Source organism: Glycine soja, chromosome 3 (genome assembly GCF_004193775.1).
Source record: "Glycine soja cultivar W05 chromosome 3, ASM419377v2, whole genome shotgun sequence".
In the NCBI taxonomy this organism is placed as follows: Eukaryota; Viridiplantae; Streptophyta; class Magnoliopsida; order Fabales; family Fabaceae; genus Glycine; species Glycine soja.
This window is the reverse complement of record NC_041004.1, coordinates 6,743,296-6,887,474: the sequence shown is the minus strand read 5'-3', so window position 1 is coordinate 6,887,474 and position 144,179 is coordinate 6,743,296. Positions and strand designations below refer to the sequence as shown.

The window sequence follows — 144,179 nt, the reverse complement described above, 5'->3', positions numbered from 1 at the left end:
TTAAGTGATGAATTATCAAAATGTAGATGCATTCTATTGGTATATATAGTATTAGTTAAGCCCTTCAAGTTATCCTTAACTGTACACAACCCCACACTTGCACAACCTCTAGATCCCTCTTATTTAGGTGTGTAAAAGGTTCATTCATGTATCCCTCTTGTAACACCCGTCGAATCACACCAGAAAGAGAGGGATCCAGAGAATGTGCGGTATGAGACTGTATAGTTAAGGATGACCTAAAAGAATTAATTGGTACTACCTTTCCTATACTAATAAGATGCATATACTTTTCGGTTGCCTAACACATAAGAACTCCATGGTTAAATGTACTTGACTTGGAGTAGTTATGGGATGAGTAACCTTCTAGGATGTTTCCTAGAAAACATTTAAAGTGAGGGAAAAACATGCTGAAAAGTCTCGTGTTGGTTTGTGGGGTCAGTCATTGATCCTGTAAGCAGTTAGAGCTGATTGTCGAGGTCTTGAAAAGGACTAACTATGGAGGATTCTGACTAGTAAAGGGTTATGACCAACAAAGATGTTGAGTAAAGTGTCACTGTGTGAAGTGATGTAGTGTGAGAGTTGCCGATAAGTTAAAAATCAGGGATGTTACACCTCCTACTGAAAGCCTTCCAAGAGTTTCTCCTTGTCCATGCCTAATCTCTTTTGCATTGACAATCACTCCCCGCTCTCATTAGCACTCAGATGTTACATTAGACATTGATCTTAAAATATTTTATTAATTTCAATTTTGAAAAACTTCTTCACTGAAATGTCATATATAGGAATTGTTAACATTATTCTGTAAGCCATATATGCATTTGGAAATATAACTGTCAATTGGTGTGTAATTTTTCTCTTGTATAATTCAGTGAAGGAAGTTGAAGAATTCCTTACAAATAAGGAATGCCAAGTTTTATATTGTAGCCCTTAAAAGAATTAAGAGAAAGAGTTAAGAGAAAAAGTCAAGAAAAATAGAAAAAGAAAAGGAATGATACTTTTGTTTTTATTCTAACCCATTGTTTAATTGTGATGAGTTTATTTGAAAGGAAATTGAAGAAGTCCTTCCAAATGAGGATTGTGAAGTTTTATATTCCAAATGAGGATTGTGAAGCCCTTTCTATAGGATTGTGAAGTTTTATCACTAAAGTTTAGGTAGTTTAAATGCAAAGTGAAAAATTGCATTTTACTAGATGAACCTTAGTTGAATGGATGCAATGGAAGTTATTTTTGTTTCAACTTTCAACAAAAATTATTTATTATAGTTGATGACAATCTTCACTATAAATAGAGAAGAGAATTAGTGGAGAAACAACACATGAAGAGAGAGAGTGTGAAAAGAGAGATTGTGAAACAAAGTCACTTTGTTGAGAGAAAAAAGTATTTGTGTGAGAGTGTTATAATTTCTTGTAACCATTAAGTGGGGTACTCGGATTTGTAGAGTGATACACTATTTGGGGTGAGTTACAATCTTGTAATCATTTTTGTGATAATGAAATACTTTTTGAGATGGTTTCGTGGACGTATACAAGAGGTGCCGAATCACGTTAAATTCTTATATTTGTTATTATTTTTTCTATGGTGTAATCTTTGTGTATTCTCATGATCCTTTGTGGGTGTGGGTAATTTTTGTTTATGGAAGCATTGATTACCTAACAAAGACCTATAGAAAGGGCTTGGGCCACCTAATACTTGGCCGACCCTAAGTAATTTGGATATATTAGGGATTTAACCAACATATTTATGTTTCATTCGTGTTATCTTTCATTTTCAAAAATTTCAATGATGTCTAAATTAGGGTTTGTAATTGGACTCCATCTCCTCTGAAGATGAAGCTCATGTCTAAAATCAGTGGAGCCATGAGATGAGACGAAGAAAAAGAATCATTATTGTAAACACCCCGATCGAATCACACCAGAATGAGAGATATCTAAACATTGTGCAAATATAAGATTGTATAGTAGAGGATAAGTTAAAAGAATTAATTGGTACTACCTATACCAACAAGATACATTTACTTTTCGATAAACAATCAATTAAGAACTTCATAGTTAAGCATGCTTGTCTTAGAGTAATTTTGGGATGGGTGACCTTTTGGAAAGTTTGCTAGAAAGCGTGTGAGTGAGAACAAAACATATTGAAAAACATACTGAAAAGTCTTGTATTGATTTATGGAGTCAGTTGTTGATCCTGGAAGCAGACAAAGTGATTTTCAAGGTCTCAAAAAGGGCTACTTATGAAGGGTTTAGACCGATGGGTTTTGACCAAAAAGGATGTTGAGTGAAGTGTCATTGCGTGAAATGCCATGGTGTGAGAGCCTTTGAGAAGTAAAAAATTAGGGATGTTACAAATGGTACTAGAGCAAACCTCTTTCTTGGTATGGTGGGGTTTAGGGACAAACTAGGCGGAAGCTGATGGACATGTAACACCTGAACAAATCACACTAGAATAAGAGGGATTTAGAGGCTGTGCAGGTATGAGACTGTATAGTTGAGGATTGTGACACCCTCTATCCTGATATACATATTTATATAATAAAATATATGGAAATGTGGAATTACATGAAAGAGATTTTATTTTCTGAGCCTAAAAGAGTTGACGTGGGTAAAGGTTCACATCTAAGTTAATCATCAAATTAAAAATTTATCAAATAAGGGTATGAAAACATCTTTGGCCCAAAACAAGGTCGTCCAATCTTTTTTTACAAAAGGAAAATAAGTTAAGTAGTGGAACAATATAAAGTAACATATGTTCAAAATATTATGCAAATAATATAGAAACCCACGCCCCAATGTCACTTCCTATCAGAGCATTGCGTCCCAACATCCTCTAGCACGAGGTTCTTTAAAGTCATTCACCTAACCATATGCTCCTATGAACACAAGATTCGAGATCATCACAGAATCAAAACACAAACAACACACAGAGAGCAAGTTATGACATTCGTAAACAGGTAGAGATAAACGAAAGTGCATACACACACACACACACACACACAGACAATATAATATAAGTATTACAAGCTCAACTTAGCATAATTCGCATCATTTTAACACTCATTGAATAACATCACTTGTCCCAAGGATTTAATCATAAAATCACATTCCACACCTTCACATTAATGATTAATCGCATGTTCAAAACAACACATCTTAAGTACAACACAACATCTCACACTCACACAATTCATTGCACACTATCACGTAACAAGTTACAATGATCATTACAAAGACATTATGCAACAAATATACCAAGACTTAATCCTATATGCAATATTGTACCATGTCAGTGAAAAACCTCGTCGGGCGCCTAGAAGTACATGACAAAATGGACCACACACCAGAAGTCAGGTCACTCTCATTAGGTAAAATTATAGGGAAACCAGTCAATGTCACGCTGTTTTGCGAGAATGTTTCTACCATGTACGATCGACACAAGCTTAAAAGAGCACTCAAACATGGTGTATTTACCCCAAGGCCTAGACTCCGAAGAGTCTGTCAGGTTCTCTCCCTCTTGAGTCAGGTCCAACCCAGAAAATATTTAACACGTAGACTCTATCTATGAACTATACAAAACACACAACTCCTTAATTGTTATCAAAATAATTTTAACTCGTCGCGCCTTAAAGTGATTAAACTTGTCGGGTTCCCACAGCGAATCCCATCACAATACTTGTCGTCTTTAAAGGGTCTTACAGTCGTGTAATTATACAGTTCATAACTCACAACTCAATGTCATCACTTTACACTTTATAATAACATATATAATCACATTGAGAAACATATTAATCCCACACTTGTTCATAACACATGTCTCATCTCACCTTCCCACTAACACATTATCACTTCTCATACAATGCAATCTTCCAACATTTAAGGCATCATTCACTTATTCATTCTGTTAATAACATAGAACATGTGATCACATCATGGGAAACAAACCACTCAATCAATTTCAAGAAAACGTGCAAGAATCAATAATTCTTAAATTTCTAGGTTTCTAACATTCAAAGCCGAACACTTAATTAAACCATTCAATTTGCATAAGGACATCAATTGACCCGTCAAACATGAGCAATTTGTAGTTATCATTGTACATGCAAAATTAAAATGCATAAAACACCCCAAAATTAACTCCAAACTTGCGTAGAGAAAGAATCACAACCGCTGGTTCGACAACTTTGATCTATTTGGTATAAGTGTTTTTGGGAAAACTTTTGCATATAAACTAATTTTTAATCAATGACAAGGATTGGTGTCGATTATTGTTTCCTTTGATCCACCCATTAGTCAAGCCAATATTTAGGCGTAGATTCCATTCCCACAATCTTAGTGAATTAGGCTCATTAGCTATAAGTGTTATTCTTTTTCTTTATCAAATTAACAGCAATAACTTTCAACACGTATTCTGTTTTTTCCTCTCTCATTTCTTCGTGAAAGGGATTTTATCAGAGATATATGCGAATGATTCATAATCAGTCTTTACCTTCTATTTGCTGTCAGTTTCAGTTAATTTTGCTTAATAAAGTGTTAAAGGGCTATAGTGGCTTTCCCTTTGCTGATGTAGAACTTTGGCACTCCGATCTACAAGATAAATGTTCCTGAATGCTCCTTCAATCATTGTAGTTTATATTGGTAAGTGCACAATATTTATTTTTTGGCATAAAATATTGCTTATATTAATCTTATTAAAAAAAAAGATATTGGTTTTCTTCACACAATTAGAAAAATTGAAAAACGCAAATGTAGGTTTTTCATGTGAGTCTTTGTTTCCTTGTCTTGTTTTTCATTGATATAAATCTCATTGGATTTTTTTATTTCAGTTGTTAGGTGTGGTTATTTGACTAGAATTGAAGCTGTCAGAGCTCATGATCTGATTTCAATTAAGATAAGGCGCTTATCTACTTTATTAAATTTTCTACTTGTCCACTTTGTCATACAGCCAAGGCACCTGGTTTCAAGTTTATGTCAAAAATGCTTGTTGTGAAACCTCTTAAATTTGGAGATTAGGAATTAAACAAGGTGTATGATGTTGTTGGTTTGCCTTTCGCATAAGGTATTGTGGAAAAGGAGAGAAAACGTGTTCATAATTCATGTTTTGATAAGGTTCTTATGAGCAAAGTTATTTCACCTATAAAGCAAATTGCATCAAATAAAGTGCTTAATTATGGTACTTTTCTAAGAGGAAATTAGAAAGAAAAAACTCTTCAGATGGAAACTATGGTTTAAAGCTTGACCCTATTGATTAACACTCGCAATACATGAACCAAAAAATCTAAAAGGAAAACAATTGTTGACAAATATGGTTCTTGACAGGATCGAACCTAAGGGACAACAAATGCTTTAGCGATAGAGACAAAGGCTAGTGCAACTATGAGAAAGACAAAGGAGGTCAATGCATTTGGCACAAAGACCTTAAGCATCGGTGACAAAGACCCAGTTAGATCTTGATATAATGTTGTAACAATGAAGGAAGAACCCTAAGAGAAGAGATATATGCAGACCCATGCGTAAATAAGGGTGAAACAACAAAGTGGGACACAATACCTGCAAATTAAGTACGTGAATGAATAGTACCCACGAATAAACAGGCCACGTGATGAATAGTAACATGCAGATGAACAATACCCTTACAATGAATTGTACGTGTGGATGAACAGTACCTGATAAACTGCATCAGGAGGTAGTGGTTAGTGCCGAAAATTGGCAGATAACAATGACTGGCACCGAAGACATGACATAGAAGACGATAGACCGGGTTCAAACTCGCTTTGATACCATGTTGGATAGGCACTATACATGAATCTGAAACTCTCCAGGATACAAATAGCCACTATACATGAATCTTGCTATTCCACTGTTTTACACATCAATTTCATTTCACTATCCTAACATTAATTTCATTCTACTGTTCTAGACATTAATTCCTAACAATATAAACATTTTCCAATAGGTTGCAACCAGGGTTTCAACTTTCATCATATCGCTCGGAAATAGAAGCATTTCAGAAAATAAGAGTATTTTTAATGTTGTTCCTCTTTCCAAGTACGCGTACCCTAGATAGTTTGTATAACTAGTTGGAATGCATGTTAAGAAGTAATGACATGCTCTATTGTAAATTGTAGTTGGCATGATTAACTTTGTATTCTTTTTGAATAGAAATAGATAGTTCAGCTCAGTGTGTTGATACTCTAGCACGATATTAAAAGAATTTTATTTATTTTTTCTCATTTTCTCCAAATATCTTTAATATATTCATCATTGAAGTATTTGATTACTTGTCATTGGCATAATTTCTTCATTTTTAAATTTAGTAACCCTTTTTGCTTGGTTTCTATATTTTCCTTTACTCCCTCTGAATGTTTTATGAAAATAAAACCATGCCTATGTTTTATTACGAACCGTGTAAACGGTTTGGTGGTTGAATACCTAGATAATCTGATTGGGCTTGGAGTTGATGAGTCTCTAGCCCAAGTGTGCTCTGAGTGGTCCAAGATCCTCTTGTGTTGAGAGAATGCTAACCACAATAACTAGGGTAATGCCAACTATTTTGCTTATTTATTTAGCTTTAGTAATCTATGATTCTTGAGTGACTTCTTTATCATACATAAGACTAAGCTTTATTGTTAATTTTTTTAGAAATGGTACTTGAATTAATTGGAGGCTGACAGAATACAACCCCCAAAGAAAACGGAAGGTGGGAAGCTATATGCCCCAGCTGCTGTTGATCGCTTCAGGACACTTGGTGAGCAAGAACAGATTGTTCGGGATAATAGCACTGGTGTCATGTTATACAGAATTGGCTTAAAATGTAACAAATTCTTATTATAAATTTATCTTTTCGAAAAGTCAACTCCAGATAAATAAGGTATACTAACTAGACACTGTGTAGTGCTTCTGCTTATATCAGTGGCTGTGGATCCAAGGTTAAACTATGTGTTTTTACAGGCAATGATTGATTTTCAAGAAGCTAAAGACGGGATGAAATTGGTGGAACCTTTATGTGCTATATATGGTTAGTTAATATTTTTTTTTAAGTGTTGGCTTATTGTTAGAGATAGGTTTGTTAGACGTGTCTTGTGATGAATACAAAAATATATTCATTACTTTTGTCATTGGTCCTTGATATACAAAGTAAGAATAAATAAACCTTGAACACAAAAAAAATAAAAAAAATAGCATACCTCCATTAGTAATTATTGTTATTACAAGTAAAAGAAACAAACACTAAAAACTCCCAATTTAATTCATATAACAAAGAAAGAGAATAAGATGAATCTTCTAACTTTAGTCTTTTAAATGTGTATGAATCAATGGAACATTACAAATTTTATATAGGCAAGAAAGTGTTGTCTATATAAAGCCCGTGATAATTCATTGATTCACACATCTATAGAAGGCTGAGACTTAAGGTTAGAAGATTCTTCCTATTCTCTTTCTCTGTCATGTGAGTTGAATTGTGAGTTTTTAATGCTTGTAAGAACAATGACGACTAATGAAAATATGTTTCTACATTATACTCTATTTTTTATATATTTAAGAATGTATTTATTCTTATACTATATCAAGGACTAATGACAAAGTAATGAATATGTTTTTGTGTTCATCATAAGAGGTCCAACAAACCTATGTTTAACAATAAGCCAACTCTTAAAAAATGCTCAACTGCTCAAGAACAAAAAAAACCTGCATTACGGAAACCCAGAAAAAAAGAAAGGCCTTCAACATCTAATCAAGGTTATTAAAGATTTCCCACTTCATCAAATTCTTTCTCTTCCACTTATTCTCCTTTTAGATCCTCTATTCGCCCATCCTAATATATTATTTGATGTGTGATATTTGGTTCTCCAATACTCTCTAACTCTTGCGGCTTGTATTCTTCCAGATTGTCGCTAAAATTAATAGTTAAATATTGAAGAGAACTCAAGTTTGCAATTTTGTTCTCAGGCATACAGGTTGCTTTGTGGTCATCTTTAAATCTTGGAGACTAATCAAAATCTCTTAAACCATTGGGGAATATATCAAGTTCAGTGCACTTAGATTGAAACAAAAATTGAATATTTTGCACCATACAAATGGAATTAGGGAATCTCTTAATTTTCTTATTAATTTATCACTAATTTTCTTATCATAACAAAAATTGAGATATCTCAAATGTTTTAACCTTCCAATGAAATGTGGCAAACAAATGTAGAGTCACCTAAATTCAAAATCTTGAAACCAATGTGAAGAAAGTTTCAATATTGGCTCCCGGCCCACACAAATATTTTTTAGCCCTTAAAAATACTTTAGAAAGTTGACTTTAGTTCCTATAAAAATTTAATATATATGTTTTTAGTCCCTAATGAAAGACAAAAACTACACAACTTTCAATAAATATAGGAATTAAAAACACAATAAATTTTTATAAGCTATAACGGAAATCCCTGAATCGAAAGTTATTTGGTGTTCCAATCCATTTCCAACAATGCATTTTTCAAACTGAGAAAGCTAAACTGCTTGACGATGCATTTTAGAACTCATTAAAGCTCGATTCACATCATTATGTTCAATAAAAGGAATCCCACAAACTCCAATAGATAAATATTGGAAGGGAAAAATACTTTAAAGATGAACTTGTTCCCATGCAATCGCAAGAAATTCTTGACGGTATAAGCTGAAATAGTCTCTTGACTAAAACTAATATTTTAAAATATTTTGAGGGAAACAAAATATAGTTTACCATAAAAATTCCATGTGAGTCCCTTAAAGTGTTTTGTTAAATCAAATTGATCATTCTGTCAATTGTTTGTACTAATGGTGTTAATTTTGTGTGACATTGCATCTCTTTTTGTTTGCTAGGGCCACAAAGTTAACCAAGATTAATTTAGTCTAACAAATATACTTTTAAGAGACCAATCTGAAACAAAAAATGAAAATGGACTAAAATTCTATTTTAGCCTATTTGAAACAAAAAATGAAAATGGACTAAAATTCTATTTTAGCCTATTTTTTAAATTGTTCAAATGTATTTTATAATGTACACTTGCTTGATTTATTATGTGTAAGAAATAATCAATTCTAATGATTATATTTAGGAAACTTTATATGTTCGTTATCAATTATCTCATTAAATTATTTTTTTTTTCAAAGAATAAAATGTTCAAAACTTCGGTTCTATATCCATATATTAGGAATTTCTTTGGCAAAAATTGTACCCTTTTCAAATTTATCTTCCCTATACTTCATTATTTTTTATTTGGAGTTGTTAGGTGTTTGGTCAACTTATGTTGATTTCAATTAAGATAAGGTGCTTATCTACTTCAACAAAATTTCTAGTATGCCATCATAGATAAATTCATGAATTTTATTGGATCGAGAAAGCAATTGTTGTTGTCCCTCGTGTTTAATCCTATCAAGAACCATATTTTTCAATAATTGTTTTCTTTAGATTTTTTGAGTCATGTCTTATGAGTGTTAATAGGATCAAGCTTTATACAATTGTTTTCATTTGAAGAGTTTTTCTTTCTAATTTCCTGTGAGAGAAGTACAGCAACACCTTATTTGATGCAATTTGCTTTATAGGTGAAACAACTTTGCTAATAAGAACCTTATGACAACATGAATTATCAACACGGTTTTGCTCTTTTTTCACAATCCCTTCCTTGAAAGGCAAAACACCAACATCATTCACCTTGTTCTACTTAAATTCTCAAAATCTAACAGCCTTCGTAACAATCAGTATTGATATAGACTTGAAACTACATGCCTAACTATATGAAAAAGTAGACAAGTTTTTTACCTTATTTTCTCTGACAAAAAATATAATTACAAAAACCTTTACTACACTTTAGACATGTCTAATCACCCAACTACTCCACCTATATGCATTTTCCTGATACCTATTCCAAGGGTAATGGTGGCAAAACTTAATGGGACAAGGATTCCCTTCTTCAAATTTTTACAAGTAGCAGCAAAATCCTTAATTAGCTTTTAGTTGGCAATAGGAACAAGTTTCAAAAATGGGATTTCACAAGTGGCAAAAATCCCCATAAATTTGCAAATGGAAAAACTGTAACGAATGTGACAAAAAATATGGATTTTGATGCTACTTATAAGAATTTAAAGAAGGGGAACCCTTGTACCATTAAGTTCAGCACAAGTACCTCTTGAGTAGGTATGGGAAGAATGTAGAACATATATAGTAGTTGGGTGATTGGACATGTCCAAAGTGTGAAGGCTCGCGCAATTGCAACTTTTGTTAGAAGAAACGAGGTCAACAACCTATTAATTTGCACACTATGTCATATAGCCAAGACACTTAGTTTCAAGTTTGTGTAAGAAATGCTTGTTGTGAGAAGGCGGTTATATTTGGAGATTTGGAACTGAACAAGGTGTATGATGTTCTTATTTTGCCTTTTGAGGAAGGCATTGTGGAAAAGGAACAAAAACCTGTTGACAATTCTAGTTTTGATAGGAGCAAAGTTGTTTCACTTATAAAACAAATTGCATCAAATAAGGTTCTTGTGGTACTTCTCTTAGAGGAACTTGGGAAGGAAAACTCTTCATATGGAAACATTAATGGTTTAAAGATTACCCAATTAACACTCAAAAGACATTACCAAAAAATGTAATTAGACATCAATTTCATTCCGCTATCTTAGACATTAGTTTCATTCCACTGTCCTATTCCATTAATTGCTTGAGTAATTTCTAAGACTATAAACAGTTTACAATAGGTTGAAAACATGATTTTATCTTAGGGTAAATAGTTAATTTTGTTCCCTCAACGTGTAACTCGCTAGTAGATGCGTTCTTGAAAGATGAAAATATAAAAATTTAGTTTCTGAAAGTGTAAAAAATACGATAATTATGTCCTGCCGTTAACTTTCGTCCATCATTGTTAATAAAATAGTCTACGTGACACGGATGAACAAATTTGTAACTGAAATGATTGTCAACATGGATTGCTAGCATAGAGACATATTTGTCATAATATTTTTTTGACTTTTTATCTTCTCACTCTACTGAAAAATGCGTTCCTGAGAGATGAAAATATAAAATTTAGTCCCTAAAAGTATAAAAATTACGACAAATATGTTCGGACGTTAATAATAGATTGTGACTAATTATTATTATTATTATTATTATTATGTGTTTATAATTTACTGCTCTTATTCGTTTAGTACTAATGCAATATATTTTTTTAATTTCTTTTTAATATATATATTTTTATTATTTTGATTTTCTTGTCAAACCTTAATATTTGTTGACTTTATCTTATATTTTATAATTTTATCAAATTTTTACTAAATTTCTCAAAGTATAAAATATAAGATACTAGAAATTTAGTAGAAATTTGATAAAATTATATCAAATCTTGGAGAGAATTAGATAGTGTTCATGAAAAATTTTCTAGCACTTGATGAGATTAAGAGCCATAAGTTCAACCATATAAAATATAATATATAGTAGTAGAATAACAAATCTTGGAGATATCGAATTAAGTATGAACGCCAAAGTACGACTCATTTTGAATGAAAGTTTTATAGCTTTAATGTGACATATATAAATGATAATATTATATACAAGCATTATGGTTGAACTTATGGCTCTTAAATTTCTCAAAGTATAAGATATAAGATAATTTTTTTAGTAACAAAGATTAAGGTTTGATAAGGAAATCAAAATAATAAAAATATATATATTAAAAGGAAATTTTAAAAATATATTGTATAAGTACTAAACGAATAGGAGCAGTAAATTATAAACACATAATAATAATAATAATAATAATAATAATAATAATAATAATAATAATAATTAGTCACAATCTATTATTTAAGTCTAAATATATTTGTTGTACTTTTTATACTTTTATGGACTAAATTTTGTATTTTCATCTTTTAAGGACTCATTTGTCAGCATAGTGGAAAGTTGAAAAGTTAAAAAAAATATTATGACAAATATGCCCCTATGCTGACAATCCACGTTGACAATCATTTCCGTGACAAATTTGTCCCTCTGTGTCACATAAACTATTTTATTAACGGTGACGAACGGAAGTTGACGGTAAGACATATTTGTCGCACTGTTTACACTTTCAAGAATTAAATTTTGTATTTTCATCTTTCATGGATGCATTTGTTAGCGAATTACATATTGAGAGACCAAAGTAACTATTTACCCTTTATCTTATCTCTTGGAAATAGAAACATTAAAGGAAACAAGAGCATTTTAAATGTTGTTCCTCTTTCCAAGTAGCCTAGATATTTTGTATAGCTATAGTTCATCTTAGGAAGTAGTGATAACTTAACTGCTCTCTTGTATATTGTAGTTGGCATTGGTTGATTATCTTTGTAATCTTTTTGAATACAAATAGATAATTCAACTTACTAATGATACTCACGCACATTAAAAGTTTTTTTTTTCATTTTCTCCCAATATCTTTAATATATTTATTATTGAAGTGCTCTCTCTGGTCTAAAATACATGAAAAAAATTAATTCACATTAACTAAAGAAAATTAGTTAACCATATTTAATTTTACCAATTTTAATTAAAAATAATTTTTTTTCTAACTTACCCTTTATTGAAACTTGATATCAAAAATAATTTTTTAATTAAGTGAATGATATTTTAGAGATATAGTAATGTTAAATAAGATAAATTAATTGAAATTTTCTTATATTTAAGATTAAGAAAATAATGTTTTTTTTCTTCTTATATTTGAGACCAGAGTAGTCTTTGATTATTTGTCATTGCATAATTGCTACAATTTTAAATTTAGTAACATTTTTTTCTTGTACTCTATATTTTCTTTTTCTCCTTGGGAATGTTTTATGGGAAAAAATACATATATGTTTATGTGTTTTTGTACAAAGCAGGTAATTGAGTTGGGTTGGTTGAATATAGGATAATCTGATTGATCTTGGTGTTGATCAGTCTCTAGCCAAAGTGTGCTCTGAGAGTGGTACAAGATCCTCTTACGAACTCTTATGTTGAGATAATGCAAACTACAACTAGGGTAATCCCAACTATTTTGCTTATTTAATTATTTAGCTTTAGCAATCTATGATTCTTGAGTGACTTAGCTTGATCTTTATCATACTTAAGACTAAGCTTTATCCTTAATTTTTCTAGAAGTGGTACTTGAATTAATATTTTGGAGGCTGATAGTGATAGAACACATCCCCCCAAGGAAAATCGAAGATGCACTACTAGAAAATAGTTTTTTTACATCGTTTCTTTGACCCATTCTATATTGGTTATTATGCGTCATCGTAGTAGACGATGTTGAAAGTCTCGCGTCCTTCAACATCGGTTATCTGACCGATATAGAATAGTGAACATTCTACATCGGTTATTAGGCAAAACCGATGTAGAAAGGAAGACATTCTACATCGGTTATTAGCGACGAACCGATGTAGAATATCGATTTTTCTTAACCATTCTACATCGGTTGAGCCTATAACCGATATAGAATGTCTTTCTTTCTACATTGGGTGCTGCTAAACCCGTAGTAGAATGTCAATTTTTCTTAACCATTCTACATCGATTGTTCTGATAACCGATGTAAAATGACTGTTCTTCTACATCATGTGTTTGGGCACCGTAGTAGTATATTATATCATTCTACATCGGTTTTTGCTAATAAACGATGTAGAAGGAGTACTTTCTACATCATTTCTTTAGACAACCGTCATAGCATCAATTCAATTGAAAATTATCAATATTTTGAAAACCAACCTGGTCATTAAATCGATAAGAGCATCAATTCAATAATAAATATTCTAGCTGTGATTGAACCAATAATAATCAAATTAGTATTTTATAAATTTTAAAAATTGATTTTCAGGTCCAAGTGATTACAACTGAGTATAACTAAGACCTTTGTAGAACTTATTAGTATGCTACTGTATGACATGGATGACAGGATGCGATTTCTCATGACAGTATAAACTAATAATTCTTATCCATGTGTAGAAGCTAGCACTTAATGTTTTCTCATATGACTACTACAACTCACACTGTTGATAACACACGGGTGAATTTCCTCAAGAAGATAATGTAAAGGAATAAGAAAATACAAATTAGAGGGATACCTTCAGGGACAATGAAACTGTATAAGAGTGGATTGTATCAAGACTCTGGATACACGGTAATTTTATTCCATTTCATTCCATCCCACTTAATTTTTAATTTATAATTGTTCTAATATTTGAGCCGAACAAAATTATCTCTGTAAAAAGTATTAACTCTTGAAAAAAATAAACTTGCACACAACAATAAATTTAGAAAGTATAAATGAGGGAAAACAAGTGAAGCATAATGATAGCGATTAATTTACTAACTTCTTTTGTATTCACATGCATGGCTATATGATAAAAATACAAAAAAGAATATTGAATATTTATTGTTAAAGTAATTCAGTATATTTAATAATATACTCATATTTTTTTAACCGCTAATAATTAATATACACCTATTAACACTCAATACATCCCATTTATTAAATTCAACGACTTTCAATCCATTTGCGGGAAATATGGTAGCATAATATCCTGCAGATAGTTATACCACATCCATCACTTTCATGAACATTAGATTTATAATAATAAGTTTTACACCTAATCGTTGGCTTTTGAGATGAGTGTAGAACAGAAAATAAATTATATATAAAAAATTGAAAGCAATAATAAATAATGTAATAATAAAAGAGTATAAAAATATAGAAAAAGATATATAAAATAAATTAAAATTTTAATTTTAAATTCATCACTGCTTTTTTGGATGAAAAAATATTAGACATGTGATGGATGCCAGCGTATCCAACAAATATTGGATTGCACCAAAGACTTTTTCAAGTTAGAAAATAATTCTTAATTTTGAGTACTGTGGATATTGTTTTGTCTCTTTAAAAGCTTTTCCATAGTGGCGAATCAAACTCATAACAATAGCGAAAAAAAAAAACAGTTTAAGAGACTCAACTATCTTTCAATTAAGCCAGTGTTTTTCTGTTTGCATGATAACTAGTGTATTAGATAATATAAATAAATGTTTATCTTCATATAATTATATTTATAATAAATAATTTTTTTAATATATAACTTATATTATAATTAAAATTCATAATAAACATAAATATTTTTTAATATATGAATTGTATTTCAAGTTTATAAAACAAAAGATTATTTTTAATTAAATTTTTCTTTAAAAACTATCAAAATTTATTTTAAAAATAGGGATAAAAGATTATAAATTGAAAGGGATAAACACTTACGAATATCAAAGTATCTAGGTAATGAAAAGAAAAGATATAGTTTGAATTGATTTTTTTTAGAAGATTTGAATTGATTAAGAGAGGAAAAAGGCTAATTAAAAGTACTAATTACATTATTAGTATGTGTTTTGGGTTATTAGTGTAAATGGCATTTTAAGTAAAAAAAATTAACAAAAATTGGCATATGAAATAAAAAATAATGAATATTGGTAGGCGTAAACAATTGTATTATTGAAATAATGAATTCTACATGCTTACCAATTATAGAAATTAATATTAAATAAAAAAGTAGCAGTATATACAACTAGCATATATATATATATATATATATCGTTAATCTCTACTTGCTTGTACATGTATGTATATACAAATAGGAATGAATAAACACTAATTTATATATCAGAGCTTCGTTAACGAAATCATTCAAGTTTACAAATTTAATTATTAATTGCTAAAATTTGCAACTCAATTCACTTGAAGAAATAATGAAAGGATATCATTAACAACGACAAAGTTATTCATTCTAGACTTCTAGTCTTAAAAGTAATATTACTAATATGAAAGTATTTTTCAATTTTGCACCAAAAAACAATAGGAATCAGGCAGGCAGGAATCAGCTTTACTAATTCTTCATACATATCCAGAAACAGAGAGGAGGAGAGTGTGAAAATTCAAACTTGAGAAATACATACCTTCTTCTGCTTTTCAGTGACTTTTATCCCACTACGATCAGACTTTCCAACATTGAAATCAACGGCTGTGATTCCACCTTCATCCTTGAAAGCAATGTGGGAAGGAGCCAACCCAATCACGCACAAGCTTTAAGGTAACAACAACCGTTATAGAGAATTAAAAAAAAGAAGAAAAAACATACTAACACAATTCAATTCCAAGTAGAATCTCAAAAGAATGAATGAATAGTATATACCCATTGGCATGGCTGTAAACGTACTGATCGTGAGCTGGCTTCATGAAATCTGCAATTCAAATTAATTAATTAATTAATTATTCTCATCAGAATTAAGTGTTAACCGAACTAGAATCTGCAATTCAAAATATTATAATAATAATAATAATATTTACATTGTATTTAGCTGGCATAAAATTCAACTCTAGTATAAGCTTGAATAACCCAATTGTAAGTCTCTGTATTAGGCTTCATGTAATCTGTATAAGGCATCTGCATCAATGGCCACATTAGGTCCATTGGAGAAGGGAGCCATGAAGTCTCCAGGAACAGCAGCTTTTGTTGGGGAAGCAAAAGGGCTATCAGGGAGATTATGCTCCAAACTGCATTTAAACCAAGGATTGAGTTTTATTGGTTCATGGCATATACAAGAAATTACATAGAGTTTCTTTGAATCATTTCTTGATCTTTGCCTTTTTGGAACCTGGAGTTTTTTTCTTTGCTATCTTTGCTTGTGTTTTTCCTCCTGTATTTCTACCTCTTTTCTTTCCAGCACCCTGCATCCAGATTTTCAGCAATTAATTATGCATGCACCAGCATTTTCATTCACTAAGGAGAAATCAAAAACCAAGAATGACTATCAGGAAACTTACTAATGTTTTGTCAGCCTTCCCTTTGGAATTACCATTAACTTGTTCCTTAGCATCCTCATTTTGATCAGTTTGGTTAGTTGACTTCTGGATCATGCCAGCCTCCTCATCCAAATCAAGGAGATCCAAGAAAAAAATAAGAAAGCAAATAGCCATATAAGTATACAGAAGGAAAATATCTGTATTACTCTGAATGTTTCAATTCACTGAGACATAACCAATTACTTTAGGCACATGCACGTCAAAGTTATTCTACAATACAAAGAAATACAAATATGATAGAAGGTACACTACTGTGACTAGCATCTAATATTTAGTGATTCATTTATTTAAGGTAACAAAATAAGGATTGAAGAGTGCCATTTACGATTCCCTCCATCCTTATTATAAAAGAACCAAAAGAAAATAACTAAAGGAAACAATGTAGAGATCTACATGACCTGAATCTATTGTTAAGAATTAATTTGATTTTGAACTTTCAAAATATGCTAAGACATCATTAAAGAAACTCTAAAGATAGTAAGACATTGAATATGCTTAAGTAATTACTCATTAGAACTTAACTCATTTGATTGGTATATATATCATATATATTGTGAGAATTTTTATAGGTATTCATTGAATATGGTTCTAAATTGTCATTCTTACTTTTTTTTTTATCAGCAAATAAATAAATATTTCTAAAAATGAGGTACACGGGTACTCTAACTCATGTACAAAAAAGTTTTGGAGTAAACCAACTGAAATGGGCTCTATGACAAAAAAGTTTTCTCATCCTACTATAGTCCTCTAAGTTTTTCTATTTTTTATTTTTTATTTTTTAATTTTTGTTCCAATATTTTTCTCATTGACACTTCCAACTAAACAGAGTTGTCCTACATAACATTCTTTTTCTATTTTTCTTTTACCACACCCACTAAACAGACTTGTGTTTCATTGATATATTTACTGTATATTGAAATTTAATCAATTAAAAATAAAAATATAAGTTATAAAATTTTCAAATTTTTAGTTTACTTATTATTAGTTTTTACATTGTATTGTTTATTCTTGGTCCACAGGCTAGCTTATAAAATTGTGGACTAAATAAGGCAGGTACGCACAAAAGAAAATGAAACCCAGTTATGTCACAAACAAAGCTGGTCCAACTTATTGAAATTGAAAGCTAAAGAAGATAGACCTTAATAATAATGCCATCAAATAATAATAATAATAATAATAATAATAATAATAATAATAATAATTATTATTATTATTATTATTATTATTATTAATTATTATTATTATTATTATATCAGTAAAAAAAACTGCTAATGTGCACTAAAAGTGAAAAACTTGTGGCATACCTTGGGTTGCCCGCATAATTACATCAAAGCTTGTGGCATACCTTGGGTTGCCCGCATTATCCTCTTGAATTTCTGAATAGAAGAAAAAGTAAAGCCAAAAGTCAGAGGAAGAAAGTAATAAAACTGCTCATGTGCACTAAAAAAACAAAATAGAGATCAAATAGTTCCATCAAATAAGCATCAGGATCCAATGTCATATTCAGCTCCGTAATTTAAAATTACACTCTTTCTTTCTTATATAAATTGTCTCCTTGTAATTAAAAGGTGTGCCACAAGCAAACCAGGACATGCACTGCTATTTTTTTGAATTTTGATTTAATTAATGTTGGAGAATATGCACTGTCAAAAATTATAAAATCTTTTAAAAAAAATTATATGCACTGTCAAAAGAGAGTTGTGATAATAAAAAGTAAAAGAAAATAGAAATACCATTGAGCTTGGGTGGGAACAAGCTCTTTCGTGAAAATTCTTTTGTAAGTAAGGCATTTGATACAAAGAAATAATAGTCTATTACCTAGGGATCAAAGACCGTAGAAGCTTTTGAAAGTCTCATACGTCCTTCTGTCCAATAACAACCAAATAAAAGATGTAAATCCAAAGAGCAAAAGCAACTTTTTACAACAATAATCTGAGTACCCTTTAGATGGTACAAGTGGAATCTCAGTACCCCATTAATCAGAATCCTTCATGTATTAAGCTCAAGAGCTTGCTGTAAAATATTTTTAAAAAAAAACTACCTGTAGACAAAGGTTAAATGTGTCTGTATGCCTTCAGATTCCAGCTACCTTGCAGCCTCTATTCCCTAAATAAAATGCAAGCAACCCATCAGTACATAAAGTAAATAATCACTCATCAGTATTTCTGAATTCAGTTGGCACTACAATAAGTAGACAAATGCAAAATACATGACAATTGAAAAAGTAAAGCAAAAGTGAACATTTATTATTTCACAAGCCTCAAGTGTTGGAAAAGAACAGAATGCATAACCTATCCTTAGATCCAATAAACTTTCTGAACCATTATTAGAGTGCCAAATTTGGTTCACATTTTGATTTATTAGTTAGATATGGACACCTTTGCATGCATGAACCTAATAATACATTAAGTAGTTGAGGTACCATGAATATGTGTCTTGAACCTTGATTATTGACAGGATATATTTGGTACTTACAGACTGTTTAACATAGAAAATCAATGACATGATATACAACCTTTCTCGCCTAAGGCACCGTGCCAGCTCTTCCGCTAAAGCTTGACCTAGTGGATCATTATCAGTTGTCAGGATAATGCGAACTGCCTACAAAAACAAAGAGAGGAAACCAAACTACTAAGCAGTTCACTTCTGTGTTAGAAAGATCCAATTGAATGGGAAGAAACCAAATGTGTGTACCTTATCCAAGTACTCTTTGCAGTTCCACAGGTATCAAAATGCAGTGTCCTGACTTCATAGAGACAAGCACACACAAATTAACATATTATAAAAGCTAGAGTAACATAAACAGAATTTATACATAATGGCAATATAACACATTTTCAAAGAAGAAGCAAGCTATATTTGGACAATTTTGCTATAAAGGAAATTTGCTATGATTAGTAGGTAAAAGGAAAAAACAGAAATCCGTTTAGATAGATTCTTCTTTTCAAAATTAAGAATTATAACTTATAATGTTTCTTAGAATGAAAGTGGTTTCAAAACACAAAAGATCTCTCTTGAAACAATTAGTATCTATGTCAAAAAGATTTGTACTTTGACTCTTAGTTATTACATTTTCAACTACCCCAGACTCAGTATAATAAAAATGAAAAATTAGAAGGGCAAATTAGTTATTACCTGTGGTTACACGCTTGTTTTGGCCACCAGATACACCTCTCTGCATTTCATCACCCACAATGGTATCTTTGCAAATATCAAGCCCCAATATCTATTCATATAGCAAACAGTGAATATGTGATTTTTTATAACAAAATCAAAGTCGTTAGTCCGAAAATTAGAAATAATTATTTTGTCTATCACGCCAATTTAATTTAATATATTAAAATTATTTACAATAAAAAAATTATTAATTCTTTGAAAAAATATCTAAGAACAAGAAGTCCTCTTCTCTCCCTAACCTTAAACATAATGTTGAGTATGAAAAGTCACTTACTTTGAGTGTATAGTCCGTAATGAGACTCTGCTTTCTGTTCCTTCCATTGCAATAGCCTAAAATTGTTGAAATTGTGAGAACCAGTATTCAATAAATTAACAAAGTTGTTTAGTCTTTGGGACATAATAATAACATAATTAGTACTACCTTCATGAAAAGGTCAAGTTCTGCCTCTGGAAATATTCCAGCTTCCTTTTCCCTTCGAGCTAGCTCAGCTAATAGGTCTACAATAACGTACTTGTCAAATAAGTTCCAACCAGATATAAATACGTGCATTAAAATATTAGTTAAGGCATAAGAAAGGGAAATACAAAAAAATTGTGAGTAATCTTTTATCCAGAGAAATTAACAGATTTACAAATTTATTCAGAAAAACCTCAAGAAAAACCTGAAGAAAACTCTACCCTCTTTGTTTAAGGATTAACTTGCTCATTTCTTCCCAAGATTTTTCTTTCAAAATGAAGCCCTCTTTTGTGGTCTCTCTTCTGCTTTTGTCACTCCTCCTTGCAAAAACTGAAGGTAATTATAATTAGTTAAAGCAATATTTTCAGCTTAAAATATGGCTTCCTATTTGATGAACCACCTCCTTGCAAAAACGGGAAGTTTTAAAAACAAAAAAAAAATGAGAAAAATAAAAGAGACTAATGATCAACAGAAACTAACACCAAGACCAAGCCTTTTCTGAAAAAACTGAGTTTTCAAAACAAAAAGATTAAGAGAAAAATGAGAGATTAATCAACAAGAAACTAACACCGCGTGCTGCTTCCAAGTCTTCGTCCCTCTTTTCAGCACGTATATTAGCGACTTCACTGCACCCGCATTCGTTATAAACGCCTTGTTCTCTTCCAAAAGAGACAGGTTCAGCAACGCCGTCACCGCGTGTTCTTGCGTCCACGAATCACTGCACCAGAGCAGCGGAATCAGAGCGGCCACCGCTCCGGACTCGCCGATCAGAATACGGTTGTCGGCTCGCTTCTTCGCCAGCTGCATATATAAAAGGGGATTTAGGGTTTACGAAGATGGGAACAACGTCCAACACGAGTTTTTATATTTAAAAATTATTTTCCAGTAAATAAAATAATTAAAAATCACTTGAATCAAAGACGGTCTTTATAAAACCGCCTTAATAAGATTAAAATCAAAGGCGGTTTCACTAAAACCGTCGTTGACAACATATATAATTGGCGTTAATTACAAAAATACCACCGCATTATGTATTACATCAGTTTTTTATAACCGATATAGATACCGCGACGTGAAAAGGTGCTTTTGCAGTAGTGATGGGAAAACCTATATATATACTGCAGCTGCTGTTGATCTCTTCAGGATACTTGGTGAGCAAGAGCAAAAACAAATTCTTCGGGATAATAGCACTGATTTCATGTTATATAGAATTGCATTGGCAACCAATCAGGCAATATCGGATCAGAGAAGATATAGATGTAGCATAACAGTTGCTTATTATAAACTTGTCTTTTCGAAAAGTAAACTCCAGGTAAATGAAGGTAAAGTGGACAGAACTTGGAAAATGATTTTTGATTACAACAATGGTGTTCAAGTTTCTTCATTATTTGAGGATATCACCTGAAATTTATAAAGTCCTCCTCATAGCTCAATGTGTAGTGCTTACTGCTTATATCAGTGGCTTTGTATCCTAGGTTATACTATGTGTATTTTTTTTTTACAGGTGATGATTGGTTTTCAAGCAGCTGAAAAGAAGAGACTTGAAGAATCAGGTTCTGAAATTGGTATGGAATCTTTATGAGCTATGGTTAGTTAATAAGCACTCAATACGGTTCCATTAAGTCAAACTTTTCTATTTCTCCTTCTCCTAGACACCATCCCCCAAAATAAGCACTCTTAACTTCCTTTCGCGGCACTTATTGAGTGGCCCAATTGGTTGGCCACATTTAAAACAGCAACCTTCGTCTTTTCTCCTTCCAAACTCTAAATATGGCAAATGTCTATGGCCTTGTTTCTGAACTTAGATGATTTTCAATTACCTGGACTTGAACTGGTACTGGATAGCCCAAATGACGGATGATAGCATGGAAAACGCAGAAGAAGAAGTCAACGAAGTCACAGAGAACCCAAGCACACAAGCTAACACAGGGGAGTCAAGTATACAAGCTGACACAGGGGAGTCTAATGCGAAGGTGCAAATAGCAAGTAAATCCAAGAGGAAGGTTATGAGGCTTGCTTACCTCAAGGATTTCGTGTGAATCCTTTATCACCGTACGGGAATATAGCTGTTGCTCTGCATAGAATCTTAGTGCTGACACGTAGGAAAATTAGAGTAACAATAAGGATATTGCTGATATTCTGTAGATGCAAAATGACAAAATCCATTATATGGAATTCAGTATAAATCATCATGTAATAATGGCACAATTTCATCAACGAAAAGCTAATTCCCTTCTTATCTTGTTTTCTGGAGGTGCTGGAACCCTCGAAAACCAGTTCTGCTATTTTATCCCTTATCATCTTGGTGCTCTGGTTGATTCCTCCATGGCTGACTCTCCCCTTACTCTCGAAGAGGCCATTCGCAAGCTCACTACCCATCAAATTTCCCTTGCTGAGACCCTTCAGACCATGGCTCTGAAACTTGATGAGCTCCTCCATCGTCTCCCTCCTGTGCTCCCTGACCCCGTAGCTTCGTCTTCCCCGACCCCTGTTGCTCCTCTTGCCATCACCTACAAAATCAAATTAGATGTACCACGTTTCGATGGTACTGACCCCATGGGTTGGATCTTTAAGATCACCCAGTTTTTTGAATATCATCAGACCCCAGAAAATGAGAGACTTACCGTAGCATCCTTTTACATGGATGGCCGAGCTTTGTCTTGGTTCCAATGGATGAATGGTAACCGACAGTTCACTTCATGGCAAGGCTTCCTACAGGCGCTTCAAACCCGTTTTGCCCTGTCGCAGTACGAGGATCCGACGGGGACCCTTTTCAAATTGACGCAGCGTGGCACGGTGGCTGAATACCTTGCTGCCTTCGAAGACCTTGCTAACCGCATGATTGGACTCCCTCCTCCCTTTTTACTTAGCAGCTTTTTTTCGGGCCTCACCCCCGAAATCCGCCGCGAGGTTCAGGCTCACCAGCCTCTTACCCTCGTTCAAGCGGCGGGCCTGGCTCGCTTGCAGGAGGAAAAAATCATGGATGCGTGACCCCAGCTTCGCCCCAAACCACCTCCACCCTTACCCTCTCCCTCTTTGACACAACCCCTAACCCAACCCCTCTTTTACCTAGCCCTCCTCGTCCCATACCACCTGCCGTCAAGCGGTTGACCCCAGAGGAGATTGCAACCCGCAGGGAGCACGGGTTGTGTTTCAATTGTGACGAGCGATACCACTGGGGGCATCGCTGCTCATCTCGCATTTTTCTCCTCATCTCTGAGGATGATGACCCTTCATCCGTTCAAATACCCCAGCCCAACCCGCAACCCGAACCCGAAACACCAACACCCGACCCGATAGACCCGTACCCGGCCCAAATTAGCTTTAACTCATTAGCTGGAAATGTCACGCCTGAAACGTTGCGTTTCATGGGGACCATCGGAAACCGCCATGTGGTACTGCTGGTTGACGGCGGTAGTACTCACAATTTCATCCAACATCAGCTTGTTTCTCAATTAAGCTTGATCCCTCGCACGACTACTCCTTTGTGTGTTATGGTGGGGAACGAACAACAATTAGAGTGCACCAGTGTCTGTGAATCCGTTCCGGTCACCATCCAAGCTACTGAATTCATCGTCGACCTCCATGTTCTTCCTATTGCAGGGGCTAATGTGGTTCTGGGCGTCCAATGGTTGAAATCATTAGGCCCTGTGCTCACGGATTACAACTCATTGTGCATGAAATTTTTCCATGCAGGTACTTTTGTTGAACTTCAAGGAGGCACAAAGACAACACTGAACTCCTTATCGTCATCCCAGTTCCATCGTCTTCTTCATAACCAACCAGAGAGTTTATACTTTCATGTTGATGTCCTCCATGACGACAATTCTATGGTCAATTCCGACATTGACCCCGTCATTCAGGAACTCATTAATCGCTTTCATCCCCTCTTTCAGGCCCCTGAGAAGCTTCCGCCGGCGAGACCCACAGATCATCGTATCCACCTAGTTCCTAATGCTACCCCGGTGAATGTTAGACCGTACCGATACCCTCATTTTCAAAAGCAGGAGATTGAAACTCAGGTCAAGCTCATGCATCAAAAAGGCTTAATTCAACCCAGCAATAGCCCTTTTTCCTCACCCATTTTACTCGTGAAGAAACACGATGGTACATAGCGCTTCTGTGTGGATTATCGAGCCTTAAATTCCCTCACAGTGAAGGACCGATTTCTGCTACCCACCATTGATGAGCTCTTGGATGAGCTCGGGGGTGCATGCTGCTTTTCTAAATTGGATTTACTTCAGGGGTATCACCAAATTAAAATGCATCCCAGCGATATACCAAAAACGGCGTTCAGAACTCATCATGGTCATTATGAGTTCCGTGTTATGCCATTTGGGCTCTGCAATGCCCCTTCTTCATTCCAAGCAACCATGAATTCATTGTTCCGGCCGTATCTTCATCGTTTCATTATAGTTTTCTTTGACGACATTCTTATATATAGCACAACTTTTGCAGAGCATCTCACTCACCTCGAGGTCGCCTTTCAGGTATTGCTAAGTCATCAATTTGTTCTGAAGCTTTCCAAGTGTTTCTTTGCACAAGCCCAGGTAGAGTACTTAGGACACATGGTATCCTTTGCCGGAGTTCAACCCGTGCCCTCCAAAATCTCTGCAATTCAGCAATGGCCAATCCCTCAGACGACTCGTGCTGTTCGGAGTTTCTTAGGCCTCGCAGGCTTTTATAGGTGCTTCTCAAGGGCTATGCATCTCTCGCAGCTCCCTTAGTAGCCCTCACCACTTTAGACAAGTTTCAATGGTCAGCAGAGGCTCAAGCTGCTTTTGATAATTTGAAATGTGCTTTATCAGAGGCCCCTGTCCTTGCACTGCCGGATTTTAGCTTACCTTTTACGGTGGAACAAAGAAATGCGATTCTGCAACATCCCCTGAGTCATCCCCACTTCTCAATTACCAATAACTTAATCCTTCATAAAAGCAGGATTTGGGTACCCCGAGGATTTCCGATGATACCCACTTTGATCACGAAGTATCATTGCACTTCGACTGGAGGTCATATGGGCATTGCCAAGACTCTTGCTCGTATCACTGAAAACTTTTATTGGTAGGGTCTTCGAGATGACGTCACTCGATTTGTTTCTCAGTGCCTTCCCTGCCAACAAACGAAGTATGAAACGAAGAGAAGCGTAGGTTTATTATGCTCCTTGCCGGTACCCCACCGTCCCTGGGAAGACCTTTCTCTCGATTTCATTGCCGGACTTCCTCTATACCATGGCAATACTATGATTCTGGTTGTTGTTGATCGTTTTTCTAAAGGAATTCACTTGGGAATGCTTCCTTTGTCCCACACAGCTCACACAGTGGCCACTTTCTTCATGGATTTAGTTGGTAAAATCCATGGGCTTCCCCAGAGCTTGGTCTCCGATAGGGATCCCCTATTTGTCAGCCAATTTTGGCAGGAGTTATTCCGGTATAATGGGACGCAGCTCCGAATGAGCTCCGCTTACCATCCACAGAGTGATGGTCAAACGGAGGTCATGAACAGGGTAATTGAGCAATATTTAAGGGCTTTCGTGCACAACAAACCGCGAACTTGGGGAAAACTCCTCCTATGGGTTGAATGGTGTCACAACACTGCGTGGAATGCCGCCATTGGTTCGACCCCGTATGAAATCACATTCGGGCGAAAACCATTCAATTTTCCTGATTACTTGATGGGATCCTCTAAGATAGACGCGGTGGAAGACATGATTAAGGAAAGGGAAGAAACATTTCGCGCCCTCAGGAAGAAGCTTCTAAAAGCTCAGGGAGCTATGAAAAAGTCAGCTGACAACAAGCGCCGGGAAGTGGAATATCGATAGGGAGATTGGGTCCTTTTTCGACTCCGACCACATTGTCAAGCTTCAGCTAAGGGAGCTTTTGAAACAAAAGGGAAATTAGCAAAGCGTTTTTATGGGCCCTTCGAGGTAATTGAGAGAATTGGACCTGTGGCCTATCATTTAAAATTGCCGGAGCAAGCTCGCATTCATCCTATTTTTCACTGCTCACTCCTGAAGCCATTTCACGGCGACCCAACCTCTCCAGGGACCAATGAAGCCACCCAATTGCCTAGTCAATACTTCCAGAATCAACCCCTTATAATTCCGTTAGCAATTCTAAGTCACAGAAGGAATCCTCAGACTGGGGAATGGGAAGTCTTGGTGCAATGGGAAGGACTTTCGTCGGACGAGACTTCGTGGGAAGATTGGAATTCTCTAAGGCAAGAATATCACCTTGAGGACAAGGTGACTCTGCAAAGGCCACCGGATGATAGCATGGACAACGCAGAAGAAGAAGTCAACAAAGTCACAGAGAACCCAAGCACACAAGCTAACACAGGGGAGTCAAGTATACAAGCTGACACAGGGGAGTCTAATACGAAGGTGCAAATAGAAAGTAAATTCAAGAGGAAGGTTATGAGGCCTGCTTACCTCAAGGATTTCGTGTGAATCCTTTATCACCGTACGGGAATATAGCTGTTGCTCTGCATAGAATCTTAGTGCTGACACGTAGGAAAATCATAATAACAATAAGGATATTGCTGATATTCTGTAGATGCAAAATGACAAAATCCGTTATATGGAATTCAGTATAAATCATCATGTAATAATGGCACAATTTCATCAATGAAAAGCTAATTCCGTTCTTATCTTGTTTTCTGGAGGTGCTGGAACCCTCGAAAACAAGTTCTGCTATTTTATCCCTTATCAACGGATTACACGAGTTCTTACCTTTCTCCTAATAACATCACACTACCAATCCATAAAATATCCCAAAGTCTCCCAATTTATCTCTCTTGTAATCTCTTCCTTAAATACCTAATGGTTCTAAACCAATGTACAAAAGAATCCTCCACACAAACAAAAGCCAGTGAAGTGACACCTTTAATTTTGGTTTGATATTTTAAATTTCAAAAAGTTTCTCAGCTCTAGCCAACAAACCAATGAGATCATTCCCATCAAAATCAGGGAATTCAAACTTATCGAGTGCCTTCTTAATTAAGTTGGTTAGAAGTATCATCTTCAAAATTGGTTGACTGGGCATCCAATGGCTTAGGGACATGTGGCAAAGTGGTTCTTGAATGACTAGAACTTTTTGCAACTAGACATGGAAGCCTTTTGCTTCATGAATTCCTGAGTGCATTTGGATAGAAAAATTTAACTGAGAAGAATAATTTATCAGAGAATTTAAATTTTTTATTCTAAAATTCATTGTTTGAATGTTTTTTTATATAAAAATCTAAATTTTCAAATTTTAAAACAAAATTTTGAATAACTAAAAATATGAAATTTTAATTTCCTTCTAAAATGTAACAAATTGAAATTCTCTTGTACCTTTCTCTCTCATAGCCCACTTTAGCCATTGAAAGAACACTGGCCTGTGCGTTTTAACCGGTTTGGAACCGTCGCCAACGTCACTCTCTGTCAACCTTCTTTTACTCCCGCCGTGCCACTGTCGCTACCATCATTTTCCATGGCCGCTTCAATATCCTCTCCATGTCCGTCACCTTCCTCCACTATGGTTCTTAGGCAGATTGTCGACGATCTCGTCGCCGGGAGGCTCCTCGTTGCGAGCATGGTGTTCATGATTGCTGCATTATTCAACAACCCATCATATCATTGGCTTTTGTTGTCGGAGGACATGCAGAACAACTTCTCCAACGAAGAAGACGTATAGTCTCCATCGGTTTCCAGTGGCGGTATGGAGAGTTGGTATGTTCCAGCTGAGTCGTGTATGTACAGCTATCACCTTCCTTCGGATGTGATTTGGGCTCCAACCCCTAAAGATATTTAATTTCTTTATTCAAACACATAATTTTGAAAATAAAACAATTTCAATTAAAATATTTAAAATTCTTTACCTCATTTTCAACTTTCTGTTTAATCTACTCAGTCTCTTTCTCTCGCTCTTTTTTTTTTTTGATATTAGACTGTGCCTAAAAGGCCCAAAAATGAAACTACAATAAAATAACAAGTAGCAACTCCAACTAAATCAGCAAAAAAACAAGGCCTGCAAACAAGCAGGAGGATGCTCCATCATCAAAAACTCACTCTCTAACTCAAACGCCATGTTTGCCAATGCATCCGCACACAAATTCGCCTCGAGATAAACATGACAAACCCAAATTCACTCAAACAACAACATCAAACGCTGAATCTCCGCAATGATTCTCAAACCAGAAGCACTCCCAACAGCATCACCTTAAAGACACTTAATAATCACCTGGGAATTTTGCATCTCAATTAATGAACTTCACACCCCTGGAATGAGCTAATCTGAGCCATTCTGAAACTTCCCACAACTCAGCAACATAGGCTGTGGTACTGCCAATTTTCTTAGCAAAACCACAAATCCAACGGCCATCATTAACCCTGATAGGACCACCACTAGTTGCCCACCTGCCTTGCCCTCTAGCAGCACCATCGGTGTTGACTGCCACCCAAGATACCAACGGTGGCTTCTAACCAATCATAACTTCCGAACTAGTATTCCCTGAAGCCATGACATGAACAACAACACCATTAGAATACTCATCACAAGCCTTCAAAATGACTTCCCAAGGCTTCAAAGGTCTAATGAAATCATCTTTGTGCTCATGCTTGTTTCTCCACAACCACATAAAATAACAATTTTGATCCCAAAATGCACTGCAATTACCATCTCTTTTCCCTCCCACATCCATCTGGAGATTATAACTCACCCACTCCAGAAAGTGAAACCCAAAAAAATTACTTCTCTCATTAGATGAAATCAAATTAGACCAAACAAAGGAAGCAAGGGAGCAGTCTCTCAAAACATGAATAAGAGTCTCTTCATTATTACCACAATGATGACAATATTAATCTGTATGTCTTCATTTGACTTGCAAATATATGCTCCATCATTTGCTTCTCCAATCCTTCCAATTATGAGTCCATTTCATTCTCATTGAGGGCATCTGATAGGTCAGACTCTGAAGAAATAAATACACTAAATTCTGAATATAATCTGGTCTTTTAGGTCAGATTTGTGTACAAACTTCAACAAACTCAAGGTTTCCCCCTAAAAAGGAGTTTGCTTCTTCAAAATACCAGAAATAACAATCTGACATCTTAGTTATTTCAGACACCAGAAATAACAATCTACGCACTACTCACTAAGGTCGGCCTAGTGTGTGCGTGTGTGCGTGTGTTTATATAGACCAAAGTCTCATAACATATGCACAAAGTTTGATAATAACAACAGCACTGACAGAAACGATCAAAGCCACCCAATTACAAGAAGAACAACGATAAATATAGAGAGAAAAAGGAGAATAATTGTAAAAAACGGCGATCAGAATTAAAGTAAAAGGAAAAGTGAATAGAAAAAAATAAAACTGAAGGAAAAAGAGAAAAAATATGCAGCGAAAATAAAAACAGAGAATTGAAAACTGGATAAAAAAAAGAGAAGAGCCAAATACTATTTGTTTCATACTAACATTACTAATATGATTTGAAAATACAAAATCATTTCTCTAGCTCATAGTTTGATTGTCTTATTAGTTTATCGCTATATTTTCATATCATAATCATGAAGTCTGGCGACCATATTAATTTGTGTTCCCAATAAAAATAAAACCATCATGGTATACCAACATCATGATGTTCTCAATTATATGTTAGTTGATTGAAGAAAGAAAGGAGAAAGAGATGAAGAAAGAAAAGTGCCGTTTGTATCAGAATATAATTTTGCACCAGTCCTCATCAGCAACTAAGGGAAGAATAAAATCTCTTTAACACAACAAAATAAAGTTGCAACACTAGCATTACTAAAGGAGAAAAAAATCAAAGCAAAGAACCAATGGGAAAGGACAGCAAATAGTGTTTGGAAATTAACGTCATGTTGATTATGAACTGCCTTTTATCTTATATATTTATATAGAGGTGACACTAACGTTTATCTAATATAAGAATGAGCGAGGTGACACTTTTGGATTGTTAGTGATACTTTCAATGAGATTGCTTCTTCCTTATTTTAAACTGCTTTCCAGTTGGATGTTGCTCTAAAATATACGAGCAAGTGTTCAGTCTGAATATTCCTAACCGGCCAAAGCATCGATTCAACAAAATCTTTCCAAATCTGCAACTTCTTTACAGTTATCTTCATCAGACATTCGTTTTCTTGAAAGCATCAGACAGTGATCAAGTAGGAAGATTTCTTGCTCGCTTTGTCTGTAAAGAATATATATTTTTTTGTCATTGATTGTGATTTAGATGGATCAAGATGAAGGCTTAATCTGAAAACTTGCTAATCCAGAAGGATCTGGTAGGCTAATTACTAAGTGCATGTTTGAATACAATTTTGAAACATGTCTATAGCTTCTCTCTCCACGTTTCACAGAATCGACAAATGGCTGCTTCGGTGCAAAACAACCCAATAGACGTGGTATTAGGGAGAGACATCCATAATGAAAATTCTCCCAAACACGCACTAACTTGAACATGTTAAATAAAGTTTATTTTTTCTAAGCTAGTTGATTTGTCCTTTCTTTTGTCTCTATCATTACTAAGGGGGAAAAATCAAAGGAATACATGTTAAAAGAAGAATCCAATTTGAAAGGAAAACAAATAGTATTTGGCGCATTAACGTTACCCTGATTGTGCACTGCTCTATTTTAAATTTATATAGAGGTGAAATTAATGGTTATCTATTATAAATATATATGTATTCCATGCCATGAGGTCACACTTTTGTACTGTTTGTGATAATTTCTATGAGATTGCTTCTTCCTTATATTAAACTGCTCGTCCTGTTTGATGTTGCTCTATATATGAGTGAGGGTTCAATCTGATCCCTAAACAACCAAAGCATCTATTCAGTAAAATCATTCGAGATCATTCACCGTTGGATTGTCGTGAAATTTGAGCACCACGTTTGTAACCCAATTCCTAGCATTTTCACCGTTGGGAATTGTCAAAACATGTCAGAGCTAAGCGAAATAACATTCGCACCGTAGTTTTCTCTTTTTCCGTAGAAACCTAGAATTGTCTCAGTAAAATTATGATTCCGGTTTTGTTAACCGTTGGGATTTGCGAGATAATATTCATGGAGAGAGAAAAAGAAATCTCACGAAGACAGTAAAAATGGAGGCTTCAATCCCTTCTCTGTCTCTCTGACGTTTGGGAACTCTATCGGAGCAGTCGGAGGAAAAATTGGAGGAATCTCAGGGAACCGCTAGAGATGCTGCTATCACTGTCGGAAGACACGTGAGTCCGTTTAGAGGTAAGGGATGAATTATTCAGAATTGGAGATTAGTGAGAACATGTGTAGAGATCCTTAGAGGATTAAATTGGGGTTTATTTTGGGATGTTTTTTGAATTATAACTTTTCCTTATGATTATAAATACAATATTTTTGTGTTTTATGTACCAATTGATGTTCTTGATGTTTTTGTGTTTTAACCCATTATTTTGATTAATTGATTTTGGTATAACTGTGTGAAATTATTTAAGGGATTATCAGTTGTGATAAACCTTTTGTAAAAATTGTTATATTGAAATAGTGAAATAGTGGTTCAAATTGTGAGTATGTAATAAATTGAACCTGTGATGAATGATGAAATAAATGTGTATCGAGATGTGTGTATTGAGTTGTGAGCTATGAACTGTGCAATCACACAATTGTAAGACCCTTTAAGGGCGACGAGTATTGTGATGAGATCCACTATGAGAACCCGATGAGTTAAAATTATTTTGAAAACAATTGAGTAGTTGTGTGTATTGCATAGTTCATAGGTAAAGTGTATATGATTCTTGAGGTGTGATAACGTGTTAAATTGAGATTATACCATTATGATTGAGATCGAATGTATGTGATAAATTGAGTATGTATATGATTGAGATATATATGTGCATTGAGATGTTGTGTGCATTGAGTTGTGAACTATGAATTGTACAATCATACAATCATAAGTCCCTTTAAGGGCGACGAGTTAATGCTAAGTCCCTTTAAAGGCGACAAGTTAATGTTAAGTCCCTTTAAGGACGATGAGTTAATGTTAAGTCCTTTTAAGGGCGACAAGTTAATGCTAAGACCCTTTAAGGGTGACGAGTTAAAAATATTTTGAGAATAATTGAGGAGTCGTGTATTTTGTACAGTTCATGGATAGAGTCTGTGTACAAAAAATATTTTTTAGGTTGGACCTGAATCAGTAGGGAGAGTCCCTGACGTACTCTTCGGAGCGTAGGCCTTGGGGGTCACCCGGTTTGAGTGCTCCTTTAAGCCTATATTGATCCCATATGGTTGGAGCATTCTCGCAAAATACTGTGACCCTGACTAGTCTCCCTATGATCTTACCTAGTGAGACTGGCCTGACTTGCTAGTGTGTGGTTTGTCTTGTCATGTACTCCTAGGCGCCAACGAGGTTTTTCACTAACATGACACCACATTGCATATAAGATTGAGTCTTAGTATATATGTTGCATAACACTTGTGTATTGATCGATATTGATTGACTTGGTGATATTGTGTGTTGATCCTTGAATACGTGAATGTTGTGAAAACGAATGAGACGTGTGGTGTTGCGATGTAATGTTGTGCGACAAAGTGGTGAAATAACGTGAATGATGCTTAAGTAAGTTGCATTTTGTTTATATGATATTTATACCTATATGTTATCTTGTTTCTCTCTATTAGTTAGAAATGTGATAACTCACTCCCTGGGTGTTGTTTGTGTTTGGATCCTGTGATGATCTTGAACTTTGTGTTCGGGGGACCAAATGACTAGGTGAATTGCTTTAAGGAACCTTGTGCTGAAAGATGTCGGGACACAACGCTCTGATAGGATGTGACATTGGGGTATAGGATTTTATATTAATTGTATGAAGTCCTAGACAACCTTGTTTGAGCCGAGATGACTTTATTATTTATTTGGATAAGTTTGAATATGATGTAGAAGAAAGTGAATGTGAGTCTTTTACCCCTTTGAAAGACTTTTATTTAAATTTTTTTAAAAATACTTTTAATTAATATTTGAATTTTTATTCCTTTATTAGTATATATATGTGAGGGGTAGAGGGTGTCACAACACTCACTTCAGCTCCTCCACCACCTCCCTCACGTTCGGTCGGTTGTCCTTATCCACCGCAACGCACTAGAAAGCAAGCTCCGCGATGGCAGCCATAGGGTCACTATCATCATGAACTGGGTCAAGCACTTGATGCAATCACCATTTCTTTTCTCTCACTTCTCATAGATTTACTTTCACAATCAATAGTGTTGGGAGGGATAAATCGGATATTTTATTAGCAATAGCTACTGGAACACTAGCAGAGCAGAAAGCATGGAGCTCAAACTCCACACATCAATGACTTCCATTCCACGTGCAATCTTCACCCATTCCTCTTCCTCCATTCCTTTTTGTACCTATGCGGTTCTCGATGCTAGCAGGTGTTGAAATGACAACACCAGCAGCCGTTCCACTCATAAAATTTCTCCTTTATGTAAGGAGAAACATCCCAATGAACGAAAATTGAAGCTCGACTATCAAAACAAAACCACTTGAATGTGGACTTGGTGGCCCTGTGTGAAGAGGGTAACCTCGATCAAGTATTGGAACTCATGGATCAAGATGTTGCTGCTGATTATCATGTTGATCTCGCACTCTTGAATTTGTGTGAGCAATAGATTGATTGGGATGTACTGTAAATGTGGTAGTGTGAAGAATGCATGCCGAGTGTTTGATCAAATGTTGGACAAAAACATTGCTTCATGGCATTTGATGCTTGGTGGGTACACGAGTAATGGTTTAAGGTGTGGTGGTTTATTGGTTTTCCAGCAGATGAAGCAATCAGGGGTGTCATCTGATGGGGAAACTTTTGAGTTGGTTTTGACTGCATGTGCATAGGCAAGTGGAGGAGGATTGGTTGGTGTCGGAGGGGGAGTGGTGGTGAATGGAACCGCAATCACAGAGGAGGTGGTAGAAGTTATTGATGAGGTGGCAGTGACACATGTAATCCTACTTAGGCAACGAGTACACATGGCACCTCACGTGGCATATCTACATGGCCCGTTAACAGCCACGTAAGCAAATAACGGATCCCAACTAATAGCAGGGAGTTGAGACAAAAAATTTCAAATATTAGAGACCCGATTCAAAGGAAAAATTTATCAGGGACCAAACGTAAAAAACACGTATTTATCAGGGACCAAAAATATATTTAAGCCTACTATTATTATATGCTGGTTTTTTAAATAGAAGGAAGACATGACCTTTACTATCTAAATTGACTTTACAATAGTGTATGTTTACTAGTTGCTTCTTCATCATATATGACATAACTGGCTCTTGCTGATTTAGACGGGACAAGCATGCTATAAACTATGTTAGTCCATTGAATTTAGTAATTGTTAACTTAGGCCCAATTAATACAATTCAGTATATTTCAATTTTTAATGGATATATTTTTTGGATAGACTTCTAGAATCATACAAGGCCACCCTGTTTTTTTTTTGGGGCGCATATGACCCTGTTAAGTAATCCCCACTAAGTAGGAAGGAATAGGAGAGGGGTAACTGCATATGGGTATTAACAAGCGATCTAAGTTGTCATTGAATTTCATACATTCTATTTTTTTGATAGGAATGATGTTGAGCTACTTCAAGAAATCATCAATCTTGTGCTGATGACGTTGAGAAATCATACAGTAGATTCAAAAGGGCTGGTTGGCATTGACAAACAAGTTGCACATTTAGAATCTTTGTTAAAACAAGAGTCAAAAGATGTCTGTGTTATCGGAATTTGGGGTGTGGGCGGTATTGGTAAGACAACCATTGCACAGGAAGTGTTTAGCAAATTATATCTGGAATATGAAAGTTGTTGTTTTTTTGCAAATGTAAAGGAAGAAATAAGAAGACTTGGAGTAATTTCTTTAAAAGAAAAACTATTTGCTTCAATATTACACAAATATGTGAATATTAAAACACAAAAAGGATTGTCCAGTTCTATTAAGAAAATGATTGGCCAAAAGAAGGTGCTTATTGTTCTTGATGATGTGAATGATTCAGAGCAGCTGGAAGAATTATTTGGAACTCCAGACTGGTATGGGTTAGGTAGTAGAATTATTATAACAACTAGAGATATAAAAGTTCTTATAGCCAACAAAGTTCCTGAAATATACCATGTTGGTGGATTGAGTTCCTGTGAAGCATTTCAGCTTTTTAAGTTGAATGCCTTTAACCAAGGTGATCTTGAAATGGAGTTTTACGAGCTATCAAAGAGGGTGGTTGATTATGCCAAGGGCATTCCATTAGTTCTTAAAATATTGGCTCATCTTCTTTGTGGAAAAGATAAGGAGGTATGGAAAAGTCAACTAGAAAAGCTTAAAGGAATCAAGAGTAACAATGTTCATGATTTTGTGAAACTTAGTTTTGACGATCTACACCATGAAGAACAAGAGATTCTTTTAGATCTTGCATGTTTCTGCCGTAGAGCAAATATGACAGAGAATTTTAATATGAAAGTGGATTCTATAAACATATTATTGGGAGATTGTGGAAGTCATAATGCAGTGGTTGTTGGGTTAGAAAGGCTGAAAGAAAAATCTCTTATAACTATTTCTGAAGATAATGTTGTATCTATGCATGATACTATACAAGAAATGGCATGGGAGATTGTTTGCCAAGAATCTAATGACCTTGGAAATCGCAGTCGATTATGGGATCCTATTGAGATCTATGATGTTTCGAAAAATGACAAGGTAAATATGGTTTTTAGCTATGTTTGAATTATTTGGAGGAAATGCAGCTTTTAATTATGTGTAAATTTCTCTTCTACTTTGATGACAGGGGACTAAGGCAATTAGAAGCATAACAACACCTTTGTCAACATTGAAGAATCTGAAGTTACGTCCTGATGCATTTGTTAGGATGAGCAATCTACAATTTTTGGATTTTGGTAATAATTCTCCTTCTCTTCCACAAGGGCTTCAATCTTTGCCAAATGAGTTAAGATATCTTCATTGGATGCATTACCCTTTGACATGCTTGCCAGAGCAATTTTCTGCTGAGAAGCTTGTTATATTAGACTTGTCATGTAGCAGAGTGGAAAAATTATGGCATGAAGTGAAAGTAAATATGTTTCTTCCTTTTACATATGTCTCTCAATTCAGCAAAGCTTAATTAACAACTTAATCTGACGCGTCATCTCTTATTTTGTTGCAGAATCTGGTGAATTTAAAGAATGTTAAATTCCGTTGGTGTGTATTGCTGAATGAGCTTCCAGACTTCTCAAAATCCACAAATCTCAAGGTACTGGATGTTAGTTGTTCCAGTGGGTTGACTAGTGTGCATCCATCTATTTTCTCTCTACACAAGCTTGAGAAATTGGACCTTAGTGGATGCAGTTCCCTCATCAAATTTTCAAGTGATGATGGTCATTTAAGCTCCCTACTTTATCTCAACCTCAGTGACTGTGAAGAACTAAGGGAATTCTCAGTGACAGCCGAGAATGTGGTTGAACTAGATTTAACCGGCATTCTCATCAGTTCATTGCCCTTGTCTTTTGGAAGTCTACGAAAGTTAGAAATGCTACATCTAATACGTAGTGACATTGAAAGCTTGCCAACATGCATCAATAATCTTACAAGACTGCGATATCTTGACTTGAGTTGTTGCAGCAATCTCTGCATTCTACCGAAGCTTCCCCCATCCCTTGAAACTCTACATGCTGATGAGTGTGAATCACTGGAGACTGTATTGTTCCCTTCCACGGCAGTTGAACAATTTGAGGAAAACAGGAAACGAGTTGAGTTTTGGAATTGCTTAAAGTTGGATGAATTTTCTCTGATGGCTATTGAGTTAAATGCGCAAATCAATGTAATGAAATTTGCATACCAACATTTATCAGCACCAATACTTGATCATGTGGAAAATTACAATGATTACAAGGATCTCCATGATTCTTATCAAGCAGTGTACATGTATCCAGGAAGCAATGTTCCAGAGTGGTTGGCATATAAGACTAGAAAGGATTATGTAATTATTGATCTCTCTTCTGCTCCACCTGCTCATTTGGGTTTCATTTTCTGCTTCATTCTGGACAAGGACACGGAGGAGTTTTTGGATCCTGCATTGCAATTTAGCATCTCTATCAGTAATGGTGAGAATGAATGTAAAAGGGACAGTGTTGAAATACAAACTTCTGGGCCATATTCTATGATTTATTCGGACCATGTTTGTGTGTTGTATGACAAACGATGTTCTTGCTACCTGAACAACAGACTTAAAAGTCTGGCAAAGTTTAAAATCAAAGTATCATGGCTTACAGATGGTGAACGGTGGGAGGCGTTAAAAGGGTTTGGGGTCAGCCCAATAAACACCTCAGTATATCACAATTTTGTTCAACAAATGGAACTGTGCGACCAAGGTTTTAGGCCGGTGTTGAAGCGAACTCCAAAGAAAAGGAAAAGGTGAATTGTTGGTTATTGAAAGTAGTGAAAAGAACTTTCAGGCTCGGGTATAAAAGTTCTTTCTGAAAAATGAAAACAAAAATTTAATATAATGCCTTATATTTTTGTTATACTTTCATGTGTTGCAGTGTAGTTATCATGAAAGACCAATCATAATTGAAAAACTATTTTGACGTGTCGTGCAAGATGTCATTGATTGTTATAGTTATATGATGTAAAATGTACAATGTTCTATTTGATTTATCTTGTCTCTTAATTGTTGTAGACTTTTCTTTTTATTAACTCGTCTTCTTAATACAAATGATGTGAGAGTACTCACTGATTCATCCCCCCCTCTGCACTCCTTCTGCACTTATCTCATTTTCATGTTGATAGTTGTGATACCTTTAGTTGTTCCTCAAAAAACAAATCTGATACAAGAAAAGTCCATTTCTTTTGCAGGGTGATCAGAGAACATGATAACCTCTAGCAGTTGAGGTTGTGTACTAATGTGGAAATGGAATATGGGCAGAAGGAGTACAGAGAGAGGAAGTAAATTAATTGGACATGCCTGAAGATACAAAGCCGAGCTTTTGCAAGTTCAATTTTACAAAATGCATGTATCAGGAATCTTGTGTATGTCTTTTTATACTTTCCTTGCAATAGCTGCACTAGTTCTCTGTCTTTTGATTTCTAGCATTTGTCATTATATCATTTTCCTATCTATGTATATTCTTGCTGATATATTGAAACATTCACAGATCTGATTTGGCATGATAGTCACTTTTTTTATTTTATTCTCTCTTGCTTCTCTGTTGCAGCTGGCAGAGGATAGAATATAATGGGTTGTATATAATAGTTTTTGGATAACAAAAGTAAATTTCATTTGTAATGATTGTGATTGCATTTTTAATCTTATCATTTTCTTATTTTCAATGTTGGGAAGCAAAAGTGGACCATCATCCATTAAAAAAAGTCACATTTTCTTACTTTTGTGTTTGCTAAAAAGTCATTTTCACGGTTATAAGAAGACATAATATGTATATTCTAGCACTAACAGTTAGATCACTGCCCTTCCAGAAGATCAATATGGACAACACTAGATTTAAAATATGGCTGCACTATTATTGACATTTATATTCTGTTACAAGTAGAGAAAATGATATAATGGGAGGAATCAATTTTATTGGGTGGCCTGCATACTGCTAGATAAGGTTTTGTGTTTTTTTTTATACTAGAAATGTGAATTTGTCAGAAGACATACGCGTAAATGTCTTTTAGTATTTTCATATTGTTCAAGCAAGAATCAAGATTTTTTTACTCTGAAGTGGGACATGTATCATCCTTTCCTATTCATTTCCTCAAGAAAAGAAAAGAAAAGAATGAAGTGAAAAAAGATAGTTGTTGAAGAGAAAAGTTTAAGTACATGTAGAAGAAATTTGAGGAAGCATTTCAACTTCTAAATCAAAAGGAGCTTATGAGAGGACTCTAAACTTGGTAAGCTTTCAGGATGTGTTGTAGATTGGAAATGACATTTTGAGGAGATATGAGGAGAATTTAAGTCTCAGATATTTTCTTTGAAGTCAATGAGACTAAGGGTGGCAATGTATTTGAGGAACTGGGGCAAAATATTGAAATGGTATTTCGATGATCTCTAAAGAAAAATCCGCATTGAAGTAACCTATTGAAAGGATGTTTTCCTGTGGAGATAATTGAAGATTCTATATTACCCATGCTTTTCTATGAATACATAGTATAATTGTTCTTGCAAATTACCCTGTGTTTGGATGGGGAAATTTAATCAGGTAAAGTATTTTAACAGAGATATTAAATTGCCTTTCAATAATCTAATATGTTTGGATGGGGTATTTTAAAAGTAATTAAAATGCTGTCATTTTTATAAAGTATTTTAATATATTAATTTGAGAGAATTTGAAATTCTCATTAAAAAGCAAAGAAATTAAAATTCCCTTTCTCTCTCAGCACAAACCACACGCGCTCTCCCTCTATCTCATCGCACACTGCAGACGAGCTCTCTCTCCCTACGAGCTCTCTCTCCCTCTCAGCACACACCATCACAAGCTTTCTCTCTTTCCCTCTCAGCAGCGTCACGAGTTACCACTCCCTCTCCGTGGCTTTTCTTCCTCTCGCTGGTAAGTTCCTCTCTCCCTCGTTATCTCTGTTTTTTTTTCTTTTTTCAAAGTTTATGTTTGTTTGATTTTGATTTCATTTTTGTAGTTATAAGGGTTGCTTGATTTTTTTATTTATGTTTCGTTTTCTATTTTGTTTCCGTGATTTTGATATGTTGGTGGGTGTGAATTGAATGGATTTGGAGTTGAGATAGATTGTGAGCACCATATGTTTGTGAATATGCATCAAGGAGAAATAGAGAAACAAATCTATTTAAATTTCTTGAACTGTATGATTTTCTGGGGGTTCAAGGGAATTGATTTATTTGGCATTTTGGTTATTTGTTGATGGGGTTCAAGGATGCTGCTTTGAAATATGTCTTGAAAGGGAAACATGGGTTTGTTCTGTAGTGAAGACCCCAGATACTTAGTACCTGCTAACACAATCAATATAAGAGAAGTCCCAGTCTCTCAGTGTAACTGCAGAAACCCTTCCTATTGGGAAGGTTAGTTGGAAAAAGTAAGATTGTGACAGGAATACCAAAAATCCAACAAAGAAAACAAAAAAAAAACAAGGAAATTTTTCTAGAGCACTTGTGAATGACAGATGAAATTAGAGTTGGATCTTGTATAACTTCATTACAACAGTTACAATCCTTAGTGTCAAGTTTAAGTATGCATAGTGTACACTTAGGATACATTTTACATTTCTCAGTGATTATGGAGTACACATCATCCTGGTAAGAAGATTCCAGCAGTGAATTTAGTTTTTCAAATTATGAATTGAAAAATCTTTGAACATAAAAAGAGTGATAACATAAAAAGAACCTGTAAGCGCTTCTTTTGTCTGGAATGTTTAAAAAATTCATGGTGTCTTTTCAAGATATAATGGTTTTAATTTTCGTTCACGGCAGGAGTTGTATCATTATCTTTTGAAAACTCCTCCGGTGTAGTCAAAAAGTCATTGGACGGGGAGAATAAAAGAAGCTTTCAGTGCAGCTAACATAACCACATTAGCTTGAGTTGACCAAAATATCCCATGGTATTGGCATCATTACTGTTAAAAGAAGACACATTTGCTTTCTTGTTTAAATGACTTCATTCCCATGATAGATATTTGATAGAACAGAACATTTGAAGAATAAATATTATAACAGAATCAAACAAACATTATTTAGTTATACACTATCAGACAAAATTCTAGACTTATCTGCTCTTATAGTGACCAAAAATGCATGATATCTATAGCATATGTCTAGAGGAAACTAATAGAAAATGCCAAAACTTATTTATATTTTGTCCCTTGAGGATGAGGATGAGGATTGACTATTGAGTAAAGAGATTTCTGCTATACAACTTGTACATCATAGACTCAGGAATATAATAATCACATAGAAGAGCACATAGAGTTAAAAAGAAATATATAAGCAAAAGGGAAAATAAAATAATATACCTATCAATGTCATATGGTGCTGCATCAGCTATCAAAGTAAAAAATGTACACCAGTCTTCAAAATTCTTTTAGTAGTTAATTAAAAAAAATCTTCTATTCAAAGTCCTCCATTACATAGTTATAATTGCAGATAGACCCCACCCACCTTCACACATAATCCTAAGTAATATGGTTATGAATGTCTCTTGACATAGAAATGCTTCCTATTCTAATTTGCAAATTCAGAATCGGATCAACGTTTTCTCTTCAAACTTGGTTCTGAGCACGACGTCTATGGTCTCTCTTCCTCCGTGCCCGAGCGTGCCTTCTACTTTCTAAAACAATTATAATTATTAGTGACTTTCAAAACAAAAATACCAAATGATTATTTGGACCCTTATAAAACTACTATTATTAGGATAAGTTTTAGGATTTATTCATTTCACTTGTAGTTTTCAAAAGGTTTAATTAACTATTTTGTTCCAGTATTTGTACAAACTTTTTATTTTATTCCCTATACATATAAATTTTATGTTTTAGTCCTTGGGAGCAAATTTTTTATTTTTATGTTTCAAAAGGTTTATTTAGTTTCTAGCCTCATTTTATGAGTATGGTTAGAAGCTATTAATAGTAGTTCCATTGACTCGGGAGTATCTGTTTCCAATGTTGAGACAACATTAAATGTCTTGATTCAGATTGTATCGACCACCCATTGGAACAAGCATTTCTTCTGTTAAACATTTCTTATTACTTCTCTATGCAACTTAGTTCTGGCACAAAAGAGTAGTAACACAGCAGGAAAACTGCACAACAGTTCAAAACATAGAAACAACATAGATAATAGGTTGAACATAATAAATAACCATGCAACAACATACATGTAGCTTGCAGCAACACAACACAGAGGAAGCATTTAATAGCGTTTTTATTTTTGAAAGGCGTAAATGTGTGTTTTTATTTTTGAAATATAATCATATTTTATTTCGTAAAATTATACAAGAAGGAATCATTAAGTATTCCAGAATTGAGAGGGAGTTTGATTAATCTCTAGGTGATATGTATTTTAAAAAATTAATAACACTCAATTATGTCTGTAGAAGAAAAGGAGAAATAGTTGAATAACGAAGCCTTGATGAATGAGAAGCACTGCTCCCCATTGTTGTTCCGTTTGAAGATTTAATTTCCAAAAACACACACATCTAACATGCTTCGCTGCCCTATTGTATTGTCCTCACCTCCTACTTCACTCTTCTCCCCGTCAATTGCCTTCTAATTCTATATAACCTATAAGTAATTATACATTCACTTATTCTATTTTAATCACTACATAATTAATCACATTAATATTTTTGTTTTCTTTTAATTGTCTTTTCCTACTAATTAAATACTGTGCACCTTTATACTACTAACTCTGTTTTATTATAATTGTCTTCTTAATTTATTTTACAAAAGTAGTAATTTTATAAAATTAATCTGATATAATTATTAATTCATTTATAAATTTTACTGATAGTGATATTTTTGCTATAGGATTATTAGACGGTGGTCAAAGGTGAATCAGTGCAGAGTAACAAGACATGATTTAATAGTATCATTGTTTTTAGTTGATCATCTTTGTATTGCACTAGTATCATTGTTTTACATCTTTTACCTAGATATTTGTTTTAAATCTCCAAATAATATATGCACATATTATCTTATATCATTATCATGCAGTTTGGATTGAGAAGAAATGGATCATAGCATAGTTGACACTGCAATGACTTCAAGAAAACGTAAAAGAGAAGAGTATAAGAAGATAATCTTATTAGCTGCTGCTTGTGTTGTTCATATGGTCATTGGTGTAGTGACATGGTATCATAATAACTATTTTGTTAAGGAACCAACCCGTAATTGGGAACTAGAACATCAGAGTTTCCTTAATCGTCTTTATAGAGGAACAAATAAAGATTGCATTGAACAATTGAGGCTTAGTAAAAATGCATTTTTTAACCTTTGTAGAATTTTACAAGAAAAGGGTGGATTAGTAAGAACAAGAAATGTTCCAACAACTGAAGCAGTAGCAATGTTTTTACATATCCTTGCTCACAACCTAAAATATAGGGTAGTGCAATTTAGTTATTGTAGATCTAAAGAAACCATAAGTAGGCAATTCAATGATGTCTTGAGAGCGGTAATGAAAGTGAGCAAAGACTATTTGAACTTTCAACCTTGTACTTTAGAAGGTGCGGAAGCAAACAAGTGGAGATGGTTTGAGGTAAGTTTATCAATTGTTAGGAGAAATTAGTTAATTATAAAATTTTCTTAAAATCTAAAAAAATTGTCTTGTTTGTAGAGATGTATTGGAGCACTTGATGGGACTCATATTCCGGTTACAGTTTCTCCTGATGAGAGACCTAGATATCGTAATAGAAAGGGTGATGTCTCTACAAATGTGTTAGCTGCTTGTGGTCCAGATTTAAGGTTTATTTATGTGTTACCTGGGTGGGAAGGGTCTGCAGGAGATTCTCGAGTATTACGAGATGCATTACGTCATCAAAACAAACTTGAAATTCCAACGGGTAATATTTCTTAGAAATAATTTTTTTTCTTTTTTTTTTTGGTCTAGTTTAAGTCTATGTTTGTTATTTTAAACATTGTAGGTAAGTATTTTCTTGTGGATGCGGGATATACCAATGGTCCAAGATTTTTAGCACCATATCGAGGGACTAGATATCATCTCAATGAGTGGATTGGAAACACCCCTCAAAGTTACAAGGAGTTATTTAATCTTCGTCATGCAAGTGCCCGAAATGCAATAGAAAGGTCATTTGGGATCTTGAAAAAAAGATGGAGTATATTAAGAACTCCTTCATTTTTTTATATAAAGACACAAATAATAATTATCAATGCTTGTTTTGTGTTACACAATTTCATAAGAGACGAACAACAAACTGATCAACTTTTAGAAGTTCAAGACTTAGAATTTTTATCTGTTGTTGATGAAGAGTTAGTCCATCAATCAAGGGAAGAAGTTCAAAATAATGTCATAGATGATATCACAACTATTCAAGCTACTGAGGAATGGACAAGATTTCGAGATACATTAGCTATGAATATGTTTGCTAACTATCAAGTTAGGAGAAACTTTGCTTAAGGATAGTTCTTTTTAAATGTAATTTGCTATTGCTGACAAACTTTGTGTGCTTTGTTACTATTGTACTTTTCTATTGAAGATAGACTTTTATGTACTTTGCTATTGCATAAAAACTTTGCTTGAAATATTTTCTATGATTGTGCAGTGAACTAGTCAAATGAATAAAGTAGGTCATATCTACTATTTGTTATGTGCAGGTTGAATAAGTGACATTAACTTCAATGGAGTCGTCTAATGAAAAAATGACGGACAAAAGAAAAGTTTTAGGAAAAAATAATGAGGAAACAAGAAGTTATTTTACATGGAATTTGGAAATGGAACGTGTATTGGCTGATGTACTTAGAGATCAAAGGAATTTGGGCAACAAGGGTGACGGAGGTTGGAAAAGGTCAGCATTGAATGCTGCAGCCGCAGTGTTATCTACAAGCTTCAATGTTAATGTCACATCAGATAATGTCAAAAATCGTATCAAATTATGGAGATCATGGTATGGTATTGTAAGTGACATCCTTGGCCAGAGTGGATTTGATTGGGATGACACTAAGCACATGATCACAGTTGAGAATGAAAATGCTTGGAATGAATATTGCACTGTAAGTATTCTTTCTTTAATATGTTGCTATTTGTTATTCAAAGTAGATTGGATTTGACTTTTTCTTTGTTTTCCAGTCGCATAAATCGGCTAAACCGTTTCGATTCAAGGTGCTTCAAAATTGGGATGATATAGTGGATTTGTGTGCTAAAGATAGAGCCACCGGTCATGGAGCTGAAACTGCTATGGATGCTGATGAAGCGATGAGTAGAGAAACAAATGAAGTGGAATTCATGGGGTTAGGTGCTACTGCCATAGATTTAGAAGAACCAAGCTCTAATACAAAAGGAAAAAGACAATGTTCGACTTCTTCTGGCACACATCCTCACAAGAGAAAGATGGGAGAAAAAGAAGGAATAACAGCTTCTTTGGATAAAATGGTGAACTCTTTTAACCGAATGGTGGAAAAAATGGATGGTAAAGTTGATGATGAAGATATTCAAGAAGTATTACGTGAGGCAGCTTTGATACCAGATCTTAGTAGACAACAATGGGCTAAAGCTATTAAATGGTTAGCTGACGATCCAAAGCAGTTAGCTATTGTGAAAGCCTTTCCAATTCACCAAAAGACAGATTATGTTTTAACACATCTTGGAGAATGAAACTTGGTGAGTAACCTTTTGTCTACATTTCCAATTTCAATTTTCAAATTATAAATTTGTGTCTTTTTTTATGCTTAATTGAGCTCATATTTTCACTATAGTTATTTGTCTTTCCTCTTGTGACTTATATTATCTTGTTTCTTCTCCCCTAAATGGCAGCATTGGATGTTAATTATTCAGGTTCGACCTTTTACACTTGATGATGAATGAAGATTATGGAATGAAGAACGTTGTTTTTTTTTTAAAATTTGGACCTTGTAATTTTTGTTTAAGATCTTTGTTTGGAACTTGATTAATTAGGACCTTGTAATGCTTGTGTTGATTCGTGTTTATGCGTTGGTGCGTTATTAACAATTTGAATTTTCTTCCCGTACGAACAATGAAATTAATATAATTTGAATTTTGTACGAGATAATTGTCCTTAAATTACATAATTATTTAATTTTAATATGTTTTTTAAAATTATTGCAAGACTAGGTAATTAATTTTTTAAACAAGAATAAAGAATTACATATCATTCATCTTTTAATTTTGTAGTATTGTTTAATCCAAGTTTTTTTGTGTTGCTACAAAAATATTGTATAAGATTCAAAATTGTTTAGCATTAAAATTATTTTGATTATTTAATTATTAAGTATTAAAAAAATTTATTATTATATATTTTATAACATTAAATTTATTTTGAATATTTAACTATTTAAAAAATGACTCATGTTTATTTTCATTCAATATTGAAATTTTAATTTTTAAATAAATATTTAAAAATTAAAATTTGAATTTCATTGAAATTGAATTACTTTATCCAAACAAGTAAATTAAAATACAAGAAATTGAATTGCCTTATCCAAACAAAATATTTACAAAATGAAAGGAATTTAAATCAAGGCAATCAAAATGCTGTGAATTTGAATTTCCTAGAAATCTTTAAATTCCTCATCCAAACACAAGGTTAGTGTTGTGTAATCTAAGACTGGTGGGTGTTTTGCCGGCTCGTAATTAATTAAGGCCGGTCTCTGTCATCGATTACCCCTTATTAATTATTGTCTATCAATTAATGTAGTGTAGCCAAGATTGATGGGTGTATTGGCAGAAAGATATTTGGTGTAATTGTTTGGGATCCATATATTTTGTACCTCTTTATATATATATATATATATATATATATATATATATATATATATATATATATATATATATATATAAAAGGAGATGTAAGTAAATAATTATTAAGTCCATTTGATAATTTGATATAAAATATGATTTTTATTAATCCAACAGTTGTATTATATTTATATGTTATTAAGATTATTTATCAAAATTAAACATCAATAAATAAACAATCAAATTATTCATATTTTAATATATTTAAAAAAATTGTATTAACTCGATTAATATATATGTGTGAATGTATGTATAAATGATTTTGATGATATCAAAGAAGAATCAAACAAGGTTACTTCAAAGGATAAACATTACTTCAAGATTAATACAAAATTGTTTTAACAAACAAAGCCTTGTTTTAAGATTAACTTAAGATTAAGTCTTGCCTCAAAACAAAGTGTTTCCAAGACATGCAAGGCTCTAGTAATCGATTATCAGGCAGTATAATCGATTACTGGAAGACAAATTTAAAAAATAGCTGTTAAAAAGAATTTTGAATTTGAATTTTGAACTTGTAATCGATTACCAGATGTTTGTAATCGATAACCAACAACGGAACTCTTGAAATTCAAAAGTCATGACCATTCGAAATATAACTATGTATTTGATTACGAGAAACCTGTAATCGATTACCAGTGAAGAATTTCAGAAAAAACTTTTTGAAAAGGTACATCTCTTCAAACCATTTTGAAAAGAAATGAAGGACCTATATATATGTGTGTCTGACTTCAAAAGGCAAGGATGAATTTTTTAGAGTCTCAAATTTTAAAAATGCAAAAGAAATGTGGGATACATTACAAGAATCCATGAAGGCACAACTGATGTCAAGAGATCTAAAATAAACACTCTTACACATGAATATGAACTGTTTAGGATGTATCAACATGAGACCATATAAGATATGCAGAAGAGATTTACTCATATAGTTAATCATCTTGCATCATTGGGAAGAATATTTCCTAATGAAGATCTCATTAACAAAGTGTTGAGATGTTTAAGTAAGCAATGACAACCAAAAGTCACAACAATTACATGATCAAGAGATCTCACTAATATGTCTCTTGCCACTCTCTTTGGAAAACTTCAAGAACATGAAATAGAACTTATGAGACTCCATCAACATGAAGAGAATGATATAAAAAGAAAAGGAATAGCACTCAAAGCCTCATCATCTTCTATTCAAGAAGAAAGTGACAAAGAGGACTTGACTGAAATAGAAGAAGATGATGATTTCAGATTTTTTGTGAAGAGGTTCAATAAATTTCTGATAAACAAAAGAAATTAAAAGAAATCAAACATCAATCCAAAGAAGAAAGAAGAAGATTCCTCCTTAGCCCCAAAATGCTATGAATGCGATCAACATGGGCACATGAGATTCGAGAGTCGTGTCATTAAAAGAAGAATGGAAAAATCCGACAAGAGGAATTTCAAAGAAAAGAAAGAAAAGAAAGCATAGATCACTTGGGAAGATAATGATATAAATTCTTCAAGTGATTTAGAAAATAAATTCATAAATTTGGGTCTCAATACTATGAAAGCAGAGAAGAGCAAAGGTTATACATTAATAACGGTTGCTCCAAACACATGGTAGGAGATGCATCAAAGTTTATTCATATTTCTCCTAAAGATAGTGAATATGTGATTTATGGAGACAACAAATAAAGGCCACTTGATCAATAAGCCCAACAAGTGTATCAAATGATATCAACAGGTCACTTGTCTTTGATTGGTTACTTTTGATTATTTTTGCCTATGATTGTTAACTTTTGATGATTGTTTTTTATGATTGTTCTTGATTGAGTTTTGATTGTCTTTGATGATTGCTTTTGATTGAGTTTTTTATTGTCTATGATGATTGTGTTTGAGAGTTATGATTGTCTTTGATGATTAATTTTGATGATTGTGTTTGAAGGTTATGTTGATTATTGATAACTTTTGATAATTTTTTTTATATATTTTAATTGTTTTATACTGGATATGTATTTTTGTGGGTGTAAAATAGTTTGTTTTAATGCCTTTTGGTATCACTTGACTCTCATATATTGCAACAAGTGGTAATACTTTCATTTAGGCCATGAAATGATACTTGTACGGTACGACATTCTCTACTCTTTTTCATTATAAATTGCTAAATGCTTTTCTCTTCTCTGCTCATGATTTGTTTTTTATGTTGACAAAGGGAGAGTGATAGATAAAAGATAAGAGAGTAAGGGAAATTATCTATTCTTTATGAGACAATTTTTTATATATGAAATCTTCAACTGTCTCATATAAGCAATAGTTGCAAAACCAAGGGGGAGTAAACTATATACAAATAGATTTTTTTGTTGTTGTTGCTCCTAACCTACAGGTGATTGTTATCATCAAAAAGGGGGACAATGTAAATCATGCAAGTTTTGATGATGTCAAATAGAATTTGCTTGATAATGATTGTCATTATAAAAAAGGGGGAGAATGTGAATGTATGTATAAATGATTTTGATGATGCCAAAGAAGAATCAAACAAGGTTGCTTCAAAGGATAATCATTGCTTCAAGATTAATACAAGATTGTTTCAACAAATAAAGCCTTGTTTCAAGATTAACTCAAGATCAAGCCTTACCTCAAAACAAAGTGTTTCCAAGACATGCAAGGCTCTGGTAATCGATTACCAGGCAATGTAATTGATTACCAGAAGACAAGTTTTAAAAATAGCTATTAAAAAGGGTTTTGAATTTGAATTTTGAACCTGTAATCGATTACCAGATGTTTCTAATCGATTACCAACAACGAAACTCTTGAAATTCAAATTCAAAAGTCATGATCCTTCAAAATATAACTGTGTAATCGATTACGAGAAACCTGTAATTGATTAGTAGTGAAAAATTTCAGAAAAAGTTTTTTGAAAAGACACATCTCTTCAAACCATTTTGAAAAGGCACGAAAGACCTATATATATGTGTGTCTGACTTCAAAAAACAAGAGAGAGATATTCAAAGAGAATTTCATTGTCAAATGCTCTCTCAACAACTCTTGGGCAAACACTTACAAATTTATTGAAGAGTTCATCCAGGAACTTCAATTGTAATATATTTCTCTTAAAGAGAGAGTTCTTCTTCTTTTTCTTCTTCTTCTTATTCAAAGAGATTGATTAAGGGACCGATGGTCTCTTAAGTTGTAAGGATTCCGGAATAGAAGGGAAGAGTTGTCCCTGTGTGGTTCAGACTTTGTAAAAAGATTTTTACAGAGTGAAAAATCTCAAGTGGGTTGCTTGAGGACTGGACGTAGGTACGAGAAGTGGCCGAACAAGTATAAATCGAGTTTACATTTCTCTCTTTCCTTATTTCATTTATTTTATTGCAATCAATTTTTTCTTAAATTGATTGTTGTTTCTTCTTCTGCATTCTGATCCTATCATTTAGAATAGGATTAAAGTTTGTTAGTGAGAAATTAATTCACCCCCTCTTATGTTATTAAGGCCACTTGGTCCAACAATATATATATATATATTGCTGGCTAAAAAAAACTTGCTTTTCTCTTATCCTTTTACATTGTAACATCCCAATTTTTGTAATCTAGTTTAAAAAGGACTATTATTTATAAATAAATAAAGTTTTAGAAAAATGATGAGATTTTATAAATAAATAAATAAGGAGACATAATTATTAATTAAAATAATGATTTGAGAGAAAATAAAAAGGGTATTTCATTTATTTGTTTGATAGAAAATAAAATAGAGTTTGTTTTTATAAAATAAATAAATAAATAAATATAGAGCAAATAATAGACTGAGTACCCTAGGCATAAATAGTTATGTTAAGTCAGGTACCTCTTTTTGGCCTCATTTTCGTTTTTCCCCTTTTCCTCCAAAACCCTTTCTTTTTCCCGCAGCCCACCAAACCTGTCTTAGAAAAACGATGATCTCGGGCTTATTCACCGTTGGATCGTTGTGAAATTTGAGCACCATGTTCGCAACCCAATTCCGAGAATTCTCACCGTTGGAAATTTTGATATTATGTCTGAGCTTAGAGGAAAACCCTTCGCATTGTAGCCTTTTATTTTCCCGCAAAAACCCAAAACTGTCTTGGTAAAACTACGATTCCGGTTTCGTTAACCGTTGGATTTTCATGAAATTTGGATATGATGTTCGAAATTCAATTTTGTACACTTACACCGTTGGGATTTTCGAGATAATATTCGTGGAGGGAAAAAAAGGAATCGCATGAAGACAGTATAAGTGGAGGTTTCAATCTCTTCTCCGTCTCTCTGACGTTTGGGAATTCTATCGGAGCAGTCGGAGGAATAACTGAAGGAATCTCAGGGAACCGTTAGAGATGTTATTATCGCTAGCTGAAGACACGTGAGTCCGCTCAGAGGTAAGGGATGAGTTTATCGCAATTGGGGGTTAGAATGAACATGTGTAGGGATTTTGTTGGACCTTGTGGCCTCAATAACTTACGAAGGGGTAAATTAATTTCCACTAACAACCTTTTAACCCCCCTTCTAAATGATAAGCTCAAAATGCAAAAGAAGTGACAATCAATTTAATAATGTTCTTTAAACATGCAAGGCAAAATTGATTGCAATAAAATAAATGAGATAAGGGAAGAGAGAAAATGCAAACACAATTTTTATACTAGTTCGGCAAAGTCTGTTGCCTACGTCCAGTCCCCAAGCAACCCTCTTGGGGTTTCCACTATCTATTTGTAACATTCATTACAAAATCTGAACCACACAGGGACAATCCATCTCTTGTGTTCAGGAATCCTTACAACTTAAGAGACCCTCGATCCCTTAATCAATCTCCTTTAGTAAGAAGAAAGAAAGAATATAATCTCTCTTGAAAAAGATGGATGTTTACATTGAAGCACTCAATTCCTCATTAAATAACACAAGTGTTTGGCCAAGGAATTGTTGAGAGAGCATTTGACAATAAAGTTCCCTTGGAATATCTCTCTCCTTATCTTTTGAGAGGATAAGACATTTTGGACAGGCAAAGCTCTCTGCCAATTTCGTCCTAAGTCGCACATATATATAGGCCTTTGATGACCATTCAAAATTCAAATGAGAAGATGTGATTGTTGGCAGATTTTATCCAAAATCCTCTCTGGTAATCGATTACGGCATTGGTGTAATCGATTACACAGTTATTTTTCTTGAATTGTTGTGACTCTTCATTTAAAATATGAACTTCCAACGTTCAAAGTCTCTAGTAATCGATTACATATGATGTATAATCGATTACACACTTTCAAAGCATTGGTAATCGATTACATGTGCCTTGGATGACTTTGAGACCTTTCGTTTTGAGACAAGGTTTGATCTTAAAGAAATCTTGAAGCAAGACTTTGTTTGTTGAAGCAATCTTGTATAAATCTTGAAGCAAATGAGTCTTGTTTGATTCTTCTTTTAGCATCATCAAAATCATGTATACATACATTCACAGATTTCGGGCACATGGGATAAGTATGAGTCCATTTATCTTTGTACATATTAGATTAAGGTTTCATTAATTTTGGGCCTTATATTTAGGGCTCCATAATGTAGGTAGGTTACCCTATAAATGTAGGATTTTTCAGCCCTTGTATTTTAGGGCACCTAGACTAGTTTTTGTATTAGGAGAAATTTTGTAATTTCACATGCATTAAGTGAATATTTGATGTGTGTGTTGAGAAATGAATTTAATTGAATTGGGAGAAGTCAAATCCAATTAAATTTTAGAGGGGGAGGTGAGCATTTGCTTGCTACACCCCATTGCCACATCATATAGTCACACTTTGTGCATGTCCTTCATGCTTTTACATGACTCATGACACCTAAGCACACTTAGTGGAGAATCTTGGACTTGATCTTCGATTAATGAATTGAAGCATATCTGAAATTCACTAGTCATAATTAGTGAAATTTTGGCTCCAAAATTTGGCTCTACAAATTTAATTTCAAATTCAAGTAAAATTTGAATAGAAATCAAAATTTTCTTCAATTTTGTGTGACACTCAGGCTATAAATAGAGGCTATGAGTGTGCATTTTTCCAACTTTGATCATTTGAAAATTAAACTTCAGATTTCAGAGTTCTTTTAAAGCACAAAATTTCTTGCTCTTCTCTTCCTCTTCCTTCATTTATCTTCTACTTTCTCCAAACTCTTATTCATGGCCTCCTATGTTGGTGAGCTTCTTCTAGACTCATCTTCTCCTTGAAGTGGTGTCTCCTCTCTTTCTTCCTTCTCCATTTCGCTATCATTCATCTTCCAAAAAGTAAACGAATCCATTGATGAAGAAGAACCTAGGCCTACAAGCTCCACATGGAGCTTACATCAAATTTCCCCATTCATACTTGGAAAATGCATAGTTTTCATACAAATATATCAAAATAGTAACATGCCTTTTTATTTTTATTTTTGTACCGAGAAGGACCTCAATCATTGTACTACAATACAAGTTTGGATTGTAATGACATTAAAAAAAATTATTTTTTATAAGAAATAAGTGATCGGAAGTAGTAATGACTTAATAATTTTTTAAGTACTTTGGATTTTAATGAAATTAAAATTTTTATATGCTGCTATTTTTTGGGTACCCCTATACAATGTGTTAATTTTGGAGCTTTACATTAAATTGCAGGTCTCGGCAGGTTATGGCTTTACACATGTAAGCTTTAGTTATAAATCTGATCCCTCATATGCCAAAACATCAGTTGGGTAAAATCATTCGAGAGGTAAGTAATTGCTTTACAGTGATATTTTCAATTTGGATCAAACATATGGCGTAGAAGAATGAAATGGAAAAGGATCTAATAATAAGATAAAATTTCTTATTTGAGTACATACTTGTCGTTCTTTTTCAATAGCATATATATTGTGCTCCCTTTATTGTGACATTCTTTTGCTGATCAAAACAAGTACGAGCCAGATACAGTTCGTGATCAGATTCAATGGCATATTCTTCTTCCGGAGCTTCTCAAATAAAATATTTTTTTCTTCTTCTTTGTGATCTCTTGCTTGTCTCGGGATTGACGGGTGAAATATCAGTGCAAATATCAGATAATATTCCTCGAATAAAGTATGATGTTTTTGTTAGCTTCAGGGGCGAGGACATCCGTCAAGGTTTTCTTGGTTATTTGACAGAGGATTTTCATCAAAAGCAGATACATGCCTTCATAGATGATAAACTTGAGAAGGGAGATGAAATATGGCCATCACTTGTTGGAGCAATTCAAGGATCATTGATTTCCTTGACCATATTCTCTGAAAACTACTCCTCTTCGCGTTGGTGTCTAGAAGAACTTGTGAAAATAATTGAGTGCAGGGAGACATATGGACAAACTGTGATACCTGTTTTCTACCATGTAAATCCCACAGATGTACGGCATCAAAAGGGGAGTTATGAAAAAGCTCTTGCTGAACATGAAAAGAAATATAATTTGACAACAGCGCAAAATTGGAGACATGCTTTGAATAAAGCTGCTGATTTATCAGAAATCAGTGCTCTATTTTGTTTTTCTCTGTTTATGTTTACTTCCTCTCAAATATAAGAGGAAAAAAAACTGTAATTAAAAAAAATAGTTTATTATATTTATTTGTTATGTTCCTGACTATAATTATCACAAGTTGCTTAATAGTGAAAAGTGTCAATCTTTGATTTTTTTGCAAACATTTTTTTCCTTCATAAAATCACTTTAATTTAAAAACTTAAAATAAGAAATTTAAAAATAAAAGCTTAATCGTATTTCTTATCGCTCAACTTTATATTTCTCGCAAATTTTACCTCTGCCAAATAAATTTTGCGCATTTTACCCCTTATATTTAAGAAACTTGTGAATTTTATCATATAGTTTCACTTTTTTTTTTACTTTTTTCCAATTTTTTATTTTTAAATTTTGACAAATTTTAGTCCTAATTTGTTATATTTTATCAGATTTTACCATCAACTTTTACACCCAAATAATTTGTTGGGATAAAATTTGGTAAAAAGTAAAAAGTTGAGGATAAATAGTGTAATTAAGAAAAAAATAAAATAGATGTTGTTTCATAGTTTTTATTTTTCTTTAGTTTTAAATTTTCATGTTTCTTTTAAGCTAAAGTTGTTTCGTGAAAAAAATATAAAAAAAATTATCTAAAACTAAATGCCTCACTTAGTGGATGTATATATTGATACAAATGAAAAATATAATGTAAAATTAATTTAATGATAGCAAAAGTACATAAAAATATTTAATTATACACATTAAAAATTTTCAATAATAATTGTTTTCCTAGAATGTTTAATTTTTTGGAATGTAATTTATATATTTATTGGATAACTTCACTTGATGTCAATTCATTTTAGAGTAAATTATATCAACCCACCTTGAGGTTTAGGCTTATTACACTTGGTACCTATTCATTTCTGGACATTACTTTTAGCTCACTTCTCTAAATTTTGTGAAGCCTCCGGTTAACAAATAAAATTATACAAGAAATAAATTATTTTATTTTTTGGATAAACCCAAATTGCCCTTGTTTCTAAACAGATGGATATTAGGTATAGAGGTGCTCTTCAACTCTCCTAAGTCCTCTCCTTTGTTCTTTCCCTTCACTTCCATCACGACCTAATCAAAATTTGATTCTCCCATCATCACCACCGTGATGACAAACCACCACCACCACAACAACAAGTTCAGATACAAGAACCACAACAATCCATATCTAAAAAAGAGTGGGAACCACACGAATCAAGATTTTAGTTCCGCCATGACATTGTTGTAGTTCCCACTCCCCCACTCGTTGTTGTCCTCGCCGACAATGAAACACCACCACCACAACAACATCTCAACTCTAAAAACCACTTTAATCTAGATCTAAGAAATGGTGGGAATTCCCTAATAGAAAATACACTTTCAACATCGGTTATTTAGAACACTCTACATCGGTTCTAAAACCGATGTTGAAAGTGTCGATGTTGAATGTATGAATGTTAACATCGGTTTTCCAAAACCGATGTTAACATGTATATGACAACATCGGTTCTCTAAATACCCGATGTTAAACACAATGAACAACAGCAAAAAAAGTGTACGCATGATGAACGTTGACATCGGTTTTCCAGTAAAACCGATGTTAAAATGTTAGTTTAACATCGGTTTTTCTAAAAAACCGATGTTAATGTAATACATTAATATCGGTTTTAATGAAAAACCGATGTTAATATATGCCCTTAACATCGGTTTTGCTAGAAAACCGATGTCAACGTTGATGATGCATACACTTATTTGGTGTAGTTCTTTGTGTATAACATTGGTTATGTGTATATAACCGATGTTAATATCCAAATGTCCACATCGGTTATTTATAATTAACCGATGTTAATGTACAAGAGTTGACATCGGTTATCTGTAGATAACCGATGTTAAAATACAAATGCTGACATCGGTTATACACAAATAACTGATGTTAACATACAAACGTTAACATCGGTTTTCTATTACAACCGATGTTAAGGTTCATATCGACATCGGTTTTTGTAAATAACCGATGTTGGTTATGATATTAACATCGGTTTTTGTTAATAACCGATGTTGTTTTCAAGTATTTTTTTATATATACTTTCTGTTTTAGACAAATCAAGATTTGAGTTCCACCATGCCATTGATAGATTTTCTCCTCTCTGCACGCGATGATGCATTCAACGCGACGGCCCAGTCTCAAACTACAGAAATTTGAACATCGAGGAGACTGCCAATGTTAATGATGAAGATGAATTGGAGTAATCGTGCTTCAAAAGGATGTTTGAGGAGGGGATGTGTATTCTTGGGATTAATCTTGTTAAATATTAATTCCATTTTGGATAGCATAAGCATAATCTTGTTGAATTAGAACTATTTTTAGTTTCCATCTTGGAATATTCATTCTTGTTCAATTTGTGGTGGGTTTCATTGGTTTTTTTTTGTTTAAGTTTTGTTCAATTTATTTTTTGTCTCCTTTTCATTATTTCATTCTACAATTTTACTTTGGTAATTTAGAAACATTGAATATTAAATAGGTTACAGAGAGGGATTTGGACTTGCAAGTTGCAACTCATTTAAAATGGCGCATACTACTGAATTCATGTCTCCTAAAATTATGGAATATTCATGCCTCACCTTCACTAGTTTTTTGGTTCATTTGGTGAATGAACTGCTACTGAATTCCTCACCAGAACATGTTCAGTCTTTACGAAGAGGATAAGGGATTTTATGAAAGAAAAAAAATCATTAAAGCTCATGTGCCAATCACATGTCACACATTAATTAGCATTTTAATTTCTGGGACTTAGGGGGGTGTAGGTGTAACAACAAATTGGCTTCTTTGTTGTCCTTTTTCGTGTTGTCCCCATATTGTCCCTCCAAAACGATGTCGTTTTGAAGGGATAGCACAGGGACCGCACGAAAAAGGACAACAGAGAAGTCAGGTCCGTGTAACAAACCCTCGTAAATTAAGGGGTTTTTTGGTACGGTTCAAAAAGGGATGGGTATCAAGTGTAATAAGTCCAAACCTGAAGAGAGTTTGTGTAATTTACTTCTGATTTTAAGATGAAATCTAACATGATATCAAAACCTGTAACCTATCTTGATAAATTGTCTATTCTAGTAGGTGCACTTGTTATGGCCACGACCAGGTGGAGGATAGTGTTAGTAGATATGGTAAAACAGGTCGGCCCAAGTTAGTTGGCCCACCATCGATCAATATGGTAGGACGGGGTGGATAACTCAGGTGGGTTGGCCCACCATCTAGTAGGCACACTCGTTGGGGGCAAATTAAAGGCGAGGTGGGTTGGCCCCCCAACCCGTCATATTTATTTATTTTTAATAATACTTATACTTTACATTTTATAATATATGAGAAGTGAATTAAAAAAAAGTTTGGGTTTGGATTTGTCTTCTTCTCTCATTGTCTAAACTTTCATTTGTCTTCTCCTCACAACACCACTCTCTCTCTCCTAGTCCTCCTCTGTGTCACATTCTAGCAGCACTCACAGATTCACAATGTTCCTCTTGCTCTCAATCACATGGCGACAACATTATGCCTTACAATCACGCTTTTGGTCTCTCTCTCTCTCTTGGTTGTCCACCATGTCGGTGTCATTGTGCCTCACACTCCCGCAGTCTCACGCCAATGCCATTGTGCCTCCCAGTCACATTTTCCTATCATTTTTTCTCTCTCTCCTGGTCCTTCTTTGTGTCACACTTCAATGACACTCACAGAGTCCAAGCCTCTCACTCTCAGTCACGGACCCACACTGATGACATTGTCCCTCATAGTCATGCTATTCGATCTCTCTCTCTTGGTTGTCCACCATGTTGATGTCGTTGTGCCTCACACTTAAGCCATTATGCCTCGTAGTCACACGTCCAATCACTCTCTCTCTCTCTGTTGGTCCTTATTTTTGTTGCACTCTGGCAGCACTTGTTGAGTCTAAAGCTCTCGCTCTCAGTCACGGACTCACGGTGTGCCTCTCGCTTTGAGTCTCACATTAATGACGTTGTTCCTCAAAGTCACCTCTAGCTTTGAGAGTTCTCTCTCTCTCAAGTTTCAGTCTTTCTAAATTGTGATTTGATTATGTTTCCTAATATGTCAGTATTTATGTGTTTGTTGTTTGCATCTTTATTGTACTTGTATAAAAAATGAAAAATGATGTGTTCCTTGCCCAAGCATTTCTGTTGGATTTTTTAAAATTCTTTTTGTAAAATATAGAGGGCTATCCTACTGGTCTGCTAGCCCACCTTTTGGTAGGGTGAGTCAGGATGTCAAGTCCCCTAAATTTTAGTGGGTCAGCTCGTCCTTACTCATTTTTGGCCGACTGAAGGTATGATGGGCCTAAATAAGTTGAACCAACCTGTTTTTCCATCCCTAGGTGTTAGGAAGAAAGTCTCACATCGTCTACCTCAATTTTTGGAATGCAACTTATATATCAGTTGGACAACTTCACTTAATGCCAATTAATTTTAAGATAAAATCTAACTTCTGCTCATGTGACATTAAATTATATAGTTATAATAATGTAGGTTAAATTACTCATTTGATCCCTATAGTTTCATGATTCTTACCTTTTTGGTTCATATAGTTTGAAAGTGGTTTTTTTAGTCCATATAATATATATTTTAATTTCCTTTAAGTCCCTATAGTTTAAAAGTGTTTTTTTAGTCCTTATAGTTTATATTTTAATTCTCTTTAAGTCCCTATAATTTAAAAACTATAGGAATTAAAAAGACCACTTTCAAAACTACAGGAACTAGAAGAGAATTAAAATGTAAACTATAGAGACTAAAAAGACCACTTTCAAACTATAGGGACTAAAAAAGTAAGAATCATGAAACTATAGGGACAAATGAGTAATTTAACCAATAATATATAAACAATGTTTTTTATTTTCAATCTCTAATTTTGTTGTATAGGACTGAAGTTGAGCTGCTTGGAGAAATCATCAACATTGTCGATCTTGAATTAATGAGGTTGGATAAGAATCCAGTTAGCTTAAAAGGACTTATTGGAATTGATAGATCAATTCAATATCTAGAGTCGATGCTACAACATGAGTCAAGCAACGTCCGTGTTATTGGAATTTGGGGTATGGGTGGTATTGGAAAGACAACCATTGCACAAGAAATTTTAAACAAACTTTGTTCTGGATATGACGGTTATTGTTTTTTTGTAAATGTAAAGGAAGAAATAAGAAGAATGGAATAATTACCTTGAAGGAATTTTTTTTTTCTACACTACTACAAGAAAATGTGAAAATGATCACAGCAAATGGATTGCCAAATTATATCAAGAGAAAGATTGGTCGCATGAAGGTTTTCATTGTTCTAGATGATGTAAATGATTCAGATCTACTAGAAAAATTGTTCGGAAACCATGATTGGTTTGGACCAGGTAGTAGAATCATTTTAACAACTAGAGACAAGCAAGTGCTTATTGCTAATAAAGTTCATGTTGATGATATATACCAAGTTGGGGTATTGAACCCTAGTGAAGCACTTGAACTTTTCATCTTACATGCCTTTAACCAAAAGCTTTTTGATATGGAGTATTATAAATTATCGAAGAGAGTGGTGTGTTATGCCAAAGGTATTCCATTAGTTCTTAAAGTTTTGGGTCGTCTTCTTTGTGGAAAAGATAAAGAAGTGTGGGAAAGTCAGCTAGACATACTCAAAAACATGCCAAACACAGATGTTTACAATGCAATGAGATTGGTATATAATATTAAATGAATTAAAACTATTTTGCATAATTTAGATATAGGTTATAGTGACACACAAATCTGTTGGGATATGTTCTTAAGTCAATTCTCATAACTTTTAAATGTATAGGCATAGGCTATAGTGACACATAATTTATGTTGTTGAATCCCATTTAAAATTGACACTAAAATTGTGTGTATATGTATATTATGCCTATAGTGATATTTTTTTCTCTATCACTATAGGTAACTTTCCTTGTAGTGATACGTATACCAACGTGAAGAAGTATAGTTTTCGGAGAATATAGCCAACGAAATCAATGATCCATGCCTGAATTGCTCCAACAAGTGATGGTTATATTTCATCTCCTTTCTCAAGTTTATCATTTACAAATAAAGGCATGTATTTTCTTTTGATGGAAAGCCTCGGTCAAATAACAAAGATAACCGTGACGGATGTCCTGCTCCTAAAGTTTATAAAGACATCATACTTTATCTGAGGAACGTTATCTGTCGGCATTTGCTTTGATGCTACATCCATCAATCTGGAAATAAATAGGAGAAAAAGATAAAGAACAAATTTCATTCGAGAAGCTCCACTGGAAGAGGAATTTTCCATTAATTCGAACAATTTCTGGGTCGTTCTTTGTCTCTGCAATCTTATCTTGAATATCACACTAAAGGAAGCACAATGTGACTAGAAAGAAAAAGAAAAAAGATCATATATATATATATATATATATATATATATATATATATATATATATATATATATATATATATATATTCATATCTTCTGGCATAATTCATTCTTCTGCACCTTATCTTTGACCGAAAATGAAAAATACCACTGTATAGCAATTACTGACGTTGAATTGATGCTTCGGCCAGCTTGCTAGGGATGACTTTACTATTGCTCATTTAACAGAAGGAAGATGGAAACATCACTTGACCTTGGTTTTTATTAAAAAATAAAGGAAAAATATATTTTAATACTCAAATGCTAGTACACATCTAGGGAGATTGAGAAAAAAAAATATAAGTATGATATATGACACAATGTGAAAGGAAGACAAAGAGAAATAAAAGTTGTTGATGTGATGTTTGAAATATTAAAATGTGAAAACATCACCACTCAGTGATTATTGGGAACATGTGAACTTCGAGAGAACATTTTGAAATGGTGTTAGGTAACCCTAAATTCATAGAAAATTACAATCATTAGTGCTACCGTGGTACATTGATATATTTTTTTAAAAAAATGTAAATATACTGTAAAACAGGGTATAAGAAATACCAAAGTGTTAAGCATCTTACATCAAACCCACTACAAGACACAAACAGTGGTTATATCCTATCTAACATTTGAAAAATGCAAAAATTAAATGGTGAAATAAAGATTTTGTGTGCTAGACTTTTTTGCTGATCTAAATTTTCCTAACGTTTACAATTCGAAGGAAGACTTTTGTGTTTTCCCAGGGCTTCGTTAAATATTTAATTAGTTAGCAGGTTGAGTTTTTTCTTTTTTTTCATTCTTGCCACACTAGAGCATGTTGCCAATATTGTGATTTGATTAATCTGTTAATGTTAGCTGTTGTACAAATAAAAATTAAACTTGCTTGTCATATTTATTGTCTAGCTCATAGTGAAATTTTCATTTCGATTGTTCATTTATCTACATATTTTTAGCCTTTACTTGTCGTAGCACAACGAATCCATTTCAGTTTGCAACTACTAATGTGATTTATTAGGGAAAAAATAGATCCTTGTATATGCAACTTTGAAATATTTTAGGCTCAAAGGCATATTTCGTCCTTTATATTTTCACTTTTGTCCAGTTTGGTTATTTATTTGGCAAGATTGCAAATTTGGTTCCCTTAGTTGTCTCTAATTTTAATTTTGGTCTCCCTTTAAAATTATTGACACATTTTGTCCTCCTTTTTTTTTATACAATCATGTAATCTTGATCCCCAAATCCAGATTTGAACGTTGACCGTTAGCAACTTACGTTGATTGACACGTGTCAACATCTAAGGAGTCCGTCAAACGATTTGCAATTTTTAACTGAGTGTGGTAAATTTTATTTTACGTTAACCCTAAAACCTAAAAGCCTCATATCACGAAATCCCTAAAACGTTTTGCGGCCAATGGCAACCACGAAGCTCACGAAGCTTATGGATTCTTCGAGGTGATCTCCAAGTTGTCGCATGATTTCACGGGCAATCACAACCCCTGAAGCACCCTTATGGGTTCGTTTCTTGTTCTTCGCTGCCTGGTTCGTTTCTTTAAGGAAAATCGCTAACCTTCTAGGTTGTGGAAATCACAAACCCGTAAGCTTTTTGCCTCGCTGTTGTTGTCTAGTTGGTTTTTAGAAGCAAGAGTGTTGTTCTGTTTGGGTGTCAGAGGTGGTGGTTGAAAAACATGGTTGTCGCCTGAAACATGTCATCATCAACGTTATTCCCATGGAAAGGAGTTCCTCATCGTACACCTCAGAGCCCCGAAGTCGCGTGATGTGTTTGTGTAACGTAGAGGCTCCGTTGGTGACATCGTGGACTGAGGATAATTCATGGAAGCTTTTTATGGTTGTGGTCTATATAAGGTAAGGAATAATGTATATCGTGGGTTATGTTATGGTTTATTTGTTGACTATTTCTGGTTATTTTGGGCATGTAGGTTACAGATAGGAAATTGTGTAATTATTTTGAGTGGCACGATCTAGTTGTGAACAGTTGTCAAAAGAGGATCATTGTAGCATTGATGAAGAAGGTTGATGAATTGAACTTGGGGGAAAAAGATTTGCAAACCAAGATCAATGACATGAAGATGAAGGGAAAATTTTTAGGAATTGGATTGGTTTTTTCTTGGGTCTGTGTTTGCTTGTTGGTGTTTTTATTATGTTGTAGGGTAATGTGATTTATTGGTGGTAATTTGGTTTTTTGTACTCTGCCCACTCTAATGGTTTAGTTTGAAAGTAACGGTGATAAGTTGGTTTTTTGTACGCCCACTGTAATTGCTGAATTATGTTAATGAAAGAAGATTTCATTGGTTTTGAAGTTTGGTATTGATTTGGTATTCAACTTTGAAATTTGTTTTCACTTAAATTTGACAAATTGTGTTTCGTTAGTTGTTTGTGCAGCTATTTTTTTTGTACAAATGGTGATAAGTTAAAAGCAAGTTCCAAAAGCCTAATTGGACAAATTGGAAAAATGGTGATAAGTTGGTTTTTTGTACTCTGCGTACTTGTTAGTGGTTTGTTTTCACTAGAAAACATAGATTTAACTTGAAATTTAAGAACAAAATAGAGACAGAAACCTGAACTAAACAAAGCAGTAACTTGAACTAAACAACAAAAATGATTACACAAGAGTGCATTACATAGCCTCCTTAAACAATTAGTTAAACATAAACTGAATAATTAATTGGATAAAGAGTGCATTACAAAGCCTCATTGAATAGAGCCAAAAAATATACAAGTTCTGCATCCTAAAAACTTAAACTAATAATCCATTTGTGCCCAAGTCCTACTTGTCGAATCCCTTAACTAATTTGTGATTCTTGTGTTTGATTGGTACTATCACCTCCTTGAATTCCTACACATGTGATCCCACTTGTACATGAAACATTCTTTTGTTTCTTTGTTACTACATTGGTGGAGATGTCATTCGTCTCTTCAAGTTCTGTTACTATTGAACACAAATATTATAAGAATGGTTAAAGTCACAAACTCTATTGAATGCAATGAAAAACACATATTGAAGGCAAATTACCTTATTACTCCATTTTGGAATGTTCCTATATGTAGTTGTCTTTCTTTTACATGTCCTTTGTTGTGACCAATTTTTCCACATTTTTTACAAACAATTGATTTTGACTATCTTGGCAGCTTGAAGCTATTCCTAGACTCATCATTTCTCTTGTTCCTTGATTTCTTTGGTCTTCCAAGAGCTATCCTCATTACTAGTGGAAGCATCACTAGTGTTTGTAAAGGAGGCCATAAGTTTGGTCCATTACACGGATAGACAATAAATGAATATGTTGCCAAAATAGTAGATTTCTTGTCAAGTGAAAAATAAAACATATTCAATTCAAAACAATTACCATAAAACAACAAATTAACAATATAACAATTATAGAAAACAAGACTTGTAATAAGAAATTACACTAAGTTCAAGTTCAGCACCATCGATCCACATGCATGCTATTGAATGAGTGCATGGAATTCTAGTTAACACCTAGTTTCTACAAGAACATGTCTATTCTTTAAGATTGACAACAAATTTTTCTATGCCCTTTGACACCTCAAATGAAGACAAATCAACATCACCAGACCAATGTGGTCACCATGCTGATAGATTAATGTAGCTGGATGATACAAATGATACGAGCAAGCCCACTAAACCAGAAACAGGGGAAACAACAACAATAAGGGTGCAAAAGGGAGAAGAGACCAAGAGAAGGGGTGGTTAAGCCAGCTTACCTTGTAGACTACGTATAAGGGCATAATTGGAATAATGAATCAGCAAAACCAGCACGCACAACTAAAAAAATGAATTTTAACATCGTCCTATTAACATCGATTATTTGAAAACCAATGTCGTTAAGCACTTACAACATCAGTTTTCAAATAACCGATGTTAAAACTGAATATAGTGTGATTTTAACATCGGTTATTTGAAAACTGATGTTGTAAGTGTTAAATGACATCGGTTTTTAAATAATCGATGTTAAAATAATTCAGTTTTAACATCGGTTATTTGAAAACCGATGTTGTAAGTGCTTAACGACATCGATTTTCAAATAACCGATGTTAATATAAACTCTTTTTTTGAATTATTTGTATATTTTAAAAAAATCATATATTGCGTTATTAATTGTATTTTAATTAAAAAATATAATAATTAATAAACAATAATAAATTCAAAAAGTAAGCATTTAAAAATTAAACTAAATTTTTAAAATAAATTTCGTAATTTTAATTTTATTATTTCATGATTATCATTTAAATATAACACACATTTATATAAATTATTTGATATTAGTTCATTTGAAAATAAAAAAAAAGCTGTTTTTAATAATAGAGTTTAACTTTTATAGAATTTTTATAGAATGTTGGTAAAAACAATTATATCGTAAAAAAATTAAAATTTATTATTAATATATTTTTATTTAATTATTATAAAAATAAAAAATTAGTTTTTTTCTTCTTAAAAAGGTAAATGGAGAATATTGTTTAAAAATTCTATGAAATCCTACTATATTTATATTATCAAATTATCTTTAAATTTAAAGTAAATTAAAGTATTTGTATATATTAATTTGATTTATTAAAAATATATGTTGCAGTGGTTTAATTTAAATAATTATAGTTATCTTGTATATTTGTAGGATTTAAAAAAAAATGATATTTTCATTATTTTTAAACAAATTTTTCAGAACAAAAAAAAATATTTTCATGAGACATGAAAATTATGTTTTAAGTCTTTAAATTTAGAGTTAATTATAATCCACATGTAATTTGCTTTTATTACATTTGTCATTTTTTTATTATTGTTAATCTCATTTGTTAATTATGTGAATTTTTTGTTAATAAATTCAATAAAAAAAATTATTTAGGAAAGAAGAAACAAAGAAAAAGAATTATATTTAAATAGTGATGAATTTTTTTTGTCAAAAGTTATTTTAATACTCAATTAAATATATTTTTTTAGATTTACTTAATAAAACTTTAAATTTTAATTCACGAACTAAGTTTGAGAAGAGGAAGAGCATATTAGGTCTGGTAACCACGACACACTCAAGAGGAACAAAACACGCCAACAAAAAACTAGATTGAGAGCACAAGTTTACGCTAAACCCTAAACCTCACAGCACACAGAGGTTCGCTTTTGGTCAGTTTCTCCGTCGTCGCAGTAGCACTCACAGCTTTGCTAGGTCAGTTTTTTTTTCTTAGTTACCGATTTCGCTGCACACACACCTCACTTTTTCTTTCCATGTTCTGTGTTCGATTGGATGTGTTTTGTTTTTTTATGGAATTATTTATGTTTTCCTAATTGTTACCAAACAGTGGCGGGGTTAGAGTGGTTTTCCTGAAACCTCATGTATGTTTTTCTGGTTAATCATAAAAAGTAATTCTATTAGCATCTACAATTCTAAACAAATGATTAAGGTTGTGCTTGTTTAATTCTGTTTGTTGTTCTCATTGCCTTTTGCGCGACTCTAGATGAGGTTAAAGCAGCTAAGCAAGTTTAGGGTTTGGGGGGAAAAAGTTATGCAGTACTCTTCTTCCCTTTCTCTCTCTTTGAGGGGGGGAGGGGTTTGGTCTCCTTATGTGGTGGCTCGTGGTCCACAGGTGTACCCCTCGAATCTCCCCAACAATTGGTATCAGAGCCGATGGTTCAAGTTGATGACCAGCTCAGACGAGTATGCAAGTACCGCGTGGCCAGAATGGCTAGCGGTACAGCGTGCCCCGCAGGTGAAGCGGGGTGGCCAGAATGACTAGCGGGCAGGGCAAGTACCGCAGGTGGCCATGGCTATACTCGTGGATGATAAAAGACTTCCGCTAGAGGGGGAGACTACCATGTGAAAGAGACTCACACTTGAGGGGGAGATGTGTTGAGTACAAGTGTGAGGTGAAGTCCCACATCGGGTAGAAGTGGAAAGGTTGAACACCATATAAGTGAGGAGAAGACCCATAAACTTGAGCCTTAAAGTTTTGGGTTAGAGTGTGGTGTCAAGCTTCCTTATGTGGTGGCTCGTGGTCCACAGGTGTACCCCTCGAATCTCCCCAACAGAGGTTACTGGATTTAATTTTTATTTGGGACTTTTAAGGAAGCTCATCAGTTTTTATTATCACTATATTCAGCTTTTAATTACTTTTTGTCCTCAATGCTTGATTGAATTTTTGTAGTTTAAAATCTTGGGCTTTATTCCATTTGGACTCTTATTTATATGCAAATAATCAGATCTTGAGCTATACCATTACATTCAAGGGACAAGTGTTTCTCTCCTGCTCTTGCGCTTTATTATTGTACTTCTGACATTCTTATCTTTCGAATGTAAAAAGAAGTTGCCATGTAGTTTGTTCTCATTTGTTGTGTTATGAGAGCCTGGTGAAAGCAAATTAATGTTAAGTCAAAAGGGCATTTAGTTTTTAGGTTCTTAGTTACAATACTATGTTCTTTTGCGTCCTATTTTTTCTTAAAGCATTGAGATTTTTGTATTAAAATAAAATGAATTTTGATTTATGCATTGTTGATCTGATATCATGTCGGTTATAATTTATTTGTTATGCATATAAATAAGTTGATCTTTTTGAATTAAAAGAAGAAAATTTTGATTTTCTCTTTGTTGATCTATTATTATGTCAGTTATTATTTATGAGATATCTATTCATGATGAAGTCATTTCCTACCCTTAAATATTGATTACAACATCAGAATTTAACTTTACGGAAAATAATGGTTGGATGAGAAGACACTGGCACCGACCAAAGCTGGTTCTGGAATCATGGTTGCTATTAAGAAATTGAATCCCGAAAGTATGCAGGGCCTTCGAGAGTGGCAATTTAGTTAGTAATTTTTTCATTAATCACACACTTCCAACTGCGTATTGTTTTTTCATTATTTAATTTTAGACTAAGATTCGTAAACAAACTTACACTTAGCCATTATATATTACTATATACAGCCCTCAAGTATGTATATATTTTGCATATATAGAACCTTAGTAGTTAACATCATGGAGACACACCTCTTCTTCTTCCATGGTTGCAGTATTTCTTTTAGACTTTTTATTGTGAAGATTGGAAAAGATCATTAGATATATTAAACTATCATTCACTTTGCCTCTTCTTATAGAATGCAAAAAGAAAATCATTATTTAAGTGGAGGTATATTTTTTTTTATAAGCAACGTATATAATTAATTAGATAGAAACAAATTACAAGAATGGATTGTCAATAATTATAAAAGTAATTTTGACAAAAAGATTATATAAATTATTGACAAATTTAATATTATTAACCAAATTAAATAAATACTTATAAATTGGTTTGAATGGTCTAATTTATAAGACTAGATGGAAAATATTTTCTTTGACTTTTAAATAGATAGGTAAACAAAAATAAAAAAATACTCATTGACAAATGAACAAAAAAAAAAGGAAAGAATATTATAATCATAAGATTCCCAAAACTAAACTACTCCCGATCATAGGCCTAGTGGAAAATGCTTATGCTTATTCAAAAGAGTGGAGTTGGGGGTATTGACTCATAACATTTATTTATATGAAAGTAATAATGGAATGGGAAACAAATAGCTCCACGCCTTCACGGTAGCTTCTTTTGTTCACGCTTTGTGCTATTAACTCTGGTTCAATGGAAAGAAAATGGAAAGGAGAGAAAAATTAGAATGAAAGAAAAATTCAAATTTTTATTTTTATTTTCTCTTTAATTAAATAAAAAATATTTTTATTATTAGTTTCTTTGTCTTTTTCTTTCTTTTTTTTTTGAAAGAGAAGGGAGAAAGTCCTATGAAAATAAATTATTCGTAAATGGGGATCGAGGGTAGAGACTTCCATTAGAAAGGTGAAAGGCCCCTCTTTATTTTTATTTTTTGCGAAGGAAGGGTCCCTTTTTAAGAACTAGAGTTTTTCGATTCAATTAATTGAATTAGCTTGAGTTATACAATGAGAAAAATGAGAAACGTTATCAATATGCTCTTTACTCATTATTTCTTCTTGTTAGTATAGAGTCTTATAAGTTATATTTCTTCTAGACAGAAAAGAGTTGGAGCATTTTCAAGCCATTGCTGAAGCTCAATTTCCAAAGGTGATAACAGATTTACCTAGTCCATCTGACATTTAATTTATTTGTTTCTAAACTGCTCACTCTTTTTTCATGAATAATCTATAAAACATCATATTTTAGCTTAATTTATTGGTTTGAGATTTAATTTATTTGTTTCTAAACTGCTAACTCTTTTTTTCATGAATAATCTATAAAACATCATATTTTAGCTTAATTTATTGGTTATGGTGGTCTTTAACCGATAAATCCAAGTAAAGTTTATGGTAATTTCTTGTGCAGACCCTAGGGTGTTAACTGGCACTAACAACATCGGTTATTTAAAAAACTGATGTTAACTGGAACTAACAACATCGGTTATTTAAAAAATCGATGCTATTAGTGGTCGTTAACATCGGTTATTTAAAAAACCGATGTTGTTAGTGGTCGTTAACATCGGTTATTTAAAAAATCGATGTTGTTAGTGCCAGTTAACATCGGTTATTTAAAAAACCAATGTTGTTAGTGCTAGTTAACATCGGTTATTTAAAAAACCGATGTTGATATGTAAATTTATAACCTTTTTTTCAAAATTCTTATCATATAACATCGGTTATTTAAATAACCGATGTTGTATTTATTAGTTAACATCGGTTTTGAAAAACCGATGTTAACGATATTACTTTCAACATCGGTTAATAACCGATGTTGAAAGTCTTAAATAACCGATGTAAAAACTTTATTTCCTAGTAGTGACGAATCCTGCTTGGTGGTGTGTGCTCCCTCAGAGGCAGACACACATACAAAATTACAAAATTTGTTATTAGTAGAATATCCCTTTTGGATAGAATTTGCATAATTTTCTTATTGGAATTCCCTATATATATCTATGAAAATAAGCAAGCAGGACATAAGAAAATACCAATTTCCCTTTACCTTGAATTATCTTCTTCTTCTTCCTTATACTCTGGAGGTACTGACCCTCGAAGTTAGCTAGCTTTTTCCCTACACCTAACAATTTGGTGCTTTCATTGAGAGACCATGACCGCCTTCCATGGCTGCCATACCAATTTCCACTACCACCACCCACACCACTCGCCAAATGGAGCTTCCATGGCTGCCCTTCCAGCTCCAGCCATGCCAACCCACACCATCCGCTGAACCACTCCTTCCCTTGCCATCACACAGCCAACCACCAACAACCATTTCCGTAGCACCAATCCCCTTCCATGTCCGACACAAGCAAGCACGAAGGGTCCTTGACTCACATCGAGGCTGTCCTCACTCATCTCGGTGATATCATGCACTCCATGAACCTAAAGATGGATGAACTCCTGAACCGATTTCCCCTTGCCATTCCGGTCTCAAATGCAAACCCAATACTAATTCTGCACCCCCACAACGTTGTTCCTGCAAACAATCACAAGATGAAATTAGAAGTACCACAGTTCGACAGCACAACACCACGCCTTCAGGAAGAGAAGCTCTCAGACTGTCGTTCGCCGTCCCATCCGCGTCCGCCGCCACTGGCCCCTATTCCTTTGCATTCCAATCCGCTTCCACCGCACTTGCCATAGCCTCCTCGCCCTCCACCACTGCCAGTCAAGCGCCTGACCCTCGAAGGGTTAACCTCGCGCCGAGAGTGCAGACTATGTTTAACTTGCGACGAGAAGTACCACAGAGGACATCATTTCACCTCTAGGGTTCTTCTCCTTATCACAGAGGAAGATGAACCCTACCCGAATCTGACTCTTGACCCGCTCGACAGCCCGGCTCAATATCAGGATCAAGTTAGTTTGAACTCATTCTCGGGCCATCTGGCACCAGAAGCCTTGCGACTAACGGGTCTCCTGTCCGGTCACCGTGTCACCATCCTCGTTGATGGAGGAAGCACACATAACTTCGTGCAACCTTAGGTGGTAACTCAGTTGGGCTTACCATGCCGAACAATTGATACCTCACTTCGAGTAATGGTTGGCAATGGCCAATATTTGGAGTGTACAAGCCTTTGTGAAGTTGTCCCTGTGTCTGCTTACTTCAGTGCCTCATGATATCATGCTTCCAAGGATGATGGTGTCATTTCTAGGCTCAACGTGATGCGCATTATCAACGAGCCTTTCACGACCGCCATTGTTGATGGACTCGAGAAGAAGGCCATTAGCTCAGGTGCAAAGAATGCTCTCATTTTTTATCCCGGTGGAGGGTCTTTTGATGTCTCTCTTCTCACCATTGAGGAGGGTATTTTTAAAGTGAAAGCCACTGCTTCTAATACTCACTTGGGAGGTGATGATTTTGATAACAGCATGGTGACCTAAATTGTTCAAAAATTCAATAGGAAACACAAGCTGACTATTAATGGAAATGTCAGAGCATCGAACGACCAGCCCGGTATGTTGACTCAGTATAGAGCTACCAACATTGCTTGGGTGGTGTTTGACAAAATTCCTAATAGAGACAAGTTATCATGGCCTACTATGATATCAAGTTATGTGACTTGTTTGCTGCCTCATAAAGCTATTGAGACATTTAAATTAATGAAAGCACAAAATATCATGTCAGATGAAATCACCATACCCATTATACTTTCTGCTTATTCTTGTTTATGCAATTTAGTCATGGTGATCAACCTTCTCAAGGTGGTCATGCAGACAAGGCTCCATTCTTATGCTATAGTTGCCAACTTGCTCATTAACAGGGAAATGCTTGGTAGCTTGAATCCAACCTTTGTTACTCCCGTTTGTGTCTTATCTACATATAATAGCATATGCAACTTTGACATGTGGAAAAGAGATGCATGCGCATGCATTGAGAACTGGTGTTATACAGAATGTGGAAAAGGAGCCCATGCCACTGCTAAAATAGGTACAATTTGTCGGAATAAACCTTGGGATCTCGGTATCACTTTTGGAAGCCATGTGTTGAACCCCAACACCTTGAGGACAAGGTGTATTTCCAAGGGCCATGGAATGACATGAATGATACGAGCAAGCCCACTAAACCAGAAACAGGGGAAACACCAGCAACAAGGGTGCAAAAGGGAGAAGAGACCAAGAGAAGGGGTGGTTAAGCCAGCTTACCTTGTAGACTACATATAAGGGCAGAATTGGAATAGTGAATCAGTAAAATCAGCACGAATCCTGCTTGGTGGTGTGTGCTCCCTCATAGGCAGACACATATACAAAATTACAAAATCTTTTATTAGTAGAATATCCCTTTTGGATAGAATATGCACAATTATGTTATTAGAATTCCCTATATATATCTATGTAAATCAACCTTTCAATGGAGGCTCGATCAACTTTACTCTTCAATAATTGGTACTTTGGAGTTGGTGGTCCTGTATTTTGAATACATTACATTATTAGTATTGTTTATAGGATTGACATGAAACATTTTTTGTATGTTGGGAACATGATTATCAAACTCAATGTGTGGATCAATGGAGGCTCAATCAACTTTACTCTTCACTAATTGGTACTTTGGAGTTGGTGATCCAGTATTTTGAATACATTACATTATCAGTATTGTTTATAGGATTGACATGAAACATTTTTGGTGTGTTGGGAACATGATTATCAAACTCTGAGTTAACTCGTTAACTCTTATGAGTTTACGAGTTCACTTGTACTCTACGAGTTGGCTCCTGAGTAAACTATTTTTTTAGTAGACTCTGAGTAAACTATTTTTTAGTAGATTCTGGGTAAACTCTATAAACTCTAAGTAAACTCAGTAGACTCTCGAGTTTACCACCGATTCAACGAGTTAGCAATTTAAAAAAATTAGATCAAAATGTAAGTCATTTTTTATTGTTTTCTTCCTATTTAACATTCATCATAACTTTATTTAGCGTATTATTTTCAAATACAAAATTCTCACCTTTAATAATATTAAACATTTGTTCTCTAACTCTCAATGAGAATGATCTATCACTACTATAACCTCTCAAGTTAATGCCTAGTAGTGATATATTACTGCTAGACTTGGTTATTTAAATATTCTGAACTTTATGATTTACTATTTTTCTTTATTATATTGTTGAAATATTTAATTAATATGTTATTTATAGATATTTTGTTATTATTTTTATATGAAGTAAACTTGTAAGAGTCTACGAGTTGAGTCTATGAAAATCTCACGAGTCTACATAAAGTCTCGAGTTTGATAACCTTGGTTGGGAAGGTTTGGATGTTCATCCATTGCTTAAGAAAAATTATGTATGCTTAGAACACTGTTAATTTTATTTAACTAAATTTTTAAGAAAAAATGATTTCATTATTATCAAGACCATAGAAGTAATAATTTGGTTGGTTGCTATACATACTAAAGCAATAGTAATAATTTGATTTTTTTTGGCAGTTATAAAGGACAAGGAAGGCTGGAATTGAGAATTAGATAATTAATTTTAGTATCCATTTTTTAATGGCTGCAAGTATTGCCACTAAAGTTACTTTGTTTTTGCTGACAAATATAAGAGCCATGGCAATGGCAACCAAAAGTCACAGCAATTGCAAAATCAAAAGATCTTACTAATATGTCTCTTGTCACTCTCTTTGGAAAACTTCAAGAAAATGAAATGGAACTTATGAGACTCCATCAACATGAAGAGAATGATATAAAGAGAAAATGAATAGCACTTAGAACCTCATCATCTTCTATTCAAGAAGAAAATGACAATGAGGACTAGACTGAAATAGAAGAAGATGATGATTTCAAATTTTTTGTGAAGAGGTTCAATAAATTTCTGATAAAAAAAAGAAATCAAAGGAAATCAAACATCAATCCAAAGAAGAAAGAAGAAGATTCCTCCTTAGCCCCAAAATGCTATGAATGCGATCAACCTGGGCACATGAGATTCGAGAGTCGTGTCTTTAAAAGAAGAATGGAAAAATCCGACAAGAGGAATTTCAAAGAAAAGAAAGCATACATCACTTGGGAAGATAATGACATAAATTCTTCAAGTGATTCAGAAAATAAAATCATAAATCTGGGTCTCATGTTGAAATACTATGAAAGCAGAGAAGAGCAAAGTTGATACATTAATAGTGGTTGCTCCAAACACATGGCGGGAGATGCATCAAAGTTTATTCATATTTCTCCCAAAGATAGTGAATATGTGATTTATGGAGACAACAAACAAAGGTCACTTGATCAATAAGTCTAACAAGTGTATCAAATGATACCAACAGGTCACTTGTCTTGGATTGGTTACTTTTGATTATTTTTGCCTATGATTGTTAACTTTTGATGATTGTTCTTGATTGAATTTTGATTGTCTTTGATGATTATTTTTTATGATTGCTTTTGATTGAGTTTTTGATTATCTATGATGATTGTGTTTGAGAGTTATGATTGTCTTTGATGATTGTGTTTGAAGGTTATGTTAATTATTGATAACTTTTGATAAATTTTTTTATATATTTTGATTGTTTTATACTAGATATGTATTTTTGTGGATGCAAAATAGTTTTTTTTAATGCCTTTTAGTATCACTTGACTCTCATACATTGCAACAAATGGTAATACTTTCTTTTAGGCGATGAAATGATACTTGTACGGTACGACATTCTTTACTCTTTTTCATTATAAATTGCTAAATGGTTTTTTCCTCTCTGCTCATGATTTGTTTTTTATGTTGATAAAAGGGGAGAGATAGATAAAAGATAAGAGAGTAAGGGAAATTATCTATTCTTTATGAGATAGCTTTTTATATAAGAAATCTTCAACTATCTCATATAAGCAATCATTACGAAACCAAGGGAGAATAAACTATATACAAATAGATATTTTTTTTGTTGTTGCTCCTAACCTACAGGTGGTTGTCATCATCAAAAGGGAGAGAATGTAAATCATCTAGGTTTTGATAATGTCAAAAAGAATTTGCTTGATAATGATTGTCATCATCTAAAAGGGGGAGAATGTGAATGTATGTATAAATGATTTTGATGATGCCAAAGAAGAATCAAACAAGGTTGCTTCAAAGAATAAACATTGCTTCAAGATTAATACAAGATTGTTTCAACAAACAAATCCTTGTTTCAAGATTAACTCAAGATCAAGCCTTGCCTCAAAATAAAGTGTCTTCAAGATTACTAGGCAGTGTAATCGATTATCAAAAGACAAGTTTGAAAATTAGCTGTTAAAAAGGATTTTGAATTTGAATTTTGAACCTGTAATTGATTACCAAATATTTGTAATCGATTACCAATAACGGAGCTCTTGAAATTCAAATTCAAAAGTCACGACCCTTCAAAATATAACCGTGTAATCAATTACGAGAAACCTATAATCGATTACTAGTGAAGAATTTCAGAAAAAACTTTTTGAAAAGACACATCACTTCAAACCATTTTGAAAAGGCACAAAGGGCCTATATATGTGTGTGTCTGACTTCAAAAAGCAAGAGAGAGATATTTCAAGAAAACTTCATTGTCAAATGCTCTCTCAACAACTCTTGCGGAAACACTTACAAATTTATTAAAGACTTCATCTAGGAACTTCAATTGTAATATCTTTCTCTTAAAGAGAGAATTCTTCTTCTTCTTTTTCTTATTCAAAGAGATTGATTAAGGGATCGAGGGTCTCTTAAGTTGTAAGGATTCCTGAACACAAGGAAAGGGTTGCCCTGTGTGGTTCAGACTTTGTAAAAGGATTTTTACAAAGAGAGTAGAAAATCTCAAGTGGATTGATTGAGGACCGGACGTAGGCACGAGAAGTGGCCGAACCAGTATAAATCTTGTTTGCATTTCTCTCTTCCCTTATCTCATTTATTTTATTGCAATTAATTTTTTCTTGCATGTTTAAAGAACATTATTAAATTGATTGTTGTTTCTTCTTGTGCATTTTAAGTCTATCATTTAGAAGGGGATTAAAAGTTTGTTAGTGGAAAATTAATTCACCCCCTCTTATCCTTTTACATCTACTATCATTTCTATGATTTAAAAATAGTTTTTCAATATTATTTTTATAATTCAATTTTTAAGAATTAATAAAAAAAACTAAAACACATTCAAACTCCTCGTTAGAGAATAGGGATTGACACTAATTGTAGGGCTAGTGCCCCACAAACTACGGCGAACCCAAAAACAAGATATTATACATGTTTTCATGTTTTTTGGTTTGAAAACTAATGGATATTCAATAAATATATCCCTAGAGATTTTTTTTATTATAACTAAGGAATATTTGTACCGACACTCACGGTTTTGATTGACCAATAACCTTAAACTTGAAGGACGTACCTCACTCATAAAAAAAAAAAACCAAAAGAATTGTGGAGTTTTTATGTGGTAAGCTAAAAATGCTTAATTGTTAAGTTTTTATGTGATACGTTATTAAAAAAAATAAATACATCTTGTTGGTATAGCTAATACTAATTATTACTTTAAGTTATATGAAATTATATAGTCTCACAGATGTATCGATGTGATTCGTCTAAGGAGTTACATCTAATGTTTAATTTTTTTTCCCTAAATTTTGACAAATTATTCTTAGTCTTTCAGATAATAAATTCATACTTTATTACGATTTTTAGCACACAAAAATTAATTTTTATTTTAACTACTTGAATTTATATTTTAAAACTGTCTCAAAGTACTAAAAAATACTCACCACAAAGTATTAAAAATTATCATAAAGTGATCAATTTATTATGTTAGGGACAAAAAAATTATCAAAATTGAAAGACTAAAAAAATATTTTTAAATTTCAAGTACAGTTCACCGTCATAAATTTTCAATAAATTAAGATAATTGAGAGTTGAGACGCACGTGGAAGAAAGTGAAACCATATATACCAACGAATGGTTGTAAATTTCCAAGAATTTAAATAGGGTTACGTAACATCAATTCCAAATTTAATGTTCTTTCAAGTTGTTGCCAATTATCAATTTCCCCATTCATACTTGGAAGATGCATAGTTTTCATACAGATATATCAAAACAGTAACATGCCTTTTTTATTTTAATTTTTGTACCGAGAAGGACCTCAGCCACTGTACTACAATACAAGTTTGGATTGTAATGAAATTAAAAAAAAAAAATATTTTTTATAAGAAATAAGTGATCCGAAGTAGTAATGACTTAATAACTTTTTAAATACTTTGGATTTTAATGAAATTAAAAAATTTTATATGCTGCTATTTTTTGGGTACCCCTATACAATGTGTTAATTTTGGAACTTTAAATTGCAGGTCTCGGCAGGTTATGGCTTTACACATGTAAGCTTTAGTTAAAAATCTGATCCCTCGTATGCCAAAACATCAGTTGGGTAAAATCATTCGAGAGGTAAGTAATTGCTTTACAGTGATATTTTCAATTTGGATCAAACATAAGGCGTAGAAGAATGAAATGGAAAAAGATCTAATAATAAGATAAAATTTCTTATTTGAGTACATACTAGTCGTTCTTTTTCAATAGCATATTGTGCTCCCTTTAATAATATTGTGACATTCTTTTGCAGATCAAAACAAGAACGAGCCAGATACAGTTTGTGATCAGATTCAATGGCATATTCTTCTTCCGGAGCTTCTCAAATAAAATATGTTGTTCTTCTTCTTTGTGATCTCATGCTTATCTCGGGATTGACGGGTGAAATATCAGATAATAGTCCTCAAATAAAGTATGATGTTTTTGTTAGCTTCAGGGGGGAGGACATCCGTCACGGTTTTCTTGGTTATTTGACTGAGGCTTTTCATCAAAAGCAGATACATGCCTTCATAGATGATAAACTTGAGAAGGGAGATGAAATATGGCCATCACTTGTTGGAGCAATTCAAGGATCATTGATTTCCTTGACCATATTCTCTGGAAACTACTCCTCTTCGCGTTGGTGTCTAGAAGAACTTGTGAAAATAATTGAGTGCAGGGAGACATATGGACAAACTGTGATACCTGTTTTCTACCATGTAAATCCCACAGATGTACGACATCAAAAGGGGAGTTATGAAAAAGCTCTTGCTGAACATGAAAAGAAATATAATTTGACAACAGTGCAAAACTGGAGACATGCTTTGAAGAAAGCTGCTGATTTATCAGGAATAAAGTCTTTTGATTACAAGTAAGCTCCCCAACGCCCATAATCAGTGCTCTATTTTGTTTTTCTCTGTTTATGTTTACTTCCTCTCAAATATAAGGAAAAAAAATATCTGTAATTAAAAAAATTAGTTTATTATGTTAGAAAATAGCAGATTCACACACAAAAATGAGAGAATTCAAGTTTTGTTATTCAAATCAGCCCCTTTATAATGAAGGAGTCAAAAAGCTATTTATACAGTATATCCACTAAAACTAGCTATTTTAATCACATTCTAACACCCCCTTTTGATTCAAAAGCTTACAAACAAACTACGTTCAGGTACTCTCTCAACTTCTTAAACCTTTCAATCTTCAATGACTTAGTCATTATATCTGCCAATTGCACTTTTGTCCTACAATGCTTCAACTTGACTCTACCCTTGTTCACTTGATCCTTAAGGAAGTGAAACTTGGTGTCTATATGTTTGATTCTACCATGAGATATTGGATTCTTGGCTAAGGCTATAGCTGATTTACTGTCCACAAGCAATTCAATAGAGTTACCAACAAACACCTTCAACTTACTAAGCAAGGAAGATAACCATAGTGCCTAACAAGCAGTTGAACATGCTGCAATGTATTTTGCTTCGCAAGTTGACAGTGCGACTACTATTTACTTCTTTGAGCTCCAGGATATAGGAGATCCAGACAACAGGAAGACTTGTCCCATAGTGCTTCTCCTATCAACCAAATTACCATACCAATCAGAATCAAAATAGGCTTCAAGGTGTAGACTCCCATCCTTCTTGATTTGATGGGGAAAAATGATTCCATATCCCAGAGTTCCCTTTAGATATCTCAAGATTCTATTAGCAGCTAACAAATGTGGTTCTCTAGGGTCATTCACAAGTCCAACATTGAAGGCAATTTCTAGTCTACTATGACAGATAAACCTCAGGCTACCAACAATCTGCCTAAACAAGGTCCCATCAACTGAAGCCTCATTCTCACTTCTTACAAGCTTCACATTTAATTCAGCTGGAGTTTCTGTAGGATTACACTCCATTGTATTAAACTTCTTTAGTACCTCTGAAATGTACTTCTTCTGGTGCATAAACATTCCCTTTTCAGTATAAGCAAACTTTAATCCCAAAAAATATGATAGGATTCCCAAGTCTGTCATTTCAAATTCCTTCTTTAAGCTTTCCTTGAGTAACTCAATACTAGTTGAACTACTACTAGTAATCAATAGGTCATCCACATATAAGCAAATAAGAAAGATTTCAGTGGAACTTGCAGCCTTAACATAAACTCCATGCTCAACTGAACATTTCTGAAAACCAACACTGTGAAGGAAAGTATCAATCCTTTTGTTCCAAGCCCTAGGTGCTTGTTTCAAGCCATATAGAGCCTTCCTTAATTTCAGAAACTTATGTTCATTCCCTTTACTTATGAATCCAAGAGGTTGTGCAATGAACACTTCCTCATCAAGTGTTCCATTGAGGAAAGCTGATTTAACATCCAGCTGCCATAATTTTCAATTCTCAAACTCGCCAAAGCTACAATCAACCTCACAGTTTCCAATCTAGCTACAGGAGCAAACACCTCTGAGTATCTATCCTTTTCTTCTGCATGAAACCTTTAGCTACCAGTCTAGCCTTATGCTTGGCAACTGATCTATCTGGTTTGAGTTTAACTTTAAAAACCCATTTGATATCAATAGGAATCTTGTTCTGAGGTAATTCTACCATTTCCGAGGTATGATTCTTCTCAATACTCTTCAATTCTTCTTCCATAGTCGATTTCCATACTTTGCTTATGATGGCTTCATCAAGACTAATAGGTTCCACATCAACCATAAGTGCCAGGTGTTGAACTAAATCACCATAATCTAAGATAGCATTATCAGGATAAACTTGATAATATAAAAGTTTTGATGGAAAGTTTCTGTTTCTTGTAGGTTTGTTATTCACTACCTGAGATTCAACATTTGTTGTCTCTTGAGTGGTTTCTCCTACTGAGTTGTATTCTTCCCATTCAAACTGCAATTTTGGAATTATTTCAGTTATAGGTTGTGACTCACCCCATGAATTAGATTCATCAAAATAAACATCTCTACTAAAGAGAACTTGTTTTGTGTAACCTACAAAGATCATTGGTTCACTTTTGTCATCAAGCTTCTTTCTCCTTTGATCTAGAATATGTCTGTAGCATAATGAACCAAAGATTTTGAAATGCTTGACAGAAGGCTTGCTACCAGACCATGCTTCTTATGGGACTATTGAGTCAAGCCTTTTAGTAGGGCATCTGTTTAGAACATGAGCAACAGTCATGGTTACTTCACCCCAAAAGCTATGAGGAAGATTCTTTTGCATGAGCATTTTTCTTACCATATTTAATATAGTCCTATTTCTTCTTTCTGCAATCCTATTGTGTTAGGGAGTGTAGGGAGTAGTTATTTCATGTATTATTCCATGTTCCTTGTAGAAGCTTTCCAGTTCACCAGCCATGAATTCTCCTCCTTCATCTGTTCTCAGAATCTTAATACACTTCCCAGACTGTTTTTCTACTAGAGCCTTGAATCCTTTAAAGGTGTTGACCACTTCACTCTTAGTCTTATTCAAATATAGCCACAATTTTCTACTAAGATCATCCACAAATGATACAAAATATTTATTTCCCCCCAATGATGGAACATCAAATGGCCCACAAACATTTGAGTAGACAACATGTAGAACATCACTGGCTTTGGACATAGTGTATAAACTAAAAGAGGTTCTGGCTTGCATGCTGATCAAGAGTTGTCACAAATTTTCTTTGGAGTCACAATTGAGGGAAGACCAGATACCATATCTTTTGATCTCAACGAGCTTAAATCTTTGAAATTTAAGTGGCCTAACCTTAGATGCCATAACCATGAGTCATCTGATAGTGTAGCAACAGAGAAGCATTGAGATTCAATGGTGTTTAGGCTTACCTTGAAGGTCCTATTTCTGGCCAAAGGAGCTTTCAGTATCATTCTCTTTGTTGTGTCATAGATTTCCAAAAAACCACTAATCATATTCATTGAGAATCCTTTCTCCCAGAGCTGACCCATAATGATCAAGTTGCTCTTCATTCCAAGGACATAGAGCACATCTAAGATCACTACTTGTCTTCCATCTTCCCTTGTGACTAACACATTCCCAACACTTTCAACCCGAATGACTCTATTGTCTGCAAACCTTACTGTGCTCTTCCTTGCATCAAAATTAACAAGCCAATCACGATGTCCTGTCATGTGATTTGAGCACCCAGAATCTATGTACCAAATTTCATTGTTGTGGGATTCTGGATTGGTGATCATCATCAACATCAAAGGTTATTCTTCAGGGTTTTCTTCACTCTCTTCTTTGGCCATACCTGATGATCATTATGTGATTGACTCCCTCGATGATTTGTATGACTTGGTGCAGCTACACATTCTATGGAGAAATGTCTAATCCGATTACAATTAAAGCATTTAATTCTTTTTCTATCAACAACCTTTTTCTTTCCTCCTCGCCAATTACTAAAACTCCCTCTTCTATTGGAGCTTTCTTGTTGATCTTGATCAATCTTTCCTTGATCTTGGCTTTGAATGTTTCTTCCAAAGCCACCTCTGGAATTTCTCCTACGACCTTGACCTCAGAAATTTCCTTTGGGGTTGTGGCCTCCTCTTCTTGATGTATGAGCCTGTAGTTCTTGATGATCATCAGGCTTCTCTGAACCTCTTTCAAATAGTCTCTGCTCATGTGCCTCGAGAGAACCTTGACGTTCTTCTACCTTTAGTTCCTCGAGCTTCTTGGATTCTTCAATGGCTACGACAATGTGGCCGAATTTAGGATTGAGTGTTCTCAGAATCTTTTCTACAATTGATTGATGTGAAATTTTCTCACCTCAATTCTTCATAGCATTCGTGTGAGTGATGATTCTGTTAAAAAATTCAGCTATCTTTTCATTATTCTCCATTTACATCAATTCGTATTGACGCCTCATCGTCTGTAATCTCACCTTCTTCAATTGCTCTGCGCCTTCATTGCATTTCTCCAGGATCTTCCACGCTTCTTGTGAAGTTGCAGCGCCTGCAATCTTCTCAAAGTGTGCCTCATCAACACATTGATGAATGAGGAAGGTCGCCTTGCAATCTTTCTTCTTGTTTTTTTTTGTGAAGCGCCTTTTGTGCATCTATGGAATCTTCAGTGAGCGTTGGATAACATTCTTCAACGATTTTCTACGACTTCTTGATAGCCCAGAATTGCCTTCATCTGCACACACCACCGATCCCAGTTCTTTCCATTGAGAACGAGAAGATTTGCTGAGAGATTCGCGCGCAATTGATCCCATCGTGTGTGTTGCAAGGATCCCACAATTCAAACCTTGACTCTTGATACCAGTTTGTTAGAAAATAGCAGATTCACACACAAAAATGAGAGAATTCAAGTTCTGTTGTTCAAATCAGCCCCTTTATAATGAAGGAGTCAAAAAGCTATTTCTAAAGTGTATCCACTAAAACTAGCTATTTTAATTACATTCTAACATATTATATTTATTTGTTATGTTCGTGGCTATAATTATCACAAGTTGCTTAATAGTGAAAAGCGTCAACCTTTAATTTTTTTTTGCCAACATTTTTTTCTCATAAAATCACTTTAATTTAAAAACTTAAAATAAGAACTTCAAAAATAAAAGCTTAATCATATTTTTTTTATCGCTCAACTTTATATTTCTCGCAAATTTTACCTCGCCAAATAAATTTTGCGCGTTTTACCCCTTATATTTAAGAAACTTGCGAACTTTACCATATAGTTTCACTTTTTTTCTTTTTTTTTTTTTTACTTTTTCCCAATTTTTTCTTTTTAATTTTTGGCAAATTTTAGTCCTATGTTTTTATATTTATCAAATTCTACCATCAACTTTTACACACAAATAATTTGTTGGGATAAAATTTAGTAAAAGTAAAAAGTTGAGGATAAATAGTGTAATTAAGAAATAAAATAAAATAGATATTGTTTGATAGTTTTTATTTTTCTTTATTTTTAAATTTTAATGTTTCTTTTAAGCTAAAGTTGTTTCGTGAAAAAAATTAAAAAATAAATTTATCTAAAACTAAATGCCTCACTTAGTGGATGTTTATATTGATACAGATGAAAAATATAACGTAAAATTAATTTAATGATAGCAAAAGTACATAAAAATATTTAATGATACACATTTAAAAATTTCAACAATAATTTTTTTAATTGAAAAATATATTTATTTACAATTATTTTATTATTTATTGTATCAATTAAATAAATTTAAGTTTTAAAATTACAAAAGTTAAAATATTTAAAACTTCTATATTATAGTTCAACAACATTTTTAGAAGATATCAATGATTTATTTAAATAAATTTCAATAATGTCAATATAATTAAAATAATTCCAAAAAGTATTTCATAAACATATTGTTGTAATTGAGAATTTAAAATCTTAAAATATATTAAAAATTAATATAACTGAAAATCTCAATTAAATTTAAAGAACACAAATTTAAATATTTTAAAATACCAAAATTTTATTTAACTATACTATTTTCTCATTTTACTAACATCCTTTCCATGGAATGAATGAATTTAAAAAATTTAATTAATGAATTTAATTCTAGATATGATATATACATATTTAGCATATATAATATTAATTAAATAAGTTTAAGTAATAATTACAAAAAATTATTGTTTTTTAATAGTTTGGGAAGATAAAAAATGATTTATTTAAGAAATTTTGATAATGTCCATATCATTAAAATTCAATAAAAAAATTTAACAATAACTATTAAATAAATATATTGTTGTAATTAAAATTCGAAGACTTCACTACAAATTAAAATTTAAAAATTAAATTTAAAGAGATAAATATGTATAATATGAATACTTAATTTAACTATATGTATAGTTACTCATTTTACTAGCATTTTTTATTTCATGTAATTAAAATTTAAAAAAAATGTTTAAATATTTAAAATAAATAATTTAAAAATAAATTAAGCCCTCAAAATAAATTAGCATTATTTAAGATAAATTAAAATTGTTTTAATTATTTAATGAGAAAGCTAGTGAATCATTCAAAATGAAAAGCCAGTAGAAAACTCAAAAGAAAATATTCTGTTGGTCGAGTTGGGATTCTAAGATAGGATTCAACGAATAAGCTTCCTATAGCTATAGAAAAAAAAGCTCTCCCTATTTTTTTTATTTTTTATTTTTTTTTGAAAAAGGTCGCTCTCCCTATTAACTTGATCAAAATTTGCTTTCTTGAAATAGTGTTTGGCTAAGTTTCTTTTTTTAAGAAAAAAGATATGAAACTCAAAAAGTTAAACACTCTAAGAAAAGACTCAACCTATATTATCTAGATTGTTTTTGCCGGGATATTACTTTCAAATATTAGTCAACCTGCAATTGGCTCACGCTAAGGTTTAGATTGCACAAACCAGGCTACAATTTAATAAATTACTACAAGAAAAATGACTTTTACCTACAGTCAAAATCTATCACTAGAAGTCCAAAATCCGTAGGTAGATGTATAAAGGACTTTGTCCTACAGACGTTTTTTGCGTCAACTTTGAGGGGATATATAGTGACAGACTATTAGTCTGTCACTATAGGCTTTACCTACGGATATATTTTTACCTACAGTCAAATTTAACTATCACTATAGTTAACACCTACTATTTCAAATGTGTAGGTAAAAGATATTAATTTATACCTATAATCTCTAACGGTAGGTAAAAATCAATTTACTTGTACCTACGGTCTTCTGTAGGTAAATGTCATATAATAATAATAAAACTAGTTCCTAATTACACTTTATTGATCAGTCTTTCCTGTACCAGGTGGCCCCACAACCATAGTTAGACCAGGCTGAATGCCAGAGATGATTGCTTCAACCTGCTTGATAGGAACATTTCACACTATTATTAATATTTATCCAATACTCATAGATAGGGAATATAAATAAGAGGATAAAGACATAAAGTACATGTGGGGAAGTATATATGGGGGATTTTGATCACCTGCAGTTGAACTGCAGCTAGAGAGAAAGGAAGAACAGGAAGGCCTCAAAATTTTTTAAAATGTGTGAACCAAGTGCTTTTTTCCTTGCTCTCCTCAACTGCACCCACTGACAGAAAGTACAAAGAAAACAGAAAGCCAACGTGGCCAAAAAGAACTTTCCAATTTCTTTGCATATCAACAATGGAAATTTCTTTAAAACAACCATCAGCAAAACATCAACAAGTAATGGTAAACACAATCCTATTCGTTAACAAATTTAAGGGTAACATGAATCTACATTGTCACAAAATCATGGACTCCTTATTCTTGTCAAAACTTTTAAAATATATCATGGCACACTGATCATCCATTTCATATTACTGACGAGGCGACAGTACAAAGGGAAATAGGACATGACTTGTGATGCTAACTACACTACATACTTAATATGTACTGGATCAAGAAACACAAGCATTGTATTTTTGCATTCCACATGCATCAATTTAGCCATATGAATCAATTGGATTTTGGTCAAATACTCAGATTCAACTATTGTGAGGAAAGCAGGGGGGCAGAGAAAGATTAAAAGAAAAATCATTATGCATGAAAAGTGACAGTATATGATTGAGATCAAGAGCTGAATTCACCTGGGTGGGAGTAAATCGAACTGAATTTTGTTTAGGCTGATCTTGAGGATAGGGGCCAGGATCTGGAGGAGTATATGTCTCAATAATTAGTGCTTCTTTCTGATAATTAGCATCAACCACATTGATTTCATTTGTTGCACCAGAATTAGATATTGCATGCCCAGTAAGAGCACCATTGTTTGGTTTGAGTGTTCGGGGAAGCTTGATCTTAAAAGGAGGCCTTGGATTCAAATTTCCTAAGCCATCAGGATTAACAAAAGACACCTGAAGAATACAGTGAGAGGAAAGTCACATCAATACCTTAGTTTCATACACTAATTCATAATGGAAGACATCAATCACAACCATGCAACAATAACTTCTATGAATTTGAAAATGAAATACTAACCTCATAATCCAAAAAACTTTCTTTTAAGTGACCAGCATCAACAAAAGTGTCTTTGAAATCTACTGTCTCCAATATATCAGGCATATTAGTCCACTGTGCAGCTGAAGGATCCCCATAACCAAGAAAAATGTTTTCCAACCACTTGGGAACAATACAGTATTCATTCATTAAATCCCTTATTGATTCTAGGATGGCTTCAAAATTGTTTTCTTTTGGCTTCCTCCTCATCAACACATTAAATGTACCATAAACATCTTCTGCCCCTTTTTCGGCAATATTACTTACATCCATGTGGTATTGAGCTGTATCCAAAGCCACAGTTACTGTTCTCAGTTCCCCCTTTGGTGGCTTTCACTCATCACGTTTTATCTTTCCAGAAAAATCATTCATAAGGTTTCCTTCCTCATACAATACATAGTAACAGAAAAATCATTCATAAGGTTTCCTTCCTCAAAAATCATTCATAAGGAATCTTTAAAATCTAGCCAATTATATTATTCCAAGAATGTTAATGAATTAAAGAGTATGTTCATGAATTCTGTTGTCCATGTCACGACTATTCACTTATCATTGAATATTTATATTAATTAAAGGATCTTGTGCAATGACTATATATGATAATAAAGTTATCTGACATCAAATAAATATTTTATCAAATACTGTTGTAATGAAAATAAATAATATGATTTTAAAAACTATATTTTGTTAAAATAAATAATATAACATGAAAAGAAATGATAAATAAAAATACATCTTAAAATATTGATAAAAGAACTGGGTTCAAACACAACCTCAAATAACATTTAAAAAACATTATAAGTTAGGGAAAAAAATATTTACCAAACATATCTAATTTAATTAAATAAATTATAGTCTAGTTTAAAAAATTGATTAAATAAATTAAAAGGTAAATTTTGTTTAAAACAAGCCACTTAACTTTCCTTCTTTGCAAGTAACTGCTATTGTATTTCATTCTATGAAAGCTTTACTGGTTACTAGTTCATTTCCTTTTTATTTGAAACTATTTAAGGGAAAGAATAGTTATAGCTAGTTAGTTAATATTGTAAAAATTGAAAGTAGAAAATAAATGTTGATTTTATATTGTTACCCGTTAAACTTCTTCCACTCTAAGACCTATGTAATTAAATTAAATTAAATAATAGCACTGGTGGAGTAAGGAAAAGTATGGGAGCTTGTGGAGGGACCAGAATAGAATGGGTATTACTATTACTACTGGATATAATAATAGTTTGAACGCGTTTTCCTTTAATAATATTCATTGCTGATTTAATTTAAATAAAAGTTTGAACGCGTCATCGTTGTTGTTTGGCTCATTCTATTCTATAAGTGAGTGGATCGCAGTTGGGTGACGTTGACAGACAGCACTGCCATCCTGATTCACCCTTCCACTAATAGCTTTGACGTGGTCCTATATATAACTTACCACATGGATGATTTTTCAGTTCAACCATAATTGCTAGGAAAGAATAAAAAATTTCCCAATTTAAAATATGGAAGCAACATGGTCATCATTAATAACACTTGCAAAATAAAAATATGCATAAAACTAGAAACATACAATACATAGTATTAAACAAAATAACTTAACCCTTAAATGAGAGAGATTGCAGATAGTCATAACAGAATACCTCCTCGTTGTCAATTGACTCAAGAGGTCAATTAGAAATTCCATAAACCTCTCACAGTACAGGACACAGGCATCATTAACTAGCCCCAAACTAGTAGCATCAATAAGTTCATCGTCCTCACCAGATAATTGTTTCAGGGGAAATACCTGTGAATCCAGTATCTAAAAAGAAAAGAAAGACAACAAAAACAAAAGAAGTTCAGCTAACTACTTTCAAGTAAAAATATTTTGTTGTAGGGGAAAACATTTATAGATTGTATTAAAGATTAAAACTTCTTAACAAATTAAGACCTCCAGAAATTCTTCTATGAGGTTTCTCACGAACATCACTTCAACTGTAGTTGAGGGATCTAAATTTGTTGAAAATATAATGACTATGTAAAGCAGTAGTAACTCAATAATAATGTAAATCTCTCCTTCAATGATAGGATAAACTTACACACCAATCAAGCAAACACACATGTTTTATTAAAGCCAACAAACATCATGTAAAACTTAAGTAAAAGACAAAGTGCAGTGGCAGTATACCTGAAAGGCATTTATCATAAAAACTAGGTAACTCAACAATAAGGTTTTTTGAACTATCTGCAACCACAATTGCAGCCACAATTTGAAGGATTGCAATTTAAAACCTTAAGTTAACTCAACAATAAAGTGACAAATAGGCACAAAAGCAAAGAAATGAGAAAGGGAGAGAGATAGAGACCTCCTTCAAGCGAAGAACACTCTCGAGAAAGCCTTTGAAAGCGTCTTTCCTCTCATGGAAGCAAGTCCAAGCGGCAACATTTTCTCGGAACTGCAAGGCACACAAGACAATGAGTGAATTTTATACATATAACGAATGAATGATTAACATTATTAGAAGAGGAGAGAGACCTTCTCGTTGACCATGATGATGATGGACATAACATGCTCGAAGGTGGCAGTGAGAGGGTCGAAATAAGGCCACAGGTAATTCTCCAGATACTGGCTAACCTCCAGAATCATGACACGTTGCAAGGGAACGGGTTTCGAACCCTCTTTCACCAACAATTCGGTCGAAGTCCTTCTAAGGCCTCCCCGCATCGCCGCTTTTCAACCAGTTCGCCTCCGCAATCTTCGTCAGCCGGTCGCGCTGAATCTCCGACAGAGTGATGCTGCTCGGAACGCCGTCGCCGCCGCCGGTCTTTGGAACTACCGCTTTCGACTCTGCTGGTGCCACCACCACCGGATACTCGGCGACGCGGTGGCGCCGGAAATCGTATAACCCCATGCCGTTAACTTTCGTCATAGGGAAAGTTGTAAAATTAGGGTTAGAATATAGAATTTGGGATCAGGGCCGATCTATTTAAACGAATGCAGATTATAAATCTTACCAGGTCATGACAACAAGGCAAAATATTTTTAAGTATATAATTCAAAACAACTAAATAGTTTATCATAAATAATCGTTTAGTTCCTACAATATTAGGTTGTTTTTGTTTTCACCTCCTTAATTTTCATTTTGGTTTCTATAAGTTTTTATTTTTTTATTTTGGTCCATTTAATTATTTTGGTCCATTTAAGTTTTTATTTTTTTATTAAAAAAAGTATTTTTGAGGTTATTTTCGTTGATTAATGTTAATGTTCTTTGGATTCTCCAATTTATGTGAGTTTTACCTACACCAACAATGTAGGTATAAGACTTTTGAGGTTATACCTACACCAACCAATTATAGGTACAAATTTTGTGAAGTTTTATCTACATCACGTAGTTGTAGGTATAAGTTTTTTAAAATTTTGCCTACACTGTGCTTCTGTAGGTAGTAATTCTTTTGAGTTTTACCTACACTAATCAACCATAGGCACAAGTTTTTTGAAGTTTTACCTACACAACATAGTTGTAGGTAGAAGTATTTTTTTAGTTTTAATGAATTTGCCTACACCAAATAATGGTTGGTACAAGTGATTGAGTTTTACCTACATTACTCACTTGTAGGTAAAAGTATTTTTGAGATTTACCTACACTAATTTATGTCTGTAGCAAAAAAGCGTCTGTAGGCATAGATTATTTTTCTTCTAGTTTAAGTTATAAACAAGTATTACAATTAAATATATTCTAATTTCCAAATGACAATTAATAAACATTACTGCAGACGGGTCATTTTACATGTATGGGAGATTCTGCATTAGTTGTTGGTTGTTGCTATAGTGTTTATCACAAGGTAGCGAATGAAGATTCAAGTCTCAAAGAAGAGTAGCGGGGAAGACGGAAGAGAATCAGAAAGAATTAGAGATAGTTAGTTACATTTAGAGAGTAGAGTTCCTTTGCGTGCGCTGGGGTCCCTTACCCTAAGATGACTCATAACGGCGGTTTCATCTTTGTAATGGTTTCATGCCTTAGATCGGTCTTACTAACTAAACACAATGGTGTCATTATATAAAAACATATACTTCCAGAATTTATGTGTAGTTATATAAAGATTTAAATATGTTTGAAATCTTTAATATATATTTGATTTTTGTTTTGAATCCTTGATAATTTTTTTTGTTATTTTGAGTTCTTAATATATTAAAAAATTTGTTTTGAAATTTTGTCATTAGTTAAATGATAATGTGACACTATCTCAACGGCTCTTCCATTATATATGTCATTGGAATGATGCCACGTAATCACTTAACTGATTGTAGAGGCTTAAAATAAAACTTTTAATATATCAGGGACTTAGAACAACAAAATTTTTTATCAGAGACTCAAAACAAAAATTGAATATATACCAGGGTCATAAAAGTTATTTAAGCCTTAAATAAAATATATTGAAGTGTTTTCTTCTTATTATGAAGGAAATCCTACATCAAGTGTCCTAATTCCTTGGGGTGTAACTTATATGTTTATTGAATAACTTCACTTGATGTCAATTGATTTTAGAGTAAATTACATTAATCCACCTTGAGGTTTAGGCTTATTAAACTTGGTGCCCCTTCATTTCTGGACATTACTTTTAGCTCACTTCTCTAAATAAGAAATAAATTATTTTACTTTTTGGATAAACCCAAATTGCCCTTGTCACTAGACCGATGGACATTAGATAAGGAGGTGAACTCTTTGACTCTCCTAAGGCCTCTCCTTTATTCTTTCCCTTCACATCCTTCATGACCTAATCAAAATCTAATTCTCCCATCATTACCACCGGTGACAGTGACCAACCACCACCACCACCACCACAACAAGTTCAGATACAAGAACCACAACAATCCATATCTAAAAACGAGTGGGAACCACACGAATCAAGATATTAGTTCCGCCACGACACTGTTGTAGTTCCCACTCCCCCACTCTCATTGTTGCCCTCACGACCAACGCTGACAATGAAACACCACCACTACAACAACAACAACTCAAATCTAAAAACTACATGAATCTAGATCTAAGAAATGGTGGGAACTAGACAAATCAAGATTTGAGTTCCACCACGCCATTGATAGAGTTTTTCCTCTCCGCACACGATGATGCATTTAACGCGACTGCCTAGTCTCAAACTACAACAATTCGAACATCGAGGAGGCCGCCAATGTTAATGATGGAGATGAATTGGTGTAATCATGCTTCAAAAGGATGTTTGAGGAGGGGATGTATATTCTTGGGCTTAATCTTGTTAAAGATTAATTCCATTTTGGATAGCATAAGCATAATCTTGTTGAATTAGAACTATTTTTAGTTTCCATCTTGGAATATTCATTCTTGTTCAATTTGTGGTGGGTTTCATTGGGTTTTTTGTTTATGTTTTGTTCAATTTATTTTTTGTCTCCTTTTCGTTAATTTATTCTACAATTCTACTTTGGTAATTTAGAAACATTGAATATTAAATATGTGACACCCTCTACCCCTCGCATATATACTAACAAAGGAATAAAAATTCAAATATTAATTAAAAGTATTTTTTTAAAAAAATATTTTTAAATACAAGCCTTTCAAAGGGATAAAAGGCTCACATTCACTTTCGTCTACATCATATTCAAACTTGTCCAAATAAATAATAAAGTCATCTCGGTTCAAACAAGACCGTCTAAGACTTCATACAATTAATATAAAACCCTATACACCAATGCCACATCCTGTCAGAGCGTTGTGTCTCGACGTCTTTCAGTACAAGGTTCCTTAAAGCAATTCACCTTGTCATCTGTTCCCCCAAGTACAAAGTTCAAGATCATCACAGGATCCAAACACAAACAACACACGGGGAGTGAGTTATCACATTCCTAACTAATAGAGAAGCAAGACAACTAGATATACATATCATATAAACCAAATAAAACTTACTTACACGTAACTCATGAAATTTCGCCACTTTGTCATTCAAAGTTCACTTTTCAACCATCAATCACACTTTTCAATCATCAATCACATTACATAAGAATCACACACTCTGATCAAGACATAATAACACATCAATTTCATAATAAACAATTAGCAAACGCATGAGACAGTTATGCTAAAACTCAAGCCTATATGCAATGTGATACCATGTCAGCGAAAAACTACCCTGGGGCACTTAGGAGTACATAACAAGACACACTACACAATGGGTATGTCAGGTCACTCTCACTAAGTAAAATCATAGGGAGACCAGTCAGGATCACAGTGTTTTGCAAGAATGCTCCAACCATATGGGATCAACATAGGCTTAAATGAGCACTCAAACTGGGTGACTCCCAAGGCCTACACTCCGAAGAGTCCGTCGAGACCTCTCCCTCCTGATTCAGGTCCAACCCCTAAAATCATTTTTTCTTGTAGACACTGCTCATGAATTATACAATACCCACGACCTCACACTCGTGTTTTAAACACGTTTAACACAATTATGCTATAATTTAACACTGGTTCCTGGATAGGAAACCTACATTTTCTCTTTAACACTGGTTCCTAAATAGGAAACCTACAATTTTTCTTTAACATTGCGCATTAACACTTTTCTCAAGATAACACTGGTCGAGTTATTGTACAATTCATAGCTTACAACACAAATAATGTCATATCAAGAGTTAATCACACACTTATTCACAACCAAAACTCATTCACAATTTTACATCTCATAATGTCATAATCCACCATCACATGTTTTCACGTATCTCACAATTCAACACATGTTCTACTTTACACTTTTACTCAATCTCAATAACAATATTGTGATCTCAAAACAACATGTCATTCCACAATTCATCACATATTTCATTCATAGACATTGCTTATGAATTATACAATACTCACGACCTCACACTCGTGTTTTAAACCATACAGCATATTGCGCTACAATTTAACATTGGTTCCTAACTAGGAACCTACATTTTTTCTTTAACACTGCGCATAAACATTTTTCTCAATATAAATACTGGTCGGGTTATTGTATAACTCACAGCTCACAACACAATTAATGTCACAATCAACCATCTTATATTTACATGTATCTCACAATTTAACACATTCAACTTTGCACTTATATTCAATCTCCATAACAATATTATAATATCAAAGTAATATCTTATTCTACAAGTCATCATATATTCGATTTATCACTTATATACAATTTCAATCATAGTTTCATAATTATAATATAACTATTTATTACACTAATATTATTCAAAGCACAAACAAATTATACAAGAATACTTCTCAATCCACGGGAAGTAAAAATCCCTCACATAATTTCACATAATCATACAAGAAGAATTTCAATATAATAAAACATCCCAAAAACAAACCCCAATTTGACCCTCTAAGGATCCCTACGCATATTCTCACTAATCCCCAATTGTGAATAACTCATCCCTTACCTCTAAGCGGACTCACGTGTCTTCCGATAGTGATAGCGGAATCTCTAACGATTCCCTAAGATTCCTCCAGTTTTTCCTCCGACTGCTCCGCTAGAATTCCCAAACGTCAGAGAGACGGAGAAGGGATTGAAACCTCCATTTGTTTTGTCTTTGTGTGATTCCTTTATCTCCCTCCATGAAAATTATCTTGCAAATCCCAACGGTGAAAATGTGAGAAATTGAATCTCGAAGAACATACCGAAATTTCAGAAAAATCCAACGGTTAACAAAATCGGGATCATAGTTTTACTAGACTATTTTTGGGTTTATGCGAGAAAAGAAAAGGTTACGATGCGAAAGGAATTCCTCTCAGCTCAGACATGATTGCAAATTTCTAACGGTGATAATGCTCGGAAATGAGTGGTGAATCATGTGCTTAAATTTCATGACGATCCAACAGTGAATGAGTCCGAGATCATCATTTTTCTGAGACAAGTTTGGTGGGCTGCGGGAAAAAGTAAGGGTTTTTGGGGAGGAGGAGAGAAAAAATGAATTGAGAGGATGAACAATCATAAAAGCTACCGTCTGACCTAACATATCGCTATTTATACCTAGGGTACTCACAACCTATTATTTACTCTATTTGTTTATTTTTATTATTTTATAAAAACAAACTATATTTTATTCCTTATCAAATAAATAAATAAAATATCCTCTTTATTTTCTATAAAATCATTTTTAATCTAGTCTACGAAAAATGGGATGTTACAAAATAGGCTATAGAGAGTGATTTAGACTTGCAAGTTGCAACTCATTTAAAATGGTGCATACTACTGAATTCATGTCTCCTAAAATTATTGAATATTCATGCCTCACCTTCACTAGTTTTTTTGGTTCATTTGGTGAATGAACTGCTACTGAATTCCCCACCAGAACATGTTCAGTCTTCACGAAGAGGATAAGGGTTTTTTTGAAAGAAAAAAAATCATTAAAGCTCATGTGCCAATCACATGTCACACATTAATTAGCATTTTAAATTTCTGGGACTTAGGGGGTGTAGGTGTAACAAACCCTTGTAAATTAAGGGGGTTTTGGTAGGGTTCAAAAAGGAATGGGTATCAAGTGTAATAAGTCCAAACCTCAAGAAATTTTGTATATTTTACTTCTGATTTTAAGATGGAATCTAACGTAGTATCAAAGCCTATAACCTATCTTGGTAAATTGTCTATTCTATTAGGCTCACTTGTTATGGCCCAAGTGGAGGATGATGTTAGTAGGGATGGTAAAACGGGCAGGTCCAAGTGGGTTGGCCCACCATTGATCAATATGGTAGGACGAGGTGGATAACTCAAACTGTCCTGACCTATCCGGCTTAACCAGCCCACTTGTTGGGGAGAATTAAAGGCGAGGTGGGTTGGCCCACCAACCCATCATATTTATTTGTTCTTAGTAATACTTATACTTTATATTTTATAATATATGAGAAGTGAATTAAAAAAAAAAAGTTTGGGTTTGGGTTTGTCTTCTCCTCTCATTGTCTAAACTTTCATTTGTCTTCTCCTCACAACACTGCTCTCTCTCTCTCTCCTAGTCCTCCTCTGTGTCACATTCTAGCAGCACTCACAACCAAGCTTCTCGCTCCTAGCTAGTAACGGATTCACAATGTTCCTCTTGCTTTCAATCACATGTCGACAGCATTATGCCTTACAATGATCACGCTATTTGGTCTTTCTCTCTTGGTTGTCCACCATGTCAATGTCATTATGCCTCACACTCATGCACTCTCACGCCGATGCCATTGTGCCTCCCAGTCACATCGTCGGATCATTTTTTTTTCTCTCTCTCTCTCTCCTAGTCCTTCTTTGTGTCACACTTCGATAACACTCACAGAGTCCAAGCCTCTCACTCTCAATCATGGACTCACGGTGTGCCTCTCGCTCTCAATCTCATGCTGATGACGTTGTGCCTCATAGTCATGCTATTTGATCTCTCTCTTTTGGTTGCCCACCATGTTGATGTCATTGTGCCTCACACTTAAGCCATTGTGCCTTGTAGTCACACGTCCAATCACTCTCTCTCTCTTGGTCCTTATTTGTGTCGCACTCTGGCAACACTTGCAAAGTCTAAAGCTCTCGCTCTCAGTCACGGACTCACAGTGTGCCTCTCGCTCTGAGTCTCACATTGATGACGTTGTTCCTCAAAGTCACCTCTAGCTCTGAGTTCTCTCTCTCTCTCTCTCTCAAGTTTTAGTCTTTCTAAATTTGATTTGATTTTGTTTCCTAATATGTCAGTATTTGTGTATGTGTTGTTTGCATCTTTATTGTGCTTGTACAAAAAAATGAAAAATGATGTGTTCCTTGTCCAAACATTTCTGTTGGATTTTTTAAAATTCTTTTTGTAAAATATAGAGGGCTATCCTGCTAGTCTGCTAGCCCACCTTTTGGCAAGGTAAGTCAGGATGTTAAGTCCCCCAAATTTTAGCGGGCCAGCCAGTCCTTACTCATTTTTGGTCGGCTGAAGGCGCTAAATAAGTTGGGGTAACCTGTTTTGCCATCCCTGGGTTTTAGAAATAAAGTCTCACATCGTCTACCTCAATATTTTGGATGCAACTTATATATCAGTAGGATAACTTCACTTAATGTCAATTGACTTTAAAATGAAATCTAACTCATGCTTATATGACATTAAATTATATAGTTATAATAATATATAAACAATGGTTTTCATTTTCAATCTCTAATTTTGTTGTATAGGAATGAAGTTGAGCTGCTTGGAGAAATCATCAACACGGTCAATCTTAAGTTAATGAGGTTGGATAAGAATCCACTTAGCTTAAAAGGACTTGTTGGAATTGACAGATCAATTCAATATGTAGAGTCAATGCTACAACATGAGTCAAGCAACGTCCGTGTTATTGGAATTTGGGGTATGGGTGGTATTGGAAAGACAACCATTGCACAAGAAATTTTAAACAAACTTTGTTCTGGATATGACAGTTATTGTGTTTTTGTAAATGTAAAGGAAGAAATAAGAAGACATGGAATAATTACCTTGAAGGAAATTTTTTTTTCTACACTACTACAAGAAAATGTGAAAATGATCACAGCAAATGGATTGCCAAATTATATCAAGAAAAAGATTGGTGGCATGAAGGTTTTAATTGTTCTAGATGATGTAAATGATTCAGATCTACTAGAAAAATTGTTCGGAAACCATGATTGGTTTGGACCAGGTAGTAGAATCATTTTAACAACTAGAGACAAGCAAGTGCTTATTGCTAATAAAGTGCATGTTGATGATATATACCAAGTTGGGGTATTGAACCCTAGTGAAGCACTTGAACTTTTCATCTTACATGCCTTTAACCAAAAGCTTTTTGATATGGAGTATTATAAATTATCAAAGAGAGTGGTGTGTTATGCCCAAGGTATTCCATTAGTTCTTAAAGTTTTGGGTGGTCTTCTTTGTGGAAAAGATAAAGAAGTGTGGGAAAGTCAGCTAGACAAACTCAAAAACATGCCGAACACAGATGTTTACAATGCAATGAGATTGAGTTATGATGATCTAGATCGCAAAGAACAAAAGATTTTCTTAGATCTTGCATGTTTCTTCATAGGATTGGATGTGAAAGTGGACCTCATAAAAGTTTTATTGAAAGATAATGAAAGAGATAATTCAGTGGTTGTTGGATTAGAAAGGTTGAAAGATAAATCTCTCATAACCATTTCTAAATATAATATTGTGTATATGCATGATATCATACAAGAAATGGGTTGGGAGATTGTTCGCCAAGAATCTATTGAAGACCCTGGCAGTCGCAGCCGATTATGGGATGCCGATGACATTTATGAAGTATTAAAAAATAATAAGGTAAAAGCCTTAATTAAAAATGAGATGTTTTTCTTTCTAACATTTGAATTCTTTTGTGGGAAATGTGGCTTCTAATGATATTTTAAATTTTTCTTTTACTATAATGGAAGGGAACTGAGTCCATAAGAAGCATAAGAGCAGACTTGTCAGTAATTAGGGAGCTGAAGTTAAGCCCTGACACATTTACTAAGATGAGTAAACTACAATTTTTGCATTTTCCTCATCAAGGTTGCGTTGATTATTTTCCTCATCAAAGTAGCGTTGATCATTTTCCTCACAGACTTCAATCTTTTTCAGTTGAGCTAAGGTATATTGTTTGGAGGCATTTCCCTCTAAAATCCTTGCCAGAGAACTTTTCTGCCAAAAACCTTGTTCTCTTGGACTTGTCATATAGCCGGGTGGAAAAACTTTGGGATGGAATACAGGTAAACAAATCTTCCTGTTATAATTGTCTCCTAATTCAAATACTACAAATTAATAACATAAGTTCGTGCGTGATGTCTGCATTTTGTTATAGAATTTGAAGAATTTAAAAGAAGTTAAAGTCTCTGGTTCTAAAAACTTGAAGGAGCTTCCAAACCTTTCAGAAGCCACAAATCTTGAAGTATTGGATATCAGTGCTTGTCCTCAGTTGGCTAGTGTGATTCCTTCCATTTTCTCTCTCACCAAGCTCAAGATAATGAAGCTAAATTATCGCTCCTTTACCCAAATGATAATCGATAACCATACAAGCTCCATTAGTTTTTTCACCCTTCAAGGGTCTACAAAACATAAATTAATTTCACTGAGATCAGAGAATATCACTGTTGGACCTTTTGGATGCATTTGTTACAAAGAAAAACCCTCGTCTTTTGTATGTCAAAGCAAGCTCGAAATGTTTAGGATAACCGAAAGTGACATGGGGTACTTGCCTTCAAGCTTCATGAATCTTAGAAGACAGCGATATCTGAGAGTTCTAGATCCGAGGGAGCTTCTCATGATAGAAAGTGGCTCTGTAGATGTCATAGATTGCAAATCATTGAAGCACGTATTGGTTCTTGCTGAACAATTCAAGTATATCAGCAGTGGCGTTGGCATTCAGAATTACCAAGGATTGGTCGAAGAATCGGTGGTGGTGGCATTAGATGCAATTTCATCAACTGTTGAAACTGTGGTTGACCATTCAGAGCTTATAGATGACAAGAGGTATATTAGTATTGATGAAAGAAAATTGAAGCCAGTGAAGAGAATTGATGAATATTTAATGAAGGTACTAGGTCCTCAACAATGCTTTGAATAATGTTCAACATCAATGAAAAGAGAGTAGGACGTTACATGTGACATGCAAATAAATATAGAGATGTTGTTACTTTATTAATTAAAGTCTTGTACCCATTAAAATTTGAGCTTTTTATTTTATCTTTTAATATTAAATGTTTGTAAAGCTTTTGTGGTAACTTGTAAAGTTGGGTAAGAGGTTGCTTATGCTAAAAAAAAGTAAGTTGCAGCTGTAGGCTAATGGTGCTTTCCCTTTTAGCTTAGTCATGAGTACCTTTTGCTTTGCCCAACTTGGGGCTTCATAGTTTGTTTATTTATTTAAGAACTTGTTGTAACTCTTCATATGCATTACTGAAGTATATCAAGTCAGTTTGCTCTGTTTCATTTGTATGAGGTTGCTGGTTTATGATTCACAACCTTCAATTTTCTGCATCATCTTACAGTCTTTTTCCTTGGTCGACAATCTGATTGCATAGTCTGATCATTCTGTTGCATGTCTGATGCACAGTCTAATCAGACTTATAGCATAGTCTGATATCCTTTTTTGTTATGTCTTATACCTTGTTTCATATGCTATTTTCTAACAGTACCACATGAATATATTTCTGGATTTGGCCAATAGAGATGAATTAATTGTTACAAACAGGAAGCCTGTACACGCCCATTGTCGTGCAATTGACAATGATGATTCTGTAACAAATTAAGAAGAGAGAAGGTACAAGTGTCCAAGGCAGGTAAACACTAACTTTTAGTTTTAGGTTTGATTCGTTCCATATGGTTTGCACATCCATAATCAAGTGTATCCTCAATGACTGTTTACAGAATAATAGTTGTTTTGTGCAATCAGAAACTCATAATTTAATAAAATGTAGTCTTGTAGAAACTATACTTTTGCAAGACTTATTATTAGCCTATTTTACTTATTCCTTCAACAGTGTAATTTTCATTGAGATTAGTGCTTGCAGTTGCTGGACTGGCTCTTTTAGGTTGGAGCTATAGTGGTTGGTATAAATCTTCTGTTTTCTTCTGAATCTAATTCATGTTGCTTTCTACCTGTGTCTCCAAATTCTTAGTGATTTCAAATTTGTTTACTCTTAAGATTTTAGAAGCAGGAAAAACCAACTTTGTCAGCAATGTTGTTGTAAGTTTTCTGAATATTCTCTGTTGTACAAAGACTTGTTCCTTTACAAATTTGTGACTGATGTATAATGTTTCATTGGTGATATAGGAGGGACAAAGTTTGAGAGTGCTTTGTCCTAAATATTTTTCTTGTTTTAGTTATATCTCAAATTTAATTTTAATTCAAGGATTTTTATTTTTTGTTATGGATGACTATTTTTTATTTGGGTGGTTAAATAGATATTTATAATATATTTATTCAAGTTATGACTTTAATAATGAAATTTATTTTAATTATTTGATTTTTTAAAATTGGTATATAATATTAAATGAATTAAAACTATTTTGCATAATTTAGATATAGGTTATAGTGACACAAATCTGTTGGGATATGTTCTTAAGTCAATTCTCACAACTTTTAAATGTAATGGTCATATTTCATCTCCTTTCTCAAGTTTATCATTTACAAATAAAGGCATGTATTTGCTTTTGATGGAAAGCCTCGGTCTAATAACCAAGAAAACCGTGACGGATGTCCTGCTCCTAAAGTTTATAAAGACATCATACTTTATCTGAGGAACATTATCTGCCAGCATTTGCTTTGATGCTACATCCATCAATCCGGAAATAAATAGGAGAAAAAGATAAAGAACAAATTTCATTCGAGAAGCTCCGCTGGAAGAGGAATTTTCCATTAATTCGAACAATTTCTGGGTCGTTCTTTGTCTCTGCAATCTTATCTTAAATATCACACTAAAGGAAGCACAAGGTGACTGGAAAGAAAAAGAAAAAAATCAAATATATATATATATATATATATATATATATTCATATCTTTTGGCATAATTCATTCTTCTGCACCTTATCTTTGACCGAAAATGAAAAATATCACTGTATAGCAATTACTGACGTTGAATTGATGCTTCGGCTTGCTAGGGATGACTTAACTATTGCTCATTTAACGAAGGAAGATGGAAACATCACTTGATCGACCTTGGTTTTTATTAAAAAATAAAGAAAAAAATATATTTTAATACTCAAATGCTAGTACACATCTAGGGAGATAGAGAAAAAAAAAATATAAGTATGATATATGACACAATGTGAAAGGAAGACAAAGAGAAATAAAAGTTGTTGATGTGATGTTTGAAATATTAAAATGTGAAAACATCACCACTCACAGTTGTTATTGGGAACATGTGGACTCGAGAGAACATTTTGAAATGGTGTTAGATAACCCTAAATTCATAGAAAATTACAATCATTTGTTCTACCGTGGTACATTGATATATTTTTTTAAAAAAATGTAAATATATTGTAAAACAGGGTATAAGAAATACCAGTGTTAAGCATCTTACATCAACCCCGCTACAAGACACAGACAGTGGTTATATCCTATCTAACATTTGAAAAATGCAAAAATTAAATGGTGAAATGAAGATTGTGTCCGAGACTTTTTGGCTGATCTAAAGTTTCCTAACGTTTACAATTCGAAGGAAGACTTTTGTGTTTTCCCAGGGCTTCGTTAAATATTTAAATAGTTAGCAGGTTGAGTTTTTTCTTTTTTTCATTCTTGCCACACTAGAGCATGTTGCCAATATTGTGATTTGATTAATCTGTTAATGTTAGTTGTTGTACAAATAAAAATTAAACTTGCTTGTCATACTTACTGGCTATAGCTCATAGTGAAATTTTCATTTCGATTGTTCATTTATCTACATATTTTTAGCCTTTACTTGTCTTAGCACAACGAATCCAATTCAGTTTGCAACTACTAATGTGATTTATTAGGAAAAAAATAGATCCTTGTATATGCAACTTTGAAATATTTTAGGCTCAAAGGCATATTTCATCCTTTATGTTTTCACTTTTGTTCAATTTGGTTATTTAATTGGTAAAATTGTAAATTTGGTCCCCCTAATTGTTTCTAATTTCAATTTTGGTCCCCCATTAAAATTATTGACGCATTTTGTCCTTCTTTTTTTATCCAATCATGTAATCTTGATCCCCCAATCCAGATTTGGATGTTGACCGTTAACAACTTACGTTGATTGACACGTGTCAACGTCTAAGGAGTCCGTCAAACGATTCACGATTTTTCACTGAGTGTGGTAAATTTTATTTTACGGTAACTCTAAAACCTAAAAGCCTCATATCACGAAATCCCTAAAACGTTTTGCGGCCAATGGCAACCACGAAGCTCACGAAGCTTATGGATTCTTCGAGGTGACCTTCAAGTTGTCGCATGATTTCACGGGCAATCACAACCCCTGAAGCACCCTTATGGGTTCGTTTCTTGTTCTTCGCTGTCTGGTTCATTTCTTCGAGGCAAATCGTTAACCTTCTAGGTTGTGGAAATCGCAAACCCGTAAGCTTTTTGCCTCGTCGTCATCTAGTTGGTTTTTAGAAGCAAGAGTGTCATTCTGTTTGGGTGTCAAAGGTGGTGGTTAAAAAACATGGTTGTCGCCTGAAACATGTCATCGCCAGCGTCGTTCCCATGGAAAGAAGTTCCACATCGTACACCTCAGAGCCCCGAAGTCGCGTGATGTGTTTGTGTAACGTAGAGACTTCATTGGTGACATCGTGGACTGAGGATAATCCACGAAAGTTTTTTATGGTTGTGGTCAATATAAGGTAAGGAATAATGTATATTGTGGGTTATGTTATGGTTTATTTGTTGACTATTTTTGGTTATTTTGGGCATGTAGGTTATAGGTAGGAAATTGTGTAATTATTTTAAGTGGCATGATCTAGTTGCGAACAGTTGTCAGAAGAGGATCATTGTAGCATTGATGAAGAAGGTTGATGAATTGAACTTGAGGGAAAATGATTTGCAAACCAAGATCAATGACATGAAGATGAAGGGAAAATTTTTAGGAATTAGATTGGTTTTTTCTTGGGTCTGTGTTTGTTTGTTGGTGTTTTTATTATGTTGTAGGGGAATGTGATTTATTGGTGGTAATTTGGTTTTTTGTACTTTGCCCACTCTAATGGTTTAGTTTGAAAGTAATGGTGATAAGTTGGTTTTTTGTACGCTCACTGTAATTAGTGAATTATGTTAATGAAAGAAGATTTCATTGGTTTTGAAGTTTGGTATTGATTTGGTATTCAACTTTGAAATTTGTTTTCACTTAAATTTGACAAACTGTGTTTCGTTAGTGGTTTGTGCAGTTGTTTTTTTGTACAAATGGTGATAAGTTAAAAGCAAGTTCCAAAAGCCTAATTGGACAAATTGGAAAAATGGTGATAAGTTGGTTTTTTGTACTCTACCTACTTGTTAGTGGTTTGTTTTCACTAGAAAACATAGATTTAACTTGAATTTTAAGAACAAAATAGAGACAGAAACCTGAACTAAACAAAGCAGTAACTTGAACTAAACAACAAAACATGATTACACAAGAGTGCATTACATAGCCTCCTTAAACAATTACATAAACATAAACTGAATAATTAATTAGATAAAGAGTGCATTACAAAGCCTCATTGAATAGAGCCAAAAAATATATAAGTTCTGCATCCTAAAAACTTAAACTATTAACCCATTTGTGTCCAAGTCCTACTTGTCGACTCTCTTAACTGATTTGTGATTCTTGTGTTTGATTGGTACTATCACCTCCTTGAATTCCTACACATGTGGTCCCACTTTACATGAAACATTCTTTTGTTTCTTTGTTACAACATTGGTGAGAGATGTTGTTTGTCTCTTCAAGTTCTGTTAATATTGAGCACAAATATTATAAGAATGGTTAAAGTCGCAAACTCTATTGAATGTAATGGAAAACACATATTGAAGGCAAATTACCTTATTACCCCATTTTGGAATGTTCCTATCTGCAGTTGTCTTTCCTTTACATGTCCTTTGTTGTGACCAATTTTTCCACATTTTTTACAAACAATTGATTTTGACTGTCTTGGCAGCTTGAAGCTATTCCTAGGCTTATCATTTCTCTTGTTCCTTGCTTTCTTTGGTCTTCCAAGAGCTCTCCTCATCACTAGTGGAAGCATCACTGGTGTTTGTAAAGGAGGCCATAAGTTTGGTCCATTACATGGATAGACAATAAATGAATATGTTGCCAAAACAGTAGATTTCCTGTCAAGTGAAACGATAAAACATATTCAATTCAAAACAATTACCACAAAACAACAAATTAACAATATAACAATTACAGAAAACAAGACTTGTAATAAGAAATGCCACTAAGTTCAGGTCTCAGCACCATCGATCCACATGCATGCTATTGAATGAGTGCATGAAATTCCAGTTAACTCTCAGTTTCTACAAGAACATGTCTATTCTTTAAAATTGACAACAAATTTTTCTATGCCCTTTGACACCTCAAATGAAGACAAATTAGCATCACCTGACCAATGTGGTCACCATGCTTCACATGCTTTTTTATTTTTCCAATGATCTGCTGAACTTTAGGATAGATGGAACCCTCATACATCATGAAGATAGTCCTCAACTTGACAATTCTAGAACCTATGTAAAATCGGATTCCCTCTAACATAGTAATAATTGGCTCGTCTTTGTACTTCATTATTACATTGTTGAATGTCTCACGCATGTTATTGACTTGCAAATCATGTTTTGTGTTTACCTTAAAAGCAGATCTTGTCCAAGCAGCAGGGTTTAACCTTTCCAGATCCTTCCAAGCTTCTACATCATAACATTTAATTTGATTCATGGCCTTGTCCCAATCAGGGGCAATTGTTGCTCAAGCAGCCATCCACATCAACTCTTTCATGTGTGCTCCCAGATAATTCTTTTTCCAATTACCATACAAATGTTTAACACAGTCTATATTCTATGTTATTGCCAAACTCCTTGATTACCTCAACCAAACCCTGCAAATAATAGTGAATAAATTAAATTATTGTAACAATTAGATGCCCAACATAATTTTAATATTTACCTTTTGTTGGTAAAAAATGAAAGGCCAACATCCTTCTTGAATACCATCTAAGTCAGCTATCAATAGATAAACAAACTACTTCCAAGACGAATAATTTTCAGATTCCACTACAGCATAAGCAATAGGAAACATTTAATTGTTTCCATCTTTACCTACTACAAACAACAATTGGCCACCATATTCTCCTTTCAGAAAGCACTCATCCAATCCTATCAAAGGCCTGTAAGTGGTTGCGAAAGCACTCGTACAAGCCTCCAAGCATACATAGATACGTTCAAACACAGGACCATGAAGAGTTAAGTCACATTTAATCTTCACAGCGTTGTTCTTGTTTTTTTGTATTATCTCAACAACATAACTTCTTAAATATTTATACTGATCTTTGGTTGCACCTTCAATTTTTCCATTGCCCTAACCTTTATTCTATATGCATGATCCATAGTCAACCTGAATCCCCTTTTTCTACAGTGTAAGCAATTAAGGCTTTTAGTTTCATGTCGGGAGTATGCATTAATAAAGACATGAACCTTTTTGCCACCCACTTAGGTGTAGCCTGACTGTTTCTGGCAGTTCTAAAGCAACAATGGTCATCTTTGAATGTCACTACCTGTCAATAACTCGCTTGAATGGACTTACTGACCCGTAAGTAGAAGGGACAACCCTTTTATTTACAAATTGCAATGACTCTCTTGTCATTTTTTTAACCTTCAGATTCTTCTTAGACATCATAGCAAAGGTTTTGATAGTCTCTAGAATTTGTTTCTTATTACTGAATTGCAACCCGACCTTAAACTTTACATCATCATTTTCAAGCACATTAAAATGAGGAAATATGACTTTTAGAGGACCTTCATCTTCACTTCCATCTAGGGTGACTACTCTAACTAAATGTGGGGTGACTTGATTAGTATCAAATGTGGGGTGACTACTTTGACTAAATGTTTGAGGGTCCAATGATTATGTCTAATCCCATCTTTCTTCAAAGTCACTATCTGAAACTTCACTACAATCATTGCTATCATCATCATCTTCCTCAGCCTCAACATCATCCTCCACCACACCCTCAACAACAACGTCCATCTCACCTACAACAGTAACCTCATCTTCACCCTACATCTGAACCTCCACTAAACCTTGTTCATCAACCTGAACCTCAGCCTCCACCTGCCCCTCAGCCTCATCTTCACCCTCCACCACTGCTTCAGCCTCCACTCCATCAATTACAACAACCTCATCTCCCTTATCATCATTCAACTTTTTTGCATATTTGTCAAACACCCCCTGGTCCACATACACTTCAACCACATCAAAGCTAGAAACATCTTCAACCAATTGCAAAATATCAGAGTCACAATTAAGTGGCTTCAACCCTCTACTGAGTGCATTTCGAGGGTCCCTATACCATAAGCACTTGAATGATTTGTACCCGAGAGAGTTAATCACCTTCGTGAAGTCAATATAAGACATAATATCCACATACCAACCCCATTCTTCTTCAACAATTGGACCATTGATATACACAATAAATAACTTATAAATAAACATCCCACCATGGTGAATTTTTAACCTCCTTGTTTGTTCTTCGGTTGGCCTACAAAAAAACATGAACGATAGTAAAGCCCCAAAAGTGAATAAAAACAACACCCACCAAAGGTTTTCACAAGAAAACAAAAGCCAAAATCGAGACCACCACAGCAAAAAAAGCACCATTCATGTTTCCAGGTGAAACGATAACCACAATGAAGGGTTTTTAATCAAAAAAGTCAGCACATACCTCGTGGAAGACAAAATCGGGACCACCCCACCAACAAAGACATAAGGGACCACCACAACAAAAAAAAAGCACTAATCACCTCGTGGATCCTAAAACCTGAACAAAAATTCACACTGAAAAACACTCTATGGATCACATCAACAAACAAACCTCACAAATGGACCATAACTATCCACCATTATAGTATTAAGAAAACTTCAATAAAATAACCTAACTTACTTGCAAACAAAAGGCACTTCCATCTCCCTACGACAATCAACAGCAACACCTCACACACACGAACACTACCGTCAACAATCAACAGCAACACCTCACACACACGAGATTGCCTTAGGGTTCGCATTTCCAATTTGGGATTTTTAGGTAGCAAAAACAGAAGGACTTTCGATATTACCATTCAAGATTGGGGTAAAAATGCTACCGAATTAAAAATCGCGAATTGTTTGACGAACTTCTCAGACGTTGACATGTGTCAGTCAACGTCCAAATCTGAACTAGAGGACCAAGATTGTATGATTGGATAAAAAAGGAGAATAAAATGCATCAATAATTCTAACGGGAGACCAAAATCAAAATTAGAAACAACTAAAGGGATCAAATTTATAATTTTGCTTATTTATTTTTAGAATTGTTTATTTTAGTCCCTAACCCTAATCTTTCAACTGCAAATCTCATTCACATAATTCACCTTATAGACACTTTGTCCAACCACCAAGGAAGAGGGGTCTTGCTCTGAATCACCAACACCCCAGTGCAGCACCAAGATCGGGTAGTAGTTCTTGATCAGAAAAACGTATATTCATTACTAATTATCAAACAATTACTTATTCATATGCCTTGTGGGGTTGTGTTTCTTTTTTCTTTTTTGTTTTGTTCTTTTATCTGGGACTGAGTGTGGTTTCAAAAACATAGAACCTTTGACTGATTCATGGAGTCGCATCTGTTTTTGGCTAATCTATCACAAATAGATATTATGGAAATTTGTAGGATGCATTCTCCTAGCTAGTTCCCTTTAATTAAGACGAGTCTTGGAAGAAAATAAATATTGTCTTGGCAATAGCAGTATATGATGTTAGCTAGGTACGTATTTGTCTCATCTGTCACAACTAAATATGTAAGTAAATTTGTCGTATGCACTCTCCTAGCTAGCTAGTGGCTAAAGTAATATTTAGGTAATTGAGAAACATGGGTACGAACCATGTCTATGCAGCAAGTTAATTTTTCCAATTTTTAATACTAACGTTGGAAAGCGTGTGTTTATACTTTACAATATAGCCATGTGACCTTTACCGGAAAACATGCGTTGAAGAAAGTAAAAGACAGACCATTTCAGAAAAAAAAGGGAAAGATATGCTCAACCAGGTTCCAGCCACCAATTTTCACCAAAACCAACCCAGTCAACGCGTGTGATATCGAGTAGCTTGCATTGCTGATCCGAATACCAGCGTAGGTATTGATTCCGATCTAATTTTAGTAACTTTTTATTAGAGATAATCATATATTTGAGTTGCATAATATCATTTTGAAGAAGCGGTTAAGTTGAAATAATTTCATGTAGTTGATCAACGAGCTTGGTTATAACTTTTTCCCGATTATGTTATCCGTTAATTAATTGTTTATTTGTAGAGAGGAGATGTTTATGATTGTATAATAGAAATCACTCTTAATACAATTTTCAAAATGTAATTATTATAAGAATCAATAAAGTTATCATATATTATAAATTATATTTAGAAGAGTGTATAAAATTATTTTATATAATCGATATATAATATATTTTCTCAATATTTATTAGCATATATTTCTCTATTTATATTTTATATAACTTACCACTGTACTACCGCATTATTCAGATTTGTGAATGTGTATACTAAAAAAAAACACGGATTTGTTAATGTAGTAGACACGAGTCATTTGATGTTCCTTATGTTAAGGCAATAAATGGGTTTCAACCCGCAGGTTATTCAAAAGATCATCATCATCGTTGGGTTCCTTTCAGGGTCAAAGTGAAACTGCTTCTTTCTTCTATTCAACAGCAGGTCTAGTAGAATATTGGTTCGACATGCTTCAGTAGTTAAATCCGGTTTGTAGCATCAATTAGGTTATTAAAAATCATTGGAGGTCAGTAATCAGTATTTGCGTTAAAGCGATATTCATCAATCATTCATTTTGGGTCAAAGATAAGGCGCAGATTGAAGTATAATGAAGTTGCAATAGTTCTGATCAGTAGATAAAATTAATTGCTTTCTTATTCGATTTCCTCCTTCTGTTTGGTTAACTACGAATTTGATTTATTTGATATTCATCAATCACTCTTTGATATTTTCGTTTCTGTTCTCTCATTTTCTTTCCAGTTACCATGTGATTCATTTTATTTGATATCGTGATTTTTTAGCAGAAAAAAGGAGAAAAAAGAGTTTGTTCCAATTCAATGGCAAACTCTTCTTCCGGAGCTTCGGCAATAAAATATGTTCTTTTTCAATGTTTCTTTATTATTTCCGGACTGATGGATGTGGCCTCCAAGCAAATGCCAGATTATGTTCCTCAAATAAAATATGATGTGTTTGTGAACTTTAGGGGCGACGACATCCGTCGAGATTTTCTTGGTCATTTGACTAAGGAACTTCGTCGAAAGCAAATTCATGCCTTTGTAGATGATAAACTTAAGACTGGAGACGAACTATGGCCATCATTTGTTGAAGCAATTCAAGGATCATTGATTTCGTTGACCATATTATCTGAAAACTATGCTTCTTCATCCTGGAGTTTGAATGAACTTGTGACAATACTTGAGTGCAGGGAGAAATACAATCGAATAGTGATACCTGTTTTCTACAAGGTATATCCTACAGATGTACGACATCAAAATGGGAGTTATAAAAGTGATTTTGCTGAACATGAAAAGAAATATAATTTGGCCACAGTGCAAAACTGGAGACATGCTTTGAGCAAGGCTGCTAATTTATCTGGAATAAAGTCATTCAATTATAAGTAAGTTCCAACCCCTCAAAATCAAGCTTTATTTATTTATTTTTGCTGTTTATTTGCCATAGCTATATGCCTGTTATCACAAGTTAGTTTCTATTTAAATAGTGACATGATACTCAACCTTTAATCTTATTTTGCTGCCTATTTGCCCTATCATACCTATATGCATGCTATCACAATAATTACATCAACTAATTTATCAATTAATTTTGGCTTAAATATGTTTTTATCTCTAATATATACTTGAATTTTGTATTTGATCCTTTACAATATTTTTTTCTTTATATCCCCTCCGTGATATTTAAAAAGTTTTATTTTAAATTCTTGCAACAAACTTTCAAATACCAGGGAGTAGATGGGATGAAATTTTTTTTAAGGATCAAAAGCAAAATTCAGATACATATTAAGGATTAAAAATATATTTAAGTCATTAATTTTTAAATATCAATTAAGTCTTATTCAATAATTCATTAAAAAAATCATATTGGTTATGAGGTAAGAACAACAATGAAGCAACCTACCTTCAAAAAAATAACAATGAAGTAACATGGGATGAGTGTTCAATTTTTGAACAAGACATTTTGGCAAAGAAGAGGGAAGGAGAAAGAACAAGGTTAGTCTAATTAATGTTATAGTAAAAGGAAAAGAAATAGCCAAAAATCTAAGGTCAATTTTTTTTCTGGCATATGGCCAAAATTTCTTTTCTACAGAAAAAGAAACTCCAAAAAAATCAAAGCTTTTCCGGATTTAAAGTTAGTAGCCATTAATATTGCACCATATAGAAAATCAAACTCATAAAAAAATTCCTTGAAGAGTTTCCATTTTTGAATAACTTTTATTATTTTCAATTTACAGTATAATATCTATTTGCAAAATTTCTCTAAATCTCACCTTTCCTTGGTAAGCAATTAACTATTGAGCTTTCCTATGAATAACCAAGACCACCTACAACACTTTACCATTAAGATGTTGGTGGTGAAGGGAGAAGGAAAAAGGGAAGGAAGAGGTCATAGGTTCGAATTCTCCTACTAATAGAAACTAATAATATTAATAATAACTAACATTTACTGGTAAAAAAATATTAGGATGTTGGATAATATCCTGATTGATCCAACTCTCACTACCACCACAATTACAGTAAACATTGCTAGTGTTTTGCATGAGTTTAGTTTTAATTAAATATCACTTAATTTTTTTTATTAAAAACACATTAAAAAAAGTCACATTAGTCAAGAAGCAAGCACAACATTAGAGTAACTTGGGATGACTATAAAATTTGTGAAGAAACTCTAGCTAAAACAATAGAGTAAATATCTAATGTTGTCCTTCAATTTGTAATGTGTTGACACTTGGGTCTCTAAAAGATGAAAAAATAAAATTGTTCTTTAATTTTAAAAAAGTATAACAAACCCATCCGACTGATAACCCAAACTATCTTGCCTAAGCATAATGAGGCTTGATTACATATGATGCCATGTGTGCAAACAAATTACCACATCAATGATGAATGAGATGGACTGATTTGTCTTTGAATTCTTTACGGACTAATTTGTCAGTTTGGAATCCAAAACCTAATTATCACACCAAATTCCCCTACCTATTCTCCGATCACTATATGATGCAGCTAGAGATGATTTTTGGCTACGCTATTGTGTTTCATCTTTTTCTTCTTCTTTTCCTTTTCTTGCCACTCATTTCCTCTCCAGTGATCTCTCTTTGTCGAAATTCTCTTTCACAAATATCTCATATCACAAAACACCAAATTGAGGCTATTCCTCAAAACATAAACAACATCAAATTGATACTCATTATCAAAAGTGTATTATACTTGACTTAATCATCAATACAACAACAACCAAATGAAAATGGGAAAAAAAATCTCAGAAGGTAGAAAGAAAGGGGTCACTAACCCATTAATAGAAATGAAGAAAAAAACCAAACATTTTACAGTGGCATTCGAGTTACCGTTTCCAGAAGAATAGTTTTGATCGCTTTGTCATCTCGTGGTCCAACAACACTGCCACCATCACTGATGGAGCCCTTTGTGCCACTGGAAGCCACCAAGGAGGTCCTCTCGTGCAGTGACTTCTTTGTCATCCACCCCCAGCAAGGCAACAACACCAACATCGTGTATGCGCATGCTGCCGATGAAATCTAATAGCCACTGATGACGACTCACACTACTTCTGGTTTTGCATCCCCATGTTTCGGTGGTGGAAGTTTCGCTTGTTTTAGGGATTTCGTAAGGGACAACGGTGGTTGCGGTGAAACCAAGGTCAGTGATGGCAGTGGTGATGCATGGGAATTGAAGAAAAGGAATGATGAGAATGAAGGGTTTTGTGTGGAAACAGTTGAGGTGGATCGAAGAGAGAAAGTGTTGTATAAAACATTGTAGTCCCACCTCTGTCACTGGCCCCTAACCGCTTGCTGCCATCAGCCGCTTCTCCAACTCCTTGTCGCAGTCCTTCCTCAACAGTTTCAGCTCCACCAACCCTTTCATCAGCCTCTAGCCAAAGAAGATCTTCTTGGGCACTGCCACACTCCTTGTTCTCTCCCGAATCTCTTGCTCTCTCTCTTCGAGAACTCATTCATATTTATTTAACCAATTTTAATCCTCTCTGAAGAATCTATGAACCGCACCATACTCTCTGCAATTTGAGCGCGAGAAGAATCTGATTCACCATCGCACAAATGATGCGTCATTTTTGTTTTTCACCATCATGAAGACCTTCAGCCTGGACATATTGATGAAGATTATTGGTAGTTGGTTAGATGATAGTTGATAGTTGATAGTTGATAGTTTTAGAGAATTGTTTTAGAAAGAAGGCTATGTCATTGATTTCTTGGATTGTCAATTACAACATACCAATTGCTTATTTATAGGCTCAAGTCAGCAACCTCTCAATGGTGGTGAATGTTTCAACATACTTTAGGTCTTTCTAGAGTTTTCATGATAGATTAGTATCATGATAGTTCTAGATTCCTCTATCTTATACATACACTTATAGTTCTAGATTGTTCTACCATATTCATACACATTATAGTTCTAGATTGTTCTACCATATTCATACACATTATAGTTCTAGATTGTTCTACCATATTCTATAGTTCTAGGATATTCTACTATTTTCATACATATTATATTTAAGAATATTCTACAAATTTGTAGCAATTTCAACACTCCTCCTTGATGCAAATTTCTGTGACTCCGAGCATAGCTCGTAATTCTTCAAATCTTGGTCTTGGCAAAGCCTTCGTGAATATGTCTGCAATTTGATCTTCTGTTCTGCAGTAGTCAAGTTTGATCTCTTTAGTTGCTTCAGCTTCTCTGATAAAGTGATACTTGACTGCTATGTGTTTTGTTCTGCTGTGATGAACTGGATTCTTCGCCATTGCAATTGCTGATTTGTTGTCGCTGTTGATTTTAGTAGGCTCATCTTGTTTTTCTCCCATGTCTTCAAGTATCCTACGAAGCCATATAGCTTGACTCGTTGCTTCAGCAGCTGCCACGTACTCTGCTTCTGCTGTTGATTGTGCTATTGTAGCTTGCTTCTTCGACGCCCAAGAGAACATTCCCGATCCTAGTGAGAAAGCATAGCCAGAGGTACTCTTCATGTTATCTGTTGAACCTGCCCAATCACTGCCAGTGTAGCCAAGTAATTATGAGTTGGTTTCGGTAGTATACCATATACCGAACTCTTTTGTTCCTTGTAGATACCTCAAAATTCTTTTTCCTACTCCAAAGTGTATTTGACTTGGGCTTTGCATGAATCTTGATAGAAGACTTGTAGCATACATTATGTCAGGCCGTGTAGCTGTCCAATATAGGAGGCTTCCAATTAGACTTCGATATTTGGATGCATCAGCTTCTGGTGCTCCATCATTCTTCTGTAGTTTCTCATTTGTTATGAGTGGAGTAGCAATAGGTTTGCAACCATACATCTTGAATTTCTTAAGTAAGCCTTATGTGTATTTCTTTTGCGAGATGAATATCCCTTCATTTCTCTGACTTACCTCTATGCCGAGGAAGTAACTCATCAAACCAAGGTCGGTCATCTCAAAGGTCTTCATCATGTCTTCTTTAAACTCCATCATCATCTTAGTATTGTTTCCCATGTAGATAAGATCATCTACATATAGAGAGAGTAAGGGAGTGTACTGCCCTTGAGACTTGATGTAAAGTGTAGGCTCACTCTTGCTCCTCCTGAATCCTCAATCCATGAAATACTGATCGATTCTGCTATACCATGCTCGAGGTGCTTGCTTCAAACCGTAGAGTGCTTTTCTTAGTCTTAACACTTTGTTCTCTTTGCCTTCAGACACGAATCCTTGTGGCTGCTCCACATAGATCTCTTCTTCAAGTACGCCGTTAAGGAAGGCAGATTTGACATCTAGTTGATGGATACTCCATCCTTTTTGTGACACAAGAGCTATTAGGGCTCTTATGGTATCAAGATGAGCTACTGGTGCAAATGTCTCATTGTAGTCAATTCCGGGTTGCTGTGAGTAACCGTTAGCTACTAGCCTCACCTTGTGTTTCTGTATGGTGCCATCAGGGTTGAGCTTTGTTTTATAGACCAACTTAACCCTAATGATATCTTTTCCAAGGGGACGACTTACTAACTCCCATGTGTTGTTTTTCTCGATCATCTGTATCTCTTCTTCCATTGCCTTGACCCATACTTCTTGCTTTGACGCTTCTTCAAAGCTTCCAGGTTCAAGTATGGCCAAGTTACAGGTTTCATATATGTCCACCAAAGATCTTACTCGTCTTGGAGTAAACTCTGGTGATGATAGTTCTTGGTCTTGTTGTTGTAGTGGAGGTGAAGGTGGTTCACTTGGGTCTTCTTCCTCAGCTTCTTCTTGAGGTAGTTCAGTGGGTATGAGAATGTTCTTCTCCACTTTTTCTTCATCCCAATTCCAAGAAGCATACTCATCAACTTCAACATCTCGATTGATGACGAGTTTCTTAGTTTGCAAGTTGTAGACACGGTAGCCCTTTGAGATATTGCTATACCCAAGGAAGATACCTCGTATAATCTTGTCTTCAAGCTTGTGCCTCTTCACGTCTGGAATATGAATGTAGCATATAGATCCAAAGACCCTTAGGTGCTTTGCTGATGGCTTCTTCCCATTCCAAGCTTCAATTGGAGTCTTGTCTTTTACAGACTTAGTTGGACATCTGTTGAGTATGTAAATAGCAGTGTAGACTGCTTCAGCCCAAAATGTGTTAGGTAGTCCCTTCTCCTTGAGCATCGATCTAGCCATCTCCATAACTGTGCGATTCTTTCACTCGGACACTCCATTTTGTTGAGGAGAATATGCGATTGTAAGTTGTCGCTCAATGCCTTCATCCTCACAAAATCTTTCAAACTCGCGAGAGGTGTACTCTTTGCCGCGATCACTTCTTAGTACTTTTATCCGTTTTCCACTTTGATTTTCAGCAAGGGCCTTGAACTTTTTGAATACTCCAAAGACTTCTGATTTTTCTTTTAGAAAATATACCCATGTCATTCTAGAGAAGTCATCAATGAAGAGTATGAAGTACTTGTTGTTCTCATGTGATGGCGTCCTCATTGGTCCACAAACGTCCGTATGTATCAGCTCCAATAGATCTTTCGCTCTCCATGCTCCGCTTGTTGAGAAAGGAAATCGGTGTTGCTTACCAAGGAGACATCCTTCACACACTTCATTGTTCTCCTTTATGCTTGGAAGATCTCTCATCATGTTCTTCTCATGTAACAACTTCAAGGCATGTGTGTTGAAGTGGCCAAATCTTCGATGCCATAGCCATGAATCATCAACTTGTACCTTCATGGCAATGTTTGTTGCATATTTTAAATTCAGTGGGAAGCTTCTATTGCTCTTATTCATCTTTACTTGGGCTATCTCAGACCTTTTATTTTTGTTGTCTAAGATTTTGCATACACCTCCTTCAAAGTGAAGTGTGTAGCCTCTCTCCATCATTTGGCCAATGCTTAGAAGATTTTCTTTTAGGCTGGGAACTAGTAAGACATCATGGATGAGTCGCGTACCTTTATCTGTCACCACCATGACAGTGCCTTTGCCTTTTGATTCAACCACACTTTCATTTCCCAGTCAAACTTTGACTTTGACAGACTAGTCAATGCTTTTGAAAATAGTCTCATCCTTGACCATGTGATTGCTACATCCACTATCCAAGTACCAGTCAAATTTTTCTCTGTGTGGCCTTGCCTTTTGCATATATTGCATGGAGGATTTTTATTTGTTTTGTTCTTAAGGAAATTCCTGGAACCTTCTCTTCTTCTGGAAGTTTCTCCATAATTTTTCTTTCCTCCATTTTCTTTGTTTTGGGGCTGAAATTTAAACTTTGACTGGATGGCATTTTCAATTGTATCTTCTTTATGCCTATACAGTCTTTGCTCATATGCTTCAAGAGAGCCCATAAGTTCTGTCTCTGATAGAGTGGACAGATCTTTGGTTTCCTCAATCGTTGTCACGATTGGGTCAAACTTTTGGGGCATAGTAATTAGAATTTTCTCAACAATTTTCTTGTCAAGAATATCTTCCCCAAAAGCTCTCATTTGATTAACTATTTCTTTAACTTTAGAATAGTAATCTTTAATTGTCTCAGACTCCTTCATCTTCAATAGTTCAAAATCTCTTCTTAGAGATTGAAGTTTAACAGCACGTACCTTAACACTTGCTTGAAACTCCTCCTGCAATGTGTTCCACGCTTCTTTGGCACTCTTAGCTCCCATAATTCTTGGGAAAATTGGATCAGTCACCGCTTGTTGCAAGGTGAACAACGCCTTTGAATTTTTCTGTTTATTTTTCTTCAACTCTTTTTCTTGAGATGCATTAAAAGCTTAAGTATCCGCGGGAATGGTGAAGCCTTCTTCTACTATGTCCCATAAATCTTGAGATGAAAAATATGTTTCCATTTTAACACGCCAGAAATCATAATTTTCACCATTGAAGATAGGGACAGAAATAGTTGACGATTGACTAGTGTTATCCATAGCTTAGAAAGAATATTATTAGAGTGGGTTAATAGTACAAAGGAAATTTTTGAAGTAGTTGGAAGGATTTTGGAATGGTAGGTAGGTAATATAACTACGCCCAATGTATGACCGAACGTAGCTCTGATACCACTGTTGGTAGTTGGTTAGATGATAGTTGATAGTTGATAGTTGATAGTTGATAGTTTTAGAGAATTATTTTAGAAAGAAGGCTATGTCATTGATTTCTTGGATTGTCAATTGCAACATACCAATTGCCTATTTATAGGCTCAAGTCAGCAACCTCTCACTGGTGGTGAATGTTTCTACATTACTTTAGGTCTTTCTAGAGTTTTCATGATAGATTAGTATCATGATAGATCTAGATTCCTCTATCTTATACATACACTTATAGTTCTAGATTGTTCTACCATATTCATACACATTATAGTTTTAGATTGTTCTACCATATTCTATAGTTCTAGGATATTCTACTATTTTCATACATATTATATTTAAGAATATTCTAGAAATTTGTAACAATTTCAACAAAGATGAAGATTGCAAGGAAATTGTTGTGACAGTGTTCAAGAGTCAAGATGTGAGATTGATTGTTAATTTTTTCTTTGTTGATTTTGGGATTGCTTGTTAGTTTGGGTTTAAATTTCGTTTAATTTGAGTCTCAAGTTATTGTCTGACTCAGTTCAACTCGCCGTGTTGTTCATCAGCATGTTAAACACCACCCTCATCAATGTTGTCGTTGAGCTTGTCGACTTGGAGCAGCAACACTTTTTTTTTTCCTTTGATCATTTTCTTTTGATATGGATCAATTGAGGATGCATGGTTTGCTTTGAATGAGTTGCAGTGATTGGGGATGATGGATTGAATGAGTTGCAGGGGTTGGGGACGATGGGTTTAGAGAAAGGGGAAACAGGTTGTGGACGACGTATTTAGGAGTTGAAAGGCTTTAGCAAATTTAATTCATTTTTAATTAATTTAAAAAAACAACTAATCAAGATTATTTGTTCCCCAGTGCATATTAAACGTGCCACTTCAACAATTGGTGAGTCAACACATTATTCCTAATAGTCAATGTTTTTTCACCCATCATCAAATTTCCAAATTTTTCAAATAAGAGGAATTAAATGTCTCAATTAAAAATCAGAAAATTAAAATCATGATTTTGTTAAAATAAGAGAATCAAAATTAGAGTTTAACCTATAAATTTTTTAAAATATAAATTATTTTATTAAAATATAATTTTAATATACACACCATTATAGATTTGAGAGGATTGTAATCAGGGATCGAACAAAATAAAAAGAATATTAAGTCTTATATATATATATATTTGCAATAAAAAAATATTAAATTAATCCATAATAACATATCTTAATAATAAAAAATAACATAATAGCATTTGAACAATATATTTCATTTTGAATCTCTATTTTTGTTGTGTAGGACTGAAGTTGAGCTGCTTGAAAAAATCACCGAATCTGTTAATCTTGAGTTAAGGAGGTTGCGTAACCATCCACATAACTTAAAAGGGGTTATAGGAATGGAAAAGCCAATTCAAAGTTTGGAATCATTGATACGTCAAAAGTCAATAAATGTCAATGTTATTGGAATTTGGGGTATGGGTGGTATCGGAAAGACCACCATTGCAGAAGCAATGTTTAACAAGCTATATTCTGAATATAATGCTTCTTGCTTTTTGGCAAACATGAAGGAAGAATATGGAAGACGTGGAATAATTTCTTTAAGGGAAAAACTTTTTTCTACACTGCTAGTTGAAAATGAGAAAATGAATGAGGCAAATGGATTGTCTGAATATATTGTGAGAAGGATTGCTGGTATGAAGGTTTTAATTGTTCTTGATGATGTGAACCACTCGGATCTACTAGAAGAATTATTTGGAGACCATCATTGGTTTGGAGCAGGCAGTACAATCATTATAACAAGTAGAGACAAACAAGTGCTCATAGCTAATAAGGTTGATGATATATACGAAGTTGGGGCCTTGAACTCGAGTCAAGCACTAGAGCTTTTTAGTTTGTATGCCTTTAAAAAAAATCATTTTGATATGGAGTATGATGAGCTATCAAAGAGGGTGGTCAATTATGCCAATGGCATTCCATTAGTTCTTAAAGTTTTGGGTCGTCTCCTTTGTGGAAAAGATAAGGAAGTATGGGAAAGTCAGCTAGACAAACTTAAAAGCATGCCAAATAAACATGTTTACAATGCAATGAAATTGAGTTATGATGATCTAGATCGCAAAGAAAAAAATATTTTTTTAGATCTTTCATGTTTCTTCATAGGACTGAATTTGAAAGTGGACCACATAAAACTTTTATTGAAAGATAGTGAAAGTGATAATTCAGTGGTTGCTGGGTTAGAAAGGCTGAAGGATAAAGCTCTTATAACCATCTCTGAAAATAATGTTGTATCTATGCACAATGTTATACAAGAAATGGCATGGGAGATTGTTCGTGGTGAATCTATTGAACACGCTGAAAGTCGTAGCCGATTGATAGATCCAGTTGATATTTGTGATGTACTAGAAAATAACAAGGTAAAATCCTAAATTAAATATAACAAGTTTTTTTAAAACATTTTTTTGGAAGCACTACTACAAAATATGCTTTTAACTGATGTTAAAAGGCTTTTTTATGTAATAGTGAAGATGTCTTCTAATGCTGTTTAAAATTATCTATTTCCGTAATGGCAGGGGACTGAGGCTATAAGAAGCATAAGGGCTGATTTGTCAGTATTTCTGAAGCTGAAGTTTAGCCCTCACATATTTACTAAGATGAGCAAACTACAATTTTTGAGTTTTACAAACAAACATGATGAAGATGATATTGAGTTTCTTCCTAACGGACTTCAATCTTTCCCAGATGAGCTAAGATATCTCCATTGGAGGTATTACCCTCTGAAATCCTTGCCAGAGAATTTTTCTGCTGAAAAACTTGTTATACTGGACATGTCAAATAGCCAATTGGAAAAACTTTGGGATGGAGTGCAGGTAACCTTCCTGTTACAATTTTCTCCAAATTGAAAGACTACAAAATTAACAACTTGAGCTCATATCTAACGTCTTCATTTGTATTATTTGTTGTAGAATTTGGTGAATTTAAGAGAAGTAAAAGTCTGTGATTCTAAAAACTTGAAGGAGCTGCCAGACCTTACACAAGCTACAAATCTTGAAGAATTGGATATCAGTGCTTGTCCTCAGTTGACTAGTGTGAATCCGTCTATTTTCTCTCTCAACAAGCTCCAGAGATTGAATATAGGTTACTGTTATATTACCAAAGTTGTAAGCAATAACCATTTAAGCTCCCTTAGATATCTCAGCCTTGGAAGTTGCCCTAATCTAGAGGAATTTTCAGTGACATCAGAGAATATGATTGAGCTAGATCTATCGTATACTCGTGTCAATGCATTGCCATCATCTTTTGGACGTCAAAGCAAGCTCAAACTCCTAAGACTTGGCTCCACTGACATCAAGAAATTGCCTTCAAGCTTCAAGAATCTTACTGCACTGCAATATCTGAGTGTAGAATTGTCCAGGCAGCTTCACACTCTAACGGAGCTTCCCCCATCTCTTGAAACTCTTGATGCCACAGGTTGCGTATCATTGAAGACTGTACTGTTTCCATCAATTGCTCAACAATTCAAGGAAAATAGGAGAGATGTTCGCTTTTGGAATTGCTTGAATTTGGATGAACATTCTCGCAAGGCTATTGGGTTAAATGCACGTATTAATGCGATGAAATCTGCGCACCAACATTTATCTGCACCGGATCAAAATTACAACAATTACAGTCGTAAGTACAGATTTTATCAGGTGAAGTATGTGTATCCCGGCCGAAAAATTCCCGAATGGTTCGAGTATCAGACAAGAGATGATTATATAATGATCGATCTCCCTTCTACTCCACGATCATCTCAATTGGGCTTCATTTTCAGCTTCGTTATATCTTACCCTCTGCACAGAACAGTAGGTTATTTTTCAAGATTTACATTTCATATCATTATCAGTGATGATGGGGGGTATAAAAGTGAAAAGAGTAGTATCAACATCTACATGTCTGCCCTTCATCTCAGGCCAAATTCGAAACATGTGTGTGTCATTTATGACCAACGATGTTCTCGCTACCTGAACAGTAGAGCTGAAAATAAGAGGAGGCTTAAGATTGAGGTTGAAGTAATGGGAGACACACATCCTGAATGGGGTGCGGAGTTGGAAGCATTCGGGGTCAGTGTAATAAATACCTCAGCATATCACAATTTCGTTCAACAGATAAACACTTCATCAGGTCATAATTTCATTCAACATATAGGAATGTCTGATCCTATGCATTCATTATGCTTGAAATCATCTTGCGCATATCCCTCTTGTGGTTTAGATGAAGACTTTGATTAAAGCAGGTCCAGTTGGTTAACAGTGAAGTTATAGATGTGAAATTTTCTTATAATTGTGATTATACTGTAGACCTGCTGTGTGCTTAAATAAACAACTATAAGCTTCATTCATATTTTATGGTCACTTCAGTAAAAGGCTGCTGTTTATTTCTTTCTTTTTTCTATACTTTTCTTTTAGATATGTACATATTGATCTCATTTTGTCTAAATATCACCTTAAGTAAATAACTAAATATACATATATGAAAGATGGAAATATCTGATACGTAAATTGTGTGTAGTTAAAATATCAACTTTCTGCTTCTAGTGAGGAGCATGATGTACATCTCACCCTTGCGTCATTGGTTGATACAACCTTTGTTCAAGTTTTAATTTTAATTTATCAAACAAATTAATGAAAAGGTTAATTTGTTGGCTGCAAGTCTGCAACTTATTTGATTTTTTTCCAGAGAATGGATACCAAAACTGGGGGCCAAATCGGATGATACTGAAATTAAAGATTGCATGGAAAGGATATGAGATAGCTAAAGAAGTGTTGTCTGGGGCAGGTTCATTCTCCATAGAATAGCTATTGCTTAAAGGATTAGATTATATATGGAAGGAATCACATCCATGGAGGCTCTTCCGAGTTCAGATGGGGAGAAACATGGTTTTATTAAAGCCTACTGAATATAATGATACACAACATGATTAATGGACACCGTCCATAGTTTGACACTGCTCATAAACAAATTAAAGAAAAACAGAAATTAATACAAAAGCAAAATATTGTGAAGAGTGCGTACAATGCCCTGTAGCAGAAACTAAATCACTAAAGCTTTTACCTTAGATTTCAGTAGCTCCACCTTAGAGTTCTGTATCTCTGCCCTTCACGGTGTTCATACACAAAATCGAGTTGGGGAATGACCTTGTGAAGCATCTATTCTACGTGTTTAAAATACCACACCTTCCATCTCCTCCAGAAAATAAGGGACAGAATTAAAATTCCAAAGCCAAAAATAAACCCAAACTCTGTGCTTAACAAATTCCCAAGCCAGAGATAAAGAGCAGTACTTTAAGAGGATGTGATTTTATTTTTTTCACACGGAGTATAATTTAGTTGGCTCGCTGAGTAATATATGTGAGTTGATGTATATTCTCGATACATATCTTTCATTCTCGTAGATAAAAAAAAAAATTAGACTTAAATATGTATAATGTCCTTCATAAATAACCAAATTTTATTTTGGATCTTTAATAAAAAAATTTATTATTTTGAGTCCTTCATGTATTAAAACTTTTGTTTTCGAGTTTTGGTTAAAGAATGATATGACATCATTACAACTATTGATAGTGTTAGAAAAATCAATTTATAGAGTGACACGTCATTACTTATGACTGATATTCAAAATAAAATTTTTAATATATTGAAGACTCAATATAATGTACAAATTTATTTAGGATCCAAAACAAAATTCGATAATTCATAAGGACCTTAAATATATTTAAGCAAAAAATTATTGATAGTTGTATTTCAGTATATAATATTAATGACTTGAATATGTTTTAAGTTCCTCAAATTTGGACATATCTTTATAAGTCTTCCAAATTAAAATTTGCATTTTTATAGTTTCTCACAGTTGTGAAATACTTTTTACAGTCATGTTTGCCATAAAAAAAATTGTCGTGCATCGTGTATCCAGATCGCCAAAAATCAATTATCAAGAAGCATTAAAAAAACATTTCGCAAACAAGAGGGACTTAAAAAGTTACAAATTTTAATTTGGAAACTAAAAAATACAAACTCTTAAATTTAAGGGACTAAAAATATATTAAAACCAAATACTATTTACTACTTTGGCCCCCTCAAATTAATTGGTGATGCCAAGCTACTGTCTAGTAGTGATATATAGCTCAATAGTTTTCAGCTGTCATCAACTAGGTCATATGTGATACGTGCTGCTGGGTAACTCTGGTTTTCGAGGACTAGAACCCTCCGAGAAGAAGAGAAAGGAAGAGAACAATGAAGGTAAAGGAAAATTCTCATTCATTCATGATTCTGATTGTATTATTACATGCTTATTTATACTATTCTTCCCTAACGGAATTCTTATCTTTTTATGCCTAAGGGATGATTCCATAATCAAGTTGGTTATCCTTGTCTCCTGCCTTTCGATAAAATCACCAAGGATGGAAATGCTGTCATGAACCTTCAGATGTAATCTCTGAGGTATGCGGGCTTTGATGTTTTTCTTTTGGGCTTTTCTTCTTTCTGCACCTCCCCTGTTTGATCATGCTTTGCTTGTTTTGCTTGTTGTACCCCTGGTATTGCTTCCGTATCACCCTGCGGCCCTTGGGAAATCACGTTGTCCTCAAGGTGGTAGTCGTGGCAAAGCTGGGACCAATCCTCCCAAGACGTCTCGTCTGGGGAAAGGCCCTGCCACTGCACTAAAACCTCCCATGACTGATGAGGAGATGATGATGAACGACGATAATCTAAAATGGCGCCAGGAGTAATGATGGGTTGATCATTGTGAAAGTGAGAAGGAAGGGTGGTTATGTGGGTATTATCGGGGGAACCATGAAACGGTTTGAGCAAGGAACAGTGGAAAACCGGGTGAATTTTGGCGCCCTTAGGGAGTTTTAAACGGTAAGCAACTTTGCCAATCTGCTCTATGATCTGAAAAGGGCCATAAAATCTTTTGCTTAGCTTTCCGGCGACCGGAGAATCTTTTGATGAAGTTTGACGGTGGGGACGAAGCTTAAGCAGAACCCATTGACCGAGGTCAAAGTGGATATCTCGGCGTTTTCGATCAGCTTTTTCCTTCATGGTGGTCTGTGCCTTGAGCAATTTCTTGCGGATAATGGCAAGTGTGTCATCCCAGCAAAGTAACATGTCACCCATTCGAAGTCCCAGCAAGATAATCCGGAAAATTGAGCGGTTTGCGTCCAAAGGTGATCTCGAATGGTGTAGCCCCAGTAGCTACATTCCACGATGTGTTATGCAACCATTCGGCCCATGGAAGGAACTGCCCCCACTTCGTCAGACGTTTATGAACAAAGGCGCGTAAGTATTGCTCAATGATTCTGTTGAGTACCTCCGTCTGGCCATCACTCTGAGGGTGATAGGCGGAGCTCAGGCATAACTGGGTGCCACTGCGCCGAAAAAGTTATTGCTAGAACTTGCTGATAAACAGGGGATCTCTATCGGAAAGCAAACTGCGAGGAACGCCATGGAGTTTGACAACAATATCTAAAAATAATGAAGCTACCATAAGAGTAGTGTGAGCAGTGGGGAGCATTCCCAGATGTACGCCCTTAGAAAATCGGTCGACGACCACGAGGATTGTGGTGTGGCCATGATACGCCGGCAATCCGACGATAAAATCCAATGAAAGGTCCTCCCATGGTCTGTGGGGCACCGACAAAGGGCATAAGAGGCCGGCCATTTTCTTTGTTTCATATTTCGTGAGTTGACAGTCGACACAGTTAGTGATGAACTGGGTGATGTCATATCGGAGACCAGACCACGTGAAATTCTCGAAAATGCTAGCCAAAGTCTTCGTAATTTCGCGAGAAGTGTCTGAATAATGGGAATTGTGCGAGGTAACCAAATACGAACGCGATGAAGGATGAGCTTGTCAGTAAGGGAGTAATGGGGATATTTGGCCAGATTGTCCACAATCTCGCGACGGTGCTGAATATACTCAGGATGATGATGAAGTTGATGATGAAGTTCCTCGAGGAAATTGAAACAAGGAACTGAAAGCATCATAGAACAAGAAGACTCCATTTCCGGTAGCCGCGACAGAGCATCAGCAGCCTGGTTATGTGTGCCGGAACGATATTGAATTTCATAATCGTACCCCATGAGGCGAGCAATGTACATATGTTGTTCGAGAGTTTGAATCACCTGAGTGAGGAGCTCTTTTAAGCTTCGGTGATCAGTGATAATGAGAAACCGGCGACCAAGTAAATATTGACGCCACTTTTTAATGGCAGCAGTGGTGGCAAAGAGTTCCCGGACATAGGTGGACGATCGAAGGAGCTTGGCACTGAAAGGCTTACTAAAATACGCGATAGGATGGCCCTTCTGAGACAACATGGCACCCATTCCAATGTCGGAAGCATCCGTCTCGACGGTGAATGGTGATTGAAAATCAGGGAGTGCTAAAACTGGAGCAGTTGACAAAGCGAGCTTCAACTGGTCAAAAGCAGATTGGGTCGTAGACGACCATTGAAAGGGGTTAATGGTGGTTGCCTTGACCAAAGGGGCAGCAATCGTAGCATAGCCTCGTATAAATCTGCGATAGAAACCGGCCAATCCCAAAAAATTGTGTAAGGCCTTCGTTGTTCGAGGAGGCGGCCATTGTTGAATAGCTGCAACCTTCGCGGCAAAGGGTTCAACACCTCTTTGAGAGACCATGTGTCCGAGATATTCAACTTGAGTTTGCGCGAAAGAACATTTCGAGAGTTTTAATGTAAATTGATGAGTCAACAATACCTGAAAAGCAAGCTCTAAATGTTGCAGGTGGTCGTCAATGGAGGTACTATATATAAGGATATCGTCGAAGAAGACGATGATGAATTGACAGAGATATGGCCGGAAAATGGAATTCATGGTGGCCTAAAATGACGATGGGGTGTTGCAGAGTCCGAACGGCATCACTTTGAATTCATAGTGGTCGTGATGCGTTCGAAAGGCCGTTTTAGGAATATCATCAGGATGCATGCGAATCTGATGATAACCTTGGAGCAAATCGAGCTTCGAAAAGTAACTGGCGCCTCCTAATTCGTCCAAGAGCTCGTCCACAGTCGGAATTGGAAACCGGTCACGCATCGTCAAGGCATTTAAAGCACGGTAGTCGACGCAGAAGCGCCAAGAGCCATCGTGCTTCTTGACCAACAGCACGGGTGAGGAAAACGGGTTTGTGCTTGGTTATATGAAGCCTCGCTGCAACATGTCATCAACCTGATTCTCAATTTCTTGCTTCTGATAATGGGGGTATCGGTACGATCTGACGTTGACCGGAGAAGCTTGAGGGAGCAAATGTATATGATGGTCAGTGTCGCGAATTGGGGGTAGAGTTGTAGGAGGGTGAAAGAGGCTCTCATATTTAGAGATGAGTGGTTGAACAACAGGGGGTGGTTCTTGGTTGTTGAGGGAGGACGGAGGAGAAAATAATGTGATGTGGTAAAAGGTAGCTTCACTGTGAGTGCGACAGAGGCGTTTAATTTGTAATGGAGAAAGTGCATGCAACGAAGCATCAATGTCTCCCTGTAGCGTGATCAATTTCTCATTATAGAAGAATTGCATGGCTAAAGTGCTGTAATCTGTGAGGATTGGGCCCAGAGACTTGAGCCATTGTACGCCGAGAACCACATTAGCACCGGAGAGGGGAAGCACATAAAGGTCAACAATGAATTCGGTGGATTGAATGATGATGGGAATGGATTCGCAAATGGAGAAGCATTGAAGATGTTGACCATTGCCCACCATAACACGTAATGGTGTGGTGGGTCGCGTAGAGAGGCCCAATTGATCCATAAGTTGGTGCTGAATGAAATTGTGGGTGCTGCCGCCGTCCACCAGCAGCACCACATTGCGACCGAAGATGGTAGCCATGAAACGCAGAGTTTCGGGAGCAATATGACCCGCCAGGGAGTTAAGGCTAAGTTGGGCCGGGTATGGGTCCAGGTCGGGAAGTGTTTTGGGGTTCGGGTCTGGGCCTGGGTCAAAAGTATCTATATGAGGTGGGTTAGGGTCATCTTCCCCCTCTGCGATTAAGAGAAACACCCAAGAGGCGCAGCGATGCCCTCGGTGGTATTTCTCATCGCAAGAGAAGTAGAGACCTCTCTCACGATGAGAGGCTATCTCTTCGGAGGTGAGACGTTTGAAGGGTGGGGGAGGATTTGGGCGTGGGGGTGGCGAGAGAAGAGGTGGAAGGCGGTTAGGTCGAATGGGGTTAGGGTTAGGAAGTGGTGGTGGTCGAGGGCGGGGTGGCGGGGGTGGGGGACGATGGTCGGAGAGCTTGTATTCTTGAAGACGGGCGAGACCAGCAGCTTGGTAGATGGTGAGAGGTTGATGAGCTTGAACCTCTCGACGTATCTCCGAAAGGAGGCCGGAGACGAAGCAGCTGAGGAGAAACAGTGGAGGAACGTCGACAACGCGATTCGCTAAGTCCTCAAACTTTGCCAGGTAAGTCGCGACTAAACCCTTATGCATTAGCTTGCATAGAGCCCCTGTAGGGTCCTCATATTGCGATGGTGCGAACCTCGTTTGGAGGGCTTGCAGGAAAACAGGCCAGGAAGTGAATTGACCATTGCTGGTCATCCACTGAAACCAGGCCAAGGCTCTTCCCTCCATATAGAAGGAGGCAATTGTGAGTCTGTCATATTCTGGAGTCCCATGATACTCGAAGAATTGCTGGATTTTGAAAATCCACCCGAAAGGGTCAGTGCCATCGAAACGAGGCACATCTAATTTAAGTCTGTGGTTCTATGCAGGAATTGGGTTTAGAGAAGGAACGATGTAATGGAGGCTGATACGGTGGATGCTGTGGAGATGAATGAGTAACATGTTGAAGGAGGTCATTGATTTTGTTGGTTAAGGTGAGTTGTTGGTTGGTAAGGCAAATAATGAGTTCCTCAAGCTTATCTGGGGAAGAAGAAGCCATGAAAGTGACAACGAGAGCACTAGTTGATACATGCTGCTGGGTAACTCTGGTTTTCGAGGACCAGAACCCTCCGAGAAGAAGAGAAAGGAAGACAATAATGAAGGTAAAGGAAAATTCTCATTCATTCATGATTCTGATTGTATTATTACATGCTTATTTATACTATTCTTCCCTAACGAAATTCTTATCTTTTTGTGCCTAAGGGATGATTCCAGAATCAAGTTGGTTATCCTTGTCTCCTGCCTTTCGATAAAATCACCAAGGATGGAAATGCTGTCATGAACCTTCAGATGTAATCTCTGAGGTATGCGGGCTTTGATGTTTTTCTTTTGGGCTTTTCTTCTTTCTGCACCTCCCCTGTTTGATCATGTTTTGCTTGTTGTACCCCTGGTATTGCTTCCGTATCAATATGAAACAATAGCCACCTTGCACATCTCTCTTTTTCTACTATTGGTATAGAAGCAAGCTATCAGTTTAAAAAATAACATCTGTTAGACACAGTTCAGCTATAGTTATAATCGCCCATCTAAAAGCAGCAACCTCTGCTTCCTTTGATCCCAACAGGTTCAGAAAAATATGTTGTAGGCTTGTAGCTGCTATGACATTTCGTCCTTGATCCGGAACAATCAGGCTGATACCCGTGTCTATGTTGTTTCTATTTGCAGTATCAAAATTTGCTTTATAAAACCCTACCGCGGGAGCTTTCCATACCACAGTCTCTTGTTGACCTTCTCTCCTGTTGATTGGCCGATAGGGTTGGCAGGCATAGCTTGGAACATTTTGCATATATATAACCTTATTGCATTTCATCCTCTGATCCTTGAAAACACACTGGTTTCTACTAAACCACAATGACCATGCTCAACCACAAAACATTGCTTTGCCTTCCTCATCCAAGTTGGTAACCACATCCTGAAACCAAGCTTTGAAATAACACTACCCCAAAAATGACCTTTTGCTGACAAATTTATAGTGCCAACAATACAATTTCCAATAAATACTTTCTAATCTACATGTCTTAGTGGCTAATAAATTTAGGTCAACAAATACTAGTATTTACTCTAAATTAAATTAATGGTTTGTAAAGATAATTTATTTTCATAACATATCCGCATCCACTTATGTGATTTTCATTTGCAATATTTTTTTTTTATTTTTCATTTCTCCAGTTTATGTCCCCCCCTGCTTTAATTTTGATCTTTGTATTTTACAAAAAATCTCATACTTCCACTCTCATGTTTCTCTTTTTGTTGATTCCATAACCCTCCACAACCACAAGCCACTCCTCCCCCTCCCTCCGCCGAACATCACTGTCTCCACCATAACTTGCCCAGATCGATCATCGTCTTCATCGATTCTGCCACCAGCCAACGCTTCTCCTATGACAATCTCATCCATCATGCTGAAAACCTAGCTTCCATACTTACTTTTCTTGATTTGGATGCGACCTCTCTATTTTCTTAATCTCTCTTATCTGCACGATCTCTCTCTCTCTCTCTCTCTCTCCTCAAAGGTGAGCCTCAAGCACTAGATTTGAATCCTTTGTTAGAATCACAGGGTAATTTTTCACTATATGAATTTATCATTGAATGGTTTCAACTTGTAATCACAGATTTTGTGCTTCAATTGATGGTGGTCTCCATTTCTCATTCACATTCTCTTTTTGCAATCTTATTAGCAATTCATTCTCAGTAAGTTTTTGTTGCAGTTTATTTTTATAGTGATTAAAGGATTTTAGCCAAATGGAAATTATGTTATTCCATGGTTCTTATGATTTTATAAATTATCTTAGTGTTCTTATTTTTGTTTTTGTTACTGATAACTGCGAAATATAAGCTAATTTAATAGTCAATTTGGATTAATAAGTGGGTATAATTTATTTATTTTATTACTATTTTTAATGAAATAATGAAAAAATTAACATCTTTGCTATTTTTAATCAGCATAATTCAAAAGAAGAAGAATTGAACTGTTTTAGAGGGAATTCGACAAAAAATTGTGAAGAAAAAGAAGAATTGGATAGCTTGCTCAGCGTGTAATCCAGGCCCACCGCGCAACACTTACTTAGTGGGCAGTTCCAGGCTTAGCGTGTAATCTCACATCTTTGTTGGACAAATGGTCTCAGTTATCTTAAGAAGGGGTGAATTAATTTCCCACTAACAAACTTTTAATCCCTTTCTAAATGAGATAGGCTCAGAATGCAGAAGAAACAACAATCAATTTAATAATGTTCTTTAAACATGCAAGACAAAATTGATTGCAACAAAATAAATGAGATAAGGGAAGCGAGAAATACAAACTTGATTTATAATGGTTTGGCCACTTCTCGTGTCTATGTCCGGTACTCAAGTAACCCACTTGAGATTTTTCACTATCTTTGTAAAACTCCTTTTACAAAGTCAGAATCACACAGGGACAACCCTTTCCTTGTGTTTAGAATTCCTTACAACCTAAGAGATCCTCGGTCCCTTAATCAATCTCTTTGAATAAGAAGAAAGAAGAGAAATTCTCTCTTTAAGAGAAGGATGTTACTATTGAAGATCTTGTAAGAATCCTTATAGATTTTTGCAAGTGTTTGGCCAAGGATTTCTTTTAAGAGAGCATTTGACAATGAAGTTCTCTTGGAATATCTCTCTCATCCTTTTTGAAGTCAGGCACACACATATATATAGGTCCTTCGTGCCTTTTCAAAATGGTTTGAAGAGATGTGTCTTTTCAAAAAGATTTTTCTGAAATTCTTTACTGGTTCCGGTAATCAATTACACAGTTATATTTTGAAGGGTCATGACTTTTGAACTTGAATTTCAAGAGTTCCATTGTTGGTAATCGATTACAAGTTCAAAAATCAAATTGAAAACCCTTATTAACAGCTATTTTTTCAAACTTCCCTTCTGGTAATCGATTACATTGCCTGGTAATCGATTACCAGAGCCTTGGGTGACTTTGAAACCCTTTGTTTTGAGGCAAGGCTTGATCTTGAAGAAATCATGAAGCAAGACTTTGTTTGTTGAATCAATCTTGTATTAATCTAGAAACAATGTTTATCCTTTGAAGCGGCCTTGTTTGATTCTTCTTTGGCATCATCAAAATCATGTATACATACATTCACATTCTCTCCCTTTTTGATGATGACAATCAAGCGACTTCTTTTTGACATCATCAAAACATACATGATTCACATTCTCCCCCTTTTTGATGATGACACTCATTATATAGCAAATTCTTTTCTACATCATCAAAACCTACATGATTTACATTTTCCCCCTTTTTGATTATGACAACTACATGTAGATTAGGAGCAACAACAAAAAATATCTATTTGTATATAATTTACTCCCCCTTGATTTTGCAATGATTGCTTATATGAGACAGTTGAAGATTTCATAGATTTCATATATAAAAAGTTGTCTCATAAAGAATAGATAATTTCCCTTACTCTCTTATCTTTTATCTATCTCTCCCCTTTTATCAACATCAAAAGCAAATCATGAGCAGAGAGGAGAAAACCACTTGTTGCAATGTATGAGAGTCAAGTGATACCAAAAGGCATTAAAACAGACTATTTTACACCGACAAAAATACATATTCACTATAAAACAATCAAAAGATGTAAAAAAAAATTATCTAAACTAATCAATAATAAACATAACCTTCAAACACAATCATCAAAATTGTAAACTCAATCAAAAACAATTATAAAAAAATTATCAAAGACAATCAAAACTCAATCAAGAACAATCATTAAAAACAATCATCAAAGACAATCATTAAAAACAATCATCAAAGACAATCAAAACTCAATCAAGAACAATCACAAGAAAATAATCATCAAAGACAATAAAAAACTCAAACAGAAAACAAGCATCAAAACTCAAACAAAAGTTAACAATCATAGGAAAAAATAATCAAAAGTAATCAATAAAAAATAAGTGACCTTTTTGGTATCATTGATATCATTTGTTGGGCTTAATGATCAAGTGGCATTTGTTTGTTGTCTCCATAAATCTCATATTCACAATTTTTAGCAGAAATATGAATATCCTTTGATGCATATCCCACCATATGTTTGGAGCAACTACTATCAATGTATCAACTTTGCTCTTCTCCGCTTTCATAGTCTTTTAACATGAGACCCAGATTTATAATTTTATTTTTTGGATCACTTGAAGAATTTATGTCATTATCTTTCCAAGTGATGTATGCTTTCTTTTCTTTGAAATTCCTCTTGTCGGATATTTTCATTCTTCTTTTAAAGTCAGGACACTCAAATCTCATTTTTCATCCTTCTTCTTTCTTCTTTCATCATCATTCCATTCTTCACTAGGTTTTTTTTATAGTTGCATTTCTCTCTACCATTGTAGGAATAAAAGGGTGAAATTCAATGGCTTCCCATATCTTTAAATCTATGGCTTCAATAAAGATCTGCATTCAGGTTTTCCAATAGTGATAATCCTCGCCATTGAACATAAGAGGCCCCTATTAATAAAATTTTCCTTAGGAAATGGAAAGTTAGATGAGGAGGCCATATCTATTCTTGAAAGTTTTTAAACTTTATACAAGAATCCTGCTCTGATACCACTTGTTGGACAAATGGCCTCAGTTATCTTAAGAAGGGGTGAATTACTTTCCCATTAACAAACTTTTAATCCCCTTCTAAATGAGATAAGCTCAAAATGCAAAAGAAGTAACAATCAATTTAATAATATTTTTTAAATATGCAAGACAAAATTGATTGCAACAAAATAAATGAGATAAGGGAAGAGAGAAATGCAAACTTGATTTATACTGGTTCGGCCACTTCTTGTGCCTACATCCACTACTCAAGCAACCCACTTGAGATTTTTTACTATCTTTGTAAAACTCATTTTACAAAGTCTGAACCACACAGGGACAACCCTTTCCTTGTGTTCAGAATTCCTTACAACCTAAGAGACCCTCGGTCCCTTAATCAATCACTTTGAATAAGAAAAAAAAAGAGGAATTCTCTCTTTAAGAGAAGGATATTACAATTGAAGATCTTGTAAGAATCCTTATAAATTTTTGCAAGTGTTTGCCAAGGATTTCTTTTGAGAGAGTATTTGACAATGAAGTTCTCTTGGAATATCTCTCTCATCCTTTTTGAAGTAAGACACACACACACATATATAGGTCCTTCGTGCCTTTTCAAAATGGTTTAAAGAGATGTATCTTTTCAAAAAGGTTTTTCTGAAATTCTTCACTGGTAATCGATTACAGGTTTATGATAATCGATTACACAGTTATATTTTGAAGGGTCATGACTTTGGAACTTGAATTTCAAGAGTTCTGTTGCTGGTAATCGATTACAAACATATAGTATTCAATTACAGGTTCAAAAATCAAATTAAAAACCCTTATTAACAGCTATTTTTCAAACTTCCCTTCTGGTAATCGATTACACTGCCTGGTAATCGATTACCAGAGCCTTGGGTGACTTTGAAACCTTTTGTTTTGAGGCAAGACTTGATCTTGAAGAAATCTTGAAGCAATGCTTTGTTTGTTGAAACAATCTTGTATTAATCTAGAAGCAGTGCTTATCCTTTGAAGCGGTCTTGTTTGATTCTTCTTTGGCATCATCAAAATCATGTATATATACATTCACAATCTTAAATCTTAAATACAGATAAAAAGGAAGACAAGTTAGTTTTTGGTGTACCATTCATAAAAATGTTCTACAACGATAACATGTGACAATGAAATTTTAACCATTTTTCTCATTACTTTTTTTCTTTTGTCACCTCCATTGCTGCTATTAGTCTGGTCCTCATATGATCATGACCAAATAATTAGAAAAAAAAATCCAAATCCCACATTGACTAGAAATAGTGTCAAGACAGAGCATATAAGGTAAGGGCAACCCTCACTCTATGAGCTAGCTTTTAGGGTTGAGTTAGGCCTCAGTTTTCTACTTGGTATCAGAGCCTATCCTAGATCCATTCAAAAGGACCACGCACCAATCCCAAAGAGTGTCGGGCGTGAGGGGGTGAATTAGAAAAAAAATCAAAATCCCACATTGACTAGAGATAGTGTCAAGACAGAGCATATAAGGTGAAGGCAACCCTCACTCTATGAGCTAGCTTTTAGGGCTGAATTAAACCCCAGTTTTCTACTCAAATAAGTCAGTAGGCAAGATGAGAAGGAAATCCAAATTCTTTATATTTCAAAGATATGCACAAAAGACAATTTTTAGTTTTTACTTTCTACTATAACATTGTATTGATTAATTCTATCAGTTGCACATAATAGAAGAAGACTCATGTAACCACATTTTAACCAAATGTCAATCTGATTAAACCACTTAACTAGTAAACCATTAAATCAGGCTAACATTAATCTATGAAAAATAAGGCACCTATAGGACGTGTTTCCCTAGGTAAAGCTATGCAATTGTAGAGACACCTTAAAGTTCTCGATGTAACTAACTTTAATTTCAAATTTGTTCTTGTTTTTATTTTTCTATAAAATGTTGCCTGGTCCTCTCCTACTATAACTCCCACTGCTCTTCATGAATTTATCTTTTTTCATTAAATTAAATTAAATTTGGTTAGTGATCATCCATTGGAAAAACAACTAATCATACCTCCTCTGGGCTAAGCTCAAAAGTTCTTCCACCAATAGTAAAGGACACTACAGGTAATGAAGAGATATTCCCACAGTCAACAGCTGATTCTCCCATCGGGCTAGGCATTTTATCGCAAAGCTGCAATGTCATCATGAGGCAATAAATCAAGAGATGCAGCAGGATGCCTGAATAGAAAAAAGACAACTGACTCACCTGGTTGATGTAACTTAGTATCTGATCTTGTGTCTGATTTCGGCTCAGTTGGTTCTGCATCCAAACAATAGCCATCTCACACGTAGGACAAGCAGCACCATGATGATCACCCGATGATTTTCTTTCATTCTCATCCACAACACTCTTGATCCCCACACTGAAGGGAGGAAGGAACAAATAATAAAATGAAAATTTTACATAAAATATACTATACTATTTAAATAAACGACCAAAGATTCAAGGAATTAAAATATCTTTGGGACTCACTCAACACCACGAGTCCCATCAAAGCACACAATCCAATTCGGGAACAGATCTTCTTCGGCTGTGTCTAAAAGGTGTCAAGTGAAAAAATCAGATCTTTCAAACATACCCACTCATGACCATAGGCAAGAATCTAATCAACCAAATTTATATGAATCTCAATTCAGTCAGACAGAAAGTTCAAGCAATATATCTACTTTCCCTTATCCCCATGACTTTGTAAACTTGTTTTTCCATGTGACAAAGATGCAAACAAAAACTAGTTAATCATAGAGATGCATTAATTATCCAACTCAAAATGGGAAAGAGATTTTGCTAGTCACATTTGTGGCATAAAATATTAATGTGAAGTATTCATTATTTTTGCTAAAAAATATCCGAGTAGCCACACATAGATTAATGAACCTCAGATTCAAGCAAATTTAGTAAACTCACATGACAATAGATGAAAGATGCATGCCACACAAATCTACAACTGATGACACAGGGTTATATATTAAATATTTACATTCTAATATGATAAATTGAAGACGGCATACATACACTTTGAGGATCCAAATAAGATATTCTGCCAAAACCTTAACTAAATATATCTTAATTAATTAGGTTAAACAATTTTAAAAAAATGAGATCTTAATCATTTTCATTAATTTTAAAATGACTATAAAAGTGTTAAACAAATTATTAACAAATTTAATATTACAATTAAATTAATTAAATATTGTTTAATATGTAATGAGAAATCTTGTAACACGTATACAATAAGAAAAAGTTTAGTTTTAATATATACTATTAATATAATTTATTTTTACATTACTAATCAATTAAAATATATTAAATATGATTTTTTAAAATAATTATTATAAATATTAATTTTTTTTGCGAAGGGGTGGCGATAGGGGCTTCATCATAGGATTTTTTATGAAGGGTCAGCAAAGAAGGGAAGTTCGACTAACCATAACAGTGTGCGCCACACCAATATCTCTTGGATTTGGGCATGTGGACCCATTCCCCAAACCCTACACCACCATCGTGTCGTCACGCCACCACCCAGGCCCCCAACACCAGTGCTCCAATCCCATCCTTCACCCACCACTCCAACTCCATCACTACCACCTTATCCCACCCAAACAACACCAAGAACTAGATAAGAGAACAAATGACTCAAGAACCATCACCTCCACCTTAACCCACAAGTTCAAATCGGAGAACCATCACCACCACCTTAAACACCAACATTGAAAACAATGGAGAACCAATGACTTGCTATGACCAACAATTTTCTTCTGAGAAACCCTTTAGGGATGAAGCATAGCGTAGAGTCAAAAGTGAAGAAGAAGAAGAAAGGGAAATAGTTTTATTTTTAAAAATAGTGATAAATATAGTGGCACTTAAAAATCACCACTAGTTGCAAACAAAATTTTTTGGTATTTGCAATCCCTGTAAGAATTAATGTCTCATGTGAGAGACATGTGACTTATGTAGGGACTAATAAGTAAATAATTAACGATTAAGGGCTAAATTGTAATTGGACTTAATAGGAGAAGTTTCTAGAACTAACTGCTACTTGATGGGAGTAGTGGTTATAAAAGGGACTTAATACCCACTAACGTGAAATAAGGTCCCCTTCCTGACCAGAAAGTGTTCTCTCTCGCCCATAGTCATCACGAACGGAGAGAGGCAGAAAAGAAAGGCCTAAGGAAGTGAAATCTTATTTCTAATGGAGAGAAGTTCCTATGGAGAAAGGTACAAGTCTTCCTATAGATAAAGGTACACATCATTATCTATTCTTGTTTATTGATTGTTTGTGAGAACCATAGGTTTCAAGATCCTGTTGTTTCCTATCATTGATAGTTTAGGAAACCCGTTAAGAATTTTTACATGTGGTATCAGAGCATGTGTTATGAAATTTATGATTCTCCAAGAATGATTTAATTTCTCCCAATTATGCATGAACCCTAATTATGAAATTTAGGGATAATTTAATTTCTTCAAATTATGCATCAAACCTAATTATGAAATTTAGGAATTTTAATTTCTATTACATGTATTTTCAATTAAAGTACATGTTTGGATAGTGTGTTTTTGGCATTAATTATGTTTTTCCGCTGCAAAGTATGAAATTTTGTATGAAAGAAATATTATACAAAACTTCAAAGAGAAAGCTTCTGCTGCCAATTTTATTTCTAATGGAGAAAGTTGCCTTTCCATTAACGTTATTTATATATTAAATTATGGAGAAAGAATGACGCACTATGCTGTGAATTGGTTTTGTAAAGTTGTGCGGCTGCATGTACCTTTCTTTCAATTCCAATTGAAAAGCTGCCGCTACCCATACCTACCTTGTAGGAGAATTAGAAATTTTGGATATTGCTATTTGCAACCCATTTTGCTATTTCCAGTCCCACTTGTGTTTTTTTTTAGAAATTATTATTAAATGTAATTGAAGGATTGAAAGTTTACATCCTGTAATTAAATTAACGTGAATGCTTTGAAATTATTGGTAGCAGTAAATATATGTATATGCTACATATTTGCTTGAACGTGTTTGAATGCAAAAACATAAATAAATACAAATATTATTTTATGGCTTGGAACGAAATTAATAGAATGGCTATGAATTGTTAATAGCAATAAGTATGTACAGGCCATATATATTTGGTTGGAATTAAATGTATGTTGAATTTGTTAGTCACCAAAGTGGCCAAATTTGTAAGGTTATTTAATTCCACCTTAATGATTATTCCAATCATTCATAGAATAATGGATGCTAAATTATATGATTATTGGTTTATGGGTAATTGAAATTCATTGTTATAATGCATTTATGGATCGCTCAAAGGTTGATTAGTTGTTCTTATAATTAATGAATATAATTGTAGGCAATTTGTGTGTATCATTAGTTTTATTTATATGCCCAAAGGAAATAGATGCTACAAATTGGTGCATATTTAATTGCCAAATAATGTTAAAATTTTATTAGCATCATTATGTTTGTATGTTGTATGTTGGTGTATCACCCAAAGGAGAACATCAATATACATTGTCCGTTATCTGAATGAATGATATGTATGACATGTATTTTATGTCTCAAAACACTTATGTGAATTTTATTATGTAATACATGTTTTGAATTCATTGGATTCTTATGTATCATCTGAGCCAATTTTAATGGGCTTAACTTCTCTGACTGAAATGAGCAAGTCCAATTTCACCTCGGTGTTTTGGATCATGATCTATTTATGTTAGAAGAGAAGTTTGTTAACATTATTGATGTTAGTAGCAATGAAGAGAAAATTCATTATAAAACTTGGGAAAGACCTAACAGACTCAACCTAATGTTAGATGAGAATGACTGTTGTAGACAGTATTAAGACAACTCTCCCTAAAATCGAAAGTGCTAAAAAGTTTATGGGATTAGTGGGAGAGTATTCTCAAACAACTGATAAGTCTGTTGTTGGGACATTAATGAGTACATTGACCACCATGAAGTTTGATGGTTCACGTACTATGTATGAACATGTCATTGAGATGACAAACATTGCAACAAGACTTAAGACCTTGGGAATATAATGGCTGTGAATGAGAACTTTCTTGTTTAGTTTATTCTAAACTCATTACCGTCTAAGTTTGGCCTGTTCTAAATGAGCTATAATACCATGAAAGATAAATGGAATGTGCATGAATTGCACAGTATGTTAGTTCAGGAAGAAATGAGGCTTAAGAATCAAGGAAGTCACTTAGTCCATTATGTTAGCCACCAAGGGAATCCAGGAGCTTGAAAAGAAATTTATGAAGAAGCATGATAAAGGCAAAAAGTCATTAAAGAACAATGATGACTCTTTGCAAATCTAGAAGGAATGTATCAAAGGGCAATAATTGTCAATTTTTTGAAATTAAGACATTTCCAAAAGGATTGCCTAAAGTGTAGGTCTTGGTTCGAAAAGAATGGTGAGCTTAATGCTCATGTATGTTTTGAATCAAACTTAACTGTAGTTTCCCATGATACATGATGGATTAATTTTGGATGTATGACTCATGTTTCTAACATTATGCAGAGATTCCTTACAATCCAAACCATAAGCCCAAATGAGAAGTTCATTTTCATGGGGAATGAAGTGAAAGCTCCAGTGAAAATAGTTGAGACTTATTGTTTAAAACGCAACACTGGACATCATTTAGATTTACTGGAAACTCCTTATGTACCTAGTTTATCTAGGAATTTAGTTTCATTATCTAAACTTGATGTTACTGCATACTCTTTTAATTTTCGTAATGGATGTTTCAATTTATTTAAGCATAATCATCTCATTGGTACTGATATTCTTGTGATGGTTTATTTAAATTGGAAATAGACAGTTTGTATGCTGAAACTGTTTTGACTCTGCATCATAATGTTGGCACTAAACATAGTTTAGTGAATGAACGATCTGCTTTCTTGTGGCATAAACGTTTAGGTCACATTTCTAGAGAAAGGATGGAAAGATTAAAAAAAAGGAATGAAATTCTTTCTTATCTAGATTTTACGGATCTAAATATTTGTGTGGGTTGTATTAAGGGAAAACAAGCAAAACATATAAAGAAAAGGAGCTACAAGAAGCACTCAGCTTCTTGAAATTGTGCATACTGATATTTGTGGACCTTTTGATGTTAGTTCTTTCGGAAAGGAATGATACTTTATCACCATTATTGATGGTTATTCACGTTACAGTTATGTCTACTTACTGCCCGAGATTTCTTAGGCAATGGATGCCTTAGAAATTTACTACAATGAAGTAAAAAGGGCAATTAGACATAAATGTGAAAATTATTAGATATGATAGAGGTGATGAGTATTACGAAAGATATGATGAAACTGGGCAACACCCAAGTCCATTTGCTAAGCTTGTTCAAAAACGTGCATTTGTGTGTAATACACAATTCCCGATACACCACAACAAAATGGTGTATCAGACAGGCGTAATAGAACTTTAATGGATATGGTTAGGAGTATGTTAATCAATTAGACTTTACCCGTATCTTTGTAGATGTATGCCTTGAAAACTGCCATGTATTTGTTGAATAGGGTTCCTAGTAAGGCAGTTCCAAAGACATCTTTTGAACTGTGGACAAATAGGACACCTAGTATAAGGCACCTGCATGTTTGGGGTTGCCAGGCAGAAATAAGAATTTACAATCCGCAAGAAAGAAAATTGGATGCAACAACAATCAGTGGATATTTCATTGGTTATCCAAAAAAGTCAAAGGGGTATATGTTTTATTGTCCTAATCATAGTATGAGAATTTGTCGAAACTGGAAATGCAAGGTTCATTGAAAACAGTGAAATCAGTGGAAGTACAGTTCCACGAGAAGTGGAAATTAAAGAAGTTAGAGTGCAAATTCCTTTAGCTTTTGCCTCTAGAAGTAAGGTGATTACTACTTCAGTTATTACTACAAACAGTAATGAAGAAGTACAACACAATGATGAGCCCATGATACACAATGAACCCATTGTGGAAGAACCATAAGAAGTAGCATTAAGGAGGTCTCAAAGAGAAAGAAGACCAGCTATTTCGAATGACTATGTGGTATACTTACATGAAACAAAAACAAACTTAAGCATTAATGATAATGATCCAGTTTCGTTTTCACAAGCTATAAGTTGTGATAATTATGAGAAGTGGTTAAATGCAATGAAAGAAGAGATAATTAAATTCCATGGAACATAATGGTGTTTAGGACCTTGTAGAATTACCAAAGGGTTGTAAGAGAGTTGGTTGTAAGTGGGTCTTCAAGACTAAACGTGACTCTCATGACAACCTTGAACGTTACAAGGCTAAACTTGTTGCTAAGGAATTTACTCAGAAAAATGACATTGATTATAAAGAGACACTTTACTGGTCTCACGAAAGGATTCTTTCAGGATTATCATGGCATTAGTAGCCCATTATGACTTGGAGCTACATCAAATAGATGTGAAAACCGCCTTTCTAAATGGAGATTTAGAGGAGAATGTTTGTATGAACCAACCAATGGGGTTCTCAGTTAAAGGAAATGAACACATGGTGTGCATACTAAAGAAATCAATATACAGTCTTAAAGCAAGCTTCCTGCCAATGGTATTTGAAGTTTAATGATATCATTATTTCCTTTAGATTTTAGGAAAATACTGTTTATCGGTGTATGTATCTGAAAGTCAGTGGGAGTAAGGTTATTTTCAAATTCTGTATATTGATGATATCTTGCTTGTAGCTAACGATCTTGGTCTTCTTCATGAGACTAAGAAATTTCTCTCTAGAAACTTTGATGTGAAAGATATGGGTGAGGTAAGCTATGTGATAGGGATAAAAATATTCCATAATAGATCACAAGGATTGTTAGGCTTATCTCAGAAAGTATATATATCAATAAAGTGCTAGAGAGATTCAAGATGGAAAGGTGTTTAACATCGCCTATTCTAATTTAGAAATAAGACAGAGTTAGTCTCGCACAATGTCCTAGAAATGATATGGAACTAAAACAAATGAAAGTAATCTTGTATGCATCAGTTGTTGTTGCATCTAAGAGCTGAATTTGTAGTATGTTTTGAGGCTACAATTTAGACTAATTGGTTGCGGAACTTTATTTCAGGGCTTGCAATTGTCGACAGTATTGCTAGGCCGTTGAAAATGTATTGTGATAACTCCGCAACAATATTTTTGTAAGAACAACAAGTACTCTAAGGGTGCTAAGCATATGAAATTGAGGTACTTTTGTCGTGAAGGAAGAAGTTTAGAAACAAAGAATGTCAATAGAACATATTAGCACAAATCTTATGATAGTTGACCCTTTGAATAAGGGATTATTGCCCAAGACATTATAAAACATGTTGAAAGTATGGGCATTATTGTTATTGATGATCATTAAGTGTAATTTACCTTATGTAATTTTGCTGACACTCTGAGCTCAATTATGATATGTTTTTTATTACCTGTTCTCTATGTTTGCATGCATGTTTGTGTTAGAGTAATGTTAACAGGTTTTGCCTTGAATGAAGACATTATGTTGGACCAATTATGTACTCCTAACTAATGGTCATATTAAGGAGAAGACTAATTTGTAGTACATGGAAGGGACTATGTCGATTAGATGATGTACAACCGCCATGACTCGAATTGGTTCCTATTCTTAATCATGAAATTATGATGTACCCAATGTATAGAACAATTTAGTCAATTTTAATGTGCATTATATTAGTTAATCTATTTATTTATTTAGTCCATAATGTTTATTAACGTCACATGAGCCAAGTGGGAGAATGTAAGAATTAATGTCTCATGTGAGATGCATGTGACTTATGCAGGGACTAATAAGTAAATAATTAACGATTAAAGGCTAAATTGTAATTGGGCTTAATAGGAGAAGTTTCTAGAACTAACTACTACTTGATGGGAGTAGAGGTTATAAAAGGGGCTTAATACCCACTAACGTGAAATAAGGTCCCCTTCCTGACCAGAAAGTGTTCTCTCTCACCCATAGCCATCACGAATGAAGAGAGGCAGAAAAGAAAGACCTAAGGAAGTGAAATCTTATTTCTAATGGAGAGAATTTCCTATGGAGAAAGGTACAAGTCTTCATATGGAGAAAGGTACAAGTCTTCCTATGGAGAAAGGTACACATCATTATCTATTCTTGTTTATTGATTGTTTGTGAGAACCATAGGTTTCAAGATCCTGTTGTTTCCTATCATTGATAGTCTAGGAAACCCGCTAAGAATTTTTACAATCCCAACAATGTTAACTTAATTGGATAAAAAGATTAGATTTATGCATTTTAAAAAAAATTAAGGACTAAATTGAATCTTTTAAAAATTTGAAAATCAAATTAAATCAATTAAAATAATTTGGGAACTAAATTGATAGTTAAGTATTTTATTTACAACATTATTTTTTAAAATAAAGGCTAAAATTTGGGACTGTTAACCCCCAAAAAATTATGTTTGATTATTATATTTTGTTAGTGCTTAGCTCTACTGAGTTTTAAAAGATTGGCTAAGATTTTGTTAAAACATAAGCACTTAGACAATGAAGGAAAGCTGGAGTTGCTGCACATGATGTCCAACGTTATGTCAAAGAATAAGATCGGGCTGCACAATGCACAAGGCAAGATGAAATGTCAAATGAAGAATTGAAGCTGCAGGATTCACGATGTTGGATACAATGTCCAGGACATCCTGCCCGAAAATACTGGAATTGCTAAAAGCATTGAAGCTGCAGGATCCACGATGTCGGATACAATGTCCAGGACATCCTGCCCGAAAATACTGAAGTTGCTAAAAGCATTGAAGCTGCAGGATCCACGATGTCGGATACGATGTCCAGGACATCTTGCCCGAAAATACTGGACACATAAATCTGTTATCTCTTTAACAGATTATTGTGCAGTTAGCAAAAGATTAGATGATCTATCTTTAGGAACGAATTAAAAGATCATTAAAGTTCGAATTACAAACTAGAAGAGTTCGTTCAGGGATTAAAGATTAAAGATTAAAGATTCAAACTAAAAGATCAAACGTTATCTTTTAGTTCTTTAACTGCAGATTTTTTCAGGATAATGATAGATCTCATCCAGCACAAGTAGTTGCAGCCCAGAAACGCACACTGCTATATAAACACGAAGGCTGCACGAGTTCTGTACCAAGTCCGGGATTGAAGAGTTATTTTGTGAGTTTTGGGACTTGAGTGTTTTGTGAGCCACCTTGATGGTACCCTAACATCAAGTGTTGGACCTGAGTGTGTAGAGTTGATCTCTAGTGTGTAGAGTTGATCTCTAGTGTGTAGGGTTGATCCCTTTTGTTCAGAGTTGATCTCTGGTGTGTCTTTGATTTATTTGTAAACACGGGAGTGTGATTGAGAGGGAGTGAGCGGGGTTCTCATATCTAAGAGTGGCTCTTAGGTAGAGATTGCACGGGTAGTGGTTAGGTGAGAAGGTTGTAAACAGTGGTTGTTAGACCTTGAACTAACACTATTTTAGTGGATTTCCTCCCTGGCTTGGTAGCCCCCAGATGTAGGTGAGGTTGCACCGAACTGGGTTAACAATTCTCTTGTGTTATTTACTTGTTTAATCCGTTCATACAGTCAAAGACAATCTGCATGTTCTGAAGCGTGATGTCGTGACATCCTGTACGACATCTGTCCCCAGTATCAGAATTTCAATTGGTATCAGAGCAGGCACTCGAAATCACTGAGTGAGATCTAGGGAGATAAATTCTGATGAACATGGAGAAAGAAGGAGGACCAGTGAACAGACCACCAATTCTGGATGGAACCAACTATGAATACTGGAAAGCAAGGATGGTGGCCTTCCTCAAATCACTGGATAGCAGAACCTGGAAAGCTGTCATCAAAGGCTGGGAACATCCCAAGATGCTGGACACAGAAGGAAAGCCCACTAATGAATTGAAGCCAGAAGAAGACTGGACAAAAGAAGAAGACGAATTGGCACTTGGAAACTCCAAAGCTTTGAATGCTCTATTCAATGGAGTTGACAAGAATATCTTCAGACTGATCAACACTTGCACAGTGGCCAAGGATGCATGGGAGATCCTGAAAACCACTCATGAAGGAACCTCCAAAGTGAAGATGTCCAGATTGCAACTATTGGCCACAAAATTCGAAAATCTGAAGATGAAGGAGGAAGAGTGTATTCATGACTTCCACATGAACATTCTTGAAATTGCCAATGCTTGCACTGCCT

General features: G+C 34.4%; 7 protein-coding genes, 1 long non-coding RNA gene and 2 pseudogenes across 21 annotated transcripts; 7 read left to right on the top strand and 3 right to left on the bottom strand.

Moving 5' to 3' along the window:
- Nucleotides 1–2,676: 2,676 nt before the first annotated feature.
- Nucleotides 2,677–21,285, bottom strand: LOC114406076. Of its 3 annotated transcripts, none has more exons than XR_003665362.1 (15): nucleotides 21,060–21,285; nucleotides 20,713–20,821; nucleotides 20,456–20,532; nucleotides 20,309–20,364; nucleotides 19,993–20,083; nucleotides 19,552–19,603; nucleotides 19,373–19,458; nucleotides 18,899–18,963; nucleotides 18,676–18,722; nucleotides 18,162–18,233; nucleotides 16,819–16,917; nucleotides 16,342–16,722; nucleotides 16,187–16,235; nucleotides 15,951–16,077; nucleotides 2,677–2,869 (listed from the first exon to the last, which is right to left on the bottom strand). It is a non-coding gene; the product is annotated as an uncharacterized LOC114406076 (long non-coding RNA). The 3 variants fall into 3 exon arrangements; XR_003665361.1 differs by having other exon boundaries at nucleotides 20,734–20,821; XR_003665363.1 differs by having other exon boundaries at nucleotides 19,552–19,599; nucleotides 20,734–20,821.
- A 12,505-nt stretch (nucleotides 21,286–33,790) lies between these two features.
- Nucleotides 33,791–39,659, top strand: LOC114404888 (disease resistance-like protein DSC1). Its single transcript, XM_028367622.1, has 7 exons — nucleotides 33,791–33,897; nucleotides 34,135–34,346; nucleotides 35,053–35,925; nucleotides 35,998–36,206; nucleotides 36,295–36,576; nucleotides 36,670–37,916; nucleotides 38,358–39,659. The coding sequence occupies exons 1-7, from the start codon at nucleotides 33,791–33,793 to the stop codon at nucleotides 38,383–38,385; spliced, it is 2,958 nt and encodes a 985-aa protein (XP_028223423.1). The 3' UTR covers nucleotides 38,386–39,659.
- Nucleotides 39,660–43,100: 3,441 nt separating this feature from the next.
- On the top strand, nucleotides 43,101–44,310 carry LOC114405391. Its single transcript, XM_028367956.1, has 2 exons — nucleotides 43,101–43,713; nucleotides 43,792–44,310. Exons 1-2 carry the CDS (start codon nucleotides 43,189–43,191, stop codon nucleotides 44,029–44,031), a joined length of 765 nt encoding a protein of 254 aa, XP_028223757.1. The 5' UTR covers nucleotides 43,101–43,188; the 3' UTR covers nucleotides 44,032–44,310.
- Nucleotides 44,311–44,350: 40 nt separating this feature from the next.
- LOC114405390 lies at nucleotides 44,351–45,786 on the top strand. The gene is made up of 2 exons (XM_028367955.1): nucleotides 44,351–45,185; nucleotides 45,262–45,786. Exons 1-2 carry the CDS (start codon nucleotides 44,814–44,816, stop codon nucleotides 45,784–45,786), a joined length of 897 nt encoding a protein of 298 aa, XP_028223756.1. The 5' UTR covers nucleotides 44,351–44,813.
- An 8,000-nt stretch (nucleotides 45,787–53,786) lies between these two features.
- LOC114404887 (TMV resistance protein N-like) lies at nucleotides 53,787–54,458 on the top strand. Its single transcript, XM_028367621.1, has one exon. The coding sequence runs from the start codon at nucleotides 53,859–53,861 to the stop codon at nucleotides 54,456–54,458; it is 600 nt and encodes a 199-aa protein (XP_028223422.1). The 5' UTR covers nucleotides 53,787–53,858.
- A 4,805-nt stretch (nucleotides 54,459–59,263) lies between these two features.
- On the top strand, nucleotides 59,264–64,046 carry LOC114404886 (annotated as a pseudogene).
- Nucleotides 64,047–77,057: 13,011 nt separating this feature from the next.
- On the top strand, nucleotides 77,058–99,852 carry LOC114406074 (disease resistance protein RPP5-like). Of its 3 annotated transcripts, XM_028368648.1 has the most exons (7): nucleotides 77,058–77,184; nucleotides 77,360–77,956; nucleotides 96,170–97,286; nucleotides 97,397–97,517; nucleotides 97,545–97,711; nucleotides 97,804–98,535; nucleotides 99,131–99,852. In XM_028368648.1, the coding sequence occupies exons 2-7, from the start codon at nucleotides 77,403–77,405 to the stop codon at nucleotides 99,245–99,247; spliced, it is 2,808 nt and encodes a 935-aa protein (XP_028224449.1). In that variant the 5' UTR covers nucleotides 77,058–77,184; nucleotides 77,360–77,402; the 3' UTR covers nucleotides 99,248–99,852. The 3 variants fall into 3 exon arrangements, with proteins under 3 accessions (XP_028224449.1, XP_028224448.1, XP_028224450.1); XM_028368647.1 differs by having other exon boundaries at nucleotides 97,397–97,711; XM_028368649.1 differs by having other exon boundaries at nucleotides 77,059–77,184; nucleotides 97,397–97,711; nucleotides 99,190–99,852.
- LOC114406075 (RNA helicase aquarius-like) lies at nucleotides 84,360–88,951 on the bottom strand. 5 transcript variants are annotated; one of them, XR_003665359.1, is made up of 6 exons: nucleotides 88,524–88,947; nucleotides 88,354–88,443; nucleotides 87,649–87,809; nucleotides 86,000–86,397; nucleotides 85,612–85,875; nucleotides 84,360–84,859 (listed from the first exon to the last, which is right to left on the bottom strand). XR_003665359.1 is itself a non-coding variant. In XM_028368651.1 (5 exons), exons 3-5 carry the CDS (start codon nucleotides 86,288–86,290, stop codon nucleotides 84,779–84,781), a joined length of 636 nt encoding a protein of 211 aa, XP_028224452.1. In that variant the 5' UTR covers nucleotides 86,291–87,809; nucleotides 88,354–88,443; nucleotides 88,524–88,950; the 3' UTR covers nucleotides 84,360–84,778. The 5 variants fall into 5 exon arrangements, 2 of the variants coding, with proteins under 2 accessions (XP_028224452.1, XP_028224451.1); XR_003665360.1 differs by having other exon boundaries at nucleotides 86,000–86,368; nucleotides 88,524–88,946; XM_028368651.1 differs by having other exon boundaries at nucleotides 86,000–87,809; nucleotides 88,524–88,950.
- A 7,165-nt stretch (nucleotides 99,853–107,017) lies between the features above and the next one.
- Nucleotides 107,018–120,908, top strand: LOC114406072 (disease resistance protein RML1B-like). Of its 6 annotated transcripts, none has more exons than XM_028368644.1 (7): nucleotides 107,018–107,121; nucleotides 107,628–107,802; nucleotides 108,312–108,391; nucleotides 108,751–109,343; nucleotides 117,788–118,898; nucleotides 119,055–119,351; nucleotides 119,448–120,908. In XM_028368644.1, the coding sequence occupies exons 4-7, from the start codon at nucleotides 108,784–108,786 to the stop codon at nucleotides 120,750–120,752; spliced, it is 3,273 nt and encodes a 1,090-aa protein (XP_028224445.1). In that variant the 5' UTR covers nucleotides 107,018–107,121; nucleotides 107,628–107,802; nucleotides 108,312–108,391; nucleotides 108,751–108,783; the 3' UTR covers nucleotides 120,753–120,908. The 6 variants fall into 6 exon arrangements, with proteins under 6 accessions (XP_028224445.1, XP_028224443.1, XP_028224444.1 ...); XM_028368642.1 differs by having other exon boundaries at nucleotides 108,312–108,473; XM_028368643.1 differs by having other exon boundaries at nucleotides 107,628–107,798; nucleotides 108,312–109,343.
- Nucleotides 120,909–133,979: 13,071 nt separating this feature from the next.
- Nucleotides 133,980–135,571, bottom strand: LOC114404885 (annotated as a pseudogene).
- Between the last annotated feature and the right edge of the window lie 8,608 nt (nucleotides 135,572–144,179).

What these genes read in the sequence shown, in the direction of transcription:
- LOC114405390 (XM_028367955.1), top strand. Translation starts at nt 44,814, where the DNA reads ATGGAGTCGTCTAATGAAAAAATGACGGACAAAAGAAAAGTTTTAGGA. An exon ending in CTTGGAATGAATATTGCACT is followed by an intron (nt 45,186 to 45,261) that starts GTAAGTATTCTT and finishes TTTGTTTTCCAG; the next exon opens with TCGCATAAATCGGCTAAACC.
- LOC114404888 (XM_028367622.1), top strand. Translation starts at nt 33,791, where the DNA reads ATGGAGCTCAAACTCCACACATCAATGACTTCCATTCCACGTGCAATC. An exon ending in ATGTTTCGAAAAATGACAAG is followed by an intron (nt 36,207 to 36,294) that starts GTAAATATGGTT and finishes CTTTGATGACAG; the next exon opens with GGGACTAAGGCAATTAGAAG. An exon ending in AATTATGGCATGAAGTGAAA is followed by an intron (nt 36,577 to 36,669) that starts GTAAATATGTTT and finishes ATTTTGTTGCAG; the next exon opens with AATCTGGTGAATTTAAAGAA.
- LOC114405391 (XM_028367956.1), top strand. Translation starts at nt 43,189, where the DNA reads ATGGATCATAGCATAGTTGACACTGCAATGACTTCAAGAAAACGTAAA. An exon ending in ACAAGTGGAGATGGTTTGAG is followed by an intron (nt 43,714 to 43,791) that starts GTAAGTTTATCA and finishes TCTTGTTTGTAG; the next exon opens with AGATGTATTGGAGCACTTGA.
- LOC114406074 (XM_028368647.1), top strand. Translation starts at nt 77,403, where the DNA reads ATGGCATATTCTTCTTCCGGAGCTTCTCAAATAAAATATGTTGTTCTT. An exon ending in ATAAAGTCTTTTGATTACAA is followed by an intron (nt 77,957 to 96,169) that starts GTAAGCTCCCCA and finishes TTTGTTGTATAG; the next exon opens with GAATGAAGTTGAGCTGCTTG. An exon ending in TTGATGAATATTTAATGAAG is followed by an intron (nt 98,536 to 99,130) that starts GTACTAGGTCCT and finishes ATTTTCTAACAG; the next exon opens with TACCACATGAATATATTTCT.
- LOC114406072 (XM_028368643.1), top strand. Translation starts at nt 108,784, where the DNA reads ATGGCAAACTCTTCTTCCGGAGCTTCGGCAATAAAATATGTTCTTTTT. An exon ending in ATGTACTAGAAAATAACAAG is followed by an intron (nt 118,899 to 119,054) that starts GTAAAATCCTAA and finishes CCGTAATGGCAG; the next exon opens with GGGACTGAGGCTATAAGAAG. An exon ending in AACTTTGGGATGGAGTGCAG is followed by an intron (nt 119,352 to 119,447) that starts GTAACCTTCCTG and finishes TATTTGTTGTAG; the next exon opens with AATTTGGTGAATTTAAGAGA.
- LOC114406075 (XM_028368650.1), bottom strand. Translation starts at nt 86,290, where the DNA reads ATGGATGTAAGTAATATTGCCGAAAAAGGGGCAGAAGATGTTTATGGT. An exon ending in AAAGTTTTTTGGATTATGAG is followed by an intron (nt 85,876 to 85,999) that starts GTTAGTATTTCA and finishes TGTATTCTTCAG; the next exon opens with GTGTCTTTTGTTAATCCTGA.
- LOC114404887 (XM_028367621.1), top strand. Translation starts at nt 53,859, where the DNA reads ATGGCATATTCTTCTTCCGGAGCTTCTCAAATAAAATATTTTTTTCTT.